This window comes from Hyperoodon ampullatus, assembly GCF_949752795.1.
Source record: "Hyperoodon ampullatus genome assembly, chromosome: 7".
In the NCBI taxonomy this organism is placed as follows: domain Eukaryota; kingdom Metazoa; phylum Chordata; class Mammalia; order Artiodactyla; family Ziphiidae; genus Hyperoodon; species Hyperoodon ampullatus.
In genome coordinates this window covers 11,282,279-11,426,457 of record NC_136920.1, presented here as the reverse complement: position 1 = coordinate 11,426,457, position 144,179 = coordinate 11,282,279, and the positions used below count along the sequence as shown (strand labels likewise).

The 144,179-nt window shown below is 44.7% G+C and overlaps 4 protein-coding genes across 9 annotated transcripts in view; 1 reads left to right on the top strand and 3 right to left on the bottom strand.

The window, feature by feature from the left end:
- PLAAT5 (phospholipase A and acyltransferase 5) overlaps positions 1-862 on the bottom strand; it is a gene marked incomplete at both ends in the record, with an annotated part of 8,721 nt that extends 7,859 nt beyond the window's left edge. The window contains 1 exon segment of the mRNA XM_079707734.1: positions 842-862. Coding sequence (XP_079563860.1) covers positions 842-862 — 21 coding nt within the window.
- A 15,618-nt stretch (positions 863-16,480) lies between these two features.
- LGALS12 (galectin 12) lies at positions 16,481-24,450 on the top strand (the record flags this gene model as incomplete). Of its 3 annotated transcripts, XM_079707319.1 has the most annotated exons (9): positions 16,481-16,549; positions 18,509-18,597; positions 18,692-18,905; positions 19,758-19,877; positions 20,440-20,478; positions 21,116-21,142; positions 21,766-21,854; positions 23,690-23,840; positions 24,304-24,450. In XM_079707319.1, the coding sequence occupies 9 exons, from the start codon at positions 16,481-16,483 to the stop codon at positions 24,448-24,450; spliced, it is 945 nt and encodes a 314-aa protein (XP_079563445.1). The 3 variants fall into 3 exon arrangements, with proteins under 3 accessions (XP_079563445.1, XP_079563447.1, XP_079563446.1); XM_079707321.1 differs by lacking the exon at positions 20,440-20,478; XM_079707320.1 differs by lacking the exon at positions 21,116-21,142.
- A 31,914-nt stretch (positions 24,451-56,364) lies between these two features.
- Positions 56,365-84,727, bottom strand: LOC307055265 (phospholipase A and acyltransferase 3). 4 transcript variants are annotated; one of them, XM_079707346.1, is made up of 5 exons: positions 84,637-84,727; positions 84,078-84,155; positions 67,739-67,841; positions 63,016-63,284; positions 56,365-56,590 (listed from the first exon to the last, which is right to left on the bottom strand). In XM_079707346.1, the coding sequence occupies exons 2-5, from the start codon at positions 84,090-84,092 to the stop codon at positions 56,489-56,491; spliced, it is 489 nt and encodes a 162-aa protein (XP_079563472.1). In that variant the 5' UTR covers positions 84,093-84,155; positions 84,637-84,727; the 3' UTR covers positions 56,365-56,488. The 4 variants fall into 4 exon arrangements, with proteins under 4 accessions (XP_079563472.1, XP_079563470.1, XP_079563471.1 ...); XM_079707344.1 differs by having other exon boundaries at positions 84,601-84,674; XM_079707345.1 differs by lacking the exon at positions 84,637-84,727 and adding an exon at positions 84,601-84,620 and having other exon boundaries at positions 84,078-84,232.
- An 8,392-nt stretch (positions 84,728-93,119) lies between these two features.
- ATL3 (atlastin GTPase 3) lies at positions 93,120-136,429 on the bottom strand (the record flags this gene model as incomplete). Its single annotated transcript, XM_079707304.1, has 13 exons — positions 93,120-93,350; positions 94,133-94,564; positions 94,956-95,027; positions 96,277-96,333; positions 96,947-97,074; positions 106,638-106,776; positions 107,804-107,896; positions 108,909-108,965; positions 119,296-119,346; positions 119,847-119,951; positions 123,484-123,627; positions 123,769-123,983; positions 136,384-136,429. 13 exons carry the CDS (start codon positions 136,427-136,429, stop codon positions 93,264-93,266), a joined length of 1,626 nt encoding a protein of 541 aa, XP_079563430.1. The 3' UTR covers positions 93,120-93,263.
- Positions 136,430-144,179: the final 7,750 nt, after the last annotated feature.

Below are 144,179 nucleotides of genomic sequence, written 5' to 3'. Positions count from 1 at the left end.
CAGCTACCAATTTTATTGTGGTTCCCTTGTACATGATGAGTCTTTTTTTCCTCTTGTTGCTTTCAAGATTTTCTCTTTGTGTTTGGCTCTCAGCTGTTTGGATTCTGATTCCCCCCCAGGGCTAGTGGTTGCTGTTGTTTGTTTGTTTGTTTGTTTAGAGGCTTGCCTGGATTGATTCTGTGATGTCTGTTTCCCTCAGAGCATGCAACCACTGGTGTATCTGCTTCAGTTTTGTTTGTTTGTTTGTTTGTTTGTTCTTGCTCTTATTTTTAAGCCTGGCATAAAAATAATGGTCAGCCAGTGACTGGTCAGAGATTAAGCCACATCTTGGGCCAATAAGGCATCACTCTTTGCCTACGGAGTTCGGTGTGGTTTGGAGAATTCATTCAGGTTCTAAAGTTTAAAAGTCTGTCCCAGCTGTTACTTTCCGCATTCACAAGGCCTCATGTTCCTCCAGGAGCTAGAGACTCACGCAGGCCCCTCTAGTCTCTCCCAAATGTGTGTGCAGCCTTGTGCACCCCTTAGAGAACAGCAGCTTTTCTAGACCCTCTTTAGCTGTCTCATTACCTGGGTTTCCGTATTAAAGTTCTGGCTGGTCTGTTAGTCCATCACTTGTCCCAACCAGTATTGCAGGCTCAGGCTATCTGCAATTTTGGCCTTCCATGATGTTTGTCACTGAGATAACTATTGTTTTCAACAACATCTCTGGGCATGGAATTTTCCACACTCTGCTCCAAATAAAGTTGCCCTCTGCTGCCACTGCCAGTCCTCCTGGCATGTCCCACCCACCCACCCAGGTACAACTTCCCCACCACAGAGCTGGGGGAGGTGGGGGACTTACTAAGACACTGCAGATCTCCATTGTTCTGAGAGTCCAAGATTCAGTAGGTTTTCTTGATTCAACACTTATCAATTTGTTGTATGCCTTTGGTCAAATTCCAGAGTCTTTAAATGGTTGTCTTTGATGGTTTTGTCCAGCTTTACTTTTGCTCTTTGGGGAGATTTTTCTGAGATGCTCAGTTAGCCACTCCAGAAGTCCTGCCCACTTGACGGAATGAATTTTTATGGGCAAAAAGCAGACCATCTACTCAGTGATATTACATGGAAGGAATTGAGGCCAAGAAAGATGAAGTGCTTCGTCCAAGGTCCTAGGCAAGTCAGTGGCAGAGCTAGGACCAGAACTGGGGTCCTGGACCAAACCAACTCCTTCTGCCTTAAAGAGAAAATATGGTGGTAACTGAGCTCCCACTAGAGGGCGCCCCAAACTAGCCTTCTCATCTGGAAAGCAGAATCACTATCCTTGCTGTTTTTTCCTCGAATTATCTGCCAGTAGGAAGACAGCACAATTCATTGTGATGCTATTCTAAGCCAAAAAAAATTCAAAAGAAATCCACGTGCTGCTCATCAAGGATGTTGAACAAGATTTGTGGTACAGGAAACAAAAAATTCTGGGGTTGAGGGGAGTGGATTTTAGAATTTTAAGTTTTCTTTTGTTCCTTAATACTCTCCACCTGCAATATTGCCACTGGATGGGGTAGTCAGGTGGAAACTTGAATGGGATTCACAACAGACTTAATAGTCACCTAGAGTTACCTGCTCCCTTGCTGAAGTTTCTCCCACTATAAATTGATGGTATTCAGCTTTGAGTCTCAACCTTGGCTGCACATGGAAATCACCTGCAGAGCTTTTAAAAATTAAGATTGATGTGGAGTATGGCCTGGGAACCAGAATTTTAAGAGCTCCCCAGGTGACTCTAATGGCAGCCAAGGTTGTAGCCACATTGGGAGCTTTTCCAAGGTCCCATCCTTCCTTTTTCCTTGACTTTACCCTGTCCCCAGCATTTCATGAACCTTAGGGAACCTGTCTATATCCTCCAGGGCAAACTCCACTCCCAGCTGATGCTCCAGTCTTCAAATCCAGATTAAGGTTTCCCTGCCCCTTCTTCTCTCTTTGGAATAAGATATGACTTTGAAATCCTCCATCCATCTGCTATTTATCTCCTTTGCACAAGCTGGCAGCCCAGTTCTGGCTCTTCTCCCAGAAATAGGCACCTGGTTGGAAAAACCAGTCTTTCATAAGGCCCCTGGATGATAACAGTTTCTGAAAGTCTTATAACTATTACAGGGATGATGCAGGGAAGTGGGTGGAGGGCTCGTTCCTGCCTGCACCGTGTGGCAGGGAGGCAGGAAAAAAACCACAAAGACAGAGCTTTATTTTGAACTCCTGGGAGTAAAAATGTAAAGTCCCTAGCTGTTTCTGAAACACACTGATTCTTGGGTCAGTCCCTGACCAGGCATTGGAGCAGATGTGGGAAGCTGGGAGCAGAAGAAAATCATCATGATACAGGTATTAGGAATTTCACTTTCAGCTCTGATCCTAACCCAGGTGATACCTCAGAAATAAAACCTGAAGCCTCAGACACTGACATGACACCAAGGAGAGAATTCGAGTTAGAATGGTAGGCAGAGAATAGCCAGCTCTACCATCCACCAGTCCCTCCCATCAGGAAACTTCCACAAGCCTCTTAGATAGCCTCATCCACCAGAGGGCAGACAGCAGAAGCAAGAAGAACTACAATCCTGCAGCCTATGGAACAAAAACCACATTCACAGAAAGATAGACAAGATGAAAAGACAGAGGGATATGAACCAGATGAAGGCACAAGATAAAACCCCAGAGAAACAACTAAATGAAATGGAGATAGGCAATCTTCCAGAAAAAGAATTCAGAATAATGATAGTGAAGATGATCCAGGACCTAGGAAAAAGAATGGAGGGAAAGATCGAGAAGATGAAAGAAATGTTTAACAAAGACCTAGAAGAATTAAAGAACAAACAAACAGAGATGAACAGTACAATAACTGAAACAAAAAATGCACTAGAAGGAATGAATAGCAGAATAACTGAGGCAGAACAATGGATAAGTGACCTGGAAGACAGAATGGTGGAATTCACTGCTGCGGAACAGAATAAAGAAAAAAGAATGAAAAGAAATGAAGACAGCCTAAGAGACCTCTGGGACAACATTAAATGCAACAACATTCGCATTATAGGGGTCCCAGAAGGAAAAGAGAGAGAGAAAGGACCCGAGAAAATATTTGAAGAGATTATAGTCAAAAACTTCCCTAACATGGGAAAGGAAATAGCCGTCCAAGTCCAGGAAGTGCAGAGAGTCCCATACAGGATAAACCCAAGGAGAAACACTCCGAGACACATAGGAATCAAATTGACAAAAATTAAAGACAAAGAAAAATTATTGAAAGCAGCGAGGGAAAAACGACAAATAACATACAAGGGAACTCCCATAAGGTTAACAGCTGATTTCTCAGCAGAAACTCTACAAGCCAGAAGGGAGTGGCATGATATACTTAAAGTGATGAAAGGGAAGAAACTACAACCAAGATTACTCTACCCAGCAAGGATCTCATTCAGATTCGATGGAGAAATCAAAAGCTTTACAGACAAGCAAAAGCTAAGAGAATTCAGCACCACCAAACCAGCTCTACAACAAATGCTAAAGGAACTTCTGTAAGTGGGAAACACAAGAGAAGAAAAGGACCTACAAAAACAAACAAAGATTGGTTTTGACATGTATACACTGATGTGTATTAAATGGATGACTAATAAGAAAATAAAGAACGAAAGAAAAAAAAGAAAAAAGATATAGGGAAGATAATCATAAAAGATTTGGAAAAATTGTAAATACTTAAAAGAGATCTGCACTCAGATTGCTTTACAAGCATCTTCAAGTTTATGTACCATCTAAAAGAAATGGAAAATAGAAATCATAGAAGATACTTTTTGCACTTAAGCAAGATTCATACTCAAAGAAAAAGTTTTACCCCAAGTCAACAGATTAGCATATATATAAATATAAATGTTCATTTGTAGGAGTTTTGTGTGTATGTATTTATTGAAATAAAATGTCCATATTTCTTAAAAAAAAAAAAAAAAGAATGGTAGGCAGCTACAAAGTAATAGAAAGAAGACAGGGTTTGTTGTTAGGAGACCTGGTTCAAATCCCAACTCTGCCACTTACTAGGTGTTTGACACATTCTCAGTAGAACTTCCGAGAGAGCAAAGATGTTGGTCTTTACAAAAGAACATTTTACAAATGTCAAAAGATTATTGTATGCCCCAATGGAGCATCTCACTCCTAATTACTTTGTTATGAATCTGCCATGGTGAACTTTTTTCTAATCCCTTGCAGTGAATATGATGGTTTTATTCCTCCCAGAAATTCTCCCTTTATGTATTCAATCAACAAATATTTATCAAGCACCTACTAGTTTAAGCACTGGGAATACAGCAGTGAATAAGGCTGATAAAAGCTCTGCCCTCTTTTGGAAGGAGCCAGACAGTCAATAAGCAAAATGACTATATAATGTGATACATGCTATTAAGGAAATAAATGGGGTGATATGATGGAATGCTAAGACTACTTTAGTACCATAAGTACTAAAGTGTAGCCATGGCAGATGGTTTGGATTCTTCTGATAGCAGCCCTCTCATTTCTCTTTGGGTAATTTCTCGCTTCCTCCCCATCCCTGTGATCCTAGTGGGGATGCCAATCATTGCACCCTTTCAACTCAGGCCAATCCGAGCCTTTCCCTTGGGATTTTTTAAAAAATTATTATTGAGGTATAATTGGCATGCAACATTATATTAGTTTCAGGTATCCAACATAGTAATTTGATATTTGTATATATTGCAGAACGGTCACCACCACAATAAGTCTAGTTAACACCCATCACCATACATAGTTACAGAATGTGTTTTTCCTTGTGAAGAGAACTGTTAAGATTTAGTCTCTTAGCAACTTTCAAATATGCAATACAGCATTATTAATTTTAGTCGCCATGCTGTACATCACAACCTGTTCGGTTTTATAACTGAACATTTGTACCACTTGACCCCCTTCACCCATTCTGCCCACCTGCCACCCCCTGCCTCTGGAGACCACCAATCTGTTCTCTGTATCTATGAGCTTGAGGGTCCTTTTGTTTGCTTGGTTGGTTGGTTGGGGGTTGTTTATTTGTCTGTTTTCAGGATTTTGTGTGTTTAAAGCAAGGGAAGAGATGCTGTCTGTTTCCTCTGGGGTTGCTAAGCAGGGCCTCCCTTCTGTAAACCACATGGAAGAAGCTGTTGATGTAGAGGAAAATTGAGGCCATCGATCTGAAAGAAACCAAGGGGAGATGTGGCCAGACAGACAGGATCCCCTGGCAGTGGCAGGGGCCCAGATCCTGGTTCCAGTCTCTAAAGAGCCCAGATCTGCCCAGGTTCCTACAGTGAGTCCTCCCTGACTCTAACTTACCCTAGTAACCTTCCAATTTAAAAATCTCTTCTTGGCTTCCCTGGTGGCACAGTGGTTGAGAGTCTGCCTGCTGATGCAGGGGACACGGGTTCGTGCCCCGGTCCGGGAAGATCCCACATGCCACGGAGTGGTTAGGCCCATGAGACATGGCCGCTGAGCCTGCGTGTCTGGAGCCTGTGCTCCGCAACGGGAGAGGCCACAACAGTGAGAGGCCCACATACCGCAAAAAAAAAAAAAAAAAAAAAAAAAAAACTCTTCTTGACGTATACTAGCTAAAGCTGGTTTTCTATAATCCAACTGAAAGGGGAGTGGTGTGGTAGAGGATGACTGTGGGTACACTCTGGGCCCCAAGGGCAAGAGAGACCTCTATGAAGAGGTAAGATTTAGGCTGAGAAAGTAAAGGCACGAGGAAGAAAATTATGTGACCATCTGGAGGGTCATTCCAGGCAGGGGCAGAACAAAGACTCTTGGGCAGGAGGGTTTAGTGTGGCTGAATATGAAGGGAGAGAAGGTCGGATGAGACTGTAGAAGAAGAAAAGGACCCCATCGTGGCGGAGGTGGAGGTCTTTCCGACACCAGTTATAGACAGGAGACCATGAGGGCAGACGAGTCCTTCAGGATACTGGTTGTGAAAGGGAGGAGGGGCACCAGGTGGGAAATGGACAGAAACAGGGGTCCAGGGAGCGCATTTTCAAGACAGGAAAGATGACAGCACATGTGAGTGCTGGCAGCACGGCTCCGGCGGGAGGGAGATGTTGAAGGTGGCAGAGAGAGAAGATTAATCAGCAGCAAAGGGTCCTGAAAAAGTGGGAGGGGCTGAGATCAAGAGCCCCCAAGGAGGAGCTGGCCTTCCCATAGAGAGGTCAGGGAGGGCCTTTCTGACCAGAAGACACGCACTGGTCTGCTTGGGCTGCCATAACAAAATACCACACACTGGGTGGCTTAAACAAGGGAAATTTATTTTCTCACAGTTTTGGAGGCTGCGGAGTCCAAAGACCAAGGTGCCAGCAAGGTAAGTTTCACTCTGAGGCCTCTTCTTTTGGCATGTAGGCAGCTGCCACCTCACTGCAAGCTCACATGACGACACATGGGAGATCTCAGTTCCCCAACCAGGGACTGAACCCTGGCCACAACAATGAAAGCTCCTAATCCTAACCACTAGACCACCAGGGAACTCCCAAGTGACTACTTCTTTGTGTGTGGAGAGAGAGAGCTAGCTCTCTGGTGTCCCTTCTTATAAGGGCACTAATCCTATCATGTTAGGGCCCCACCATTATGATACCATTTAACCTTAATTACTTCTTACTCCAAATAGAGTCATGCTGAAGATTAGGACTCCAACATACGAATGTGGTGGGGGGAGGGAGGGACCCACATACACTGAGTCCATAACAACATATGTGAGCTGGATTTGGAAAACCAGGAAAGAGCAGTCTTGGCAACCCAGTGAGTGCAAAGGCTCTGAGAAAGGGAGGACTTGGGTTCATGAAATGTACAGAAAAGAGGGGGGGATGGTTGGTACAGAGTGATCAGGGGGAGGAGAGAGATACAAGATGAATTTGGAGATGATATACAGATCCAGACAATAGAAAGCAAAAAGGAGAGAATGTGGGCAGGGTGGGGGTGGACATGTGTCCATGGTGAGCAATCTCTGAGGCATCATTTGAGTAAAAGAGCTGGCGCCCCTCATGTGCTAGGACCTCAAGATGCATTTATTTCATCTGTCCTATCTTGGCATTAATTCACCCCTGTTACACAAAGCAGTAAGTCGTTCCATGTATTTTAAAGGATATGTACACGTCTTGATGAAATCAGCAGAAATAGGAGTCAAATGATAGAAGGGATGTATCCAGAGCCTCAAAATGACATGAGGTTAGTGAAGGTGAAAAGTAAACATGTCCGTCAAAGACCTACGCATAGACCTCAATCAGGTTAAGATGAAAATATAACAGCTTGAAGTGATACATCCCAGCAGGTTTTTGTCCTGACTCTCTGAAACAGGGGCAAGTGAATGAAACCTTGTACTAATGTTACACAAAGTTTCATATGGGGAGCTGGTAATGATGTTGCTTGTCATATTATAAGATAAATTCCTCTCTTCCTTCTATTACCCAAATAGTCCAGGAGCACCTTGAGGCCAAGGACAAGACTATCCTCCCAGATCTCTGCTGAGTAAAAAACTGTAGAGAAGCAATGCTATACACTCCTTATGTCGCTATTATTAAGTAAAATCCTATTCATCTTGTATTACATTTTTGCCATTAACACTGAATTCTACAGACCTGCTTTTGCTTATAACGTTATCAAAAGAAACTCCAGAGTGCTCACTTCGGCAGCACATATACTAAAGAAACTCCAGAGCCTAACCTTAAAAAATGCAAGTCCTTCTAAATTTCCATTTAAAAGGAGTCTTCGCTTTGTGACCACCTAGAGGGGTGGAATAAGGAGGGTGGGAGGGAGACGCAAGAGGGAGGAGATATGAGGACATATGTATATGTATAGCTAATTCACTTTGTTATAAAGCAGGAACTAACACACCATTGTAAAGCAATTATACTCCAATAAAGATGTTAAAAATAAATAAATAAAATTAAGTGTTTAAAGTGATGGCCACCCTGCAGCTGCAGAGATAGCTGTATCTTTCCGAAGCATCAAGCTTGCTAAAGAACTTGACTTGATAAAGTATCAAATTGAAAACACAAGAGTATCAGGCTTGAGATACTGTGCAATATGGAGGCTTCCTGAATATTCATTAACTGTCACCAACTTGTTCTGTTCTCTGTTAATATAAATCAGTCCTTAGAATATCATCTGAACAAAGTGGTCTTGAGACATTCTAGAAATTGTTGTAGTTCAAGGAGGAACTGAAATTCCTATTGGTGGTTGGGCTTGATAACTCACCGGCCTGGCAATAATGTTGGAATCTTGACGCCTCTATATTCCTAAACCATAAAATTGAGACCAACTCAATTGGCACCTTCCTCTCCTATCATAGAATGAGAAATAAAAACCTTTGACTGTAAGGATTATTATTCTACTAAAGAGATTAAGAGTCTCACCACCATTTGAACAAGTACAATGTAGCGAGTCACAGTAAGCCCAACAGTAACTGTGATGGCCAAGCTCTCTAGCAGTCCCTGAGTACTTCAGATCACATGACACTATAATCACTGCTAGAAGACACCTTCAAAACTTCGGATCAATCTACTCATCTTTTCTTATAATTTAAATTCTTTTAGAAGATAACTGTATATATCCAAGAGAACTGAAATTGTGGACACAGGTCCACCCTTGTACATGAATGTTCATAGCAGCATTATTCCTAACAGCCAAAGGTGGACACAACCCAAATGTCCATCAACTGATGAATGGCTAAACAAAATGTACTGATAGTATATCCATACAATGGAACACTACTGGCCAATAAAAATGAATGAAATACTAACACGGGCTACAACATGGATGAACCGTATAAACATTATGCTAAGTGAAAGAAGCCAGATACAAGAGATCACAGATTGTATGATTCCATTCACATGAAACATCCAGAAGAGGCAAATACTTAGAGACAAAAATCAGGTTAGTGGTTTCCAGGGACTGGGGACAAGGGAAAATGAGGAGACTGCTAATGATGTGGAGTTTCTTTTTAGGGTGATGAAAACATTCTAAAATTAGACCATTATGATGGTTGCACAATTCTGTGAATATACTAAAAACCACCACATGGTACACTTTAAAAGGATAAATTTTAGGTATGTGAATTATATCTCAATAAAGTTGCCATTTTTTAAAAAGGTAACTGACAGCTTAAGCAAAAATACAATAACAACAATGTATGTTGGGATTTATAACATATGTAGAAGCAAAATGTATGTTAATAATGCAGTGAGGCCAGATATGGAGAAATGGAACCACTGTAAGCTTCTTATGCTATAAATAAAGTGGTATAGTATCACTCGAAGGTAGACCATAATAAGTTAAAAATGTAGAATACAAAAACTAAAACAAGAATTAAAATTATAAAACACAAGGAATTATAGTCAATAAACCACAAATGAAATAAAACTGAATCAGAAAAAACACTCAGTCATAAAGAAGTCAGAGGGCTTCCCTGGTGGTGCAGTGGTTGGGAGTCCACCTGCCGATGGACAGGACACGGGTTCGTGCCCAGGTCCAGGAAGATCCCACATGCCGCGGAGCGGCTGGGCCCATGAGCCATGGCCGCTGAGCCTGTGCGTCCGAAGCCTGTGCTCCGCAATGGGAGAGGCCACAACAGTGAGAGGCCCGCGTACCACACACACACACACAAAAGTGCCTGTTCGTGTCTTTTGCCCCTTTATCTTTGGAGTTGCTTTCTTACTGATTTGTAGGAGCTGTTTATATATCCTCGATACTCATCTTTAGTCGGTTGTATTTGTTTACACGTATTTTCTTCCAGTTCCTGGCTTGTCTCTTCACTCTCTTTATGAAGTCTTTCGATGAAGAGAAATTATGGACTTTAAAGAAGTAGAATTTACTAATTCTTTCTTTTGTGGTCAGCTCTCTGTGTCTTTTCATGAAGTTCTTCCTTGCCCTGCAGTCAGAAAAATATTCTCCTGTATTTTCTTGTAAAAGTTTTTAAATGTTGTCTTTTTCGTTTAATCAACCTGGAGTTGATTTTTGTGTATGTGTGAGGCAGAGATCCAATCTGATTTTTCCCTACATGAATAATCATATATCTCAGCATCACTTACTGAGAGTTTCTCCTTCCCCCACCCCGTGATGAGCAAGACCACCTCTGTCACATGTCAGGTTTTCATGGACGAGCAGAACGTTGCTGGCTCTATTCCACCCCACTGGCAAATGTGTCTGTCTTTGTGCTACTATCATATAATGTTTATTACTATACCTTTATGATAAATCTCAATATATGGATATCTTCAGATGCCCCCTCCTTATTCTTCCTCAGGAGTTTCTTGACTCTTCTTGAGCTTTTGCCCTTCCATAAATATTTCAGAATTAGCTTGTCAAGGTGCTCAAAATACTCTGTTGGCATCTTGATTGACATTACACTGAATCCACAAATCAGTTTGGCAATTTTGACATCTTTGCAAAATTGAGTCTTTGATCTATTACATATTATGTCTCTCTATTTGTTAGGACTTCTTTAATGTATTTCAATGGATTTTTATAATATTCTTCATACAGATCTGATCTTAGGTGTGTATTACATTTTTCTCTCTATTCATTTGGAAGTTTACACTCTATTCTTTTATTTATTGCCCTTGAAAATTTAACATTCATGCTCTAAAAGTAATATCCTAAACACCCCTCTGAAACAATGTGAGGACCTTGGAATGCTCTCACTCCAATCTGTGCCTTCCATGCTATTTTAGTTCTGCCCTTCTTTTAACCCCAAATTCACATTACTATTATTATTATTACCATTATTATATTATACAGACATTTGCTTAGATTTGCCCGGTGGGTCCCTCTGAGGTCATCTTTCTTCTTCCTAAAATATAGGCCTTTGCAGTTCCTGTAGTGAACGTCTGTGGGTGATTAACTCCTGGCTCTCATGAGGCTCCTGGCATCATGTGAAGGAGCTGAGGTGGAGGAGCGAGCGCCACAGGGCTGTTCAGGCAGCCAGGCTGGGCAGGAGGGCTGAGGTGGGGGGATGGCTCCTACTCCTGGAAGGGCCCAGAGGGAGCTCCGGGTACCTCTCTGAGGGGCTCCTCCATGGCAGAGAGTACTGGAACACTCTCTACTACTTGGTAGAAATAGTGCACACTATTTCTACCAAGGCTCCCACCCCTAAGACTAGAACTGCCCAGAGCTAGAGCGAGTCCATGACAGCCCCCATAGCTTGCCTGGCATCTGTCAACCTTGTTCCTCGCCCCTGCCCCCAACTGCAGTAGCTCGCACCACTCCTGCCATTCAGGGTACTGTAGTAGGATGGTGCCCACAGGAGCAGACTGTGCTCCCGCACTTCCAGGCCATTAAGCCATACATCTCTCCCCAGGTGAAAAGTAGAGGAGATCAAAAGCTGTGCACTGATTGAGTTGTGGTTTTGGATTTGGGGGTTTTTGTTCGGTTGATGTTGGTTTTGGTTTGGTTTGGGTTTTTTCACTTCTTATTACGAAAGTGTTCACACACAAATAAAAGTAGAGGAAACAGAATAATGGGTCCCCATTTACCTTTCACCCAACTTCTCCAGTCATCGGGACATGGCCAGTCTTGGTTCATCTATATCCCCCACCCACTTCCTCTATACCCAGATTATTTTGGAGCACATGGCAGATGCCTTATTCTTTCATCTGTAAATATTTCACTACATATTTCTAAAGGACAAGAAATAAAGATGAACACAATATCATTAGCACATTTTAAAATATTTTAGCAGTTCCATGTCCTCAAATAGGCAATCAATGTTCACATCTCCCTGACTGTTTGTATGTTGTTTAACTCTTTTTTGTTTGAACCAAAATCCAAATAAAACCATAAGTTAGAACTGGCTGATGTGCCTCATACTTTCTTTTAACTAAAGCAGGAGTCAGCAAGCTACCCATGAACTACCACCCACTGCCCGTTTTTGTGTGGCTTAAGTGCTAAGATTGGTTTTATACATTGTTAAATGGTTTCGAAAATAAAAGAATATTTGTGTCATGTGAAAATTATAAGAAATTCAACTTTCAGCATCCATAAAGTTTTATTTGAACATAGGCATGCCCATCGTTTACATATTGTCCATGCAAATTTCCCACTACAAGGTCAGGGACGCATAGTTGCTGTACCATCTGAAACTTCATGGCCTTCAAAGCCTAAACTATTTACTCTCTGGCCCTTTACAGAAAAAGTTTGCCAACCTCTGATCTTATGGGTTTCTCCTCCACCTTTTTTTTTCCCTTTTAAGTTTTTAATTGAAGAAACTGGGTCATTGGTCCTGTAAAGTCTCCCAGGGTCTGAATTTTGCTGCTATTGTTCAAGATGATCATTTGTGCCCTGTACTCCTGTAAGCTGGTGGTTAAGTCCGGAGGCTCAATCAAATTTAGATCAGATGGCTTTTTCTTCAAGAGGATTTCATTAGTAACAATGTGTTCTACCATCAGGAAGTAAATATGTCTGCTTCTCTTTCTTTGTGTGATGTCAACAACCATTGATGATCAGTGCTAAACAGGGTTGAGTTTCAGTAACCAAAAGTGATTGGAAAGTGATAGGAACTGCCTGGGATATTATGGGGTCTTCGACCCATCAGGGAAGAGAGAGTCAACATATATGGGCAAAAGCAGTGGTTGGAAGAAAATTAAGCTACTTCAGGTTTTGAGTTGAGATTCCGCAATAAACATATGATCCGCGGGGGAGGGAAGAAGTTCAGTAGGATACACAACAAAGTAACAAGAAGCGTCGTGTTAGCTTACTGAGGTTATGGGTGATGCTTGTTCTTTGCCCGATTTTATATTTCTAATCAAATGGTTCTATCTCTTTGGGGGGAAAAGATAAATAAAAAGAAGCTGGCTTTGTCCTATTGGTTCTCCCCTCCAAGTGTATGTCTTCTCTCTCCAATTACACTGGAAGCTCCCTGAGAGCAAGATTGATTGTTGATCCTTTTAACGGCCACAGCACCCAGTTATGAAAAATTGTTGCAGCCACTAAAACTCACTTACAGGGCAAAATAGCACCAAAAGAAATTGAAACTGTTTTCTCAAGAGTATATGAGCATGCTTTTAGGCAATAGCATCCATTCTTTCAAAAACACTGACTGGACATCCCTGGTGTCCGGGCTCCATCCAGACTGATTCCTATACACCCACCTCCTCCAAAATGGTCTTGGCTGAAATTAGCCAGCTTGCCACCCCCCCAGATTATACCTAGATCTTCCCTGTTTTTCCAGAATCTTCCCAATCATTTGATTCAAGATGTTGGAGCCACTTTTTGGGGCCCATTCTCCTTGTCTCCCTTATCCAGGCAGCTGTCGGGTTCTGTCAATTCTTCTTGCCTAGTATTCCTCCTAATTATCCTACCCTCTGTTCCAGGATGATGCAGAATTGGTCCCAAGAGAAAGAGGATCCATGAGAGTTTCCAGATAGAAGGAATCAGATAGAAGGAAGAGGTGGAGATGTAGACCAAAGTAGGTTAATCTATGCATTAGTCCCTCCCCAGGCCCAGAGAGTTATACCCATTCAGGAGCAGGGATTGTGAAAGAGGCTGCTGGATCATAGAAAGGGGGAGAGTGGGGCACCTTGAGATCCCTGACCATGAATTATGTTTCCCAGGCTATTAACTGGTAATTGACAGATATCAATAAAATTGCCTCAATTACAATCTGTGGCCAGCTAGAAGAGTATATGGACAATTTTGTGCTTGGGCCACAATTCCACACCTGCTGGGGGAGAGACAGAGAAGGAGGCAGAGAGAGGACAGGAGCCATAAACCATCACCTCTTACAGTCATTCAGTCTTTAAATAGATTTTGAGCACTTCCTCTGTATCAGGCATTCGCTTGGTACTGAGAATGTAAGAATAAATCTGCCCTCATGGAACTTATAGGTGGGGAGTAGGGGGAATGGGAGACAAACATTAAACAATTCTTTTTAAAAGTATTTATTTATTCATTTGGCTGCACCAGGTCTTCGTTGCAGCACGTGGGATGTTTTTTTTTTTTTTTTAGTTGCGGCATGTGGGATCTAGTTCCCTGACCAGGGATCGAACCCGGGCCCACTCCATTGGGAACACGGAGTCTTGACCACTGGGCCACCAGGGAAGTTCCAAACAATTCTTCAATATATAATGATAAGTTATGTTAAGTGCTCTGAGGAAACAGCACAGGGTGGAGGGAATTGGGAGGATGGGGTGGGAGGGTGCCAGTCTGGGGCAGGAGAAACCCACCTGCCAGTGTCAGGGTCACCATCAGCCCTGTCCTGGAGCTCTCCCACAAGTCCTTCCCTCGCTCTGGCTCAGGAGAGGAATTTACCCCCCTGTGCCCACCCCAAGACAGAACAACAGACACTAAGACCCTCTCTTATTCTGGAGCCTCTTAGATCAGATTCAACAAGTTCTGAACATGTGCTTTAAGCCAACCAGGTCCCTCCCAGTTGTCAAAAGCTGGGGTCACCTGAAAAGAGAAATGAAATGCACCATCCGCCTTCCTTCTGCTGCCTTCCCACTGCAGGCCCTCAGCATCCCCCTCTCCTGACTCCTGCAATACCTTGGAGTTTCAGAAAGAGAACAGTTATAACTACTCTTCTGTTATGGGCTGAACTGTGTTCCCCACCCCCAAGGCATACGTTGAGTCTTAACCCCCAGTACATAGGATGTGACTGTATCTGGAGATAAGGCCTTTAAAAAGATAATTAAGGTAAAATGAGGTCAAGTGGGTGAACCCTAATCCAATATGACCAGTCTCCCTACAAGAAGAGATTAGGACGCAAAATCAGCAAGCCAAGGAGAGAGGCCCCAGAAAAAACCAACCCTGCTGACCTCCTGATCTGGGCTTCTAGCCTCCAGAACTGTGAGAAAATAAACTCCTGTTGTCTCAGCCACCCAGTCCATGGTATTTCGTTATGGTGGCCCTGGTTCCTCAATTCACAGAAGAGGCGCTGAGGCTGGGATGGGAGTGGGGGAGGGGCACCATTTGGGGGATGCCAGGCTGGGACCAGGACCCAGATCTGACTCCCAGCGGCAAGGCCAACCTTGTCGCTGCCCAAACGGTTTCTCCACCTTTCATTTTTCCTCCTTCCTCAACGCACCTCTGATCACATTTCCCCCACGAAACACCTTCAGCCACGCAGCTCCACCTACCCAGCAGGATCTGAACAAACACCTTGGCTCTGTATCCCAAGCCCTGCCGGTTAGGACCCAAGTCAGTGCTTCTCAAACATTAACATGCATCAGAATCACCGGGAGAGTACGTTAAAATGCTGATTCCTGGGCTCTGCCCCCACCCCCAGTAGTTCTGGGGTGGGGCCCAAAAGTTTGCATTTCGAACAAGCTTCCAGGCAGCCCTCCAGCAGCACGGCTAACACACGTCTTTCCGCAGGACTGCCCAAGTACTCGCCCCACCATCAGAGCAGCTGCTTACTGTTCCCTCACCACCCCGTGCCCTTGAGCCTTTGCCCAGCCTGGTCCTGCCAGCAATTCCCTGCTGCCACGTCTGACGCTGTGGTCAGATCCTGGGGCCTCCCAACTCAGGATAAAGTTGAGAGGTTGTGCTGCTTTTTAAAGGGAAAGGCTTATTGGAATTTGAACCAGAACCGGAATGATTCCAGTCCAGAGGATCATAGGGGAGCTTGAAAAAAAAAAAAAAAAAATCTAGACCCACCCCCAGATACAGACCTCCCTTCGAGACAGGAGACACGCTACTGTGATCACCCTTTCTATACACAGATAATCAAAGGGAGCCCCAGAGAGGGTAAGTGACTTGTTCCAGGGCACACAGCACATTAGAGCAGAAGCTGAGCAAGAACCCAGGTCTCCTTCGGTGCAGCTGTGTGCTCCCCACTGCCCACCACTCCCTCTTCTGAGCCTAAGAGGGTCTTCTCTCTCCCTGCCTTTTCTCACCTCTCCCCATCCCACTTTCCTGTGACCCCAGCTGGGTCCTGGCATTTCCACCCAGTGCTGAAATGGAGCCCCAAAGGACTGTAAAATTTGCCAAAGGGAGAAGAGTGGGGAAAGGCGGGGGGAAATGAGGGAGAGAGATGGAAACCTTTGTGGGGAGGGGAGGGGAAGCCACTCATTTGGTGTCCAGGAAGCTGGGGGTGGGGCTTCTCCTGGGACCTGCCCCCGTGTACCATCCCCCCTGCCTCTGACCCCTGGAGGGCTCAGGCTGCAGCCCGGGAAATCACAAACCCTGCTGGCCCCAAGGGAGCCAACCTCTGGCTTCCCTCTGCAACGGGCTCTGTGCTTCAGACCCAAGGGTTAGTTAGTACAAGCTTCACGCCCTTCAACACGGATTTCTTCTGACGCCCAGTCCAGCCGGTGGGGCTGGAGCTGGGGTGGGGCGCTGGACAGCTGCCCTCCCAGACCTGCTCCAAGCACCATTATGAAGGACCCTGCCAGGTGCAGGTGAGACTGACAGCTGGGAGAGCTGCTCCAGGCATTTAGGATCTGGCTGGGAAAGGTGAGTCAGTCCAGTGGGGGCAGGGCTCCTGGAATCAGGATCTGCAGCCCAAGTTGGAGGCCCCCCCTCCACCATGTCACCTGGAGAAAAATTGGACCCGCTTCCTGACACTTTCATCCTGCAGCCGCCAGTCTTCCACCCGGTGAGCAGCCGCTCGGGTCCGGAACCCCCTGGGTCTCAGGGCTCCCCCTTCCAGCTGGGCCCAGTCTCCCAGGTTGGGGGCTGGAGAGGCCCTCAGTCATAGGTCCTGTCTTCCTGGCCCCCGCCCATGGGCTCTGGAAGGCCATCCTGAGCTTAGCAAAGTGGCTGACAGCTCATTCCCACTCGCGTGTCAATGACTGTTGTGTTCACAGGGTACTTGCGTTTCAAAACGAGTAGGGCCTTGGGCTTCCCTGGTGGCGCAAGTGGTTGAGAGTCTGCCTGCCGATGCAGGGGACACGGGTTCGTGCCCCGGTCCGGGAAGATCCCACATGCCGCGGAGCGGCTGGGCCCGTGAGCCACGGCCGCTGAGCCTGCGCGTCCGGAGCCTGTGTTCCACAACGGGAGAGGCCACAGCAGTGAGAGGCCCGCATACCGCAAAAAAAAAAAAAAAAAAAAAAAAAAATCTAGTAGGGCCTGGAGACAGAGTGGTGTCCCCTACTGTACGATGGGTGGCTAGGAGGGTCTGGGGAAGTGCGTAGTATCATTGGGGGACATTGATCCCTAGGAAGGGCAGGCTCTTCTCCAGCCTGGGAGTCAGGTCGGAACCTCCAAGTGAGAGATAGTGCTGGGGTTTCCTCGATTCCTCCTTCAGCCCAGTGTCCTGCAGATTTCCTGAAGCCTGACAGTGCTTCACAGAAGGCTGAACTCCCAGCAGACTCCACCCTCCCACTAATGAGCACTAATTATCACTTTCTCTTTACTTGGTCCTCACCTCCCAGGAGAACTGCTTTGGCTCAGTTAATTACAGGCCAGGCCCAGAGCCTGGGAAGCAGGAGGGACTGACAGGCTGAGCCTGGCTAAGCTGTGGGTGCTCGGAGAGCCCGGGGTCTCCCACACCTCCCCAGGTGCCTGAGTGATGGGATGAAGCAGCCGCCCAGGTTACAGTGGCTCCTTTGCTTTGCAAGCTGCGAAATCCCACCTGGAGGGCAACACTGTTGGATCTCAGCTCTTTCTGGGCAGTTCAGGCTTCTGAAGGCTGCTAGGAGTTGGAGAACACCGCATGAGGCCCAGTCTTGAGATACTGCCCAATGAGTACCTGCTGCATGTTCATATTTATTCTACACATACCTGCTCAGAGTCCACTCTGTGCCAGGCCAGGCACTGAGCCTGTAGAAGCGAAAGACAGGGCTTTGGCTCTGAAGCGCTTGTGCCTTCCAGCATGAACAGCCAGCCACACGGCTCCCTCTAAGCCAGATGGCCAAGGGCCAAACTAGCCATGCCAGTGGAGAGCACGGTGAGGGAAGGAATAATTCAGGCACCAAAATGGATGATGCTTGGAGAAGGTGTCAGAGCCTGGAAAGTCAAGTCAGATTTCACAGGGTAGAAGGAGAGCAGAGGAAACAGCCCCAGAAAGGGTCAGGAGTGGTAAAAGTGTACGCTGTGTTTTAGGAATGCCAGGGGAAAGGTGAGCTGGGAAGGTAGGCTGGGTCATTATCAGGTATCTCTCCAGGCGTCCATATCAGGGTCTGCGCTCAGATCCCATTTTGTCCACCCTTCTGCCTCCCACTTCCCAGGCTCTGGCCAGTAAACAGTCCCTGGGAAGCCTCGACACCAGGCTTCTAGAGGCCAGGGTGGCAGCCAGGGAACAGTAAGCCTCACTGGGGACACTACTGTGCCCTAGGAGCTGGGGTAAGGGGCTGGGCTGGCGCTCCAAGGGGGCAGTGGGGCTGAATCTGGTTTGCCCGTGCAGTGTGGCTTTGATGTGTGGTGGTCCAGGAAAGGGGAGTAGATGGAAGAGAACACTTCAGAGAAAACTAATTTTTCCCCATTAGGACATTTTCTGTTTGGGGTGGGAGAGCTGAGTCTTCTTGTTCCTCTTCCCTCCCCACCGCACCCCCGACCCAGGGGTCCCTAGGCCCTTTCTTCAACCCTGTATGGATGAGTTTCTCCCCTTGTTCAGGTGGTTCCTTATGTCACGACAATTTTTGGTGGCCTGCGAGCAGGCAAGATGGTCGTGCTCCAGGGAGCGGTCCCTCTAAATGCACGCAGGTAAGGGGAGTGCTCCACAGGGCTTCCTCTCTACCTTCAGGGTCTCCGGGAGTCTCTGACCAGAGGTGCCCTTTGGGGGCCACATCTCCCCTAGGTTCCAGGTGGACTTCCAGTGCGGCTGCAGCCTGCACCCCCAGCCAGATATCGCCATCCACTTCAACCCTCGCTTCCACACCACCAAGCCGCACGTCATCTGCAACACCCTGCACGGTGGGCGCTGGCAAGCCGAGGCCCGGTGGCCCCATCTGGCCCTGCAGAGAGGAGCGAGCTTCCTCATCCTCTTTCTCTTTGGAAATGAGGAGATGAAGGTGAATGGAAGGGGAAATCAGGGGGTCTAGAACTTGTGTCCTTCTGCTTCTCTTTCCTTCAGCCGAGTTCCCCATGTCATGGTGTTAAGGGGCAGTTGGGGGGATGGGGCACAGAGTCCAGTACCCAGAGGACCAAGGAGCTGCCAAGCCCGGTTCCAAGCTGCCCTGGGCCCACTTGGCCCGATACACATGGCAGCATTCAGCAGGCCCTATGGTGCCGGCCCTGCAGAGGGTGCCACTGCCACCATCACAGGGAGCGTCTAGAGAGCACCTGCAGTATGCCGGGCACTGTTCTCATCCCTTAAATATCAGCTCACTGCAGCCTCACAACAATGGGGCACTTTCCTTCTCCCCATCTCACGGAAGAGGGGGGAAGGGACAGGGAGAGTGAAGCCTCAAGGCTTCCACCGCTGATGTGAACTCCTGCCAGGAAGATCTTCAGACTTCTCCAGGGGAGAGGGAGCTGGTGGGAGCCAGCAGTGGAGGGGGGGACCTGTGGGACAGGGGTCACACAGCCTCCGGAGGCTCCTCACCTGTGGATGGTGGGGAGGGCTCGGGGGCTGCTGCTCCAGCTGCTGGTGGGTCAGCTGAGAGGCGAAATGGGGCCAGCATGGGGTGTCAGGGGCCAGGAGGGGCGTTGAAGTTGCCAGCTCCCCAAACTTGGGGAGGCTACTTAAGCTCCCCAAGCCTCGGGCACCTGGTCTGTAAAACATGCCTGCCTTGTAGAGTTGGTGTGAAGTTAAATGAGGAAAATTCCAGAAAGGATTTCTGAATTCATGTTGCCTGGCACGTTAGTATGAACTCAGGAACATCAGCTGCTGCTGAGCCAGCCTAGTCTGTCTGTCTCTCTAGGTGAGTGTAAATGGACAACACTTTCTCCATTACCGCTACCAACTCCCGCTGTCTCGTGTAGACACCTTGGGCATATATGGAGATATCTTGGTGACGGCCGTTGGATTCCTGAACGTCAGCGTAAGTTCCCTTGGGGCCAAGTCCTGGGTGGCGGCAGCCTCTGACTTACCCTGATGCCTAGACAGGCCCAGGATCCCCTCCCGCCCCAGACAAGCCATGTCACACCAATTATAGCCAAGGTGGAGGGCATCCATCCAGGTGTTGGACATGAGGAGGGGTGAGAGGACCACAGAAGTGGGTCCAAGAGCCTCGGGCAAAATCCTATCCTGGGCATGGCGTCTGGTCAATGAGGAGCAGTGGCCGGAAGGCAAATGACTTGGAGTCTTGAACCCGTGGGCTATCGTTCCCAGCTGAGGAGCTGATTAAAAATGCAGATTTCTGAGACCCGCCATCAGAGATTCTGATTCAGTAAGTCAGAGGTTTGGCCCAGGAATCGGCATGCTCAAAATGCCGGGTTTGAGAAGCCCTGACAAGGCCTCGGGGGAGAGGAGGAGCTATCAAGGCCAAAGCTGGCCTCTGCCTGCTCCCAGGCACTGGAGGGCAGGTGGGAGCCAAATCAATCAAGCTCTGGGGCTTGCAGTGGTCCCGAATCTGGCCTGTTGCTTTTTCTCTCTCCTAACAGCCATTTGTGGAGGGCGGTAGCGAGTATCCGGTCGGACACGTGAGTCTCCTGGGGGCAGGGTTGGCCCTCGCGGTCCCAGCCACGCCAGCTGAGCCGCTGGCTCTCCCTCCCCCCACAGCGGGACCTGCCCCTCTCTGGGCTGCTGCTCATTTTGCACAAGGCCCGGCTGCCCCCTCCTTCCCTGTGCGGTTGCCATGGAGACAGCTGGCCCCACCTCAGTCCCTGGGAGCCTGGATTTGCCTCTCCCAGCACCAGGGCCAGCTCAGGAGGATGGCTGGGGTAGGCTGGCTTCCCGGAACGGGCAGGGCCCCGGTCTTCCTATCAGAAGATCCGTCTCAGTTGGAGCTTTCAGTTCTTAGCATCCCTGTGAGGTAGCGGTTGGCCAGCAGGGCAGCAGGGGAGATGACGCCCAGGGACTTGCTCAGAGCCACAGAGTGAGTGAATGACAGGACCGCCCCCCCGCCTCACCCACCGTCCACTTCTTCTGCATTATTCCAGAGCTGGTGTCCATCTGAATTCAAGAGGGCCCCACTGGGGTTCCAGTCATCTTCCCGTATTATCTCTGAGAGGGGCAAACCCCAAATATCCCCATTTTTTTAAGAATAATATCAAGAGGCTCCCTTTCAATGAGCGAACACCGTGTGGCCTCCATGTCCCCTCTTTCTTTCCTTGACAGCCTTTCCTGCTGAAGAGCCCCAGCCTGGTGAGTGACCTCCTCCTCCTCGGCCTGGCAGAGGCACAGTCCCTCACCTGCTCCATCAGGAGTGGGAGGGCACCCCCGCCCACTCATATCCCGTATGCTGGTGCCATATGGCCTCAGCATCAGGGTCTCCCCTTCTTTATAGGAAACTGCAGGCTATGGGTGGGCCAGTCGACTTCAGGCTGAAGCTCCAGCTTCATTTTACCGTTTCTCCATCTATTCTGCACACAATTATCTGATACTCTCCCGTGCTAGGCCCAGAGCCAGGCTCTAGGATGGAGAGACGAATCAGTCCCAGCCCCCCCAGCTGCCCACAGGCTGGTAGGGGGGCAGACCAATGAATGAGCCATTACAGTTTGGAGCACAGCATTCGGGGCTCCCAGCACGGGGGCTGGGCGGGCGGCGGGGAGGCCAGAGAGAGCCGAGTACTGGAGACAGGCCTGAAGTAGGTGTTTAATAACTGAGCAGAGCTGTCTCCTCCTGGCTGCAGGCCTAGAGGCAGAGATTAACCAGCCCCGGGGCTCCCTGGCCCCTGAGGGCAGCCCATGAAGCAGCTCCTAGGGGCAGTATCCCTCCCCGAGCCCCTCTGGGAGTCCCCCTCTCAGTCATTTCCCGTGTTCCTTCAGGAGGTGCCCTGCTCGCGTGCCCTTCCCCAGGGTCTCTGGCCCGGACAGGTCATCATAGTGAGGGGGCTGGTCTTGCCAGAGCCAAAGGAGTAAGTATGCAGACGTCGGGGGAGCAGGGGCATCTCTGTGCCAGGCACAAGCTTGATAAACATCGCCGCTTTAAGCCCCAGCACCACTACTCAATCCCCATCTTCCAGATCAGGAAACAGAGGAGCAGAGAGCAGAAGTCAGTTGCCCAAGGTCGCAGAGCTTGTGAAAGTCTGATCTGGGATTGGGTCCGGGGCTCTGGCGCCTTCGTGGCACCAGCAGCTCCCACTCTGGGAGTATTGTCCCTGCCTGTGCATGTGGTCAGGCCAACCAGCCTCTCACCGCAGGTCCCAGCTGGAGCCTCAGGAAAGGCCCTTTAAAGGCACAGGCTGAGACCCAGAGAGAGGATGTGACCTCCCACAGTGCCCTGGTTTAGGAAACACAGCCAGGCGACCCCAGAGAAGAGGCCCAGTGCTGGGAGGTGGGGACTTGGAGGGACGCGGTAACCAAGTGGATGCTTCCTGACTTCTCCCATAGGGGGTGCTCATGCTCCATTTCCCAAACCTGCAGATTCCAAGCCAGTTAGACGTGTCTTTCTCGTTCCCTTTGTTTCTTTCCTTTTCCTTCTTTCCTTTCCTTCTTCCCCTCCATCCTTCCTTCCCTCCTCCCTTCCTTCCTCCTGGAATTGATTTGGATTTCATGACTTTTCTGGGCCAGATTTCCTGGGTTTGACTTCTGCTGAGGACACTTAAAACCTGTGCAACTTCACAGCAGTTACTTTCCTTTCTGTGCCTTAGTTTCCTTGTCTGTAAAAAGGGATAAAAATAGTGCCAGCTTCAGGGATGGTGTAAATACGGAGAATTGTGCCAGGCACATAGCAAGTGGTCCACAAATGTGGTGATATCAGAATGCTTTTGGCGGAGGGCCAGGGAAGTAAGGCTAGTGCCCTATGTTCTCCCTGCCCTACCCGCTTCTGTTTTGTTTTGTTTTGTTTGCGGTACGTGGGCCTCTCACTGTTGTGGCCTCTCCCATTGCGGAGCACAGGCTCTGGACACGCAGGCTCAGCGGCCATGGCTCACGGGCCCAGCCGCTCCGCGGCATGTGGGATCTTTTCGGACCGGGGCACGAACCCATGTCCCCTGCAACGGCAGGCAGACTCTCAACCACTGCGCCACCAGGGAAGCCCTGTTTTTGTTTTTGTTTTTGAAGTCACTGACCTCGTTAACCCTTGCCCTGCATGCTCTTGATCAGGCCTGTGAATTATGGGCAGGCGTGCAGCACAGCCCTGGGTAGCATGAGCCTCCAAAGCCGGGCATGACTGGATTGGATTAAAAACTGTGGTCTTGGGCAAGTCACTACACCTCTCTTAGCCTAGAGTGCTGAGTTCCCCCATCAGAAAAAAAGGAGAAAGATAATCCCAGGGAAAATGGGAAAATGAAAAAGTTCCCAGGGAAGGAAAGAACCCCCACTCCTCCCCAAGCTTGGAGACAGGAGACCAGGTGCTTATCTTAGCTCAATTCACATGGTTATTATTAATGACACAGTGAATGATTTTACTGCTCTCTCTCAAGGGCCATGAATTCACGTGTCCTCAGAGGCCAGGCAGGTCACATAAATAGTGAGGCACCAGGTTGGGAATGTGGTGAAGTGGAAAGAATATTTCTGTAGATCTTCTGATGCCAGATCTTCTAATTATTTAAAAGAGAAGCTGAAAGCTATCTTTTATATAAACTCTCTCAAGTTTTGAAAATGGTATTACTTTAAAGTTGAAGAATACCGTGGACCAGCCAGAACATTTCTACAGGTTAAGTCTGCCCTGGGCCACCGACATCAAGGCTTAGCACCGCACCTGGCACTTAGCAAGGCTTCAAGCCCCTTCTCCGGCCCCTTTCCGCAGTTTCACGCTCAGTTTGCTGGACGAGGCCGCCCACGTTCCTGTGACGCTCAGAGCTTCCTTCGCCGACAGAACTCTGGCCTGGGTTTCCCGCTGGGGCCGGAAGAAACTGATCTTGGCCCCCTTCCTCTTCTACCCGCAGCGATTCTTTGAGGTGGGTCGGAGCCAATATGCCTGGTCCCTCCGGGGTGGAGTGTAGAGCTGCATTCCCATCCGGGAGACTGGGGGTGTGTCGGGGGGGGGCAGGGAAGCCAGTGCCCGTTGGGGGAGAGGAGATCTGGGCTGGGGATCCCATGCCCAGAAAGCCCTCTTTAATTAATCAGGGGGGGCCTTGGCCTCAGCATTATCAAAAAGCCCCCCTAATGACTCCAGTGTGCAGCTGAGGTTGAGACCACTCGTCCAGGGAGAGCAACGACCCCTTTTACAGATGGTGAAACTGAGGGCAAGTCCTGGGCAGATCCTTGTGGAAGGGCTGATGATGAGCTGGGCCCCTAGTCCTGGTCTTTTCCACCACTGGGTGCCCCATGGGTCCAGTCTTTGTGTCCTTGCCAGGTGGGGCATCAGGCAGGCAAGGGACGGTCTGGAAGCCTGCAGAACCCCATGCCCTCCTTTCCCAGGTTCTGCTCCTATGCCAAGAGGGAGAGCTGAAGCTGGCGCTCAGTGGGCAGGGCGTGGGGGCCACCAGCCTGGGCCAGCAGGCCCTGGAGCGACTGCGGGAGCTGCGAATCAGTGGCAGCGTCCAGCTCTACTGCGTCCACTACTGAGGAGGGATCCAGAGGGCCCAGCCGGAGAAGAAGAGGGCCAGCCTATAGCCGGGGCCCCACCAGATGGCCCCACTCTCCTACCCTCATTAAAATCTCCACCTGTCAACACGGTGTCAGGCCTGGCTCACTTCTGGAACCAGGAGCCTGAGTCTGCAGGTGCTTTGGACCCCACAGCAGAAAGAGGGCACAAGAGTGTGAAGGCTCTGGAAACTCTGCAGTTCCCTCCACCAGGAGCCTGGGATTTGGCTCTGCCTTCCTTCAGGGCCTAGACAAGGAGGCAGGCTTTGTAGCCTAATGAAGGTACTCCAAAATACAGCGGCTTTAAACATTTAGATGTTTATTTCCTTCTCATCTAAACAGAAAAATCGTCCAGGTCAGTGACCTTCTGGGTCATCCTAGTCATCATCCCACCACCCCCAGGGCATCAGCATCACCTGCATGGCAGAAGCTCAGTAGCCACCATATCTAGGTTTCAACCACTGAGAAGGCAAATAGAGAATATGGACAAGGCCCATCTGATGTCATAAGCCCAGACCTGGGATTAGCACACGCTATTTACACTCACATCTCATTGGCAAGTACTCAGTCACGCAGCCACATTATCTGCAAGGGAGGCTGGAAGTGTCCTCCACGGGATGACCACGTGCCTGGCCATAGTTCTACTGCTGTGATTCCTGGAGTATTTGGTTTTATTTATATTATACCGTCTTATTTTGTGTTTTCTATTTACCGTTGCTATTTTTCGTCATATTTTCAGCTCTCTTACTTGCTATTGGATTGATAAAGTCTTCTTTAACACCCTCCCCCTTTTTTTTCTTATGCTGATTTGGAAGTTGTAAATTCCATTTTATACTTCTAGTGGTTATCCTTACTTTTTATTTTATTTTTTAGTTAACACAATAAAATTGACTTTTGGGGGTGGGTAAAATTCTGAGTTTTAACATATATGTAGATCTGTGTGGCCGCTACCACAATCAAGATATATAACAACTCCATCATTCCAAAAAATTCCCTGATGTTACTTCTGTGTAACTGCACCTCCTCCACCCCCTCCCTTAACCCCCAGTAACTCCCTGATCTGCTCTCCATTACTATATTTTGTGTTTTTGAGAATGTCATATAAATGGAATCAGGTAGGATGGGACCTTTTGAAACTGATTTCTTTCCATCAGCATTACGCTTTGGAAGTTAATCTAAGTTGCTGTATGTATCAGTGACTCATTCCTGTTTATTACTCAGTAGTATTCTGTTGTACCACAATTGACCCACTGAAGAACATCTGGGTGGTTTTCAGTTTTTGACAATTAATGAATAGAGCAGCAAAAATCATTTGTATACAAGTCTTTGTATGAATGTAACTTTTCATTTCTCTTGGGTTAATACCTACTAGTGAGATTGATGGATCATATGGTAAATGCATGTTTAACTTTATAAGAAACTGTCACAATTTTCCAGAGTTCTTTCAGAGTAGTTTTGGGAATTTTGCTTTCCCACCAGCAATCTATGAGATTTCCAGTTGTTGTGCATGCTCATCAATACTCATAATTGTCGGGGGTTTTTTCTTTGCGGTACACGGGCCTCTCACTGCTGTGGCCTCTCCCGTTGCGGAGCACAGGCTCCAGACGCGCAGGCCCAGCGGCCATGGCTCACGGGCCCAGCCGCTCCACGGCATGTGGGATCTTCCCGGACCGGGGCACGAACCCGTGTCCCCTGCATCGGCAGGCGGACTCCCAACCACTGCGCCACCAGGGAAGCCCTGTCGGTATTTTTTATGTTAGCCATCTTCATTGGTGTGTAGAGGTATCTCATTGTGGCTTTAATTTGTATTTGCCTAGTGGCTAAAGATATTGAGCATCTTTTTATGTGCTAATTTTCCATCTGTGTATTCTCTCTGGTGCAGTGCCTGTTCAGATTTTTTCTCCATTTTTAATTGAGTTGTTTGTTTTCTTATCATTGACTTTTAAGAGTTTCTTTATATAGGCTGGATAAATGTCCTTTGTCAAATATGTGATCTGTAAGTAATTTCTCCCAGTCTTAGCTTATCTTTTCATTCTCTAAACAGTTTCTTTCACAGAGCAAAAGTTTTTAATTTTGATAAAGTCCAATTCATCAATTTTTTCTTGAATTGTATTTTTGGTGTCATATCTAAGAAGTTTTTGCCTAATGAAGATTTTCTCCTTTGTTTTCTTCTAAAAGTATTATACTTCATAGTTCACATATAGATCTATGATCCCTTTTAAATTAATTGTTAATTATGTTGTGCAGTTTAGGTTGAAGTTTTATGAGGTTTCTTTTGGTTTGGTTTGATTTGGTTTTTGCATTTGGATGTCCAATTATTCCAGTAACATTTTTGAAAAGACTATCTATCCTCTGTTGAAGTGCTTTTGCCACTTTGTCAAAAATCAATTGGCCAGGTCTTCCCTGGTGGTGCAGTGGTAGAGAGTCCGCCTGCCGATGCAGGGGACATGGGTTCGTGCCCCAGTCCAGGAAGATCCCACATGCCGTGGAGCGGCTAGGCTCGTGAGCCATGGCCGCTGAGCCTGCGCATCCGGGAGCCTGTGCTCCGCAACGGGAGAGGCCACAACAGTGAGAGGCCCACGTACGGCAAAAAAAAAAAAAAATATATATATATATATATATATATATATATATATATATATATATATAGTTTATGCTGAATACCAAGTTTCCTTCTGGGAATCTAGAATTTTGGTACATGCTAGGCAGAGGGTGCCTATATTACTTACCCTTTATAAAAGCCTGAATTTCTAGACTCAAAAAACTTCCCTGGTAGACAACACTGCACATGGCACAACTCATCAATGGAAAAGAACACAATTCAGTGTGCACACATTCATGCTTCCAAGCTCAAGGGATGATATTTAGACAGAAAATCCTTCTCTGCTTGCGGGGGCCAGATGGATCACGTTCTCATCTCGTAGCCACTTTGAAAAATCTCAACCAGGTCTCCAGGTGTAGTGTTTGGCCTGCCTGCCCTAGAACAGCCAGATGTACATGAACGTGAGCCCCACCGCCCAGAGTGGCTTCTTTCGGGGAAAGGGGGGATGCTTCAGCTTCATCAACTGGTGGGAAACTCAGAAAGTGCAAGCAGTTGTCTCGGCTGGCACCCTCACCACCACCCCCACCCACTGAGACATGGGAAAGGAGGGAGGGTCCAGGGACTGTGCTGGCTGAGTACACGTTCATTCAGATGTGCCTTCACATGCCCAGGGCTGTGTGGATGTGTTTCTGCACATGTGTACTCATGACATGGTATGTACAGCATCTTTCCAACATGTCCAAGAGCCAGGCCCACCCAGGACAGCACTGAGCAGTCAGTCTTGAGTCCCTGCCCTTCTTGTACACTGACCTTCGAGCCCAGCACCCCCTGCGCGTGGTGTTCAGGGTCACATTAGGCCCCCCACTTAGATCCCCTCCTGGCCTCAGGATGCCCTTCCCTCAGAGCTGATGTCCTGAAGATGCAAGTTGAAGGATCTTAATGTGACCCAACAGGCAATTCGGCCAGGGACCAGGACCTTGTGGGATCACACAGCTGTCTGCAGTGGGGTGGACACCTGCCATGTGGCCCTCAAGGGCGGTGACTTGTTCAAGGTCACCTGTGTGAAGAGTTCGAGCTGGGTCTTTCCTCTGCCCACATCTCTCACTAGGCACCCCATGGTCCTGACTTTCTTCCCTTCCTCACCCCATTCCTCACAGTCCATGTTCCACCCCAGGGCACCCCAGCTGCAAGAACTAATACTTTTTCTATTCCCTCTACATTCCTGATCTGGGGAATGACATCCCCCCTTCCAACCCCTCCCCCAGGTTTCCCAGTCCCAAAAGAGGACCATCCCAAGTCTTCCATCTCCCTAGTGCATCCATTCCCTCTGCCCCTCCTTCACCCCAACTCCTGCCACCTGCATCCAATCACGAAGTCCGGTCAATGCCAACCCTGGAAGTTTCTCCTAAATTCACTGCCTCGTCCATCTCCCATCCACTGACTTGGTCCAGGGCAGCCCCGTCCCTGCCTCTGTGACCCCCTCGGCACCCTCACTGCCCACCCCCGCTCCCATCACTCCACATCCAGTCTCCCCAAGACCCTCTGTGACCTGCCTCCTAAGGGCACGTCTGCCCATGACCTTCCTCTGACCTCAGAGCACAGGGCAGGTCCTTTGGGCAGCTCACAGCCCTTCTTGACCTGCCCTCCTCACCTCTCCTCGCCCTCCCTGCTCCACCCAGGCTGACTGGATGACTTGCCCTTTCCCTGACCCACTGCTTGTCGTTGCCTCTGCTCCTGTGCACATCCAGTTCTCTCTGACCCCACACCCTGCCCCATACCCCCCTTCCTCTTCTCCCCCATCAGACCCCCCACATCTGAGAAGCTGCCCTGCAGGCCCCAGCCTGGTCAGCTGCCACCCTCTGGGTCCCCAGGCGCCCAGGACCTCCCCGTCTCCCCCATGGTTGTGTCGTGCTGTGATTCCCTGTTCCTGTCTCACCCCTCTGGACTTGGATCTCCATTCAGGCAGGATTCTGTGTGCTCGTCCCTCCCTCTCTGCATCTCCAGCATCCACTGAGGGGCTTGGCTTGGGACAGGAGCAAAGCAATTGTGCACGCAAGAGCTGGAGGCTCCGCGGGGCCAGGACTCCTGCTCAGCTCCTCTGCTGTCTCATCCCAAGGCACCTTGTCAGCCAGGGCAGGGCCAGAGATGGTCTCCATCTGGAGGACATGTAAGGACTATTCACTCTATCCCTAAATGTCCCCAGATGTCTAAGACCATGACCAGGGCACTGTCAATAGCAATGCTGAGCTGAAGTCTACCCTTGGCCCCCATCTGGATGAAGAAACAGGATGGTCACTAGGGGTGGGGAAGTTCCCTTCTGGAACTAGGCCAGACAACTGCCTTTTTTTAAGATGATGATACATGCCTTCCTGGAATTGTCCCGTTTCCTGGCATAAATGTACGAACGCAGCTTATCTTTTTCAGCTGCATACCACTGAGCTGAATCCAACCCCGCCTAGAACTTCAATCACACAGAAAATCAACGCTGCTGGATATTGCACAGCTTAAACTAGAATGGTCTTGAACTGTGAGGAAAAGACTGTGAAAGGAAAAGGGGGACAGAGGTGCTGTTTGGGGACTGAGAAGGGTCTAAACCCTCACCAGCAGCAGAGGGAGGAAAGACAGGGATTAGTTCACCTCCCAGAGACCCAAGGTTTCCCCCATAGACTCAGTATTGAGGCTCCTCTGTGAACTGGGCGTGAGCAAGCTGGACCCCAAGACCCAGACAGACACAGCTTCTAGAACAAGGACCAGATCCCCGCATGTATCACTCACAGTGCCTCCCCCTCCCCATGTGCCAGACATGTAGTCTGTGGTCACAGAAAGGAAATGCCCACTCTACAAAGACGTCATAGTCCCCCAGGGAAAAGAGGCTCTTATGTAATAACAGAATCCTTATACAAGTTTTCAAAATTGCAGCTGGTGCCCACTGTTCCCAAGCCCAGGAAAGGGAAGTGAGGGAGCCAATCCACTACGGATTTTCCCTCATCAATCAAGAGGACATAGCGTAGACATCATGGAGCCCAGGCTGAGTGTGCTCTCCTGCCCGGCCTTCTAGATGGACTGCAGCGCCTCACTCTTGGTTTCATCTGCACTGCTCAGTCTATGATTCACTGACCAAACTTTGATCAAAACTCCAAAGCCTGAGAAGGGGACCACAGTATGCAGTTGGCCCATCACACACGGAAGCAGGAAATTAAATTTATGTTCACATAAATACCTGGACACAATTGTTCATGGCAGCTTTATTTGTAATAGCCAAAAACTAAAAACAACCAAAATTATCTTACAACAAGTGAACTGTTAAACAAACAGTGATACATCCATATCAAGGAATATTACTCAGCAATAAAAAAGAAACAAACTGTTGATGCAGGCAACAACTTGGATGAATACGAGGGAAATATGTTGAGTGAAAAAAGCCAATCCCAAAACTTCACATGTGTGATTTTATTTATACAGCATTCTCAAGAAAGACAAAATTATAAAGGACAGATAAGCGTTTTCCAGGGGTTAGCAATGGTAGGAGGGAGAGGAAGAGCTGTGATTATAAAGAGGTAGCTTGAGGGAGAGCTTTGTCGTAACGGAACCGTCTGTCTCCTGGTGGTTATGGCGGTTACATGAATCTATACATGTGATAAAATGACATAAAACTGTACACACACTTGTACCGATGACAATTTCCTGGTTCTGATATTGTACTATAGTTTTGTTCGATGTAACTATTGGGGGAAACTGGCTGAAGATAACAGGACCTCTCTGTATTATCTTTGCAACTTCCTGTGAATCTCTGAACTATTTTCAAAAGGGTTTGTAGCCACTGGACAGCAACAAAGATCCTTGATAGAAGGGACGTGATGGAGGCAAGGCTCACATGCGCCCAGACTTATGCCTGAGGGTATTTCCCAAACCTTGGTGCAGGTAAACAGAGTCAGAGGTAGACTGACAGTCTCATTAAGTGCAGGAAGCAGATAAGAGTTCAGGGATTTTCTAAGACCACTGGGATTCAAGGAGCAGGGTACCAGAGAACACGGAGCTGCAGAGAAAGAGGCCCCCAAAACTACATAAAAATGTCCCTTGGAAGAGTGAATGTGAATGTAAACTATAGATTTCAGGTGATAATGATGTGTCAATGTGGGTTCATCAATTATAACGATAATATAATACCTAGAGCCACCACCAAAAAAATCTACAAAAACACTATAGATAATAGAATTCTAAAAATGTTCAGGTAAGACATACAAAGGCAAGAAAAGTGAAGCAGAAGGACAAAAAACAGAAGGAACAAAGAAAGTGTTCAAAACAGTGTTATGGCAGACCGATGCCCCTAACGTATCAACAATTACATAAAATACAAATGGTTTAATAAATCAATTAAAAGAGAGATCGAGGGCTTCCCTGGTGGCGCAGTGGTTGAGAGTGCGCCTGCCGATGCAGGGGACACGGGTTCGTGCCCCGGTCCGGGAAGATCCCACATGCCACGGAGCGGCTGGGCCCGTGAGCCATGGCCACTGAGCCTGCGCGACCGGAGCCTGTGCTCCGCAATGGGAGAGGCCACAGCTGTGAGAGGCCCGCGTACCGCAAAAAAAAAAAAAAGAGAGAGATCGATAGAATGGATTTTAAAAAAAGCATGTTGTCTACAAGAAACTCATTTCAAGTATTGATATAATGATATGTGCAGGTCAAAAGTAAACAGAAAGAAAAAATATACACACACAAACATTACTCAGAAGAGAGCAGGGAGACCATAATAATATCAGAAAAAGTAGGCTTCAGAGCAAAGAAAATGACCAGGGACAGAGAGGAACATTTTATAATAATACAGGGGTCAATCCACCAAGAATATTCAGCAATTGCAAATATGAATGTACCAAACAACAGAGCTTCAAATACATGAGGTGAAAACTGATTGAGGTGAAAGAGGAAATATATTTCTTATAGTGCAAGAGTGCTGGCAATGAATTCTCCTAAGTGTTATTTATCAGAATACATTTTTCTTTCACTTTTGCTCTTGAAAAATATTTTAGCTTAATTGTCTTCTGGCTTATTCTGTTTCTGGTGATAAACTGTTCTACTGTTTTTAATGTGTCTTTTTTCTCTAGCTGATTCTAAGACTTTTCTCTTTAACATTGCTTTTCAACAATTTGGTTATGCTGTGCCTTTGTGTGATTTTCTTCGTTTTTATCCTGCTTGGGATTTGTTGAACTTTGCAAACTTTGAATTTATATTTTTCCTCAGATTTGTAAAATGATTGGGTCCTTGGTGGCCTTGGTGAGCTGCTGAACTGAACCTGAGTCACCTGCCTCTGTCTTTTTGTTACGGAGACAGTGACTATCCAGGCTGTCAAAACCTCTTTTAGTTAAGTTCTGCTTCTTGCAGCCAAATGTGTCCTACAGGGGCAATGAACTCCTGGGATCCATGTGCTCCAAGGCACCCACCCCCTGAAGGCTTGCCCTGTGGAGCGCAGCACCCCATTTGGCCTCTCCCATGGCTTCTGACCTAATATTTCCTGGAGTTTTTATGATGGCCTAGGTAAGTGCACTCGGGGTTGGCACCTCTAAATGCCCCCCTTCCTGGAGTAGGAATAGTTGTCCAGGTTTTTGTTGAAAGACACCTTGGTTTTCTCAAGCAGGAGCAGATTATAAGGTCTCCCTCCTACTCTGACTGCTTTTAGGTGGCTTTAAAGCCTCGGTGATTCCATGTTTTGATGTAGGTAACTACTGACCTTTCCAATTAAAGCAAATCTTTAGTCTCCCTTAAAAAAAAAATGTTTAGTGTTTAAAGCTTTTCAACAGTGTCAGAAGGAAAGTGAAAGCAAAATTCTTAACTTTAGGGCTTCCCTGGTGGTGCAGTGGTTGAGAGTCCGCCTGCCGATGCAGGGGACACGGGTTCGTGCCCGGGTCCGGGAAGATCCCACATGCCACGGAGCGGCTGGGTCCGTGAGCCATGGCCGCTGAGCCTGCGCGTCCGGAGCCTGTGCTCCGCAACGGGAGAGGCCACAACAGTGAGAGGTCCGCGCACCGCAAAAAAATAAAAATAAAAAAATCTTAACTTTAACATAAAACTGGGTTCAGGAACAGCTGAACCCCAGACACAGCCCTGGCCTCCAGATGGCTTCGGTAAGTGCCCTGAAAGTTCCCATCACCGACTTTGTGGTGAGAGGACAGCTCCGCTCGTATTAAGGCCTCACTCAGTCTGGCTGCCAGAGCCTGTCTTGAGAAGGCTTTCATGCGAAAATATATTTGGTGTTTGAAAGTCCCTTTTCCTGTAGGACCGTGAGGTCTTTGGGCAGAGAGAGCCTCCTCTGCCTCCAGCGCAGTGAGGGGCAGGGACCTCCGCGGGGAGGAGCGGCGGGTGCTGTGGGCGACGTGGGGGAGAAGCTGGGGGGGGGGGTGTCGGGGGTGAGGGGGGACCCTGGGACTTGGGGAGTGAGCGCATCCCACCTATTCTGCCTCAGCCACTGACTGGAGTTTGGTGCCTCCTCCATCCCCCAAGGCATTTGTCCTGCCCTAGAAAGCGCATTTGCACTTCTGTATTCTGACTCTGAAATCTCCCCTCCCAAGTAGCCCAATGTTTCTGAATTAGGGAAGTTTCAGTGGGCGGCTGGCTCCTTTCCCGGTGTGCAGCTGGGAAGGAACAAGCCAGACTCCTCCCATTACTGAAAACCAACCAGGTCCGGGGAGAGGTGTCTCAGATTTCACAGGAAGGGGGAAGGGTGCAGCAGCTAGCCTTGCTCTGTGCTGCTCTGTGCTGCTCCGTGCCTACATCCTGCTCCATTTCCTTTCCAAGTAGAGACACAGCTGAAGTCTTGCCTTTCCACTGGCTGCTGTTGTCAGTGCCCTGGCCATGGTCTTAGACATCTGGGGACATCTAGGGATGGATTGAGTAGTCCTTACATGTTCTCCGATGAGGACCGTGTCTGGCCCGGCCCTGGCTAACGGGGCGCCTTGGGGTGAGAGAGCAGAGGAACTGGGCAGGAATCTTGGCCCCTTCAGCCTCCAGCCCTCCTGCCTGCACAACTGCTTTGCTCCTGTTCCAAGCCAGGCCCTTCACTGGATGCTGGAGATGCGGGAAGGGAGGGACGAGCACATAGGATCCTTCCTGAGATCTAGTCCTCACCCCTCTGGGACTACCAGATGGAATGACACTATCTTTCTATGCCCAAATTGCCCATGGCTTAGCTGCCCCTGGGTTGAATGCTGAAAATTAGCCACCTCAATTGTTAGGTCAGTGAAACTACTCTGTATGATACTATAATGGTAGATACATGTCATTATACGTGTCCAAATCCGTAGAACGTACAACACCAAGAGTGACCCGTAAGGTAAACTATGGACTCTGGGTGTTTATGATGTGTCTATGTAGATTCATCAGCTGTAACCAAATGTACCATTCTGGCCTGGCATGCTGATAACGGGGGAGGCTCTGCATGCTGTGGGCGTGGACAGGGGATGAACGGAAATCTCTGTACCTTCTTCTCAGGTTTGCTGTGAATCTAAACTGCTCTTACAAAATAAAGTTGTTTTGGGTTTTTTTTGTTTTCTTTAAATTAGCTGCCTCAGACTATTCCTCTGCTAATTCCCGGCATGTGCTGGGTGTGGTCTCAGAAGGGCCTGATCCCCATGTGCTCCTGCTTCCTCAGTGGCCTCTGCCACCAGGGACCCTCCTGAATGGCCACTCTATCTGGCCATCCTCCATGGTGTCACCACAGCCACTACCACTCTGGCTTGAGGATTAGGGACATCACGCTCCCCTGGGCTCTACCTTCCCAAGCCTGCAAGAGCTGGTGTGTCCCTTGATCCCCAAGTGCAGTGGAGACCAGGCTGGAACAATTCCCAAGACTCCTCTGGAAGCTCAGGGCTATAAGAAGTTTGAAGAACAAGGAGAGTCACTTACAATTGCTGCTTATCAAATGGGGTCCTGCTCAGATCCCCAGGCTGAAATGTCAGCCTCCATTTGGGGGTTCCAGAAAGGTCTGTGCCTACCTTGCTTCAGGGCTCCCTTTGGCTCAGTGGGCCCTGCTGCTCTATGCAGAGCCCAGGCCCAATAACCAGATGAAGGAGAGAGAGAGGAGGAGGCCTTCTCATTTCTTACACTCTAAGGCTCCCCTCCCCAGACCTTATTTCTGGTCCAGGATCTATGGTTCCAGAGTCATGGACAGTGTGTGCTTGGTCTGCACGACCAGGTCACATTCCCATTAAGAGTCTCAAGTGTCCATGTATTTGCCCTTCGTGGGGATTCTCACAGTTAACAATTGAACATTGATCCATGTGGTTATTTTACTAATATCCCACTCCCCGCTACAACTACAGGGGTCCCAAGAGCTGGGACTGTCTAAGCTTGTTACCCTCAGACCGCAGCATCAGTCACAATGTCTGGCCTACTATAGGTGCTCAATAAACAGTTGTTTCCTTTATTAATAAATTTACTAACCAATACCTTAAAAACACAACTATTCTCTGCAACTGTGAGAAAAATTTTGACATGAAAATTTTAAAAATTGAAGCCATCATTGTACAGGTTACCATCCACCAGATGTGTGTTGCTGTGAAGCTTAAAAATATGCTGGACTGGTTCCAGGGCCCTGCCCTCTGGACTGACTTCCATGACCTGGATTCCACTAAAATGTGAAAAGTATATATGTACATATAAGAAATAAAAAGCATGCTTTATTGTTTCATAATAAACTCATAAAATGGCTGAGCTATCTCTGGACAATCCTTGGTCTCAGCAAAACTTGTTTTTAGGACTATAACTTGCTTTCAAGAGCGTGCATATATTCCACAGCCTGATTTTTATGTCAAGAAAAGTTTAAGGACATGGTGATTGGTGCTGGAGAAATAGGAACCTTGGGGCCTGCATGGTATGACTAGGGTTGCCCTTCTGACGTCATTCTGTCACTTTTGTAAGACAGCATGTCTGTCCCCACTCTGGGGACTGTGGGACAGCTGGCAGGTCACAGGGAAGTCCTCGATGGTGCCCCTCCTGCCTCGTGGATGTCTGGGTGTTTCCCTCTGTGTGCATCCACCAGAATCACCAGAGTGTTCTTTTTTTTTTTTTTCCCCATGGAAAGGCATTTGATTTTAAATATAGCAGTGTGTACTTGTCAATCCCAAACTCCCACTCTATCCCTCCCCCCAACCCTTCCCCACAGGTAACCATAAATTTGTTCTCTAAGTCAGAGAATCACCAGAATATTCCGAAGGTTGCTGAGATCTGAGTCAACAGGGACATAGGAGGAGCATGGGAACTCTCAGGGCTGCCATCTGACTGGATGTACCACAGAGCCATCCTCCAGGGTGAGACCCTATGCTCCCTGAAGTTGCAGGACGGGTCCTTGGGGGAGTCACTTGCCAGGGTGACAGGAGTGCTGAGGCCATCTGGAGATCCATGGCAGTCTCGCCTGCTGCAGGGAAAGGACCATTGTCCTCACGGCCAGGTCACGTGGAGAGCTGCCAAGGTCATCATCAGACACAGCCATCAGTTTCCCTGCAGGTTTTGGGGGAAGGCCCCCAACCCTGGGGCCTGAATTTGCCATACTGAATTCAGTTTTCAGCATTTTGTCCCATTCGAGGTGCTGTCCCAAACAACATTTGCATTCAATCTCTTTTAAAGCATTTTAGTAAAAATTAGTCCTGCCATGGCTTTCAGCTCTCTGGGAGGGCATGGAAGAAATGGAGCTTGGGATGGGTAAGTCTTGGTGTGAGTGTGTTTGTGTGAGAGGGCATGTGCAGGTGGGACCCTGAGTTGTTGGCTGGTGTCGGGGGGTGGCCACGGTGGATGGGCTCTTTGGAATAAGTGGTCAGAGTGGGAATGGGGGAAGCAGTAGGAGGTCAGGAGAGGGATGCTGAAGTGGGACGTGGGGGACTTGCAAACGAAGGCCAAGAGGGTCAGCTTTCCTGGGCGCTTTGGGAAGGCATGGGAGGCAGAGGGCTCTGTGCCCAACCTCAGGGCAGATGTTGCCACCATCAGACTACTCTCTCCACACCCTTCCTCTTGGCTTTGCTCTCTGGGCAGCCCTAGCCAGCCTCTTTCTTTGAGATTTTCCAGGAAAGAGTCATGCTCGGTCCTATACACATTCTCCTGCTGCTTGAAAAACAAAAGGGACAGAAGCTAGGGTCTCCCAAGAATTCCCCAGGTTCTGCGAGCTCTCTAAGCAGGAAACCACACCCTGGGGCAGTAGGCTGGCACCATGTCTGAAAGAGGTGGCTGCTCTTACCCATCTTTAACTCTAATCAAGAGATGTTTTTCAAATTAGCAAACTGAATGCTGGAACTGGTTTTTCCTTGGAAAAATTAAGGACTTAATAATCAGGATAACAGGGGCTAGACAAGATCTCTCATTGGTGAAATAAGTGCCATTCAGGAGATGTACGCTGGCTAAAATATGTTAGAGCCACCCTCCACCCTGGCAGGTGCAGAGCGTGAGAGAGGAAACTATTTCTCTAGGGGTGGAGCTTGATCCCCAGTGTGCCTGTGCCGGGCTCTGGATTGGATTCTGGTTGCCTGATGCTATCTGGGCACCCGAATCCTGCTTTGAGTGAGCCTGTCATGCAACGTGTGGTCACAGCCCCTGAAAGAATGAGGGCCGTGTCTTCATTCTGCCTTCAGAACAGGCTGGACGGACGGCTCAGTGCTTCTTTGGTGAACACATGTTTAATAAATGCCTAGGTGTGTGACGGAATTTGGTCTGAGATTTGCTTTCATCATAACCTGAGGGGGAGGCTTGGGAGAGTAGCTAACATGAGCTCATGTGAACGTTCCAGTGGTTTCCGCTATTGACCAAACAGAAGCCCAAGAGCTGTGCCTAAGCTGAAAGCTCAGCTGGCTTTGCTCAGAGAACCGGTTCTGCACCCACAGTGGGTCCCTCACAGGTGCTGGAGCTCTTCCTCTTCACTCTGTGGGCCCTCAGCGCAGACAGGACATCTGGCCCGGTGAGGGTTGGAGGTGGAGGGGAAAGAGCCCTCTTCTCTCTCACTGCTCCTGATGGCTTCTAAAGAAACAGGCATTTGAGGGTTTCCCTGGTGGCGCAGTGGTTGAGAGTCCGCCTGCCGATGCAGGGGACACGGGTTCGTGCCCCCGTGCGGGAAGATCCCACATGCCGCGGAGCGGCTGGGCCCGTGAGCCATGGCCGCTGGGCCTGCGCGTCCGGAGCCTGTGCTCCGCAACAGGAGAGGCCACAACAGTGAGAGGCCTGCGTACCGCAAAAAAAAAAGAAAAAAAGAAACAGGCATTTGAGACATGAAAAAATAAATGAAAAGTTTGGATTTTGAAAAGATTTTATTTTCCAAATAGTAGTGGTAGACTGGAGAACCAGATCTTATGAGAGATGTGAGCTCCAGTCTCTAATACCAGTCAATGAATGTCCCCTGGGACAAGACCCAGGACCTCAGCAGCTTTCCAGGGGCCAAAGCTTGGTGCTGGCCCTGCCCCCTCCCCTGGGTGCCCTGAACCAATCATGCTTGTCTCACCCACAAACCCCTCCGAGTGAAACTGCCTCTCCTGTCAGGTTTGAACTATGTGACCACGCTGCCTCCCGCAGAGCTGAGTGGCCTAGTGGGATCACCTGACCCAAGGACAGCCAATAGGTAGGCGGAGCTAGGATGTGGCGAGCTGAACCAATCAGATTCTCTCTCGGGAACTTGCACTGGGAGCCGCAAGCAGCTTGAGAGATGGAAGTGAGTGGATGCAGGAAGAGTAGCCGCAAGAGGGCATGTGCAATCAGACCTTGTGGGAAGATGGCTAACCCAAGTGGTGAGGAAGCGGGAGCGGGGGCGTGAAAGTAACAGGGCACATGAAGGATGTGGAGAGCAGAGGGAGGTCATAACGCTAATGGCTCCTGGAATCCAGAGAAACAGGGAGTTACTGGAGGAACTGGGAGCCAGCAGTCACTGGTGGCTGAGTCACGTGCGTGGTTGAGAATCTTCAACACAATTCCAGCTGCTGAGGTCCCGGGCTCTGGCAGGCAGATGGTTCTGGTTCTTGTCCATCACAGGTGTGTCTCCCCTGCCCCTCCTGTACCCTCACACCATAAAAAGAACACAGCCCTCCAAGAGGAAACCTGAGAATAGCAGTGAACAGCCCAGACGCATCTCAGTGTAGCTGGGAAGGAGCCTGTATTAGTCAGCTCTGGTGCCATAACAACACACCACAGACTGGGTGGCTTAAACAACAGACATTTATTTCTCACAGTGCTGGAAGCTGGGAAGTTGAAGATCAAGGTGCTCCCAGATTCAGTTCCTGTGAAAACCCTCTTCCTGGCTAGCAGATGGCTACCTTTTCACTGTGTCCTCACAAGGAGGAGAGGGAAAGAGAGAGCTCTGGTCTCTCTTCTTCTTATAAGGGTACTAATCCCATCATGGGGGCGTCCAACCTCATGACTTCATCTAAATGTAATTACCCGCCAAAGCCCATTTCCAAATCCCATCACATTGGAGGCTGGAGCTTCAACATGTATTTTGGGGGGACACATTCAGTCCATAACAGGGCTGAACTGTGTCTTTAATAGAATTCACGCTAGTCTGCATTTCCCCAAAAAAACTCTTCCTGTGCTTTTATTTAGCTCCATTAAAATAAGCCTAAGGACTTCTCTGGTGGTCCAGGGGTTAAGACTTCGAGCTTCCACTGCATGGGGCACAGGTTCCATTCATGGTCGGGAAACTAAGATGCCAGATGCCTCAGGGTGCGGCCAAAAAAAAAAAATTTTTTTTTTAAAGCCTAAAGGATGATGAAATATTGAAATTAATAAAGCAAACTCCATGCCTGCTGGCTAAGTAAGATTCCTCTATACTAAATGTCTGCTGTCAGGACAATTCCTTGAACTTAACTGCTTTTCCTGCTTGCTTCTGGCTGGCAGGATCCCAATGAGCTGGCGGCCAGGCACCTACTTTCATGCCTACAGTCATGACCACATGAGTGACCTGCAGCCGAGGAGAAGGAGAGGTCACACTCACCCTCAGGAGTCCGACCACGGATATGTACGCCAAGAACCTTCAGCTCTGGAAAGACCCATCTGGCCCTTGTCCTCTTCAGAGCAACCACAGAGGAAACAAATATTGGCAGGGAAGGGAAACTCAATAGCCCTGTCTCCACCCCAGCCCAGGATGTCCAGCCACTGTCTGTTGAGGTTCCGGGGGCTCATTCTCTGTGTGGCCTCAAGCAAGTCCCTCCTCTTCTCACCTGCTTTTATCATGTATAAATTGAAGGGATTGGACCTGGTGTTGTCCACCTTCTCCCAGCTCTAAATTCTCTGCTTCGCCTCTAAAGGGGACCCCGGCCTCCTGCCTCATCCAGGCTTCCGGGAAGCTGGAACGAGAAGGCCAGGTGATGGCGCCTGGAACCCTCAGGGAGGGGCCGATGGACCTGCTGGAAGCAGCAGGGCTCACAGGAAGCCTGCGGTGTAACGCCAATCTCTGAAACAGCCGGTTCATCTAATGACCAGCTTCTAAATTCACTTGTGTGTGTGCGTTTAAACTTTAGTTCACCGGTTTGATTTTCTTTGCAAAAGGGCATTTTTAAAAGTCTCTGCCCCAGCTCACTCCAGCTATAGGAGCAGGGATGGGGGCAGAGAGACCCTCTTCTGAGTCAAAACCAGGAGGGGCAGTACCAAGCTTTGCCGGGGCTGCAGATCATAACGAGAAGGGGTGGGTGGAGGAAACAAGATCAACATAGGCATGAAAATATGTCGCCAAGAATGTACTGTTTTTCATGAGAAAAACACATTGTCTCCTCCATCTCCGCTCCCGGGGATCCCCCAACCCCGAGTCTCTCCTTCTGGGTTCATTTTCCCTTTTCTGCCCCTCAGCTCTGAGATGGGCTTCCTCCTTTCCCGGGTAGAGGGCAACCTCTCCTACATTGCTGTGAGGTACTTGGACAACAGCTGGGCAATTTCTTATGATAAACATTCACCTCCCATATGACCCCACAATTCTACTCTTAGGTGTTTACCCAAAAGAAATTAAACTCTATGTTCATGCATACAAAACAAACCTGTATGGGAACATCTATAGTGGCTGTAATCATTATTGTCAAAAGTCAAAAACCACGTAAAGGTCCTTCAGGTGGTGAATGAACAAAGGGTGGGATGTCCAACCAACGGGATACCACTCAGCCGTGAAAAGGAACAAAGCCCTGTCACTACTATATTTTGCTACAATATAAATGAACCTCAAACGCATTCTGCTAAGTTAAAGAAACCAGACACAAAAGGCAACCTTCTGTATGATTCTGTTCTGGAAAAGGCAAAACTATAGGGACAGAAAAAAGATCACAGGAGCTGGGGGTTAGGGGTTGGTTGACAACAAAGGGACGTGGGGGCACTTTAGGGGTGAGGGAACTCTCCTATATCTGTATTGTGGTGATGGTTACACGGCTATATGTGTTTGCCAAAAGTCAAAGAACTGTATACTAAAAAGGGTAAATTTTACTGTTTGTAAATTGTTCCTCAATAAGCCTAATTTTTAAAAATGGATTTGAAAATAAACCTACATATTTACACATATGCATACATGTGTATACACACCTGCTGAACAGCTGTTTTAATGGTCACATAACGTGCCATTAAATGCAGGTATCCAGCTCCCCGCTATTGAGTGGTTTCCCGGGTGGGGCATCTTCATTAATGCTGTGATGCCCCTGAAGGAAAGGGGGCTGGTCCAGCACCTGGCCCAGCACCTGGCCCAGCGCTGCACCAGTGCCTCCCCGGGCCCTCCTTCAATCCATCCTTCCACGGCCCCGGGAGGTAGGAATTCTTACCTGCTCTGCAGAGGGTGCAGCTGAACTAGCGAGGGGGAGTCACCTGTGCAAGTGGCACAGTCAGCGAGCAGAAGACCCAGGATTCCAAACTGGTTCTGTCTAGTTGGGAGGCCCACGCGCCTTCCCTTACGCGGTGCAGCCAGTTGTAAACTATTTGAAGGAAATAGCTGTTCCTCACTCTTGTTTGTCCCTCCAGAGCAGCTAATATGTAGGAGATTGGACCCATGAAGGGGTGCTTCCCAGGTACAGCGGGTTGCCTGGAACTGAACCCCACTCTCTGACGGAATGAAGGTCAACAGTCTCTCCACGAGCTCACTGCTAACGAAGACTAGCCGTTGGTACACCCTGCGGGGGAGAGCACGATGCATTCAGGAAATGGCGGTTGAGTGCCCGTTGTGCCAGGCACTGAAGTGAGAGCGCGCACACGATCGTACAGCTGTTCCCACTCTCCACCTCAACCCTGGTGCTTAAACCGAGCACCTGTCCTCACTTGGGGGAGCCAGACGGACCACACAGCCACATCCCAAAGAGAAGGCCCAGGGCTCACAACCAAAAGCAGAAATCTCCAACCGGTCTCCCAGTCTCAGTCTCAGCTTGGCCTGAGACAGGAAAACCAGAGACAGGCAGAGGTGAGCCCTCGCAGGGAACATTCTAGAACCTGACCCTCAAGGAGCCCCAGTCCAGCCTGCAGGCTTCCTGTGTTCATCACCTGTAGAAAACGGGGGGCAGGGAGCTCTCCTCGCACCGGGGAGAAACCCCTCTCTTTCCTGAGATGGCTGGGCTGGAAAGGAGCTCTTCAGAGGACAAAGAAGAGAAGGACGGGGGTCCAGGAGGCTGTGTGGGTGGGCGTGCAGCATGGGAGTGGGTCAGAGTGATGTACACAAGCTGGGTGTGAGTGCTTTGTATGCACAGAGCATGTGTGTGTCAGCGAGTGAACCTCTGACTCCCAGGAGGTCTAAAATGTCTCCTAAAGGGCCACCCACCTCGTCCCCAGGCCCGTGTGTCTCTCGTGAGGGATGGAGCTCCAAATTGCACAGCTCAGCGTGCCAGATGCAGTGCTCAACACTTGAGCCACTTTATCCATCACTCCTTGGAGTGAGAACTGTCACTGCCCCACTTGACAGATGAGGAGACTGAGTCCCAGGGAGGCAAGGTAACTTGCCAAAGATCCTTACCTAGTGAGTAGAAGAGTGAGACTGAAACCTAGGCCTGAACATCTCCAACATTATGCCCTTAACGATCCCAGAACATCCCAGGCAGTCCTGGGGCAGCTCAAGTCTGGGCTCCAGGCCAAGATCCGGGCTGGGGATCACAGTGCGGTTAGAGTTGGCAGTGAGGCAGTGCCCTTCTGGAGTTTACAAGAGCAGGAGGTAGGTGGCCCTGGTCACACTCAGAATGCGAGATACGCCCTTGACGCAGGAGACACTCTGAGGCCAGCCGGCACCCCACCTCCCCATGACTCAGCTGAGCCAGCTGCACCCAAGCAGGGGGCTGCGCTGCCGCGGGGGGGCAGAGAGGAGACATGGTTGAGAGCAAAGCCTTTGACTACAGAAGTCAAGACTCAACTTGGCCCAAGATGGGACAATTTGAACATCAAAAAGAATAACTACACATAGATGGAAAAAATCCAGTAATTGAAACCTGTGTGCTCATCATGATATTTTTTAAAAATCTGTCACCTTTGGAGGGTGCAAAAGACTCACCATGTCATTTGAAAATGTATTCACATATTTCTTGTGGAATCAAAGAAATTGATTGTTTTTAAGGTAGGGCTTTGGAGTCAGACTCCCCTAAGTTCAGATGCCCGCTCCGCCTCTTGGGGAAGTCCCTTTACTGGAGCATCAGTGCCCTCAGTGCACACTTGGGGGTAATTATTCCTGCTTCACAGGGTCGTTGCACAGATTCGAGAAGAGCCTTTCTCGTGCTGCAGGCTGCAGCGAGCACTCAGGAAGTGTGGCTAGTTTTGAGCCACAAGGAAGAAGGAGCATGTGGGTGGAAGGAGGATGAAGGGATGGAGGGAAAAGCAAAGGGCCGGCGATGTTTGGAGATGAGAGGCGGCCCCCACCAGGGCCCACCACTGTGAACCATTTCCCTGGTCGCACCAACAAGGACAGTGGGACGGAGGAGGTGGGCCTGGGCACTGGGCAGAGGCTGCCCTCCCGAGCCCACCACTCCTGCCCCCTCAGGACGGCCCAGAGGAGCACTCCTCACCCCAACCCCGCAGGCCTCAGCTTGTGCCCGTGCCCCTCTGTGCCAGAGCTGCAGACCAACAAGGAAACCCCCCAGAATCACCACCAACAGAGCTACTTTCAAATTAAAAGCTTATTGTAAGTTTGGGCTTCCCTGGTGGCGCAGTGGTTGAGAGTCCGTCTGCCGATGCAGGGGACACGGTTTCGTGCCCGGGTCCGGGAAGATCCCACATGCCGCGGAGCGCCTGGGCCTGTGAGCCATGGCCGCTGAGCCTGCGTGTCCGGAGCCTGCGTGTCCGGAGCCTGGGGGTCCGGAGCCTGTACTCCACAACGGGAGAGGCCACAACAGTGAGAGGCCCATGTACCGCAAAAAAAATAATAAATAAATAATATAAAAAATAAAAGCTTATTGTAAGTTTGGACTGACAGAGGCCATCCTTCTGTCAAGATGGTGTCTGTGTGTTGCTGCCTGGATGTCCAGCCTTTATCGCTGTAAGAGTTTGGTTTTCCCTCTCATGCTGCCCAGGCATACAAATATTTAGAAACATGAATCAAAGTTCACGTGAAAACTGCTCTGTCTTGAAGCAGGGCAGGGTACAGGCCGGGTCGACAAGCAGGCCTGGAAGAAGACCCATCGGAGTTTAGGAGGTAGTTTCAGAAGGAGCTGGTGGTGGCTGAGGTCAGGGTCACGGTCAACACTCACCAAGTCTCAGGGCAGAGTGGCGGGGAGGAGGGCAAAAAAGGAGCCAAGCCTGGTGGGGCGGGGCCAGGCAGGGCGGAGTGGGAGAGCCCAAGTGGAGGAGTTTCACCAAGGAGGAGGAGCCCCAAGGAGACCCGAAAACTGGGACTGCTCTCCACCAGCCTCAAAGCCGATGGAACAAGACAAAGCAAGTCATCAGAGGCACCCTGCCCCGCCACACATGGACAGAGAATGAGCCGCACAGCCACAAGTATGGCAGGGGATCACTCCCCCTTCCCTGTGGCTCACAGTTCAGATACCTATTCTAGACCAAAGGGGAACCCCAAATCCACAACAGCCTGGGGATGGAGGGCCTGCCCTTTTAGGCACCAGAACGCTATCCTACCCAAAGCCTCCAATAAGTATCTCTCATACGACATGCACCTATGGGCTGTTACATCCTGGGCAAACTGGGCAGGGGTGGGTGGGAGCGGGGGCCCTTAGCATCCTCACTGTGGGGCACGTGGTGGGGAAGCAATGTGGGGGGGAAGCAAGGACCAGTAACCTACATCCTTCAGGCTTTCAGCGAAAAGGGGGCCTTTACCGTCAGGATACAGGTGGACTGGAACTGAGACTGGACGACGACTGACGATCGCCCCTCTCTGCAGACCATCTGCTCTCACAGCCCACGTGGTCGTGTTCCCGAGGAGAGGCAGCCCCTCTCAGTATCTCCACTCCATTCTCCTCTGGTTTCAGGGGACAATCTTGGAAGTATCTCTCATCCTCCATTCTGGAAGGAGATAGCGGGGTTGGCTTAGTTAATTACCTCCTGGACCGTTGGCCAGAGCCCTTTGGGCCAGCCCCGACTTGAGGACGCTGGACACCTTTTGAGTGGCCAGCCTGGAGTCATGTGATCTTGCTTCAGCCATTCAGTGCCATCCCCTTGCCACGACATCACAACCCTGTTTCCCTGAGCAGGAGGACTCGCTGTGCCCTGTCAGCTTAAGAAACTTCAGATGGGGCCAGCATAGTGAGTAATCCAGTCGTGCATGGTGGCAACAACAGGAAGAAACCTCACTGTCCCCATGCTGCGGCTTGTGGCTTTTCACCTAATCCAGTCTGTTCAGGGTGTCAGAAAATCAGTCCCAAGTACCACAGGACAGTCAAAGCCAGGGCTGGTGGGCTGGGGATTCTGCTTGTCCCTGTACTGTCCATGAAGCTGCTGGGCAAAAAGAGGCCAAAGTGCCCCCCAACTGTACAGAGAGTGGGGCAGGGGCAGGCCACACACCAGCCTGCTGGCAAACAGGACCACAGCCTGGAAGACATACATTTTTGGTCTTAACTGTGTTTGTGTTTATGTATATGTAATTTTTTAAATTTATAAAAGGATATAAAATGAAAGATAAGCCTCTATACTCCCCACCCCCATCCCCTAGCCACCCAGGTCCCCCATCTAGAGGAAACCTTATCAATTTCTTTCTTTTTTTAAATAAATTTATTTATTTTATTTATTTATATTTGGCTGCGTTGGGTCTTCATTGCTGCACACGGGCTTTCTCTAGTTGCGGCGAGTGGGGCTACTCTTCACTGCGGTGCACGGGCTTCTCATTGCAGTGGCTTCTCTTGTTGTGGAGCACGGGTTCTAGGCATGCAGGCTTCAGTAGTTGTGGCACACAGGCTTAATTGCTCCACGGCATGTGGGATCTTCCCGGACCAGGGCTCAAACCCGTGTCCCCTGCATTGGCAGGCGGATTCTTAACCACTGCGCTACCAGGGAAGCCCAATCTTATCAATTTCTGATATCCTTCCTGGAACATCTTAGACTACATATACTTTTTAATGAGTTTTCTTAAATCTTATATCGATATAAAAGAACAGTCATAAGTGTAAGACATAAGAAATAACAATAAAATACCCATGCACCAACACCCAGTTGAAGAAATAGAAAATCACCAATATCTTAAATAAGCCCCATGACACACAAAAAAGTCTGTACACAAATGTTCACAGCAGCATTATTCATAATTGCCAAAAGGTGGATGCATACTGATGAATGGATAAAAAAACATGGGTAGGGACTTCCCTGGTGGTCCAGTGGTTAAGACTCCGTGCTCCCAATGCAGGGGGCCCAGGTTCGATCCCTGGTCAGGGAACTAGATCCTGCATGCCACAATTAAGAGCCCGCAGGCTGCAACTAAAAAGGTCTCTCACGCGGCAACGGAGATCCCACATGCCGCAACTAAGACCCAGTGCAGCCAAATAAATAAATAAATATTTTTTAAAAATGGGTATATCCATACAATGGAATATTACTTGGCCATAAAGAAAAAGGAAGTAATAATTCATGCTACAACAGGGAGGAAACTTAAAAGCATGCTGGTGAAAGAAACCGGTCACAAATGCTACCTATTTTAAGATTCTATTTATATATAATGCCCAGAATGGACAAATATATAGAGACAAAAAGTAGATTTATGATTGTTTAAGACTAGAGGCACAGGCAGTGCTTGGAGGTGATAGCTAAAGGGTATGGAGCTTCTTTTTGAAGTGGTGAAAGTGTTCTAAAATTGATTGTGGTGATTGTTTCACAGCTCTGTGAATAAACCAAAACCCACCGAATTATAGACTTTAAATGGGTGAAGTGGATGGTATGTGAATTCTATTTTAATAAAGCTGTTATAAAAAAATTAACCCAATTTCTCTCCCTCCTAGTACTGTCGTAGCCACTCTCCTGAATTTTGTGCCTATTAATGTCTTGCTTTCTTAAAGTTTTTACAAATAAAAAGGTATCCCTTAACAATATTTTTTTAATTTGGTAAAAACAGAATCAAACATCATACATTCTACAATTTGATTATTTTTGCTCACAATTAGGTTCCATGCTGACGGATTGTAGTCATTGTTCATTCATGTTCACAGGATTCCCTTTGTAGAATGTAACACAGCTAATCATCCTGTCTCGGGTCAATGGACATTGGGGGTGTTCACTGCTGCTGATAAAACTTCCACAAGCGTCCTCATGCAAGCCTCCTGGAGCACCGGGCCGCTCTTCTCTAAGCAGAGGCTTTCAGATCTTTTTGACCAAGACTCACGGTGAGAAATACACTTTACAATGCATCAGGATATTGATGTATACAAGTAAAAGTCTTACCAAAAAATTTACCAAAAACCAAGATGAAATTCACTCTGACAAATCCTATTCTCTATCATTGTGTTTCACTGAATGATTTTTAAAATATTGACTGTGACCCACTAAATAGAAGTTATCACTTACTAAAGGAGCACAGACCAGAGTTACTGGGTTGTAGGGTATGACCTTCAGCTTTATTAGAAAAAGAATGGAAAATTAAGCTTCTTACCAGCAGAATACCAGAGATATAACTGCTCAATATTTAAATATTTGTCAACATGGTAGCTGTAGATTAGGATCTTTTAATTCACATTTCTATAATTACTTATGAAGTGCCCCATTTTGTCATGTGTTTATTGGACATTTGTATTCTCTCCTCTGTGGAAAGCCTGTTAATATATTTGTCCACCTTTCTGTTGGGTTGTCTTTTCCTTATTTATTTATTTTTTAAATAGATTTATTTATTTATTTTTGGCTGCGTTTTGTTGCTGCCCACGGGCTTTCTCTAGTTGCAGCGAGCAGGGGCTGCTCTTCATTGCGGTGCATGGGCTTATATTTCAGTGTCCTCTCTTGTTGCAGAGCATGGGCTCTAGGCACGTGGGCTTCAGTAGTTATGGCACACAAGCTCAGTAGCTGTGGCTCGTGGGCTCTAGGGAGCAGGCTCAGTAGTTGTGGTGCATGGGCTTCGTTGCTCCACGGCATGTGGGATCTTCCCGGACCAGGGCCCGAACCCGTAAACCCTGCATTGGCAGGCGGATTCTTAACCACTGTGCCACCAGGGAAGCCCTCTTTTCCTTATTGATTTGTATGAGTTCTTTATATATACTGAATACTAATCCTTTGTCAGTTTTTGTGTTACAAGTATCTTCTCCCAAGTGTTGCCTGTCTTTTCATTTACTCTATTATTCTTATTTGATGGAATCAAATTTACCTTTGGTGTTTTACTTTTTTTTCTGTATTATTTTGTGCATATGAACTACAGAACGGTCATAAAAGTGTTCTCCTATATTTCCTTCTAAAAATTTTGTACTTTTGCCTGTGATGGTGAATTTTGAGTCAACTTGACTGGGCCAAGGTATGCTCAGATAGCTGATAAATCATTATTTCTGGGTGTGTCTGTAAGGGTGAGTCCAGACAAGATTAAGCATTTGAATTAGTAGACTGAGTAAAGATCAGCTCTCACCAATGTGGGTGGTGCGAAATGTGAAATAAAATGGGGTCATTTAGGGCTTCCCTGGTGGTGCAGTGGTTGGGAGTCCGCCTGCCAATGCAGGGGATGTGGGTTCGTGCCCCGGTCCGGGAAGATCCCACATGCCGTGGAGCGGCTGGGCCCGTGAGCCATGGCCGCTGAGCCTGTGCGTCCGGAGCCTGTGCTCCACAACGGGAGAGGCCACGGAGGTGAGAGGCCAGTATACCACAAAAAAAAAAAAAACAAAACATGGGGTCATTTATGTCAAGGGGTTTTTTAATGGAACCAGGAGTCATTTAAGGAGGTGGACTTTACCCACATCCTCCCTGAGCAGAACCTGAACTTTTTTTTTTCTTTTTTTTTGCGGTACGTGGGCCTCTCACTGCCGTGGCCTCTCCCGTTGCGGAGCACAGGCTCCGGACGCGCAGGCTCAGCGGCCATGGCTCACGGGCCCAGCCGCTCCGCGGCATGTGGGATCCTCCCGGACCGGGGTACGAACCCGCGTCCCCTGCATCGGCAGGCGGACTCTCAACCACTGCGCCACCAGGGAAGCCCAAGAACCTGAACTTTTGAACTGGGTGAAACCACAAATATTCCAAGGACTCTGCAAAAACACTTGCAACTTGTCATAGCAACGGGTTGTTACCTCGCTCTAGTGATAGCCTCAGCAATCCTGTTCAGCCAAGACTAGCTTCTGCCTCCAGCTCCAATTAAAATTCTTTGCAATGCAAACCTTCCTTCTTTGCCTTTAAAAACCCATGACTTTAACTCCCTGGTAGGACACTGTTTAGGTTGCTATCCAAACCTGTGTGCCCTGCATTGCAGTTCTTTGATCCCAAATAACTGCTTTCTGCCTGAACATGGCCTCCTAGTTTATTTAGGTTGACAGTGAGCATCATCCCATCCGCTGAAGGACTGAATAGAGCGAAGAAGGTGGAGGAAGGACAATCTCTCTCCTCGAGCTGAGAGGTCCATCGTTGCCTGCTCTCAGATATCAGAGTTCCTGGTTCTCTGACCTTTAGACTCCAGGACTTAAACCAGCGCCCTACCCTCCATGTGGTCAGGCCTTCACTGGGACTCAGACCATCGGCTCCCTTGGTTCTCCAGCCTTCGGACTTGGACTGAATTACATCACGAGCTTTCTGTTCTGTGTTTGCAGATAGCAGAGGGTGGGATTTCTCAGCCTCCATAACCATGTGTACCATTTCCTATAATAAATCTCCTCTTGCATCTATCTATCTATCTATCTATCTATCTATATCCTATTCATTCTGTTTGTCTGGAGAGCTGCAACTTATATATTGCCTTTCACATTTAAGTCTGAAATCCTCCCCAAACTGACTTTTTCTGTACAGCACAAAGTCCATATGATTATGCAGTTTTTTGAGTACCGTTTATTGGTTGAGGATCAGCAAACTATGGCCCACAGGTCAGATCCGGCCCTTTCCCTGTTTTCATACAGCCCAGTAGCTAAGACTGGGTTTTGCATTTTTAGATGGTTGAAAAAAATCAGAAGTTACTATTTCATGACCCATGAAAAGTACATGAAATTTAAATCTCAGTGTACATAGATAAAGTTTTGTTTTTATTCTTTTACAAATACAGTTTTATTAGATACACACCCATGTATTACAGTACATAGACGTGAATTGACTATGGCAGCTTTCCTGCTGCAACAGCAGAGTTGAGTAGTTGCATCGCTTTGAGGCCTACCAATATTTACTCCCTGGCCCTTCACAAAAACTGTTTGCCAACCCTGAATAGTTCATCCTTCCCCACTGATCTGCAGTGTCACCTTTGTTGTAAATTAAGGTTTCATATATTTGTGGGGTCTGTTTTAGAGGTTCTACTCCATTCCATTAGTCAGCCTAACTATCCCTGCACCAAAAATGCACTATTTTGATCACAATAATAATTTATAATAAATCGATATTTGATAGTGCAAGTCTCCCTGCCTGGTGTTTCTTCTTGGTAATGAAAAAGCTAACCTTGCCTCTTTACTTTTTCCAGGTCCATTTTAGAATCTGGTTGCAAATTTCAGGAAAGACCCTGTTGGAATTTGGTTCGGAATTGCACTGAATCTAGAGATGAATTTGGAAAGAAACTGACATATTTATGATATTCAGCTTTCCTAGCCATGCAAATTCCTTTGATATTTTCTCCAGAGAGATCTCATTCATGTATTGCTTGAATATTTGGGAAAACTCCTCTGTAAAGCCATCCAGGAATGCCATTTCTTTGTGGGACAAATTTGAAATACTGATTTAATTCCTTTAATGGTAATAGGACTACTTAGATTTTTTTACTTATTCTTGGTTCAATTTTGATAACATGTTTTCCTTAGAATGTATTAATTCCATCCAAATTTTCCAATTTATTGTCATGAAGTTATTTATTGATTTCTTATTTTTTGATCTCCTTCGTATCTGTAGTTATATCCCCGTTTTTATTCCTACAACATTAACTTGTGTACTCTCTTTTATATGCTTATTTTGATTCATTTCTTTTGGTTCATATCTTTTTACTTTCTTCCTATTTTTTTTTCTTTTGTCTCTTTCTCTCTCTTTTTTTTTTTTTTGGTATAATTGACATACAACATTATCTTAGTTTCAGAAGCACAACATAATGATTTGATATTTGCATATGTTGCAAAATGATCACCACAACAAGTCTAGTTAACATCTGTCATCATACATAGTTACAAAACAATTTTTTCTTGTGATAAGCACTTTTAAGATCTATTCTCCTAGAAACTTTCAAATATGCAATACAGTATTATTAACTATAGTCACCATGTGGTACATTACATCCCCATGACTTATTTATCTTATAACTGAAAGCTTGTACTTTTTGACCCCCTTCACCCATTTCACCCACCCCCAACCCCCAGCTCTGGCAACCACCAATCTGTTCTCCGTATCTATGAGCATGAGTTTTGTTTTGAAAGATTCCATATATAAGTAAGATCATACAGTATTTGTATTTCTCTGTCTGACTTATTTCGCTTAGCCCTAATGCTTTTAAGGTGCATTCGTGTTGTCGCAAATGGCAAGATTTCATTCTTTCTTATGACTGAATAATATTCCGTTCTATATGTATACCACAATTTCCTTATCCATTTATCCATTGATTGACACTTGGCTTGTTTCCATATCTTGGCTGTTGTAAATAATGCTGTGACAAACATGGGGGTGCACATATCTTTTCATGTTATGTTTTCCTTTTCTTTGGATAAATATCCAGAAGGGGGATTGCTGGATTGTATGGTAATTCTATTTTTAATTTTTTCAGGAAACTTCATGCTGTTTTCCATAGTGGCTGCACCACTTTATATTCCCAGCAACTGTGGACAGGGCTTGTCTTTTCTCCACACCCTCACCAACACTGGTCATTTTTTGTCTTTTTGATAATAGCCATGAGGCGATGTCTCATTGTAGGTTTGATTTGCATTTCTCTGATGATTATTCCTGTTGAGCATCTTTTCATGTCCCTATTGGCCATCTGTATGACTTCTATCTATCTTCTTCAATTAGATGATTAGCTCATTAATTTGTACCTTTTTCTTTCTTAATGCAAGAATTCATGCTACACATTTCTTTCTAGGTATCCCTTGACCGGAATGACCCAAGTACTGATCTCTAGTATTTTTGTTATCATCCAGTTCTAAATATTTTCTAGTTTACATCATGTTTTCTTCTTTGACTCATAATTGATCTAACAATGTGTTCTAAAATTTCTAAAAGGATAGAGTTTTTCTAGCTATCACTTTCTTATTGATTTCTAACTTAATTTCATTATGGTTAGAAAAGATGATCTCTATGTTACCAGCCTTGAAATTTGTTGCGACTTGCTTCAAGGCCAAGGATGTGGTCAGTTTTCATGAGCATTCCTTTGTGTGTGGTCAAAAAGAACCTATATTCGACAATTGTACTATATGTGTTCATTAAATCAGCTCGTTGGTTTTTCAAAATTGCTGTATCTTTTGTGTCTCCTCGATTTATCAGTTCCAGAGAGAGGTGTATTTAGATCTCCCACTATCATGGGGAATTTGTCATTTTCTCCTTGCAATAGGCCAAAATGTTCAGTATCTATTTTAGGACTTTTATTAGGTGCAAACAATTTTAGAAGTATTATACCTTCCTAGTGAGTTGAAACTTTTTTCAGAAACTTTTTTGGAGCCTTTTTCAACACTAGCAACTAATTCTCTGATTTCCCAGATACCAACTGGGTGTTCAACAATTCAGTTCAGTTTTGACACTAACCTCTGGGAGCTGGCACAGGCATCAGAGCTCAAGTGCTCAGTCGCCTAAGACTGCCCTCCTTCACCTTTAGACACCTTTCACCATTCGCAAGACCCAGGCCACCTGTACTTCTGTCAATGGGCTAAAAATCAGGGGTTCCCACAACCCTTCCTAAGGTTCAATAATTTGCTGGAACAGCTCACAGAACTCAGGAAGAGGCACTTTAATTACGTTTACCAGTTTATTATAATGTACAGAACTCAGGAACAACCAAATGGAAGAGATGCATAGGGCAAGGACTTTCCATGCCCTCTTCAGGCAGCCACTCTTCTGATACCTTGATATGTTCACCAGCAGGAAGCTCATCAAGTCTCCTTGATCAAGAGTTTTTATAGAGCTTAATCTTCAGCTTGCCCACCCCTCACCTCCCCTTCTTAGACATCAGTAGCCTGAAAGTTCCAACCCTCTAATCACTTGGTCTTTCTGATGACCAGCCCCATCTTAAGGCTATCTTAGTGTCCCCACCCTAAGTCACCTCATTAGGACAAACTCAGGTTGATCAAAAGGGGCTCCTTAGGAACAGGAAAAGACATGCCTATCACTCAGGAACTTCCAAGGGTTTTAGGAGCTCTGACCAGAAACCAAGGATAAAGACCAAATGTATTTCTTATTATGCCACACCTTTTATCTTTTTTCTGTCCAGTAATCATTTTTGGTTTAAAGCCTATATTGTCTGATATCAATATAGATATATAGATATACCAGCTTTTACTTAATTAGTATTAACCAGTTTTTAGTTAGTATTTGCCTGGCATATCTTCTTTTAATTAAAAAAAAATTATTATATAATTTATTGAAATAATTTCAAAAGTTTCATTTTATTTAAATTGTCAAGTTCAAATTTCAGATACTTTTCAGATGCTTACTAGGTAAAAATTTTAATATACAAAAAGTACTAGAAACACTAGTGGTTACCCATATACACAATACATAGATTAAAAACTTATTGTCATATTTGCTGTATCTGCATCTATTTTTTAATAAGGTCATGTGTTTTACATAAATCTCATACCGTTTTCACACTTAATAAAATTCATAATTTCTTAATATTCTTAAATACCCAGTCCATATTCAAATTTTCCCTATTATCCTGAATTGCTTTTATAGTTGTTTTTCACACTTAGTTGTCTCCAACATGTCTTTCAGTCTAGGACAGTTTATACACACTGCCAATTTTTTTCCTTGATAACATTAATTTCTTTTTTTTGTTTTTTTTTTTTGCGGTACGCGGGCCTCTCACTGTTGTGGCCTCTCCCATTGCTGAGCACAGGCTCCGGACGTGCAGGCTCAGTGGCCATGGCTCACGGGCCTAGCCACTCCGCGGCATGTGGGATCCTCCCAGACCGGGGCGCGAACCCGTGTCCCCTGCATCGGCAGGCGGACTCTCAACCACTGCGCCACCAGGGAAGCCCAACATTAATGTTTTAAAGACATCAGATGAGTTATCATCACAATGTCCATCTTTTTAACTTCAGTCTTTGTGTCCTTATATTTCAGTGGGATCTGCGTAGACAGTATTCCCTGGATTCGTTGTCTAGTCCAGCATAATGCTTATCTTATACTTGGCAAATTTAGTCCATATATACTTATGGTCATTACCAATATATTTGGAATTAGTTCTTCCGTCTTCTCTGGTCATTTCTACACACCCCACTTCCTGTACGTAATGTTTATTTTTTAATTGAACTGGGTGTTTTAGTTTTGCTTTCTTGTGTTTATTCTACTTCATTCCTTTTTACTCGATAATTAGTTTGGAGGTTTATGCTCCATGCCTCTGCATCACCTTATGCCATGTGACAGAGGGGGCTTCAAGAAACCCACCCTTTAATTTGGGCCTGTGTCCCTTGGGTTTGGGGAGCTTGAGAACTGGCATGACATGTGACATCAATAGAACTGAAACAAAAAGAAAGAAAACTACACTGGGAGACACTACTCTTACGTCAACGCTGGGACATGAATGGGCACAAGGTTATCCTGGACCAGATGTGGGCCAAGCGGGAGGGAGCTGGCCAGGAGCCATTTGTAAGTCCTGTCCAGGATTCCAAAAGACTGATGGTCCCCAGACAACCAGGCTGATGAAGGAAACATTCGCAAGCAGACAGAGGAGAAGACTTGCCCTGTGGAGGGAAGGACAATCGGCCCCAGCAGGGTACTTCTGAGGAACCAACAAAAGCCCCTTTCAGGAAAATGGTCACTTTGAACACCTGCCAAGCCCAGCGAGCAACAGCAGGAGACCTCAAGGGACCAACCATGAAGGGTCGTGCCTTCTCCCCCAGACCCTCCCGCGAGGGTTCAGCAGCACCTACATCAGGCACGGGACCAGCCACACCCCCACCCCGAAAGCCCTGAGGCAACCTTGTACCACGTGACCTGGCCCCATTGGGCAGAGCTGACTGGCCTAGTGGGGCCACCTGACCCAATGGCAGCCAATCAATCGGTAGGCTAAGTGTGGTGAGCTGAGCCAATCAGATTCTCTCTCAGGAGCTTGCGCTGGGAGCGCCTCGCAGGCCACAGGGAGGGATGAAACTGAACAGATGTGGGGAGAGAAGCTGCAGGAGCGGGTACGGGATCAGAGACTTGGCAGTGGGCGGGGAGGGGTGTCGTGACAGCCCAAGTGGAGAGGACGCAGGAGTGCTGCGGGGTGGAAGTGATAAGGCTGAGAAAAGCTGTGGAGATCAGAGGGAGAGAAAGGAGGTTTTAACAAGATTGGCAAGAGCATATAGTCCTTCCTTATGGCTGAGGTTTGAACCCCACAGACATAGACTCCAGCTACTAAGTCCTGGAAGCCAGCCTGGGTCTAGCTCCAGGCCAAAGGTCCTGGGTGTGCAGTGGTTCCTATTCTTGCATATCAATCAGGTTTGTCTGTCTCCCTTGCTGCCCACCTGTATCCTCACCACTAGAAACCCCCATTACTTGAGATAACCGGAGTTGGACTTTGTTTCCTGCATGTAAAGAATGCAGCCCACACATAGAAAGTGAGAGAAAATCACCAAAGAGGCAGAGAACAACATGGCATCATCAGGAACAGAGTGTAGCTGCACCCTCAACAGACTTCACGCCAGGCAGTTCTTGCTGCATTTCCCCCAATAAAATCCTCCTTCATTGGGCTTTATTTTATTCTGTGAAAATAAGCCTTATTGTAAAACAGAATAAATCCACAAACCAAAGCTCAAACCCTCTAGCAAAGAAGGCCCCCTTAATGTATAAATTCACTGCTGACAAGAGGGTCCCTTCAAGTCATTGCTTTTGTTTCTTGTTTCTTGAGAACATGATTCCAATGAGGCCCATGGCTGCCAGGCCCACTCCTGCGATGCCAGCTGCCATGACGGTATCTCTGACCTGGAAGAGAGAGGACGGTGGATCAGATTCTGTCAGGAATCTGAGTACACGCTGTACATTCAACAAGAACATCCAGCTCAGGGGGCCTCCCATGTCCCTTGGCCTCCTTGACAAACTCAGGAGTCAACTAATATTGACAGGGAAATGGGGAGAAGAGGGCAGGATGGGGAAGGAGTGGTGGATGGGGCCAGCTGGCCAATGACATACACAGGTCTGAAGAGGGAAACTCACTTCACCCTGTGAGTACTTAAAACACACATCCCCAGAGGGTGCCTGTGAAAAGGACAGGGAGATGAAGCCAGATGGTTGAACGCCTGGCTGGCCAACAGGGAGCTCTCGAAGTAAGTGTGAAGTTGAAGAGGCACTGCTATTGAACCCTCAACAAACTGTGACCTCCGTCAGAGCAAAACCCTCACTTGCCTTCATCTTCGTTGTATCCCCAGCACCCGGTCCTGCCAGGCGCAGAGGTGCTCTTTGCATGTTCTTAAGTGACTCAACTATGAAGAGTAGTAATGTTATACTTTAAATTATTAAGATATCTGACTTGTATTGTTTGTACTAGGAAAAAAAACTGTTGCAAAAGTAAGAGTAAGTTTCAGGGTAAAAACTGAACATGTATCAAATTTCACTCTTTCCTAAATCCAACTAAAAGTAAAATAAGGCATTTGTTTTAGGCATAATTCCACTAGGACCCAGAGAACACTAAATGCAGTGAAGGCACAATGCCCGAAATCATGAAAACTGTACTTTTTCCCACTAACGGTATCATGAACATGGATCAAGAAATCTCACCCTAAAACCAAGCCAAGCATTTAAGCAGAACCAAGAACTGCAAAGGAAAAGATTCTTTTTTTTTTTTTTTTTTTTTTGCAGTACGCGGGCCTCTCACTGTTGTGGCCTCTCCCGTTGCGGAGCACAGGCTCCGGACGCGCAGGCCCAGCGGCCATGGCTCACGGGCCCAGCCGCTCCGCGGCATGTGGGATCTTCCCGGACCGGGACACGAACCCGTGTCCCCTGCATCGGCAGGCGGACTCTTAACCACTGTGCCACCAGGGAAGCCCGGAAAAGATTCTTAATGATTTTACGCCAAGAAGTCCAATGAGACAGTGTACTAAAAATCCCAGTAATAAAAAGGATGAAAATGTGGACTTGGTACCCCAAACCCACATCCTTACATGACACCGCCAACTCTGCCCTTGGTACCCTAAGCACAGAGCTTGCCTAGGTTGTGTAAGTTGTGGCCAAAAAATTCCCACATGCCCACCATAGAGAAGACTTTGAAAAACTTCAATGGTTAAAATGAATATATGTTGGCACTGCCCAGGCTTATCTGAGCCATAAACGTGTCCAGCATAGCTGTGTGAAATGCCAGGAAATACACCAGTGTAACTAACATCACAAGGTATCCAGAACACATGTCAGCAAAAGCTTGAATGAAGCTACTGACCTAAGGTTTGACTGCCGGTCAGTCTTTAGACCTTCCTGTTAAATTAAAGGTAATTAGGCTTGGCTTTGTGGCAACCATGGTCCTGTTCGGTTCTTGCTAGGGAGCCTGCATAAAACCACTTATATCCAGTGTTTTCCTTGCTAAGCTATGTGTCAAGGTGGGAGAAATGGTTTGCAGATAATGGAGTAGGAACAATAAGCCCCCAATTCTTTACAGAACCTCACAGTGTGAGGAGAAATGCTGATGGAGCCGGGTCATACAAAAGGTACTTTGTCAAGGAAAACAACAATAGCTTCATTGTGTGTGCTCATGCTTTGTACAGAGTCAGAGTGTGTAATTAAATACAAGAAAGTAGTATTTAGCTAGCCCTGAGAGTGCAGATTTTACAGAAAGAATGATCTTCCCAGGAGAGACAGAGCTACCTGCAGATGCCATTGATGATTTTCTTGTTGTAAGGCTGCTGGGTCCAGCCCAGCCACTGTGCTGAAATTACAACAGTTCTGATCATGAAAATGGGCTACACGGTGTGCACCAGAGGTCTTCAATCAGAATATTATGAAAGAGAAAAGTTGTTCCTCATTATCTTTTCTTGAAAGTGGGCAAACAGTAATCCTATCAGACTGCAGACAATTAGCTGCTTATGCTAAGTTTACTATGAGTTAAGCCCTGGAATTGTTTAGGAGAAAGACAATTCTAATGTGCTTTCTTCACTTTCAGCAATGTTCTAAGTGGATATAAGAAGAGTAATATTATTCAGAAAGCAATTGAATTCAGACTATGAGAGGTTATAAAATAACAATGGTTATAAAATATGTGTACAGAAAGTTGGCTTTAATATTTACAGTAGTTTTTAAATAATACCCTGTAATTTATCCAGGTTTATGTAATTACACAATACCATTGGCCACATCTTCAATTTCTATTTATCTTAAAATTTTATCTGACACAGAGTAGACTTCAGCATGAGTGTAGCTCCTAGTTGCTTTTTGCTAGAGTACTATTCAGTACAAAAGCTTACTAAGTATACATTTTTTGAAGCCTGAGTATTTTTAAGTAGGTAGGTGGAAAATAGGACCATCTTGATTAGAATACTCTGAGGCATGAAAAGCACAAACAACATTTTAGTTTAAATCCGTTGTTTCCCTTTCTAAATGGAAACTTAGATGAGTCACATACAGTCCATTGAAGGAGAATCTAGTCTGCTTCAAAGAGCTTAACACAAATAAACATAATGACTAATAAGATCCTTTTCATACAGAAAAATATCCTCATGAGTTAAGTGAAAAAGAGAGCTGCTGCTTTGATGGCTCTTACAAAAAACAGTACTGCTGGACATTGTCCAGAACCCACTAAATCCACCCTCTCTAGTGAGATGGGAGAAGTGCAGAAGCTACATTTTAATTGGGCCACACCGTGTATTATGATCATTACTCACCTCGGCCAGTACTTCCCAAGGGGGTACAGGCTTGCCCTCTGGGGGAAATTTGGCAATATCTACAGACATTTTGGTTCTTACACCTGGGGGTGGAGGGTGCTACTGGCATCTAGTTGGTAGAGGCCATGGATGCTACTAAACATCCTGCAATACACAGGGCAAGTCATAACAACAAAGACTTATCTTCATTGTTAATGACCCAAAATGTCAACAGTGCTGAGGCTGAGAAACCCTCACCTAGGCCAAGAAATGAAAGAGGAAATCTTTGGAAACAGTATAAATGGCACCTCTTTTTGTTCTGTAGTATGTTCTGGTTTCACGTTCTGTGAGGGGGTCCAGTAGAATTGTTGATGCTGTTTTATCATTGTTGTGTTGTCACGGTTTTGCCTCTTTCAGGTGGCTGGCTAGGGCACTGGGCTAAAGCCTCAGGAAGGGAATGGGAGGTATCCAATTTGTATTGTTTCATTTTTCAAGAAGGTGCTTGTAGAAAGAGGAAATGATAAAAAATATTTCTTGGTTCTTTCAGTATCTCAAGATTTGGAATTGTATTTAAATGCTCTAAATATTATTTGTGCATACTGACATAAGTATTTTACTAAATTATGTAACAATTTTGTGAAGAAATGTTCTACTTATATTAACTTGTGACTCTCTTCTTTAGTCTAATAATAATCACTAAAGGATAACTAAAAATGAGATGATTTGGAGATATTTTATAAATCTACCAAATCTTCTTAAAATAGCACCCTGAATTTGGTATCTTATACTTCCCAAATTTGTACAGTAATCTCTATTTGGAGTTTATTGCTGCATAGAAGGGTGGACATTTACCTGAAGTAGAAGCCAGGTATAATCAAAACCTCAATTGTTATGCAGGATCACCCATGAAATCAGATTTGTTTAGCATATGTTTCTTTTTTTATGCTGATATCATCACTGCTACTTCTTTAAAAACTTCTACTGTACCCAGATCTACCAATAAGTGTTAGTTTTCTCATTGAAAAAGATAAATAATTGGAACAGGGGAGAGAAGAAAAGAAAATCAGAGGAGCAGTCTAGGGGTACAACCTCCGAATAATCAGTGTTCCTGAATGAGAGAAGAGAAAATGGAAAATTTCCCAGAATTGAAGGAATAGGGTTTGCACATTGAAAAGTGTCATCAAGTGCCCAGCACAATTCATGAAAACAGATCCACACAAGGTTTATCATAGTGAAATCTCAGAACACTGAAGATAAAGAGAAGATTCTATAAGCTTCCAGAAAGATAAAATTGGTCACGTACAAAGGATCGAAAATCAGAACCAATTCAGACTTCCCGTAAACAATAGCATAAACTAGACGACAATGGAGCAATACCTTCACATTTTTAAAAAAATTCTTTTCAGCCTAGAATTCCATACCCAGCCAAACTATCAATCAAATATGAGGATAAAATGAAGACGTTTTCAGGTATAAACAGTCTTTTTAAAATGTATCCTTTCTCAGAATCTATTAGAGGTGGTATTCCACCAAAACAAGAGAGTAATCCAAGAAAGAGAAAGATGTGAGTTGCAGAGGATAAAAGCATTAATACAGGAGAGAACTGAAGGGCATCTCTAAAGGATGCTAGTAAAGAGAGATACCAGGATGACAGTATGCATCAAATGTGACTCAAAACAGGCTTCCCTGGTGGCGCAGTGGTTGAAAGTCCACCTGCCGATGCAGGGGACGCGGGTTCGTGCCCCGGGCCGGGAAGATCCCACATGCCGCAGAGCGGCTGGGCCCGTGAGCCATGGCCGCTGAGCCTGCGCGTCCGGAGCCTGTGCTCCGCAACGGGAGAGGCCACAATAGTGAGAGGCCCGCATACCGCAAAAAAAAAAAAAAAAAAAAATGTGACTGAAAACAAATGTTTTGAAGGCCATTATCCCCCCTAGATAGGTATGCTGAGTGCCATCATCCCCCAGATTCCTTCTGGTTGCCTCACATTTGTAATCTGAGTCATGAGGTTCCTCTCATGGACCCACCCACTGACTTTCCCAGAAGGAGGGAAATTGAAACAAACATTGGCAGTATTGCCCTATCCTTCCCTAGCTAGGTGTGTACTTGCTACTAGTCAATTTTTGTATTAATCATCTTTCACATTCATATATATATACATACACACACACTTATATTTATTGTACGTATGTACATATATGTATATGTAAATATAGGTATCATATATACATGTACTTATATACATTTTTATATATTTATATATTTATATATTTATTGAATAATAATAACATGAGTGATTGAAGAAAAAAATAAGAGAATACCCATTGGAAGATATCTACTGTATCATCACAGAGCATAGGATGAACTAACCAGCATGCAGGTCAGTGTAGTAAACACAGCTGATGATCAGTAGTATGAGGAAGGCTGAGCATGATCCCTGTAGGGGGTGTTGGTGGATGCCTCCCCAGCAAGTCACTGTGGCCCAGACAGGCCAGTGGACAAGACAGTGGGTGAACCAAGAAAAAGAATGAAGATGAGGACCATTATGACTACTTCAACTATTACAATTTATTAAGTGTATTTTCTGAGTTGCCACTCTGCTAGCATAAGGATGTTCTTATTTAATTCACACAGTAACTCTCCTAGATAAGTATTATCACTTGTACTTTACCAGGGTTTGGAGAACATGAATCAATCTGTCTGCCAGGCCATGCCCTTGACCATCACAATGACCAAGGAAGAAGAGACCAGATCTCAAAAAATTAAAAAGTACTGAAAATCAACAACCTGATGGATCTTAAACTCATCCTTTACTGAAAGAAAAAAAAATCATACTCCTTTGCATCAACAGGCATCCAAGAACTTTTCCAAACAATGTTCTCACACACACACACACAAATGAGGGGGCTGCAGGGAAGGGCCAGAAAAGGAGAGGAGAAAGTGAGAGAAAATGGGAAGGAAGTTAGTTACCCAGGTGAAAAAGCAATTCAAAGAAGAGAGTGGCCATGGCCAAAATCAACTAAGTAAATCAACACACCTGCATCCCCTGGGGCCTCCTGGACTGCCCCTTGGCTTAAGGCAGGGCTAAGCACAGGGCTTTTTATAAGTCCCGGCAGACCTGGGCTTCAGACCCCACCTCTGCTACTTATCAGCAAAGTTGGAGACAACTCTCAGGAAAAGAGACAACACAGATTTGTTTGATGAAATGAATGGCCATCAACAAGTGCTGTGAGCCTCAGTTTCCACATCTGTAAAGCCGGATAGTAAAACCTGCCTCTGCGGTTGTGGGAAGGGTCCATCTCAGGGCCAGGCAGCCAGGGAGGGCTGGGCACCGGGCGGACAGTGATGGCTGTGCTCACACCCTCGGCCATCGTCCCGCACCCACACTGGCCCATCTCCCCACCCTCCTCCCCACCCCGATTGTGACATCCTTGAGGGCAGGCTTCTGCCTCTGCTATTCTGTCTTATTTGTGCCCTTGTCTCCAGCCCAGCCCAGCCCACATGGATGCCCAGGTCAGCTGAGGAAATGGTCTGGTTCCCAGGGATGGGGACACACTGAGGACGCACCTGGTCACTGCGGGGGACCCTGTAGCGCAGCTCGTTGACAAAGTGCTCGCAGTTCTCGCTGGTCAGCTTGTAGAGAACTTCCTGGCCCACCAGCTCCTCCGCCTGCTGGACAATTTTGTTGGGAGGCAACGGCGAGTACTTGTCATCGTGCTTATTGTTGACCCGGTACTGGTCTCTCCCAGCCACGTCGCACAGCCGATCCTTCTTCACTATTGCCTTGTCGGTCAATGCAGACATGACACTGGCCATGCCAGCTCCCGCGATTTCACCTATGGATTCAGGATGAGAAACAGCAGGATCGGTCCTGAGCCGGCCCACAGGGGCTCAGAGCAGCCCCAAGCCTGGCATCCACCACATCCACAAGGGGATGAGCAGATGTGAAAGGGCCACAGCTGTGTGGCTATGAATAAGGCGCTTATGGTCTCTAGGCCTTGGTTTCCTTATCTGAAATGAGAAGGAGTAAAGTTCCATGATTTGTTGTGATTATTTTTAACCTAGAGAAGCTGGCCTTGTATACCCTCTTGATTGTGCAAATATGGGCCCTGAGCACACCCACCTCCTTGGAGGAATAGAGTGTGAACTTTTTGTGATCCTAAAAATGCTACACTTCCTTGACACGTACAAAGCTGATCACTGCAGAAGAGGTAGATGGATTTGCAGAAGTGGATCCTATCCTTCTTGGAGCAAAGGGACCAAAACCCCACAGCTGCTCCCAGAGGTGTGACACCAGGGAGGTCCACGGGGAGGGGCTGGAAGAGGCAACAAATTTCCAGAAATGAAACTGCCTTGAAGCAAGGGATTTTGGCTCAGTAGAAGGACCAGGATAGTTGGGAGGGAAAGCTGATGCCAGCACAGAGATTGGGCATACCTCCTGAGGCAGCCAGCCTACACCGTGTGGTGAGGGGCAAGCTTTTGGTATGATGGCTGAAGAGGTGGGCTTGTACGACAGAGGCGGACCCCAGGGAACATCACAGAGGAGGCTCACTGTCCCTCAAAGAGTCTCTGTGGCCCTGCCGCGATTGGGAACCCCCAGGGCTCTTCTCAGCAGGGGAAGCATCCTATTACACTGGGCAGGACCCATCTTCCACTGTAACACCATGTGACAGCAACAAGCAAAGGCAAGAGGGTCTGATCAGAGTCCAGGTCCTGTTCTGCTAGGCTTTCCAAAGAGGACTAAACCCCTCTGCCCTGAGTATAATCCTGAGATTTTAGAAAATCAGAAGAATTCAGACTTGCTACTAATAGGGCACAAGGTGCTTGAGGATTCAGTGAAGTAAATAAAAGATAGTGCTGTGTTTGAGCCCCAAATTTGTGGAAAGGCTCAGTGTGGTGATTGGATCAGGGGAGCTCCTGAGACCCGTCCACCTTCAGCCCCTAGGCGCGTGGGTGGCAGGGCTGGGACTGGGGCGAGGCAAGCAAGGTGCCTGGAGAACAGAATTTCAGGAGGCACCAACTCTCAGGGATGCAAGTTCAGAGTCAACACCTAAGAGTGAGGGCTTCCTTACACTTCACACCCTGGGTGCCACCCTCGTGAGTGAGTGCACAGGCTGACAGTCGGAAGCTCTGGGATCTGATTCTGGCTCCATCACTGAATGGTCTTGACATGTCACTTAACTTTGCTGAGCCAACACTGGGAATCCACAAATACCAGCTAAGATGGATTCACAAACACACATCAGTATAGAAATTTAAAGTTTCTTTTAAAAGAATTATTTTACTTTTTAAAGTTAGTCTATTAAAGAAAATACCAATTAAATAATTGGAGAGAGGGCACAAGGATATGGCAAGCAATCAGTGACTAAATTTGGGGAAACCTCACACTTGAGAGTATAGCAGCATGTGTAAGGGCAGGGAATAGAGAGTCAGACAGCCAGGGTTTGAGTCCCACCTCCACGACTTTCCTGCTATGTGACCTTGGACAAGTGGCTTAATTTCTCTGAGTCTCCAATTCCTTGTAGAATAGGGTCAGTAAGTTCTACCTGTGCCTATGGTACTGGACGGGGAGCTGCAAGGATTAAAGAAACTGACTAGGCAAGGTGCCTCCACCAGTGCCTGGCACAGGGTGAGTGCCCAGCAAGTGTCCGCTCTCATTAGTATTGGGTTGTTCTCTAAGCTTCCTTCCAACTCTAATTTCCACCGTTTTCTCAGTAGCAGGAGGTCAGTCCTCCTTGCCTCACCTATTCCACGGGGCTCCTGTGAAGCTCGAGTGAGAAGATGCAGATAGAAGCATATTTCCCTTTAAGGAGCATCACTCACCCAATGAAGGGTGTCACACCTATCCACCCAGATCCCCTATCATGCCGTTCCCTGCTTCCTGTCCAGCAGTTACACCCACTCAGTGCAGTCAAGCAATACTGAGGCCCTACTACGTGCCGGGCCTTGTCCAAGGTGCTGAACACAGATATGAACTAGACAGCACACCTGCCCTCAACTAGTTTACACTCTAGTGAAAGGACACTGACAAGGAACAAATAGACAAAAATAACACGCTTTCAGGTACTGAAAATGCTATGGAGAAGATTAAGTGAAGTCACATGGGAGAGGATGACCAGGGGAGAGAAGAAGAAGCTTCAAGAAGGTCAGAGAGGCAGGCAGAGGCCAGACCACGCCAGGCTCACAAGCCACAGCACAGATCTCAAACTTATTCTACGTGTGATGGAAAAGCCAGTCGAAATAAAAAGAAGGCGAGTGACATAATCAGATTTACACTTTGGAATGATCACACTGGCTGCCCAGTGAAGGAAGGACTGACCGTAAGTGGACAAGAGGCAGAGAGACCAACCAGAAGCTGCAGGAGCATCAGGTGAGAGAGGATGGTAGCTTACCCCAGGGCACAGCAGTGGACATGCTGAGAAGTGATCAGATTGGGGTTCTGTTTTGGAGATAAAGCCAATAGGATTTCCTGATGGATTAGACGTGGGGTGAAAAGGATCAAGGATGATGCCTAGACTTTTGGTCTAAGCAACTGGATGGTATTGTCCACTGGAGCCCTCCATTCGGGGTGTGTCAAGTTCAACATGCCAGTTAGATACCCAAGTGAAGATGCCAAGTCGTCAAGAGGTTACACACATCTGAAGCTGGGCAGGGTTAAAATCAAGTTAAGGTAATGGTCTAAGGGAGACATCGACAAATAGAAGGTGTTAGAAGCCAGGGGACCGGATGAGGGAGGAGTAAGGATTAGGGGTATGGGAGAGGAGGAGCCCAGCCCCCTAGACACAGGAGGCCAAGAAGGAAGGGCCCAGTGGGAAAGGAAGAAAGGCAGCGCCAGGGGAAGAGCAGGGAGAGGCCACTCGTGTTAAATGCTGCAGAGAAGCCAAGTAAGCCGTGACCAGGATATTGATTGTATTGATGTAGCCTTGATAAGAGCTGCTCCAGGAGGGGAGTAAATACTCCCTGGTGGAGGGAACAGAAGAGAGGATGGGAAGTGAGGAACCAGCAGGGACCATGGCAGACAAGAGAGCTGCTCCATGGGAAGCTAGCTAGAGAGGATGTGAGGTTGAAGGGGTGTTTGTTTGTTTTATCAGTGGGAGATATTCCAGTGGTTTCTAGGCCCATAGGAATAATACAGAATTATTATTAATTTGAGGGCACAGTGCTTGTGAAAGTAAGAGAAGGGGGTCCAGGGCCCACACCTAAAGGCTGGCTTTTAAAATAAGGGCAGGGGCACATTTGCACTGTAACAGAAGAAAAGGCAGATTATGTGGTTCTAGATGTTGGTGGTTTGGTTGATCAGGGGTGGGGATGGTGACATCTACCCTGGTTACTTCTAGATTTCTCTATAAATACAGGGTGAGGTCATTCATTTTGCTACCATTCTTGGTCAGCAAAAGACACATCCAAGAATGTCCACAGCAGCTGCACACAGTGCAGCCCACTAATGGAAGCATCCGATGCCCATCAGCAGAAGAAGAGATAACAAACTGGGCGATGTCCATATAACCGAGGACACGCAGCAATGGAAAAGTAAGAACAACACAGATGACCTCACAGGCCCAGGGAAAGAGCCAGACACAAAAGAGCACAGGCTGTGTGATTCCTCTGCTCTGAAGTTCTGCAACAAGCACAGCTAACCTACAGCAGGAGAACCTAGAAGAGTGGTTGCCTCTAGGGAGGGAGGGAGCATATTGAAGAGGCACGAGGGGGTCTTTTCGGGGAGTGGAAATGTTCTAGATCTTGATCCGGTCATTGTCACATGGATGGATACATTTTTTTAATTCACTGACTATACACTTGACAATATTGTGCTCTTTACTGTATTTCGGTTATACCTCAGTTTAAGTAAAAAGTTTGAGAAAACAGGTGGGGAATTCTCCCAATAATCCTGCACATTAAAGATTCTTAACGTCAGTTTACAAATGAGGAAACCAAGGCCGGAGAGTGAAAATGGATTCACAGCCAAGTCTGCTGCCCAAACACCTGTGCTCTTCCCAGGAGATTTGCACTTCAGGATCGAATGTGTTTTATACGAAGTCATAATACATAAAATACATGAAAAGCAGAACTGCCCCCGTGGAAGCCCACCTCAGTCTCTCTGCATGGCCCTGGTGTTCCAAGGTGCAGAGTCTGAAAACCACCGCTCCACACCGAGCTGTCTTCTTGTAGCACCCAGGAACCAACCGCCAGTTGGGGGTGAAAGAAGAATGTTGGGGTCCCCTGTGAACCACAGCTCCCCCATCTCCCTCTGCTCCCAGCCCCAGCACAATGGAGCCCTGGGCACCCTTACTTGGGGGGGCCAGGTGGATCACATATCCATCGCCAACGTAGATGGCCCAGTGACTGTAGAAAGGGCGGAAAATCTCGATCAGGTCTCCAGGCTGGGGCTCTGGCTGCAAAACCAAGAAGAGGGCTGTTTCAGGTGATACGAGCGCTTGGAACCAGGGGCAGGGCTCAGCTAGGCGGGTGCAGCTCCACGGCCTCCAGCTAACAGCTCTCCAGGGTGTCCTCCTGAGCCCTGCCCGGCCAGTCCAATGCCAGTCCGACTTCACAAGCCTGTGTCCCAGACCTGCAGGGACTACGGGCCTGCCCACCTGTCATTACAACCTGCAAAGTGCACGCCTAAAGGGTTTCTTCATTAGCTGAGGTCTCTGCCTTATTGTTCCTCTTTCTAGGAGTATTATTTATTGAACTCTTACTCAGAGCCAAGCAGTCTGCTAAGTGTTTTACAGGCGTAGCTCAATAAATCCACACAACCCTCCTATGAGGTGGGCACTGCTGTGAACCCCATGTTATGAATGAGGAAATGAAGGCTCAGAGATGCAAAGGAATGTTCTCAAAGCCACACAGCCCCTGAGTGACGTGGCCAGGACTCAACACTAGGCTGCCTGATTCCCAGGCCCAGTGTCTTGACCACCACACTGACCGTCAGGCAACACCACAGTTTATTTGATTAGAGCTGTGCATCTGGAGACTCTTCCAGGGGGGTCAAATTGGGGGGTGTCACACAGACACTCCGCAACCTGGCCCAGGGCCTGGCAGAGAACTGGTGTCAACCTCTGGCAGTAATGTCCCCATGGCTGCTCATCCCAAGGATAAGAGGGTGTATGTGTGTGTGTCAGTGTGTGTGCGTGTTGGGGTGTGTGTGTGTGTATGACAAGCAAAGGAAAACTCTCCTCTGCACTGTGCTCACACCAGTACTTCTGACACTGGATGTGTGGGTTTTCCACACTAAGTGATTCACTCCTTGGTGCACACTGACTGGGCACCCACAGTTTACCTCAGTTCTGACACTAACGGCCTGGAGTTAGCACAGACCCACAGGCTTAGTCCCAGAAGACTGAGGCCCCCCACACAATTTAGACGACAACTGCAAGTTGCAGGTTGTTAGCTGTGCTCTGAACAACCGGCTGTAAATTGGGGGTTCCCACAGCCCCATCCTTGGGTTCAGTACTTTGCTGGAACAGCTCATAGAACTCAGGAAAACAGTTTACTTGCTAGATTACCAGTTACTAGAAAATACACAACACAGGAATAGCCAGAAATGCAGAGGGCAAGCTGTGGTGGGAGGGGCACAGAGCTTCCATTACCCGTCTGGGGACCAGCACTCTCCAGCATCCCCGTGCTTTCACCAACAGCCTACGTTAGGGGTTTTATGGAGGCTTCATTATGTAGGCACAATTGATTAAATCATTGGCCATTGGTGATTAATGCAACCTCCAGCCCTCTGATCACCTGGTCGGTTGAAAGGGGCTTATTATGAATGACAAAAGACATTCCTCTCACCTCTGCTGCTCAGGAAATTACTCGGGTTTTAGGAGCTCTGTGGCAGGAACCCGGGGCCAAGACTAAATATCCATTTCTCATTATATCACAGTGAGAGTGCGAGGGAGTGAGGGTGTGTGCATGTGTGCAGGGGAAGGTGGGAAGGAGGCTGAAATGTTCCTCAGAGCCCTGCCCTGTTAGGGGAGCACAGCAGCCCAGAGCCTGAGAAAACCTGGGGAGGTTCAAGAACACTTTCATTCAACCTACTGAGGTCCCAATGCCAGACACTGGGCTAAGGTACTACGGGTGGGGACACTCCGACCTGGACCAGGATCAGGGCTGATGAGCTTCTGTGGTCCAAACCAACCTTAAATCTCTTTAGAACACCTGGAGACAGAGCCCATCGGTGGTCGTTCCAGCCCTCTGTCTTTTCCCGCTCACCTGCTTGCTCTTAGGGGACAGACCCATAGGGGTTTGCCCACATCCCACCGCCAAACTCTATGGGCCTGACTGAGAGATTCCATCAAAGATGAGGGGGGGAGCATGGACTCCCCCTTGTATGGCCTCCCCTGGGATAAAAATGATGGGCAATGGAAGAGCCAGTCACAACTCTATAATGGCTAGGAAGCAGGGTCAATGACAGTTCACTTCTACTTATAGAAACAATAAAACTGCAAACAAACATCCCACGTGGTAGGAAAAAAATCTTTTCACAGGAATTTTACAGATAAATCATATTGTCTTACGGCAGTGATTATAATTTATCTTCCCAGAAGAAGGCGCCCAGACCTTACTGGGAAGCTTTCAGAACACTGGACAATGGTCACAATTGATGAATCCCATTTGTTTTCCAGAATAAAAGAAAAAGTATATATTAATTGTTTGGTGAGAGTTATGGGGTCTTCAAGGATCCCCAAAGGGCAATTTAACTGGACATTTCCATGAATAAGCCAGGACATAAAAGCAAGGCAGAGACCCAGCCCTCAGGGAGGCTACTGATTAGAAAAGGAGACAGTTGGGACATCAGTAATATGACGTCAAGTAATAAGCATCCAGTAGGTACACAGACCCAAGGAGCTCAGGGGCTCAATGTGTTCCAGACAGATATCAATGAAAGATATTGATATACAGAGAAACATGCTTGCAAAAATAAATAAATACACACACACAGAGAGAGACAAAAATATCTACAAAGAAACTCAGACTTTATAACACTAAATACTGATGCTAAGTGAAAGAAGCCATACCAATAATCTACATACTGTGTGATTCCATTACACGTCATTCCAGAATAGGCATCACCATAGGACAGAAAAGTAATCAGTGATTGTCAGGGGCTAGGAGTCAGGAGAGGGGTTGACAAGAAAGGGGAATGAGGAAATTTCAGAGCAATTAAACTTTCTGTACTGTTCTCTATTTGATGGTGGTGAATGGTTACTCAGTTGTCCATGTTTATCAGAACTCATCAAACTGAACACTAAAAGGGTAAATTAGACCGTAACTTTTTCAAACACTAATTTTTTAATAAATAAAAAATTTTAACTTTAAAAAAATGGATATCCACAATTTGAAAGCAAAAAAGCTGTGATTTTTTTTTTAATACTCAGTCATATTGCCTGTCCCTTGTAAGGGCAAAAGGCACATATTCCAAATATGCACTAGCTTAAAACATGACACCACTCAAGGAAACTTCTTTTTAAAAATGAAGTGAAAGGTGTTGGACTCGCCCACAGAGCCCTGTGCATTAGTTAGAAGCAAGGACTCGATGTTCACATGACCATGTGGATAATCTTTTAGATACGGTGCTGAGTGAAAAAATGAGATTGAGCTCCGCAAAATACCACTAATACATATTAAAGATACCCACACACAAACCAATAATACATGTCTTACCAGAACGATATCCAAAAAAACAATTTTTAAAAATAACAACAAAAGAATCTAAAGAATACATATTAAATATATTAGGATGCTACCTAGCCATTGGGAAGACGGAGAGGGAGAGGAATGATGATAAAAGGGAACTTAAAAAAAAAAAAAAAACAGAAGACAAGGGGTCTTTCAGGGACCAGTGAGGACAGGGTGCCATGAACAGGGATATAAATAATTCACACCCTTTCACTAAACTCTAACTGGAGAAACAACTGCTTAATGATACACACAGCCAACTGAGCTGAATCAAAATTAAGAACTCAAGAAAGCATGTTATAAAATTAGAAATATGAGAGCAAAAGTCCTTGGGCCAAATTTGTGCCTCTGCTTATTTTTGTATGCAGGCAAAGAATGATCTTTACATTTTTCGGTGGTTGGGGGAAAAGTCAAAAGAAGAAGAATATTTTGTGTCACATGAAATTATATGAAATTCAAACTTCAGTATCTATAAAGTTTTATTGGCACAAAGCCACCGCCATCATTTACCTTGCGGCCAAGGCTGCTTTCTCTCTACAGCAGTAGAGTAGTTGCAACAGAGACCAGAGATTGTAAAATATTCACTCTCTGGCCCTTCAGTTTGGATCAACAGTGATCCCTCTCTCACTCAGCTTGATCCCCAGTCCCAGAACCTAGCTGTACCCTGTTGTCAGGTGGTTCTTCCCCCAGGTACAAGGTGAGCCAGCAGGAAGCCAGAAACTCTCCAGAGCACAGTAACCAGGGCTCTCCCACACAACACAGCCAATGACAGTGGCAAAGCTGAGACTCTGCACCCACAGGATTTCAGAACAAAAAGTCTTTATTCTCTCCACAAAAGCACAGTTTACAAAGAGCTGTGTAACAGCCATTTTCCTTAGCAAGCAAATGGAGAACAATATCTGGCCTCTGCAATTCACACTGGAAAAACCACCTAAACAACCATTAATAAGGACCAACTAAATTAATTATGTTATATTTATATGTACAAACAGCCAATAGAGAGAACAAGTTGGATTTACGCAAGCAGACATAGAAGTAATCAAAACAAGTAAGTTGGAAAACATTATCCCATTTTTGTTTAAAAAACATTGTTATACATTCACATGCAAAATGTATTATACACTATGTAGGAGCTGAGGAAAATACACCAAACTGTTGTGTATTATATACAGTGGGGGTTGGGATTCAGAGACTTTTATATTTTGCTGTATTATTTTATTATTTTCTTACCAATGTGAATTATTTTTATAATAAAAACTTTTAATAAAAGAGTTTTAGATGGGAAAACATCCTTCATATTGATGAACTTGCAGTTTTTTAATTGAAAAAGGTGGATGTTATCAGCAAAACCTCTTGAAACCATCTCCCACCTGGAGCCTGTAAATATTACCATGTTAATGATACTTAAAAATCATTAACACGTAAATGTAACAGATAATGGGCTTCCCTGGTGGCGCAGTGGTTGGGAGTCCGCCTGCCGATGCAGGGGACACGGGTTCGTGCCCCGGTCCGAGAGGATCCCACATGACGCGGAGCGGCTGGGTCCGTGAGCCATGGCCGCTGAGCCTGCGCGTCCGGAGCCTGTGCTCCGCAACGGGAGAGGCCACAACAGTGGGAGGCCCGCGTACCGCAAAAAAAAAAAAAAAAAAAAGTAACACGTAAAAGCATAAAATAAAATTTAAAATAATATAGGTGGATATGTTTCAGATCTTAGAATAGAGGAAGAAATTCTAAAGATAAAGTCCAAAGAACAAGGCATAAAGTAAAAGACTGTGAGTTTTTACAATTGAAAAACGTTACAGTTCTTATTAAAAGTTTCTATCATTGCCTGTTACGTTCATACTCCCTTTTAAGAGAAAATGACCACCCACAATCCCGACTGCCCAGGCAGCCATATTTTATACCATGTGACCACTTCATCCTAGCCTCCATCAGCTGGACTAGAAAAAGGCACGGTTCCCAAGCAGGTCACCATCCTATGATCCTCCATAAGTGGACCTGGGCCAACCAAATTTTCTCTCTCTCTCTCTCTCAAAAAGCTGAACCAAGTAATGAAAAAGAAAATAGCTTTTGGCAGAGGGGCTAAAATTGAAAAGTCATGACAAAGAGGAGGCAAGGGAGACCCCAATGAACCACAAGCCAAACCAAGGGTTGGAGTTCTCACACCCACTCTGACCAAGTAGAAGACCCCTGTTGACAGTGGGAGAGAAGGAAGCAGGCATATCAAGAACAGCTAGCTGAGTCACACCAGTGGTGGAGCACTAGAGGAGAGATGCACAAACTCCAGCTGCTGGGTACATGGAATCACCGTGATCCTGAACTGCCTCCCAGCCCCTGGGATGCCCAGCCTTAATACAGCTCCTATACTTAGATTTTCAAGAGAATCCCCTTACCGCTCCACACGTGTCCTTAGAATAAACTTTTTTCACTTGAGCTAGCTTAAATGGGCTGCTGGTTACTTATAACCAAAAGAGACAGACCAGAACGTTCTGTGCATTGAAAACACACCACAGACAAACTACCATGAACAACTGGAAGAAAATGACAGCTTTAATACATAAAGAGTTTTTATGAATCAATAAAAAATGTAAACACCGGGCTTCCCTGGTGGCTCAGTGGTTGAGAGTCCGCCTGACGATGCAGGGGACGTGGGTTCGTGCCCCGGTCGGGGAGGATCCCACATGCCGCGGAGCGGCTGGGCCTGTGAGCTATGGCCGCTGAGCCTGCGCGTCCGGTGCCTGTGCTCCGCAACGGGAGAGGTCACAGCAGTGAGAGGCCCGCGTACCGCAAAAAAAAAAAAAAAAAAAAAAAAAAGTAAACACCAAAATAGAAAAAAGTGGAGAAAGGGTATAATAAATAATTTTAAAAGGAGAAATACATATTACCACTAATACAAGAAAACACATTCTATCTCACTAGTAATCAAATTAAATTAAAAACTGGTTTGGGGGAAGATTAAAATACTAATACTAAATATAGGAAAAGATGCAGGTAAACAGGCACCCTCAGTCACAGTTTTTAGGAGTATAAATAAATACAACTTTTCTGAAGGTCAATTTGGCAATCTGTATCACTAACCTTAAAAATATTCATATCCTTTGACCCAATTTCTATTTATAGACCAGATCTTAAGGAAATAATCTGAAATGCCTATAAAAGATGTCACAAAGTCACATCTAATGGCAAAAAATTAGATACCTAAATATCCTACATAAAGAGATTAGTTAAATATTGCCATAATTATATACTAATGTACAGTTATGTTTTAAAAGTCATATTTTAGGGCTTCCCTGGTGGTGCAGTGGTTGAGAGTCCGCCTGCCCATGCAGGGGACACGGGTTCGTGCCCCGGTCTGGGAAGATCCCACATGCTGCGGAGCGGTTAGGCCCGTGAGCCATGGCCGCTGAGCCTGCGCGTCGGGAGCCTGTGCTCCGCAGCGGGAGAGGCCACGGCAGTGAGAGGCCCGCGTATAGCAAAAAAAAAATAATAATAAATAAATAAATAAATAAAAGTCATATTTTAAAAGAATACTTAAGGACAAGAAATGTCCATAATATAATGGTAAGTAAAAAAGCTTTACAATCAATGCTAACTCAATTTTTTTTAAGTAAAAATAAAAAAAGCTTTACACAAAACGGTATTTTTTTTAAACTTTGTTCAAAAAAGATAACCAACACATTTTTTTTGAAAACTGTGGAAATACACCAAAACGTAAACAGTGTTTATTACTAGGTGGTGAAACTTGGGGTATTAATTTTCTTTTTAATTCTGTTCTAGTTTTCCAAATGTGTAAATACATATATATTTGTTTTAGAATCAGAAAACAACATAAGGCTTAACAAACATCAGTGTGTTCAATCTGGGGTAATCCGTACAATTACTATTATGTAACAAAATAAATACACACAACAAAAAGCTAGAAAGATGCATACCAACATCCTAACAGAGATTCCCACCAGGGGCTGGGGCTAAGTGTGGTTATTGTGATTATTTTGCTTCCTTCTATTTTTCTGCATTTTCCAGCTTTTCTGCAACGAGCAGAAAAGTTTATAACATGCTTTGCAACACTGTTATGAAAATTTTTCAAACACTAGTTTGAATTTCCAAATGTTCAAAATTGAAAGCATTTTTCAGTAAACATCTGTATACCCCACCACCTACATCTACTGTTATGCTACTGAATTTGCTGTATCACAAATATGTCCACCTACTCCGCACAAAGTACAGGAGGGGAGGTTGCTGGCATGCATGCAGAATCACCCTGCCCTTAACAAACGCCCTCCCCCACCCCAGGGAAACGGTGTAACTGGTCAAGGACACTCCTTGAGGATCCCTTCACATTGGGGATACCCACCTCTGCCTGAGAGGGTCAAGGAACTCTTTCATTTGCTCATTCATTCTACAGATGTTCACAGAGCGGGGCACCTGGGCCATGCCTGTGAACAAAAGCCGAGATACCTGACTTCACGGAGTCAGGTATCAGGTGTTTTGTTCAGCATCAAGGAGACAGAAATTTTTTTAAATTTCTTTAAAGCCTTAGTAAATGAGTAAATCATCCAGAATAGTAGAAGAGATACCAAATAAAAACAAAAAGAAAGAAAGAAAAGGTAGGGCAGGGTTAAGGGGCTGGAGTGGGATGGGAAAGGGGAGGGGATTGCAATAGTAAAAGGGGGTCAGGGAAGGCGGAGAGTGGGCCCTGCAGATGTTGAGAAGACCCAGGCCGAGGAGACAGCCTGAGCAAAGGCCCCAGGTAGGAGTCTGTTAGAGGAACAGCCCGGAGGCCAGCGTGGCTGTAGTGGGGTGGGGAGGGGAGGAGGGGAGGGCGGAGGATGGAGAGAGAAGTTGATGGCTCAGGGGATGAGAAGGAACGCGTTCTGGTTTTCTTTGAAGGCAGAGCCAACAGGATTTGCTGTTGCAGTGAGGTAAGGTATGAAGGAAAGAGGAGTGAAACGTGACTTCAAGGCTTCAGGGAGGCTGAACAGGCAGGCTGCAGACACAGAGGGCACGCTGGGTTGAAATAGCCACCAGGTAGCCACCTGGAGAGGCAGGGAGGCAGCTGTGTGCATGAGTCTGGAGGTCAGAAGAGGGGTCTGGGGTGAGGGTCAGTGTCGATCTTTAGGAGAACAGCCCCTATTGGGAGCTGGAGGCAAAAGCCGGCTGAAATGGGTATAAGAGAGACTAGGAGAGGACCTCCTCCTAGAAAAGGGAGCAGTTGTGATTTCGCTGAAGTCTTGAAAGATGACAGGGAGCATGTACATGGGAGACACAGAATTCAAACCCAAATCCTGCACTTTTGTTTTGTTTTGCTTTGTTTGGCCACACCTCGAGGCATGTGGGATGTAAGTTCCCCCACCTGGGATCCAACCCGTGCCCCCTGCAGTGGAAGCGCGGAGTCTTAACTACTGGACCACCAGGGAATTCCCCCAAATCCTTCACTGTTTTTTTTTCTCCATATATATGGAATCTAAAAACAAAACAAAACAAAACAAAAACTGTTTCTGAAGAACCTAAGGGCAGGACAGGAATAAAGACCCAGACGTAGAGAATGGACTTTAGGACACGGGGAGGGGGAAGGGTAAGCTGGGACGAAGTGAGAGAGGCATGGACATATATACACTACCAAACGTAAAATAGATAGCTAGTGGGAAACAGCCACATAGCACAGGGAGATCAGCTCGGTGCTTTGAAATCCTTCACTCTTTTTTTTTTTTTTTTTTATGTTGGGGGTAGGAGTTTATTAATTAATTTATTTATTTTTGCTGTGTTGGGTCTTCGTTTCTGTGCGAGGGCTTTCTCTAGCTGTGGCAAGCGGGGGCCACTCTTCATCGCGGTGCGCGGGCCTCTCACTATCGTGGCCTCTCTTGTTATGGAGCACAGGCTCCGGACGCGCAGGCTCAGTAGTTGTGGCGCGCAGGCTCAGTAGTTGTGGCTCACAGGCCTAGTTGCTCTGTGGCATGTGGGATCCTCCCAGACCAGGGCTCGAACCCGTGTCCCCTGCATTAGCAGGCAGATTCTCAACCACTGCACCACCAGGGAAGCCCCTGAAATCCTTCACTCTTAACCGTCACAATCTCCTGCAATCAGAGGAGGCAGTGGGGAGGAAGCGGCCAGAAAGGGGAAATATGGAGACGGGGCAGACAGGAGCAAAACACAGCGGTTCAGGCGCCTCAGGGTGATCTTGCAGTTGGGTCAGAAGCAGGATCCCTGGGGTGGAACCCAGGCCTGGCAGTTTTGTAAGCTTCCAGGTGATTCTATTGTGCAGCCCAGAGAACCACAGGAGAGACAGGTTAGGCAGAGAGGGGCAGTCATACCTCACTTTGCAGGTGGGGAAACTGACACTAAGGGAATGAGGTCACTTATCCAGGGTCAGCCCGAAAGTAGCAAAGCAGGAACTTGAACCACAGCCTGGTCCCTACCACAAGGAGAATCTGCCAGCCTTCTGGCAGATTTCACCATCTGCCCCTGCATGTGAATCCACATTCACTCCTGCAACTCTGATCCAGTGTGAGACCCTCAGCTGTGGGCACTGGACAGGACCAGATAGAAAAGTAAGGGCACTTCCAGAAGAATTTTCAACCCAAGGGTTGAAACAAAACAAAAAGAATGCTTTTCTTTATTTTTTTTTAATTTTACTTTGAATGGGGTACCTATATTTTTAGTTAATGTTACTTATTTATTTTTAAAAATATTTATTTATGTATTTATTTTGGCTGCGCCGGGACTTAGTTGCGGCACATGGGATCTTCGTGTGGCAATGCAGACTCTTTAGTTTCAGCATGTGGACTCTTAGTTGTGGCATGCATGTGGGATCTAGTTCCCTGACCAGGGATCAAACCCCAGCCCCTGCACTGGGAGCGTGGAGTCCTACCCACTGGACCACAAGGGAAGTCCCTAGAATGTTTTTCTTTCATTCAAGGCCCCTAAGAAAGCATTCCAATCCGCCTACACTCAGCTCCATTTAGCCTCCTCATCAGAAGTTTGCAATTTTTTTATTTTAATGAAATATTTCAGGCATACAAAAAATACAGAAAGTAGGCTAATGAGCATTACTGCTCTGCATTTAAATTAGGATGCATTTGGTTTTCAGAAACTGCATACTGATTACAGCCGTGGGGCTCTGAAGCCAGACAGCCTGGGTTCAAATTCTGGCTCTGCTACTTACTAGCTGGATAGCCTTGGGCACGTTACCCAACTTCTCCCAGCCTCAGTTTCCTCAGCTCTAAAATAATTACAGCACCTGAGGATAATTGCAGCACCTGATTCATGAGGTTGTCCTGAGGATCAAATAAATTAGTACCTATAAAACACTCAGCAAATATTACCTGGCACACAGGTAAACGGCAGCTTTTGCTGCCACTGTTCTTGGGGGTGCTTTTATTATTTTGGATTTGGGAAGGTCAGAGGCAGCTCCAGGAGTAGCTGGAGACACTACGGAGGTTGTGAAACCCAGCCTGAGAGCAAGTTCTCCTTGTTCCCAAATCACATGCTCTGGTGAATGCGGAAATCCCTCACCTCACCCACTTCATTTCTGATACTCTGGGGAAAACATCTACAAGCACGTAATTCAAAAACCTGAAGTCCAGGGAGGGTGCTGAAAAGGGACTTTTCCAGCAGAGAGTTGGGAGTTTTGATGCCAAGGTTTTAAGAAGAAAAGAAACCCCCGAGGAGCCCACCATCAATCCTGTCTATCTGAGGCTGCGTTGTCAGAAGGAGGGCCCAGGCCACCTGCAAGTGAGGCCCCTCTGCTCTATTGCTGTGTGACCTTCAAGAATCATTTAACCTCTCTGAGCTTCTCTGGTTAAACAGCGCCATTAAGAACCATCCAGCAGTTTGTGTGAGGAATAAGTGAGATAATGGGGGTGAAAAGCTGTAAAACCCCTTAACGCTTATTAGAGGGTTGAGACCCTGTGCCCCAGGCTGGGTGGGTCCGGGGAACTCGAGGTGGGGGGCAGACTCCCCAGCCTCGGGCCCAGTGAGAAGGTAGAGGAGGGGTTGGGCTGACACATCACCTCCTCCCTTGCCAGCCTCAGGGAGAGGGACAGTGGCAGTTCCAGTGGGTACCAGGTCCAGCCACAGCAACCCAAAGGTCATGTGTATCCTGGAAAAAGGAGGCAAAACTCATTCGCCCTCCCAGGCTCTTGACCTCCAAGCCTCAGACCTGTTCTACATGTTGAACCTCACCCCACGGGAACCAGGACTCCCCCTGAACTCATGTGGGAACCACCACCGCTGTCACTATGCACTCCCTGGGGTTTTCACAAGTTACCTGGAATCCTTACAGCAGCCCATTTTACTGACCAGAAAACAGCTCAGATATAGGAAGTAACTGGCCCAAGAGAACTCCCTGAGAAGCAATGCCAGGATTACACTGCAGGTCTTCCTGAATCCAAAGGCCAAGTTCTTTTCACCGCACCCAGTAATTCACAGGAAGCTACTGACATCTGATCAGCATCCCCATGGTGAGCTTTGCCTCCACATCACTGTGCTCTAGTCCTGAAATGCCCCTGACTGCTCACTGGCAAATTCCTACTCATCCCTCACCTCTCCACCTCCTCAGTGCCTCCCCCAGACTCCAGGGCAGAGAGTGTTTATCAGCCGCAGCCCCGTTTATCCGATGACTATAATTGTTGGGCTGAGTCCCTGGGAAGGAATGATCAGTTTCCCTGCCCACCTCTCCAGCTGGACTGAGCAACCAGCCAGGCGCATACAACATTCTCAGCAGGGGTTTGTGGGCAAGAGGGACACCCTGCTTTCTCCTCAAGCCCCTCCCAGCCTCTGGCCCCGCCCCCTCCCTTTTGCACCTTAACTAGCCCCACAGAGATCTGTCAGATCATCAGGCAAACCTGGAGGGTCATAAAGAAGTCAATAGCGAGTCTAGAGCCAGAGACCAGAGCAGGCCCGTCGATTTCTGCATATCTGGAGGCTCAGATGCCCTTTGGAGCTTCACGTCCCCAGCAGCCGCTGCTCAACAAGCCACAGGTTTAAGGGCAGGGTGGGTGGAGAAGGGAAGGCAAAGCTCGTGGCCCACAAATTCTAAGTAAATTTAGAACACAGAGGGGAGGGAAATGGTCAGCACTGGCCCTGACCAGGAGGACTCAGGGCTGGACTAAAGGGCTCGGAGAAACGTGGGCCCATATGGTAGACACACAGCCTCTCCGTCCCAGGGAGGTCCAGGCAGCTGCTTTAACAACAACTAACATTTGTCAAGCCCTAAGAGCGAGGCAGTGGCACACCCAGAGTGGGAAAGTGAGAGCCGAATCCTCTGGGTGCAGACAAATAGGGGAGAGTTGTCCATAGAGAATTTTAAAACCATGATAAGACACACCAAAAATCAGTCTGCTGTTTATTATCACCATGTGCCAACACTTTCAAACAATATCAATGATATTGGTCTAAGTTCTAACTCATGCAATTCCTGTTGAGAGTTAATAATATAGGGACTTCCCTGGTGGCACGGTGGTTAAGAATCTGCTTGCCGATGCAGGGGACACGGGTTCGAGCCCTGGTCCAGGAAGATCCCACATACCGCGGAGCAACTAAGCCCGTGCGCCACAACTACTGAGACTGTGCTCTAGAGCCTCCGAGCCACAACTACTGAAGTCCACATGCCACAACTACTGAGCCCATGTGCCACAACTACTGGAGCCCGCACGTCTAGAGCCCGTGCTCTGCAACAAGAGAAGCCACCGCAATGAGAAGCCCACGCTCCGCAGCGAAGAGTAGCCCCCACTCAACGCAATTAGAGAAAGCCACGCACAGCAACAAAGACCCAACGCAGCCATAAATAAATAAGTAAATAAATTTATTTAAAATATATATATATGTGAGCTTTAATTAGCACACTTTCATTTCTTATTCTTTCAGTCTTCTATGTGGAAGTTTAATCAGAGAACACACAGCTATACAGTCAACCCCCAACATACACAGACTCAGCTACATGTGTCTGTTCCAACAGTAAGTTCTGAATGGCTCAGAATGGTTCAAGTTCACTTTCAGCACAGTTTGGGCCACCAATCCCTGTGGTCCTACATTTTCCTGTGTTTAAATAGAAGAGAAGAGTCTGCTCTCCCAGCGCCAGAAAAGTGTTTGAAAGTCTGGATCAACTTCACCAAGAACTAGACTCTCATTCTAAAACAATGGATTAAAGAAATGTCAAAGTTCACCATCATTCAGCCATTTTCTCTGATTTTTGCCAAGGAAGAAAAACTGGGGAGAATTTTGCCAAATAAGATAAAAACTTACAATGAATTTTCTGGTGAATATGTTTCAGTGAAAATGTTTTAAATGTGGATATATTTAAAAGCCACTAGAGTGAGGACTTCCCTGCTGGTCCACGGTTAAGACTCCACGCTCCGAATGCAGGGGGCCTGGGTTAGACCCCTGGTCAGGGAACTAGACCCCGCATGCCGCAACCAAGAGCCCACATGTGGCAACTAAGACCCGGCATAGCCAAATAAATAAATAAATGTTTAAAAAAATAATAATAGGGCTTCCCTGGTGGCGCAGTGGTTGAGAGTCCGCCTGCCAATGCAGGGGACGAGGGTTCGTGCCCCGGTCCGGGAGGATCCCACATGTCGCGGAGCAGCTGGGTCCGTGAGCCATGGCCGCTGGGCCTGCGCATCCGGAGCCTGTGCTCCGCAGCGGGAGAGGCCACAGCAGTGAGAGGCCCGCGTACCGCAAAAAATAAATAAATAAATAAATAAATAAATAAATAATAATAATAAATCAAAATAAAAATAATTAAAGCCACTAGACTAGATAAACAACAAATGTCCTACTGTATAGCACAGGGAACTATATTCAATATCCTGTGATCAACTATAATGGAAAAGAATATGAAAAAGAATGTATATATGTGTATAACTGAATCACTGTGCTGTACAGCAGAAATTGTAGTCAACTATACTCCAATAAAATAAATTTTAAAAATAAAAATAAAAAATCGGGAATCCCTGGTGGTCCAGGGATTGGGACTCCACACTCACACTGCCGAGGACCCAGTTCAATCCCTGGTCTGGGAACTAAGATCCCATAAGCCATGTGGTGCGGCCAAAAAAAAAAAAAAAGAGAGCGATATCTAGAGATCAGCAAAAATAAATAAAAATAAAACATAGAAGCCACTAGAATTAATTTTTTAAGACATAGGCAGCGTTGCAATTTCTCCAATTTATTATGAAATGGGATTTTTATGAATTTCTGACAAACTTATCCTAATGTTTAAGGTTTTTCCAATTTGTATATCTGTTGTTTCATATGAGAGAAGCTTTTGAAATTAAAATTAATAAAAAGTGTCTTCTCTACATATACACACTACTATATATAAAATAGATAACTAATAAGGACCTACTGTATAGCACAGGGAACTCTACTCAATACTCTGTAATGACCTATATAGGAAAAGAATCTAAACAGTGGATATATGTATATGTATAATTGATTCACTTTGCTGTACAGCAGAAAGTAACACAACATTGTGAATCAACTATACTTCAATTAAAAAAATTAATAAATTTAAAAAGTGTTCTTCAACTGTGAATAAAGAGAAATGGACAAATCTAGCTCTACTGAGTGTTGAACATGAATATGCAAAGAAGATCAATTTTGTCAAAGTCAAGGACAACTTTTCAGAAATTAAAGTTCCAAAACAGAAACTGTAATGGCATTATTATTCACTACTGTGACCAACCTATATGTAAGAATACGTTTTCTTCAAAAATACACTAATGCAATTAAAAGCTATTAACCCATTACTTCTATTTTTCTCTGTAACACCTACTTTATTTTCCAGTTTTTATATTTTCACTGGCATGATTTCATATACAAAGCTCAACAGAAGGAACTTGACTGTTTCTTTTCTGGCCATTACTACTATTCGTTTCATGATTATTACTGAAAATAATGTTGCTAGATAAAGGAGAGGATGTTTTCAAATGACCACTCCAGACATCAAATATTCCAGGTACACCCTAATACCAGGCACTGTGCTAAGCCCTTTACATGGATTAAATCATAATCATAATAACAATAATGAATTACAGTTGAGCACATAATATGTGTGTGAAGCACTGTTCTGAGCACTTCATAAGTATTAAGTCATATAATCCTCACTCTGGGGAACAGAGTTGATTTGAAACTTGGTCAAAGTGCCACAGCTAGGGGCTTCCCTGGTGGCGCAGTGGTTGGAAGTCCCCCTGCCGTTGCAGGGGACGCGGGTTCGTGACCCGCGGTCCGGGAGGATCCCACATGCCGCGGAGTGGCTGGGTCCGTGAGCCATGGCCGCTGAGCCTGCGCGTACGGAGCCTGTGCTCCGCAACGGGAGACGCCACAACAGTGAGAGGCCCGCGTACCGGGGGGAAAAAAAAAAAAAAGTGCCACAGCTAGGTGCTCAGCAGAAACACAATCCCGGGGGAGTCGACCTCAAAAGCCGGGCTCAGAACCTCTCTGGAGCAGGTCCAGCTAGGCTGAAAGGAAGCATTTGCTAAGCACCTTTATGATTCCTGAACCATAGGAAAAGTGAGAGTTGGGAACTTGCTGGCAGGGCTGGTCATGAGGTGCATCAGCTGAGGCCAGAAGAAGCACCTGTTGTCAGACCCAGGCTCGTGGGCAGCAGGTGCAGCCCCAGACACTCAGCCCCAGGAGCCCATCCAGGTGTTCTGGTCTGACTCGGGAAGGCAGCACAGGACCTTGGTGGGGCAAATCTCTCCTTGCTGCCTCCCCGCTCCTGGGGCCCTGTTTCAGGCAGGGCGGCCTCCCAACCCGCCCACGCAGGTACTCACACTGAGACAACTCCAACGGATACCCGCCGACGCGCATCTCACACCTGATGCCCACCGGCCAGTGGGGCATCCACATCTGGAGGCCACATCCTCAAGGACCCTCTCTCTGAAGTGATGACTCAGACCCACCGAAACACGGCCCCCACTCCCAGCCCACTCGCCCCCGCCCCCGCAACTTACCATGGGCGCGCCCATCTTCTTCGGTAAAGGAGGCCCTCAATTTCAAGCTGGAGTTGGCTTTATCAGCTGAGTAAACGCCTGAGGCAGCGGGGGAGCAGGGATTCATTGTCAGTAGCAGGAAACAGAGTCCCCAAGACCCCAGGGGACTGTGGCTTCTGGCGGGGGAGACAGTGCCCAGTTGGTCTCTAACCCCTCCGAGAACAACGGGCTCACTCCCTGCGAATTCCTCGCCGCCCCCTCCCTGCCCCTGAACTTGGCCGTGAACGGATGAATCCCTTGCAGGGGCCAGGGAGGTACACCTGATACTGGAGAGCCGGGCGGCGCAGCGTGGGGGAGCGCGAGCCGTGTCACCTACCAGGGCGCGCTGCGCCCCCAGAGAGTCAGCGGGGCCGCCCTCGCGCCCGGCCCTCCGTCCCCGGCCGCTGCCCTCAGCGGCTCCCTAACTTGTTTACTCCCGCGTCACCCAAGCTCTCCATCCCCCACACAGCCTGTTAACACCTGAGAGCCCACCCAAGCGTCTCACCCTTCCTCAAGTTCTGGGAAGTACCGCTCCACCCACCGCGAGGACTTGGAATGCAGCGCGGCCTCCACTGCAAAGGGAACCGGCTAAATGGCCGCAGAGTCCAGGCCGGCGTGAGGTCAACTGGCCCCTCCCCGTGAGACTGACAGAGCCTCGCAGAGCTCCCTGCCCGGCGACAGTGAGAGCCTGCTCCCGCCTCTGGGGCAGACAGACCAGGACGCTCCCCGCTCACCCCGAAGCCTCTCAGCACACCCTCCCCTGCGCGGAGGCGCCTCCAGAACCCAGCGCAGGGCCACCGCCTCCTCACCTCAGCTACGCACGCGCCGCGGCCCGCTCAACTTAAGATCTTGTATACACATCACACTGGAGTGTCATCAATCTGCTTATTTCCTCCACTCCAGTGGGCTTATACTGTAGTTTAAAACTACAATAGGCCCCCGTTATCCGCGGTTTCTTTTTCTGCAGTTCGCTGGGTAACAGGGAGACAACACCGTGGATAAGCGGGGACTATCTTAACAGTTGCGTACTTCCTGCGGTTTCAGGCATCTGCTGGGGGCCTTGGAACGTATCCCCCTAGGATATTAAGCTTTAAAGCCATTTAAAGGCAAGGGCATACCAGAGAGAAAGTACTTTTTTTTTTGCTGTTGTGGCCTCTCCCGCTGCGGAGCACAGGCTTCGGACGCGCAGGCTCAGCGGCCATGGCTCACGGACCCAGCTGCTCCGCGGCATGTGGGATCTTCGCGGACCGGGGCACGAACCCGTGTCCCCTGCATCGGCAGGCGAACTCTCAACCACTGCGCCACCAGGGAAGCCCCGAGAAAGTACTTTTAACTATTGGGTCTTAAGCCATTAGATATCCCCCAAACCTGGCACCCACCTGGTACACAGTAGGTATTTCATGAATGAATGAATGGATCAATGAATCAATGAGTGAACGAGTGACCAAAGACAGGCCCTTCCTGTGCACTGGTCTGTGACTCCTCAAGGGTAGAAGTAGCTCCTGTTCATCTCTATTTTCCTGCCCCCTCCCACCAGCACTGAGCTTGGAATCAGGACGCGTGGGCCAAATCCTGTCCCTGGCTACCTACAGGGTCCAGGGCACCCTTCCCTCTCTCAGCCTGTTTGTTCATCTGCCAGTGGAGTGGTGATGATATTGTACAATATATAAGATAATATAAAAAAAATACATTCCCCAAAGGGAAAGCAACAGATGAAATGAGGCTTATAAAGTGGGAGCCCGATGTCTGGCACGGGGCAAGTTCTCACTCGGGACCCGTTGGCTGTTGTTAACAGGAAGAAGGAACATGCTCATCAACATCACCAGCTTCCCAGCCAAGGAGAGTCAGAGGCGCTGTAAATAAACACCAGAGCTTTATGTGCATTACTACTCACTCAACACATTGTTACATGTATTGAGCAAGAGACTACCTGTAAGGCAGTCAAACCCAGCGTGGAAAGGTTCGGTTTTGAGGAAACCACACTGATTCTGCCTCTTCTTACTCTCTGCTTTCAGTATTGCCCAGATGTCACTTCCTTTACTTTCTTATTCTTCCTTCCTTCCTTCCTTCCTTCCTCCCTCCCTCCCTTCTTTTTTTTCCTGTTGCTCTGCCAGGAAAAACAAAATAAAAAGAACACTGAGGGGCGGGGGTGTCAAGGAAGTGCTTTTGACCTTTCACACAGCTCTCAAAAGTGGAGCTCTGTAAGAAAAGCCCCAGGAGAAGATACCATGTGATGCCACCACCATCCCCAGCAAGACAGTCTGCCCTTAAGCCCCATTCGAAGCCCAAAACAACGATTTGGGTGGAGAGCCAAGATCAAAACAGCCAGGATCAAACTGCTATCTGTCTACGAAGCCTTCAGTCTTTTCTGCAACCAGCTGTGGAGCCCCGTTACTCTTCTTGTGACAGGTGGAAAATACTAATTTTTAATTATTTGCAATCTCTCCATTCTCTGCCTTCTGATGGTTCTCCTCCAGGAGATCCATTGTCGTGCTGCCTCTGAGGAAGAAGTAACTGAGAAAGTGGGAGGAAATGGCACAAGGCTAAATGCCGAGCAGGCCTAAGAGACCCTGTGGGGATTCTGAGCAGGTGGGGGGCGGGTACAAGAAGCAAGGCCAGGCCAAGAGGAAAGCGGGGGAGGAAGAGTGGGCAGCAAACCGCATCTAAGGGAGCAGAATCCATAGCAGGAGCATTTCATGATAACATGAGGGCTCTGACGCTTAACAGCAACTCAAACCTGGAGCACCCCTCAGGGGAAAGGTGCTCCATCAGCCAAGTGAATGCAGGCTTTTTACGTGTATCCAGGCCACTCTGGGCAGGCTTTGTGAATATACCAATTTTGACAGTTTGTCCTGGCTGGAAAAATCAGGCTTTTATGAAAGGAAGGTGAAGTATAACTTCCTTGTGAATTGCCTATCTCTGCAACCCCTCAAACCCTACCTAAGAGGTGAGAATAAACCCCTCTTGAGAGGCCCTGAAGAGCTTCCACTGCATAAATGCGCATCACCACGTCTATTTCCCCTTAAAAGCACATTCCCGAGATGTTGCAGGCTCTCATTCCACTACGCTTGTTAAATGGCCACTCTGGGGAACTGAAAACTGCAGTGGACATTCATTTTTTTTTTTTTTTTTTTTTTGTGGTACGCGGGCCTCTCACTGTTGTGGCCTCTCCCGTTGCGGAGCACAGGCTCCGGATGCGCAGGCTCAGCAGCCATGGCTCACGGGCCCAGCCGCTCCGCGGCATATGGGATCCTCCCAGACCGGGGCACGAACCCGTATCCCCTGCATCGGCAGGCGGACTCTCAACCACTGCGCCACCAGGGAGGCCCTGGACATTCATTTTTGTCCAGCAGTCTCTCATCTGGTGGCTCCATGTGGTTCTGGTGGAGCCACCAATCACAATACCCCCATCACCCTGAGTAGGGACACATGTGACCTACATATGGCTGGTTATCATGCCCCAGCCCTCAGGTTAGGCAGTGGCCCTGGAAGAAGCATATGACCCAAGCCAAGAAGGAGTGTGAGTGTGTGTGTGTGTGTGTGTGTGTGTGTGTGTGTCAAATACACATTTTTGAATAGGCAGTGGGTCAAAAAGCCTCTTTTCTCTGGGGACTTAAAAGAGATGATGTAAGCCTGGAGCCATGTGTTCCTGCCCTCCCGGCAGCATGGAGATCTATCTGCAAGAGCAAATAATGCAGCCACTGCATACAGGAGATAATAGTCCTGTTGACATTTGAGTTCTTCCAGGGCCTCATGCTGGCTTAACTTCTAGACAGCCAATTATAAGAAACTTTCTCCTAGTTACAATTCTATTTTTTTAGTTAAGCTACTTAGGGTTGGACTTACCTTTGGCAAACTGTTTATGGTCATCAAAGGCAACAATGCCAATGCACCAAAGACGAGCCACAGTTTGCTTGACGTCCCCCCCGCCCCCCCTCCACACACACGACCACTTTCCCCACCCTGGTCCTTCCTTCCGCCCAGCCTACGCCGAGGGAGGCATCATCACTCCCCGTATTCTTCGTGTCACATCGACTTGTGACTTTGCCCCTTCCCTACTAAACTGCGGTGAACTCAGTGCAACACCCAGCCTGGTACGATCAGGGATGGATGGCTGGCTGGCTGGCTGGCTGGCTGGCTGGAGGCTACTGACCCCACCCAGTGTATGTTTCAAACTAGGAAATAAATCTTTTTATTGTAGGGCTAAATTGGGTATGTAAAGTGATTAGTCAATATGTGAGAAGTTCAAACCAACTTCCCCACTGCCTCCAAGGTCGTCAGTGAAAGGGAAAGCTTTCGGTAGAGCTTTCTTTACCTCACCCCACTCCCAACAAGGAACCGTTAACCAGTTAGCTCCATTTTACCCAATACCTCCAACAGCACGGCTTGCTCCAGCATTATGCTAGTAACATACTAGTTCAGTATTGTTTTGCAGGACAGAGAAAGCTGACTCACTCAAACCACATGACCACTGCCGCCTTTGACCCAAGTTTTCATCCCCTTAGAGATCCTATTTGCTTTGCCAAGCCCAAACGTACTTCACAGATCCTCCCATGTTAAAGAACAAAGAAAGAAGAAACACAAGTAACATGGTGCTGTGATCTTTATTCCATTAAGTGACCTTAAAACTAAGAAACAGAAACAAGCTTTTAATATACTAATAGCATAATCTAATCCATTGCACTTTTTAAAAAGTATATTAAATTTTAAAGCCATTCAAAAAGGGTCTAGGAGAAAGAAAGTGCTTTGAACAAATCATTTTTTTTTAAAAGAAATCAGAGAGGAAATTCTATATATGCTCAAAATTAATATTAACTCCTTTAAGGCTTAAGTCCATGATAGCATTTATTCATCTAAATTGGAAACTTTGGGAATCAAATGCAACCTTCTCTTGGTCATAAAACACTACATTTAAATTTTAGTTCTGGCAACTGAAATTCCTTTCCCAGGAAGAAAAATTTCTTCTAAAATCTTTCTGCCCTTAGATCTATCTTGAAAGTCCCTGGTAAGGGCTATTTTGTGGCTAATTTTCACAGTTATGATCTTCTCCTTCCTTTTTGTTCATTTTTATTTAGGCTTAAGGTTTTCTGTGCATAAAAGATTTAGAGGTTGAAGTCACAGTGCTGAATTTTGCTTTTTAATAAAAGAAAAACAACTTTCAAAATAGTTTTTTTTTTAATCCTAATTACACCCGTTAGTAAATAGGATACTTGTACATTCATCTCTCAGAGAAGGCACTAGGGCTTCCTAATTTAGAAAACATTTTCACAGAGCTTAGATAATCCTCTAGACTAAAGGCATCCTTTTTACTCTGAACACTGTAAACTCTCAGTGATTGTATCTGGCAGTAGACCACCTACTCTGAACCTCAGGCAAAAGCCATCCACATGCCTCCAGACAATATACTGAATTGCACTCTCCCATCCCTCCGAGCAGTCTCTCTCGCTGTGGCCTCTGAACCACCTGTGATGCTGTTTTTAAAAGTGGTGATTCCAGGGCCACAACCCAGACCCAGACCCACTGAGGCAATCCCTGGGTATAAAGCTGGGAATTTGAATTTCTTTAAATATGCCTCCCAGAGGTAAGTTTTATGCACTTCAAGACAGACGAGAACCACTATCCAAAACATAGCTACAACAGGACTTAACAGAAGGAAAACGATTCAAATGCAAAATGGTCTCTTACAAATGGGCTTTTGAGTGTCATTTTAAAACACCACCTACACAAACAGTTTGTGTTTTAGTAACTGAAGCTTGTCTTCATCGTGCCCTTATTCTTGACTAAAATTTTTTGGATCTAAAGGTAAGCCAGAATGATGCAGCCCATGTTGGCTACCTTAGATGGCTGCCATCCTAAATAATCCTAAATTACATTTCAATAGTTCTATGCAGATGTCCATATAAGTTACATTATTTTAAAAAAAATACTCTAGGGAAAAATGAAACTTTTTAAATCGCTTTTGCCTGGACTTAAATCAACTACTTAATTTCTCTGTAACTCATACATACATACATACTCATCCAAACTCACCCCATCCAAGACACCATTTTCATAAGCCAGGTGGAACGCTGGGTATGACCTGTTAAAGATACGCACTGCCAGTACAAGGCAGTTTGTTTGTTTGTTCGCATAAGCATTTTACTTCATGAAACAGAAAAAAAAAGAAAAACCAGGTAAAACAAAAACAATACTCACAGGCAACTCTACCAAGTATGAAGTAGCTGTTACTATATAAACCTCTGTGGGACTAACATCTCTTGGTATACTGCTAAAATAAGGTTATGACTCTAAGGATGTTTTATCACCATACATGATAGTTTTCCCTCATTTTGTCTACACACCTCAGTAAAACAATCGAAATTTTGATTCTATTATTTTTACTTAGAAGCTAACTGGAAGCATTAAGAAAACAAAAAACTTAACAATATTTAACCTCTCCTAAAATGAAGTATTTTCATAGAAAATTCTGAAAACCTTTTATATGTTAATAGGAACGTGCCCCATATACTGTTAGGAATGTGCAAATTAAAAATGCTTGCATGGGGCTTCCCTGGTGGCACAGTGGTTGAGAGTCCGCCTTCTGATGCAGGGGACACGGGTTCGTGCCCCGGTCCGGGAGGATCCCACATGCCGCGGAGCGGCTGGGCCCGTGAGCCATGGCCGCTGAGCCTGCGCGTCCGGAGCCTGTGCTCCGCAACGGGAGAGGCCACAACAGTGAGAGGCCCGCGTAATGCAAAAAAAAAAAAAAGCTTGCATGGAAAGGCAGGAGTGGCAGAGCAACAAACACCAAGCAAAAACTTAGTCCTAAGTAATGTCCCTGACCCACAAACTAACGGCTGAGGGAAGGTAAGGGGTAAAAGGCATTCTTTTCAACCTGGTTATAAACCTCCCCAAGACTATTTATAGCCAGCAATGAGAATGTACCTTTTATTGGGAAAGCTGACATAAAATCATCAATTTTCTGTTTAAAAAAAAAAGAGGCCAAAGGAAACTCATAAAAATCCTCACTGAGAAAACTTTATAAACAATTTCCAGAGGCAGAATAAGTTAACTGATAAAGACAAAAAAATAAGGGTTCCTCAGGGTAATTAAACAAAGTTATTCCTTTAAGATCAAAACAGAAATGGTGAATTTAAACAGTAACTAAATTCTAAGATTTCATTAAATCATACATTATCATGTATTTTTTTATTTTAAAAAATCTAATATTTTAGTATTAAAATAAAATTTAAACACAGCATCCTTTCTCACCATTAAAAGTAGGATAATTCTAGACTATTTTTCTGAAATCTATAAATGTGTTTATACAAATGCATTAAAAGCTAAGTATTTCAACATCTGTAAGGCCTTTAGCAAATAAGTATCAACCTTCAGGAAGATGAGAGGCCACCTGAAAATGCACCAAAATTTCAAAACTAAGCTTTTAATTTATTGATAATAAAGCTAAGTATCACTGATATGCAAGTAAACGGTTTTTAGGACAAGCTGGAATTTTTCTAGAATTTAACCACAGCTGAATAAAATAGCAAGAACTTCAGGGCAAGATGGTATGTAAATATGAAAAAATACATAAAACACTTGGAATTAATTCAGATCTTGTAAAAATACTTGAGTGGTAAAGTGTTAAAACAGTCAAGAGAAATATTCTTTGACAAAGAGATTACATGCTAGAAGAGACTTTTTCTACCTTCCATTCATACTTCACGTATAAAGAATTTACACTCAGAATTTGCCTAAACCTCCCTACCTCCCTCCCTCCCACAGCAAAAGTTAAATTATCTTAAGAATTAAGGCTCACATACCTGAATGTTTATATAAATACCTGCAGGCAAGTTTTATGAAGTTTTAAAATCCACAACAATTCACCATTATAAAACCAAAGGAAAAGGCAACTGATAAAGTTTTTTATCACATGATCAAGGTAAATGAAGAAGAATTCTTAGATACTTCTAGATATTATATGTCCATATTTGGGTGGGACTTTGGTCCTTAATAAGCCAAAGCTATTTTAAAGCTACCAGACTAGTCATGTATAAAGTTAAATAAAGGATGATTCAATAAAACTGACAGTTTTAGCTCCATTATTAAAAATATTAGACAGTGAATAGGAGAATACAAATAAACATTGTGGATAAAGACCTGATTTACTGCTAAACCACATGAAATAGGATGCCAGTTAAAGGCAGTTATGTTTGGTAAATGTCTTTCCTCTAATCCTTGATAAAGTTCTGTTCTCATACAGAACTCTAAAAAACAAAAACTCTCAAATGACAATTGTGTGTGTTATGTATAATACATATATGTATATAAACCTACAATCAGTGAATCTGACCAAGGCACAAGTTCAAATGAGTTATCAGAGGTTACATGGTTCATTTCACTTTTTTCTTAAAGTATGAAAGCTCATTCCTTTTATTACAAGCTACTCTGGTTTCTCAAGCCACGTTTGTCTCTTTTCTAGAAAGAAGCTATAGGAATGAATGAAGGCAAAAAAAAAAAAACAAAACAGCGTATGTTCTAACAAAACTGCCAGCCTGTCAGGAAACAGACCTTAAATTTCAGTGTACGGCAGAGTTAAATACGATATAATTTTTCCATACTATGTGGCAAAAACAATTCTCTAATATTATAAGACTTTAAAAGTGTTATGGCATCATTTTTAGTCAGTCTTTAGTTCTGAAGCTTTTGCAAGTTTTGTAAACTTTAAAAAAAAAAATCCTTTTCAAAAGAGTAAGGTTCAAAAAAGAACTGATAATTCACCAAAACAGCATCTTTCATGTGGTTATCCTCAATCCCCTCCCTATTACGTCCTCAAAAGCATGGATTCAACCTTAAAAGGCACTAAATGGCACATAAAGGACAAAACCGCATTTCCATTTTTTCTTTTAGCTTTTTCCCCATAAAGTGCACAAAGCAGAGAGTAATAAGAAGACAGACATAGGCTTGGATCTATACCAGCAAGGAAAAGAAATGCTTCCAAGAGAAATGGAAGTGTGTTTAAGAATTTGAAACCACAGGAAAGGTCTGTTCATTTATTAGTGCCGTGTTTCAGCTCTTCCCAGATGGTCCCAGGTCTGCGTTCCTCGGGACCTGGACCTGTGGCCGGGGCAGAAGCCCAGAAATCAGAAGGGGCTGGCCGGGGTCTTGTAGGATCCTCTTGTTAAGATGCTATTGAGCTTTTTTATCCGAGGATGGTCTCCCAACAACTGCATCCCTCACAGCAGCCTGAGTGGAATTACCAATGTGAGAAGTGGCCTGCAAAAGTCCATTTATTCAACATGTCAGTTAATAAAATACAGCACAGCATCAAAAGAGTAAGCCATTGGAGACAAACTTTCGAAAATCTCCGTCTACATTGTTAGTATGTTATAGAAAATAAGGGAATGAAAATGCAGGGGTCGGGGAGCCTGTGGCAGCTGCTAACTCCCCAGAGAGTCCATCAGCTGAGCCGTTGCTACCTTACTGGAATGGGGTGGGCAGCTCTCCTGGCTTTACCACAAGCTTCTAACTTAACTGATATGTTCCTGCTACTCAGAAAGAGAAAGCTGAGTCTCAAGGATCTATAAACCTAGAGATCATGTCAATGTCAAAAGCCACTGGCTTACTGAATGATTTAAGTGAAAGACACACCATCCATTAGTAGGTCTCAAAATAGAACAGTTTGTTAAGTTCATATTTTTCAAAGCTTGTGACTTTCAGTGAAGCAAACTAACCTTGGATGGGGGAGAGACTCACACAGGAATTATGTCTGATGAACATGCAGTTAAAAGATTCCCATGAAGAAAACATATGTAAGTTGGAAATTTTTTTGCATTAAAGACCACTTTTTAAGCATGGAAACAAAATATTACAAATAAACATTAATATCCTAAAGAAGGATAATAAAACGTAAGGCCTATTAGAAAAAAAAAATGGCCAGGGGAAGTTTCTCATGCCTTCTTTCACTACTGAACTCTTCCAAACGGAGATATTTTACAATAAAAGCACAAATATCTGTCCATTATCAACCGTCAGCCTGCTCAGCTGGCACCACTTACCTGCTCTAATACATATGCTGCACCAGAATCGATAGCACCGCCCAGCTCACGATACTGACCAGAGTACCTGATGTACCCCCAGGTGAGAAGCGCTATTAACAGCAGGCCAACCATACAGTTGAACAACTGGGCCACCACCTCAAGACCAATAAAGCCAGTGAGGCCTGAGGCTATGTACAAAGCCACAATCCCTGTGAAGAGCACTGCAGGGGTTCGGAAGGTGCTGAAGACATTCTTGCTACCATTGTGCTTGCAGAAGTTCTCATAGAGTTCCTTGATCTCCTCCTCCAGCTCCTGCTGGTAACGAAGGCTAAAATCCTTCCCACCCATCTTTTTTGTCTTCTTAAAATGGTCCAGAGCAAGTTCTTTGAATTCACAGTGCTTCTCCTGTAGAATGTCTGGAGACAAATAAGGTTTGTCTCCCCCACAAACCTAAAAAGAATAAAGACACAATGTGAAGGGTGAAGAACCCTTCAAAAACAAATGCCAAATAAAACAAGTGAAAACACTGAAAAGCTCAGAATATTTTAAGATATTAGAAATTAACTTTAAAATGATGACCAAGACCAATAGAGGTCTGGCTTCAATTCCTCAGAAAAGCACACTTATTAACCAGGGTGATATTGATTAGTGACAGCAGTGACACTGTAAGAAAGTCTTGCTTAGAAAGGGCCATAATTAAAAGGCCCCAATAAGCAGGAAGACCTGAATGTTGCCTCATCATCGTAAGATACACTAAACGGGATCAAGTTTGGACTTCTGAAGTCAGCAACATGCCCAGTTATAGATATTTCAGAATAAGACAACTGCCCAGCACACCTACCTCTTCCATGTTTTTATAGTAAATGTCCTTGGCAGAGGCTGCAGCTGCTAAATTGTTGGCTTCAGCAGTGGCCTTTTAAGAAATGAAAGCATAAAACATAAATCCTTTCTCTTTTAATATTCTTCCACAAATAACCAAGTAAATATTTTCTCACCCTATTCCCCATCCCCCCTTCATTATTCTTCTGTTTTTCAGCTTTCCATATAGCCCAATTTATGAATTAAAATACACCTTTTCTGCCAAATTTTCTGCCAAAAAATGTTCTCATACATAAGAATCTTTATCATAAAATTAAACCTCTGAAAGTATTTCCTTTGCTTCAATTTTATGTGTTAAAAAATAGATGTAACTCAGAAAAGAAGAGGAAAATTTTATCTTTACAACATGAATCCCAATCTCTAGCTCCCTTTGTGAAAATGTTATCCTACTAAAGAAATAAACATTTGGGGCTTCCCTGGTGGCGTAGTGGTTAAGAATCCACCTGCCAATGCAGGGGACATGGGTTTGATCCCTGCTGCGGGAAGATCCCACATGCCACAGAGCAACTAAGCCCATGCGCCACAACTACTGAGCCTGCGCTCTAGAGCCCATGAGCCACAACTACTGAGCCCATGCACCACAACTACTGAAGCCGATGTGCCTAGAGCCTGTGCTGCACAAGAGAAGCCACTGCAATGAGGAGCCCGTGCACCGCAACAAAGAGTGGCCCCCACTTGTAACAACTAGAGAAAGCCCGCACACAGCAATGAAGACCCAATGCAGCCAAAAGTAAATAAATAAATAAATTAATTAATTAATAATAAATAAATAAATAAAAAGAAATAAAGATTTGGCAATAAATGGCCTTATCTTCAGCACATGAAAGTCAGAAATTATATGTTTTAACAAAATGACACCTTGGAAACATCAAAATGTTGGAAATAAAACTATTTGCAAATTAAAAACCTGATCAGTAAACAGGAAATAGATACATCGGACATGTTCTATGAAAAGAGACAACAGGTAACAGGAAAATGATTTGTCTAACAGAACTGGGTATGTTTAACCTGGGAATAATAAAACACTGTTTTCCACAGTATATTTTGAGGGAAGACCAGGCCCAGCAAGAAGCCATTCTGTTCTAACTTCACCAGCATGAATACAGACAAGAAAACCGGAAGGGAGTCACACTGCTGGAAACTGTGCTAAACATGAATGGACCTCAGCATAATGAAAAGAGGGGGGACCAACAGCACTCTCTTCTTAAAGGACTCTGCTTACTGTATACGGGTCAACTCAAGTAATCAAAGGATACCATTTCGGGTGCCAAAGAACTGCTTACCTGAAGCATGGATTTGGGGTGAGGCAGATCTTCTCCTTGGTAAATTTTAATATATGCCTTAGAATATAAACATAAAAACAACTATGAAAAATGCCATTCTGTCACGTTTAACTGGACTTTAATTTTTAGAAACAGTGACCATACGATTGCATTTTCCTAAAGACCTAGATCAACACCCAGGAATTAGCAAAAACACAGCACACCTCTGAGTGCATGTTAGCATTTTTTAGTTAACTGAAAATATTCTCAAAGCAGCACAAGTCTAGGACTCCCACCAGGCTCCCCATGCACACTGGCCTCACCACTACCTGTGGGCAGAGTGACCATCCGCCTTGAGGTAGTCGTGTCACATCTAGGTGCCGTCTCCTCCTACTCACAGCAACTTCCTAACCACCTCCTGTCCACACCATCTTCCTTGAGGAACAATCTTCCTTTAGCCACAGTAATTACTCCTCTAAGAGAGTGCAAACAACATCCATTTGGTTCTTAGACCGATACTGCCACCCAGTGGCCCACTCCTGGGAGGACACTGGAGTCTCTCAAAACGCCTCTCACCATCTCCCCCTTGAAACTTTCCCCCAGGCTTTAAAATATTGAAACCAAGTTAGTTTATAACCTAGATCAGTTTAACCAAAAGTCAAACATTTTAATAATTAAAACCCACATTTACCTTAAAATATTCCAATAGCCCCCGACAGGTGACTTTCGAGCCATTGATCTCCTTTTCCATTAAGTTAGCTGGGTTTAACACATATGGTATCAGTGTCTGTAACTGCTCTTTGAATTCACTGGCAATATCTGTTCACAGGACAAAGAAAAAGGAAACAATAAGCCCAACAGATTTATCCAACCAAGGGGAGCATAACACACAATCTTCACACTCTATCTAGTTGTTCTAACGTTTGCTAGCTGAAAGACAAGGGCGGGGGTCCCAGACTGTGAGTCTGACAATGACCAGACTGCTTACGGGTTTCTGTTCTCATGTACCTGTATTGTCTCCTTCCCTTCTGCAGTATTAAGTCCCCTCCAGTCCAGAATAGAATATGCAGAACATCCCTACCCTGCTTTCCATTCTGGGAGATTCAGTCTACTCCCTAGACTTACAAGAAATTTCACTTTTTAAAGAATTTCATTAACAGGTCTTCAAGAAAATCAAGTATCAACCCCTCAGGTTCTCCCAAGCCAGGCCTTTGCTGTACCCTCTCTCTCCCCCTTAAACCCATTAGATTTCACTATTCATCCACATGCTTTATTTTTGTTCATTTTCTAATGTTAAAGGAAGTAAAAGCACCTGGACCCCATGATATTTATTTTCTATTATCTCCTCAGAGAGGCCCTCTGGGCCACCCCAAAGGGAAAAGGCTACTATCTCAGAAAAGGTGATAGCTTCTTTTCAGCTTCTACAAAGTTCTCACAGAGGGTTCAGGAGAGCCATTAAATAGAGCTCTTTCCTCAAAGTGAGAACTCGCTGGCCCAACTATGAAAATGCAAGGAATCTGATTTATATGATCTAACTTCTTCCTAGGTTCCCAACTAATTCAGACTATCAACTGAAAAGAAAGTAGATGGGAACCCACATCAAGATAGGAACTCTTTCAACAGTCCATAACCCAAATTTACAAAACTGAGACATTCTTATTTATTCATTCAACACTTTGGGGGCACTCTTTTGTGGCAGGCATTGCGGTAAGAGTTGGGGATAGCATAGTGAATAAAACAAAAGTGGTTTATAAATTTTTCCAACTACAAATATCACCATAAAAATCTCCATAGAAAAAACTTCAGGTTACTTTTACCTCCTTAGACTATAGGGTCAACTAAGAGAAGTTACTAGGTATGTGACAACAATGTAGACTCCTGGAAAAAATTCAAAACTGTTTTTAAAAAAACAACCATACATAAAGCCCACCATCAGACAATCACAATTAACATTTAAAATATCCTCCTTCCTTTTTAAGGCTCTTATATATTGCTAAACTGCTTCTATAGAAGATTGTACCCATTTATACCCCTATCACCAATGTAGGAGAAGACTTACTACTCTGAACACACCAAGATTTTCATTGTTTTTAAAACTTTTACTGACTTGATTGGTGAAAAATAGTATCTTGCAGTTTTGTTTTGTTTTGTATTTAATTTATTTATGTTTTGGCTGCATTGGGTCTTCATTGCTGCCTGGGCTTTCTCTAGTTGAGGCAAGCAGGAGCTGCTCTTCATTGTGGTACGCAGGGGTGGCTTCTCTTGTTGTGGAGCACGGGCTCTAGGCACATGGGCTTCAGTAGTTGTGGCATGCGGGCTCAGTAGTTGTGGCGCACAGGCTTAGTTGCTCTGCGGCATGTGGGATCTTCCCTGACCAGGGCTCGAACCCATGTCCCCTGCACTGGCAGGTGGATTCTTAACCACTGTGCCACCAGGGAAGCCCAAGGCTCATATCTTAAAGTAGACATACAGGATCTTTATAATGTGGAGAAAGACAACCCAATTAAAACTGGACAACAGGAATTTCAAAGGAAAGGAAACATGAATGTAAATAAATACATGAAAAGATATTCAATCCCATTAGTAATCAGGGAAATGCAATTTAAGATCACAATGAGATATTTTATATCACTAACTTAGCAAAACTAAGATGCCTGATAATACCAAGTGTTGCCAAGGATATGGATCAATGGGAATTTTTATAAACACCGATGAAGGGACTATAAACTGGAACAAGAATTTTGGAAAACAGTTTGGCATTATCTAGTAAAGGCGAAGCTGTATTACATATTCCAATATCCATCAATCCCGCTTTTAAGCACATACCCTTGGGAAATTCCCATATATCCACACATACAAGAATGTTCATAGCAGCATTGTTCATAATAGCAGAAAACTGGAGAAAACCATTGAGAATAAACTGTTATATTCACAGAAGGCACTATTATACTACAATGAAACCGAATGAATTACAACTACATGCAATAATACAGATAACCTTAAAAATAAAATGCTCAGTAAAAATTCAGGTTGGCCACATATTATATTTTTATAAAGTTCAAAATTAAAGAAACTTAGCAATAGACTGTTACATGAACCAAACACAAGTAATTACATTTTTTTAATTCAAGGACAGAAAAAGCAAATTTTACAATAGTGGTTATTTCTGTGGAGAGGCAGGGAGATGGGAAGAAGCATATAGGTATAGAAAATAGTACTTGTAATGTTCTGTAGTTCTGAAAAGCTACAGCCCTTGGGCCAAATACGACCTGCGAACTATATTTGTAAAGAAAGTTTTATTGGAATACAACCATGTACATTCATTAATACAATTGTCTATGGCTGCTTTCTTGCTACAACAGCAGAGCTGAGAAGTTGTAAGGCCCACAAAGTCTAAAATATTTACTATTTAGTCAGAACTTTTTACAGAAAAAGTTTGCCAATTGTAGTTCTAGATAGTTAAGTTGGGTAGTGGGTTGATGATGTTCATTAAATTATGTTTCATACCTTACATATATACATTACGTGTATCCTTTCTTACATGTAATACTTATGCTTTCCTTTGGATATCTAATAGCATATTTAAAAATTTAATGGTAGGTCATTATTTTAATTTGCTTTTATTTCTTTTATTACTAGTTAGGCCAAACTTTCTCCCATATTTGTTCATCAGCTGATTTCCTTTTCAGTGAACTATTTATTAGGGCCTTTATCTTAGAATACAGTCACTCTTCAGCAAGTAAATAAATATGTTATCCTTATGTGTACCATGATAACTAAAATATTTTCTCCAGTTTGTTTGCCTTTTTGTAAATATGCATAAGATTATTATGTATTCAAAACTACAGCACTTTTCCTAGATAATTTCTTTTATTCTTTCTAATTTTAAAGGGTCCTTCCCCAATTCCAGAAGTCTAATAAAATTTACTTTTCCCCCATGCTTTAAATTTTGTAATTAGAATTTATTTATGGCTCCTAAATTGAAATCTACACGAGATTTTTCTCTAAATAATAACATATACTTCTAATCACTGATTTCTACCCCATCTTAAATAACTAATCAATCATAAGGTCTCTTGACATCAAAAATTTTTTTAAGTTTTTCAATGTCCTACCTAAGTAAATGGGTACCAATCTCCATCTAAATACTCTTAATTCTATAGTCTTTTCAAGATGGCGCCAAAATATGACCTATATCAACTTTAAAAAGGGATTGATCCGGGCTTCCCTGGTGGCGCAGTGGTTGAGAGTCCGCCTGCCGATGCAGGGGATATGGGTTCGTGCCCCGGTCTGGGAGGATCCCACTTGCCGCGGAGCGGCTGGGCCCGTGAACCATGGCCACTGGGCCTGCACATCCGGAGCCTGTGCTCCACAACGGGAGAGGCCACAACAGTGACAGGCCTGCGTACCGCAAAAAAAAAAAAAAAAAAAAAGGATTGATCCCTATATTACACATTGATTAGTGGCTTAACATTTGATAAAGGTGACATTTCAACCAGTGGGGGAAAGTTGGACTCTCCAACAAATAGTGTTGAGACAAATAGGTGCCCATTCAGAAAATAAGCTGGATCCAAACTGGATCATAAATTATAATGTGAAAAATGGAACCACAAAATTTCAAGAAAAAAAAGTGGGACAAATTCTTCATAACCTTGGAGTGAAAAACACATAGGGTACATAAAATGCTATCCCATGTATATTTATATTTGCTTTGCATATACTAAAAGAAACTCTGGAAGCCTACAAAAATAGAAGAGAGACTTTTCACTAAATACTTCTTAATCTTTTCTGGGATTTTAAACATGTGAGTGCATTACCTATTCAGAAAAAAAAAATTTTTTATGGTTTCAACATTCATCACACTGAAAGAATGAGAGCTTCAGCAATTATTTCACAAAAGACGCAGCAGGATCTAGACACCACAGACTGTATTATCCATGTTTTTACACAGATTTCATAGACTCTCAGCTATTAATGTTTCTATGAAGGCTGTACCAAAATATGAGTTTTAGACTCAGAACAGACAAGAACTGTCTCACGACTGAGACAATCTCAGAATCTCATGGCATCCAAGAAGACTGCTCTTTACAATCTCTTCTGTTTAATTTCTGAACAATTCAGTAGTTACTGTATTAGGTCTCTCTGCCCTAGTGAAAAGGAAGACAGATTTCTTTATGGTGAAGACAGTCGTCCTGTGTCGGTTGAAAAGGAGTCTCAAAAATGAGCTCATCTCCTAGCTAACTATTGTAGGAACAGCAGCTCAGCACTGATTATACCAAAACTAAGACTGTCTGGCAGGTGTTCACCTCTGAATAAATGGTTATTCTTTTTTTTTAAAAATAAAATAAAACCACTAAAACAATCCCTAAAGTACTTAGGGGAACATTTGCAGAAAATAGCTTCAGAATGTAGTTTTTGTGTGTGTGTGTGGTACACGGGCCTCTCACTGTTGTGGCCTCTCCCGTTGCGGAGCACAGGCTCCGGACGCGCAGGCTCAGCGGCCATGGCTCACGGACCCAGCTGCTCCGCAGCATGTGGGATCTTCCCGGACCGGGGCACGAACCCATATCCCCTGCATCGGCAAGCGGACTCTCAACCACTGCGCCACCAGGGAAGCCACAGAATGTAGTTCTTAATCAATTTAAATGTCCTACAGAAACTACATAAAGATCCTTTTCTGGATTAAACATAACATTCTCAGGGTAATGGTGTCTTGCCCAGGTTATATGGGGCAGGGCTACAGAACCTCAACCAAGTCACTGTACAAGAATATACATGAGAAAATATATTGAAATGTCTAGGTATTTTTCTAACTCTGAGAAATGTATCAGCTCTACTTAAAGATCCCCCCCACAATGAAGTTTATGAGGTTCTCAATCAAGCACTTGCCAAATATTCACAAGTCACCTACTATTTGCAATGTAGCATCCTAAATTTACTCTTCACTCAAAACCCTTCAATATCTTGTTTAAAAGGTTCCCTAAAATTACAAACTACCCAACTCCAAAGCTAAAAAGTACATACATCTTTGCAGAGCTAACAAGAATTCTTCACGAACAATCCTAATGACTATAGTTCCCTAAATAGACACACAAGGGCAAACTAATATATTTTTTTCTAAGGTTTTTTTAAAAATTTATTTACTATTTATTTGTTTATTTGGCTGCTCGGGTATTAGTTGCAGCACACAGGATCTTTGTTGCAGCACACGGGATCTTTCACTGCAGCGCATGGGCTCCCTAGTTGTGGTGCGCAGGCTCAGTAGCTGGGGTACAGGGGCTTAGTTGCCCCGCAGCATGTGGGATCTTAGTTCCCCGACCAGGGATCGAACCCGCATCCCCTGCATTGGAAAGCAGATTCTCAACCACTGTACCGCCAAGGAAGTCCCAGGGCAAACTAGTATTAACATATTTTTAAAGTGAAATAAAAAAGGAAATTTTTATTTTTCAAATCTTTCCTTTTAAAAACATCCTTATATGTACATATTTTTCAATAATTAGGATCCTTACAATATATGCTACTCTGCAATCTTTTTACATTTAATAACGTATCATGAATATCTTTCTATGTAAATACAGATAGATCCATTTATCTATCTTATCCTTTTAAATGACTTCTTTTCATTCCTTTGTGTGATGTACCATAATTTAACCAATTCCTCAAAAATACATATTTGGGTTGTTTCCAATTATTCACTATTATAATAATAATGCCACAGTAGTATTATTCTTGTCCACATATTTTTATCTACTTACATATGGATAGTCCCTTAGGGTAATTTCCTAAAAGTGAAACAGTGGATGAAAAGACGTGAACATTTAAAATGTTGATACTGTCACATAAAGACTGTGTACCAACACATTTGTACTTTATTGATTACTGTTATGCAACACATATTTTCATGAATATGTCTTAGCCATTTGTATTTCTTCCTTTGGGACTTGCGTTTTCATGTAGCAAAGGGAAATTTTTAACCCTATAAATGTGTTTTATAGTTCAATCATGCATGAGGGAAGCAAATAGTACATAATTATGAGACTAAAGTTTGCTTATATAGAATTTATTCCCTATTTTATAAATATAATATGAAACTTACCACACTTAATATTTAGTAATAAACCCTTCATATCTGTAAATATGTGTATGGGGTTGAGCAGTGTCCCCCCTCCTAAAATGCATGTCCACTGGAATCTCAGAATGGGACCTTATTTAAAAATAGAGTCTTTACAGATGTAATTAGTTAAGTTGAGATCATACTGGATATGGGTGGGACCTAAATTCAAAGAGCAGTGTCCTTGTAAGAAGAGAGAACACAGAGAGAAGGTGGCCATGTGACCACAGAGACAGAAATCAGAATGCTGAAACTAAAAGCCAAGGAATGCCAAGGATTGCCAGCAACCACCAAGAGAAACACAGGACAGATTCCCCCTCAGAGCCTCCAGAAGGAATCTACCCTGCCAACACCTTATTTTCGGAATTCTGGTCTCCTGAGCTGTTAGGGAATGAATTTCTTTTCTTAAGCCACCCCGTTTGTGGCACTTTGTTACAGCAGTCCTAAGAAACTAATACAATATGCATATTGTATTACAATATGCATTATATATTGTATTGCAATACAAAATTTCAAAAGTCAGGGTTACAGAACTTTAAAAAGCTCTTCCTATTTCCTGGAATACCATGATAAAAATGAATTTTAAAACAGAATGTTCTGGGCTTCCCTGGTGGCGCAGTGGTTGAGAGTCCGCCTGCCGATGCAGGGGACACGGGTTCATGCCCCGGTCTGGGAAGATCCCACATGCCGCGGAGCGGCTGGGCCGGTGAGCCATGGCCGCTGAGCCTGCGCGTCCGGAGCCTGTGCTCCGCAACGGGAGAGGCCGCAACAGTGAGAGGCCCGCGTACCGCAAAAAAACCAAACAAACAAACAAACAAAACAGAATGTTCTGGGGGCTTCCCTGGTGGCTCAGTGGTTGAGAATCCGCATGCCAACGCAGGGGACACGAGTTAGATCCCTGGTCCAGGAAGATCCCACATGCCGTGGAGCAACCAAGCCCATGCGCCACAACTACTGAGCCTGCACTCCAGAGCCTGTGAGCCACAACTACTGAGCCTGCGTGCCGCAACTACTGAAGCCTGTGCGCTGCAACTACTGAAGACTGCGCGCCGCAACTACTGAAGCTTGCGCGCCTAGAGCCCATGCTCTGCAACAAGAGAAGCCACCGCAATGAGAAGCCCGTGCACTGCAACAAAAAGTAGCCCATGCTCCCTGCAACTAGAGAAAGCCCACGCACAGCAACGAAGACCCAACACAACCAAAAATAAATAAGTAAAATAAATAAATTTAAAAAAAAGAATGTTCTGAAATATTTAAATGTTTAATAATACAGAGGAATGTCATTCTGCATGTTTATGCCCGATAACCTGAGACCACCCTAAGACAAGAGGAAAGGCATGAAGAGTCATTCTAACCGACCCTCTCCTAAACATCCTCAGTTGAGAATTCCACTGGGGGCCTTCCCTGGTGGCCCAATGGGTAAGACTCTGCACTCCCAATGCAGGGGACCCAGGTTCGATCCCTGGTTGGGGAACTAGATCCCGCATGCATGCCACAACTAGAGTTCGCATGCTGCAACTAAGACCTGGTGCAGCATGAATGAATGAATGAATAATTTTTTTAATTCAAATGAAAATCAAGTACTTAAAAAAAAAAAAGAATTCCACTGGACACCTTCCCTACCAGTGATGAACAAACCAGAGCTTAGGTTTGGTAAAAGTATGTCTAATAATGGAACGTTATAACCCTAAAAGAACACATCACTTACACACTCAACTTTCTCTCCTACCTAACTCACAAAGTGTTGCCTAAGCAGATTTCTCTCCAAAGCCAGGCCCCAACCTTGGATTTCTGAATTGCCAACTAATAAGCTGTGGAAGTTTCCTGCTCAGGAAAGCTGCCAACCACATAAAAATATCACACAGGTAACAAATAGAAGGTAAAGGTAGGTCTCTCAAACTCGGTTTCTTTTGCAATATTAAGACCAGCTGGAATGTAAATCTTAGGTTGAACAAGCATATTAACTTTCTTGAATCAACTGAGCCAAATAAACTGAAAAAGATGCATTTTACGTTTAATATGAGGCTATGAAAAATTCCCACTTCAAAAGGCAAGTTCTCCTACTAACTAAACAGTATATATCCTCTAAATGACTTCCCCAATATAACAGAACTTCTAGGTTAGCACAGTAAGGCTTTGAGGCAAGAAGGCCGGGGACGTGAATCTCTGCCCCACTACTTACTAGCTAAGTACTTTGAGCAAGTTACTTAACTTTCCTAAGCCAGCTTCTTCATTTTTAAGATAAAGGAAATACCAACTCCATGGAATTACTGGGAACATAAAGTATAAAAGTAATGAGCACAGTGCTGGTGCTATTGTCTGAATGTCTGTGTGCCCCTAAAACTCATATGGTTGAAATCCTAACCCCTAAAGGTGATGGTATTAGTAGGTGGGGCCTTTGGGAGGTGATTAGGTCATGAAGGTGAAGCCCTCAAGAATGGGATTAGTGCTCCTATGAAAGAGATCCTACAATCAGAACTCTTGAGACCAGAAAGAGAACCCTCACCCAACCATGCTAGCACTCGGATCTTGGATTTCCAGCCTCCAGAACTGTGAGAAATGAATTTCTGTTGCTTATAAACCACCCAGTCAATGGTATTTTGTCATAGCAGCCTGGAGAGACTGACAGTTGGGAACACAGCTGGCCTCTAAAAACGGCAGCTATTATTATTTCTACTTTACTCGGAACCTAAGAAGTTCAGATAAGTTTATAAACAAAAGCACTTAGGTTAACACATGTGTAAACTGAGGACTAGCCATTAAATGACTCAAGGTCTCAGTGAAAAAGGAACAAAAATAAGATAATGGAACCCAAGTGTCCCACCTCTGATTTCTCTAAGTTACCGTCTAGTCAGCACTTCCTGATATTAACTCATGACCCAGCATCAAGTTTTGCTATAATCACAAATAAGATGAAAACAATAGCCATGCCATGCATCATGCTACTTTGTTTGGGAATTTAATTTCACATCATAAAAATGAGCTAATGATAAGTTTTCCCTTTTTTAGCACTTTTATCTCTTGTAAACCAGTAAACATAACATCTCTCTTAGAAAGATCATTAATGGGTATTACCACAACCATTTCAGATGGAGAAACTATGGTCACAGTAAGGCAGGAGCAAAAACTGAACTAGATTCTAAATACTATTCTTTCTAAGAGAACATACTATTTCTCTTTAGCATTTACTATTCACAATTGATATTTTCTGGTCACTATTTAATTCCAAACATAAAATCACATGTATAAAATAACATCATTTGAAACACACCTTTCAATTTGCCATCAAAGTCAGGGCTTGTGGCGACCTGGAGCCCTGGATGTGGTAGCAGAAAACAGGTGACACTGGAGAAACATGAGTGAATGTGATTTCGGACATTCTGAATTTCTTCATGTTGATGTTCCTTCACCTGCCGATAAAGGCCGACAATTTACAAAAGACCATTTCATTTTCCTCACCAGCAACCACTAGTATATGACAAAGGAAAGACTTCCCAATTCTAATGGATCGTAGTGGCCTAGGTGTTTTCCAATGAGAAAACTCAGAACCCTAAGAAGCAATAAATGCATAAAATCGATTAACCATGGCTTGGCTCCTAGAGCTATCAAAGAACAGCAACTAAAGAGTTTCTTAAATAGGAATATTGCACAAGACTGAGGAAGAATAAGGGAAGGTTTGTGGGCATGAAGCAGGGTCTAACCAATTAGCAGTGATTGACAGAGGCCTCCTGTGGTTTTTTTTGTTTTTGCTTTTTTAATAAATTTATTTTATTATTTTTATTTTATTTATTTATTGTTTCTGGCTGCGTTGGGTCTTCATTGCTGAGCGCAGGCTTTTTCTCTGGTTGCGGCGAGTGGGGGTTACTCTTCGTTGCGGTTCCCGGGCTTCTCATTGAGGTGGCTTCTCTTGTTGCAGAGCATGGGCTCTAGGCACGCGGGCTTCAGTAGTTGTGGCACGTGGGCTCACTAGTTGTGGCTTGTAGGCTCTAAGCGCAGGCTCAGTACTTGTGGTGCATGGGCTTAGCTGCTCCACGGCATGCAGGCTCTTCCCGGACCAGGGATCGAACCCGTGTCCCCTGTACTGGCAGGCGGATTCTCAACCACTGCGTCACCAGGGAATCCTGACTTCTGTGTTTTGAAGCCTGTTTGTATCCACACCAGAAACAAAAGGCACATATGGACCCACGTGTAAAATGTGCAACGGAAATTGCAATCAAAGCTTGGGCTTTTGCACGGGGTTCTGCTCTCCAATCCCTGTGAGTTATATATATGGGTTCTCTAATCTTACCATAAATAATATTATTGTGTGCTAATATTCCGGAATGTTCAACACACAAGGTAATTTTCCATGATGTCCTTTAAATACAATAGCTAAAGGCAAATGAGAAAGTTATCACTAGTTCAGGTAATTCCTCAGAAGATTATATTTCTACTTACCTGTAGACGCTTTTCCAAAAACGACATTCCTCCCTGTAGTCCATAGTTGTATTCATAAGGGAAACTCCAGTCTCGAACCAGAAACATCAGTGTCTGTTTAGAAAGAGAGCAGAATGTATTATAATACTGCATAAATGTATTTGCAAAATAACCATTCAAATACTTCTTTGCATAATGCCAGCTTCTTCAAAGGGGGCAAGAAAATGTGCTAAAGGATTTATCTGCTCTGTAATGTCTTAGAAACCTTATAAACACTAGCAGAACATGTATAAACCATATGTGAGGTCAATATCCCATCTGATATTTTTGTTCTCATGGGTTAATAGGAAGAGACTGATGAGAAAATGTTAAATTCAGGGCTCTGCTCGAAATGCAAGTATGAGGAATATGGTGGAGAACAAGAAAAACATATGGCACTAGCTACTCATAAAATGAGATCTACTTTTTTTTTTTTTTTTTGCGGTACGCGGGCCTCTCACTGTTGTGGCCTCTCCCGTTGCGGAGCACAGGCTCCGGATGCGCAGGCTCAGCGGCCATGGCTCACGGGCCTAGCCACTCCGTGGCATGTGGGATCTTCCCGGACCGGGACACAAACCCGTGTCCCCTGCATCGGCAGGCGGACTCTCAACCACTGCACCACCAGGGAAGCCCTGAGATCTACTTTTAACGTCAGAAAGGAAAAGAAAACTAAAACAATAATACTTAGAGATCCTCTAATCTTACCGAGGCTACTATGCATTCTTACCCTCATAAAACAATTAGCTAAAGCAAGGGTCAGCAAACTTTCTGTAAAGGGCCACAGAGTAAATATTTCAGGCTGCTGTAGCAAGAAGCAGCCACGGACAATACAAATGAGTGTAGCTGTGTTCCAATAAAACTTTCACTGTGGACACTGACATTTAAATTTCAAATAACTTACATATGTCATGAAATATTATTCCTCTTTTGATTTTTTTCAGCCATTTAAAAATGTAAAAAAAAACATTCCTAACTCACAGGTCATATGAAAGCAGGCAGCTGGCCAGATCTGGCCTGTGGATTGTAGTTTGCTCATCTCTGAACTAAAACAAAGATATGACTTAAATATTTATAGTTAATATTCTACCTGGAAGGGTTTTTGGAAAATTTCATCCATCGCCAGACGACCATATTCTGTGAAGAGCTTTAAAAAAGAAGAGTTATGGTTTGTAAGGCAATATTACATAAAGTATTTCTATGGCTATTCTATAGCAAATAATTCATCTAACAGACTGAATAATACTTATCTGAGACCAAAATTCTACAGTTTCAAAAGCCCACAGGAGTCATGAACCTTAAAATAATCTTGACTATTCCCTCTCTCTCACACCCCTCATTCCAATTCATTAGCAAACCCAAAATCCAACCACTCACAACTTCCACGTGGCTGCAATAGCTTCTCCCGCGTCAGCCCTTGCCCCGCCCCAGACTCTTCTCACTACAGCGGCCACGGTGGCTCTGTCATACACAAGGTTAGTCAGACCACGTCATACCTCTGCTCAAAACCCTCCAACCTCGTTCAGGATAAAAGGCAGTCCCTACAGTGTGATCCAGTCACATTGGCCCTCCGTGATGCTCCTCAAGCCTGCGGGCGCACTGCTGCCTCAGGGCCTTTGTTTTCACTCCTCCTTCTGCCTGCCGTGTTCTTCCCCCAAACATCTGCCCAATCAGCTCCCTCACTTCTTCAGGTCTTTACTCCAATGACTCCTTCTCAATGAAGCCTCCCATGGCCATCTACCTAAAAAGATTACAGTTTTCCACATAATATTTCCTACCCCATGTCCTTGTGAAATTTTTCTCCTTCACCTGTCTCACTACCTAACGTAATATACCTTTATTTATCGTGATTAGTGTCTGTCTTCACTACTAGCATTTAAACTTCGTGAGGGCAAGGACGTTTGTCTGTTCTGTGCACTACGGGACCTCCAGCAGCAAAGGTAGCATGTACTGGGCCTGTAGGATGCATGCCATTCAAATGACCCAATGAACGAATTCTTTAAAGTCAGGGTTTACACATACATTTACCTCTATTTCTTCATGAAGCCTCACTAAAAAGTAAAGCAAAACGAAGTTTAAAAATTGTAAACTCACAGGACAGAGAGGATCAGAAATGATATGAAAAAGAGGAGTTGTCACAAACACTCTGGAAGGAAAACAAATGAGAACTGTCTCGGGTTTTGGCTTTCTCCGCCCTGCTAAGAAATCTGTGAGGCAGGGGCCAGAAAGAAACAAGCAGAGTCTTTCAGCAGAATCCCTGAAAGGCTCAGAAATTAGAAGCACCGGTCACCCTGAAGGAGGGTGTGAGGGAGCTGGGAAATGGCTGGAAGCCTTCTGAGGGATCGCCGACACTCCCAGGTCCTGCCCCCTCCCCCAGCTCCAATCCCCTTCCTGCCCCCACAGAAGATGGGAAGTGAACCAAAAAGAATTTAGACTTTGAAACCAAACTCAGCTGAAGATGGGAGTAAGTCCCCTACCTTACTGGAAACAGGTACTTAAGTCAGGTCTACATGTGCCACAGTGAGACTCCTTGGGCCTCTCACCCTGCTGGAGCCACAGCAAGCTTTACCTACCCAGGCAGGAGTTTAAAGATGTCTCTGGAGAAACTGACAACCCAAGAATAATAGTCTGCAAATACTGACATTTAGGGGCTGCAACAAAATAACTAAATAATCTTGCCCAATGATCTCACTGGTGATCCAAACCAGTACAAGAGGTCCACTCTCTTACCAAAAGCTACCAGTTGGTATTTTAGTGGCTCACTCTTAAATACAGATGACCAGGGACCACCACACCTTTAAGAAAAGCTTCTAGTAGGGAAGACAAAAACTCATGTCTTTCAATTCTAGAACATCATTTAATCCTTTTATAATTTCTTTCCCTCCATTTTCTGCGTTCTGTTTTACTAATATCGATTACCAACATGTTAAACCTCTCCTGAATTGATCCTCAAATTTTCCTATTTTTCGGTGCCCTCCTCTTCCCCTCCCCCCCACCTCTCCCTCTCCTCTCTTCCTCCCCTTTCCCTTCTCTCTCCTCCCCCCTCTGTCTCTCTCCTCTCCTCTTCTCTTCTCTCGATGCTCCACTACCTCCCCTGCTACTGATTTCTACTCTCTGTCTTTTTAGTCAACCTGTTAGGAGAATTTTCTCCAATTTACCTTCTAACTCCTCCTGTACGGAATTTTCCATTTTTGCTGTCATAGTTGTAATTTCCAGGAGCTCTTTCTGGTTTTCTGAAGGTTGCTTTATACCAGCATCCTGTTATTTCTTGGTTGCAACAGTTGCAATGTCTTATCTTTCTGAGGATATGAGTGTACCAAGAATGAAGAAAAAGCCCACACTAAGGTATATAACCATGAAAATTCATGCCAAGAATCAGAAGATCTTAAAAGCGTCAGAGAGAAACAAAAAGGTCACATACAAAGGAATCAGATGATGTGGGACTTCAGCAGAGACACTGGAAGCTGGAAAGTAATGAAACGATGCCTTCAATTCTAAAACAAAATTATTTCCTGTAATTCTAGGATAAAATTAACACTGCTCAGATTTATTAGACCTCAAAAATGTTATCTCCTATGCAGCCTTTCTCAGGAAGCTACTGGAGAATGCATACAATGATGGACAGAATAAACAAAAGATTAAATGGGATCCAACTGAGAAAGGAATCGAAAAGAAATTGCCCGGCCCTGGTTTCAAACTATATTACAAAACTATAGTAATCAAAACAGTACAGTACTGATATAAAAACAGACACACAGATCAATGGAACAGAATAGAGAGCCCGGAAATAAACCCTCATATACATGGTCAATTAATTTTGGAAAAGGGGGACAAGAATACACAATGGGGAAAGGAGAGTCTCTTCAATAAATGGTGTTGAGAAAACTGGACAGCTACATGCAAAAGAATGTAACTAGACTACTATATTACACCATACACAAAAATTCACTCAAAATGGATCAAAGACTTGAATGTAAAACCTGAGACCATAAAAATCCTAGAAGAAAACATAGGTGGTAAGTTCCTTGACATAGGTATTGGCAATCTTTGGATTTGACACCAAAAGCAAAGGCAACAAAAGCAAAAATAAACAAGTGAACTACATCAAACTAAATAGCTTCTGCACAGCAAAAGAAACCATCAACAAAATGAAAAGGCAATGTACCAAATGGGAGAAAATATTTCCAAATCATATGTCAGATAAGAGGTTAATATCCAAAATATATGAAGAACTTATGCAACACAACAGCTACTGAGAACTACCATATGATCCAGCAATCCAACTTCTTGGTATATATCCAAAGGAAGCAAAACCAGTATTTCAAATAGATATCAGCACTCCCATGTTCATAGCAGCATTATTCACAATAGCTAAAATACAGAAACAATCTAACAATCTAAGTGTCTGTCAATGGAAGAACAGATAAGAAAAATGTTATATATATTATACATATATACATAATGGATTATATATACCACGGGGGAATTTTTTTCAGTCTTTAAAAAGAAGGAAACCTTGTCATCTGTGGCAACATGGATGAAACTTAAGGGTAATATGCCAAGTTATATGCAGATTAACCCTCCATGTTGTTCAAGGGTCAACTGTAGTTAATAATACTGTACTGTATACTTGAAAGTTGCTAAGAGTTTTAAAAGTTTTTATCACACACACACAAAAATAATAAAAATAATTTTTTATTAAAAGAAAGAAAATAGGGACTTCACTGGTGGTCCAGTGGGTAAGACTCCATGCTCCCAATGCAGGGGACCCATGTTCAATCCGTGGTTGGGGAACTAGATCCCACATGAGTGCCACAACTAAGAGTTCACATTACACAACTAAGAAGTCCACAAGCTGCAACTAAGATTCTGCATGCCGCAACTAAGAAGTCCACATGCCGCGACAAAGATCCCGCGTGCCACAACTAAGACCTGGCGCAGCCAAAATAAATAAATAAACAAATAATTGTAATAAATAAATAAATTACTAGGATGATGGCTATGCCCCAGGTCTACAAGAAGCACTCCAGACTAAAGGAACAAAACACAGGCCAAGAAGTCATGCCTCCCCAAGGAAAAATAAAACAGAACCTAAAGTATTAAGATCAGACTGAGATATTTTTTGAGTTTCTCCTTTGCAGACGCATTACTGATAAGCACAGAACACTAAACTAATGAAAAGAGTGATATAAGACACCTCAGTTATGAAGAACATATACATATATCCATATAATAAGGCAAATACAAATACTTTTTTAACCAAAAATTGCAATGTTAACTACTGGGAAGATGAGAGGAAGGAAACTGAGTGAGGGGTAGGAGAGTTGTAAAGAGGGAGAGAAATCCTAATTTTATATAAGACATAACACTTAAGTCTTTTAAATCCAGAAGGAACAATATAAGCACGTTCTTTAAAACTGTAGACACAAATAGCAGAAGACACAGCCAAAAGGAGTACAAGTGGCTGCCTCTGGAGAAAGGGAATGGGACGTAGAAGGGATGCTCATTATGAACGCTGCAAGACTACTGACTTTTAAACTATGAATACAGATCACCATATTAAAATTAAATAAAATGTTTTTTTAAAAAAAGTACAGCTTTCCCTGGTGGCGCAGTAGTTAAGAATCCGCCTGCCAATGCAGGGGACACGGGTTCGGGCCCTGGTCCAGGAAGATCCCACATGCCGCGGAGCAACTAAGCCCATACGCCACAACTACTGAACCTGAACTCTAGAGCCCATGGGCCCGCACACCACAACTACTGAAGCCTGTGCACCTAGATCCCGTGCTCTGCAACAAGAGAAGCCACTGCAATGAGAAGCCCGCGCACCACAATGAAGAGTAACCCCCACTCGCCACACCTAGAGAAAGCCCACACACAGTGACGAAGACCCAATGCAGCCATAAATAAATAAATAAATAAATAAATAAAATTTATTAGGGAAAAAAAAACTACCTGGTAAATTAAAATACTATATATATAAAAAAGACAAACACACACTATAAAACTATATACAACCATGATTTCCTAGCTGTAATTCTGAAATCCAAACAGCTCTAAAACCCCAAGTTAAGCAGCAAACTCATTTGGAGGAAAGTCTGCCTTAAACTGATGTAAGGCTTTAAATAGGTTTTATTTATCCTATTTCATATAATTGGTCACACATTTCACTGCAGAAATATTAATGTGTTTAATTAGAAGGTATTAACCAAGTGCCCATTCCTATCCCAGACATCATGCTATAATATATGCACCGTATTATCTATCTAAAATCCAAAAACGGGACTCCCCTGGTGGCCCTGCGGTTAAGACTCCATGCCCCCAGTGCAGGGGGGCTGGATTCGATCCCTGGTCAGGGAACCAGATCCTGCATGCCGCAACTAACAGCCAACATGCCACAACTAAAAGATCTCACATGCTGCAACTAAAGATCACGCATGCTGCAACTAAAGATACCGCATGCCACAACCAAGATCCCAAGTGCCACAACGAAGACCCAGTGCAGCAAAATAAGTAAATTAAAAAAAATTTTTTTAATTTTAAATCCAAAAAAATTTGAACTCCAAAACACATGTAGCCTCAAAGCGTTTGGATAAGGGCTTGTTGTCACATGTCATATATTTCCTATAGAGATACATACCTGTTTACAGAACGCAGGGAAAGAATAGAAAGGATATATTCAAAACTGATAGGCATAGTGGTTACCTCTGGGGAGGGGGAGAGGGGGACTTCAGCCTTATCCAAAGTGCCCAATTTTTTGAAAGGATAATATTTCTGATTTCATCAGTAATATTATACATTATTAACTTTTAAAAGGAGAAAAAGTATTACAATGATAGATACCATCTTACCCATTTAGAGAGCTTAATTCTAGGCTCTATGAAGAAGGCACAGAGTGAAGGGAGTATCTCCACCAGGAAACCTTTCCCAATCCCCGAGGCTGGGACCTCAGATACCTGGGCATCTCTCTCCCTCAGCATTTAATAGATAATGAACTCCTGTTCAGAACCCTGATTTGTAATTTACATGGAATCAAATCTAGCCACTTTTTTTCTTTTGTCTTCTACCTTTGACATCTTGGTTAAAAAATTCTCCCTCGGGACTTCCCTGGTGTTCTAGTGGTTAAGAATCTGCCTTCCACTGCAGGGAATGTGAGTTCAATCCCTGGTCAGGGAACTAAGATCCCACATGCCTAAACTAGAGACCCCACATGCCACAAACCACAGAGCCCACGCGCCCTGGAGCCCTCGCACCACAACTAGAGGGCCCGTGAGCCACAACAAAAGATCCCACGTGCCACAATTAAGACCTGATGCAGCCAAATAAATAAGCAAATAAATATATATTTTTTAAAATTTCTCCCTCGGGGCTTCCCTGGTGGTGCAGTGGTTAAGAATCTGCCTGCCAATGCAGGAGACACAGGTTCGTGCCCTGGTCCAGGAAGATCCCACATGCCACAGAGCAACTAAGCCCATGCGCCACAATTACTGAGCCTGCGCTCTAGAGCCCGCGAGTCACAACTACTGAAGCTCGTGTGCCTAGAGCCCGTGCTCCGCAGCAAGAGAAGCCACAGCAACGAGAAGCCCACGCACCACATAGAATAGCCCCTGCTCGCCACAACTAGAGAAAGCCCGCATGCAGCAATGAAGACCCAATGCAGCAAAAAATAAATAAATAAATTTATTTTTTTTTTAAATTTCTCCCTCAATATTGTATATTGGCCTATTTTTTCCAGTTATTTATGTTCTTTTTTTACATCAAAATATTTAATCATCTGGAATTTATTTTCGTATATAGCACAAGGTAGGCATCTAATTTCTTTGTATCTAAATACATACGCAACTATCCTAACATCATTTATTGACTGATCCATCCTTTATGTATTATATATTCTTAAGTAGAATGAAATATATGAAAATGTACTATATCATAAGTAATATCACATTAATCTATTTTTCCCTGAACCAGTGCCCTGTTGCAGTAATTATAGCCTTATAAGATGTACTAAGTCAGTTTTCTCTTATTTCCCCCACCCCTTGTAATATTCTTGGAGGTTTTACAATTTAACTTTCCAAATGAATCTCAGAACAATCCTGTCAAGTTCCCAAAAGAATACCTTTATGATTCTGTTTAATGGGAAAGAAGTAACAACTTTATAATACTCAGTCTCATATGAGGTAACATTTATATAATACACAGCAGTGTCTGGTACAGAGTAAGCAATAAACATGTGTTAGCTCCACATATAGAAGATACATATGAAATATAGATATTTACAGAAGAAACAAGGTGTATTCCTGCATGTGGTTAAATCTTTTATATGCCTCATACAACACTGAAGTGCTTCCTTAAATTTATTCCAAGTTGTTAATATTTTGCTACAGCAAATGTTTTCCATTACATTTTTAAACTGGTTAATGTTGGTAGACAGGAAAGCCTACAGATTTTTGTATTTGTACTTTGTGATTGGTACCGAATTTTTTTTTTTTTAGTTCTAAATAGTTCCCCAGTTGATTCTTGTGAATTTCCAGGTACACAAGAAAATTATTGCCTCCTTCATAAAATTTATATTTATTCAATTTCTAGATCTACCATCAATCAACCTTGTCCAAGGAGACAAGGCCTCTGGCCATTAGGCCCAGTGGTCACCCTCCATAAGCGTAAAATCCATCCGACCTACCATCCCTGTTCTCACTGACCAGTGCCCTAACCCTAGTCACAACCCCCCTCCAGCTTCACAGTTGAGGGCACTGGCACTATCAGCCACTAAATTCTCTGGTCCTCCCTCCCCCACCCTCAGACACTTCCACTGTTTCTCCTGCAACTTCAGAGCCACAATGAACACTCTCCTAAATTTCCAGCTCCTTCTCTGAGAATTTCTTCTACCTCCCTGCTTTAACAAAACTTGAGGGCACAATTTTCCCCATAAATATCTGAAGTAGCAGCTGTTATTCTCTCACATCCCATGTGTCTCCAGATCAAAAGGTGGGGTTGGTGACTTCCCTGCTTCCCTTTATCACTTCTCAACCATCATCCTCCATCTTCTGGTAAAAAGCCCTACTCCTTTAGGATTTGCGCCATTCTGTAGAATAATCTCCTTCCCCATTCTTTATTGCCATCCATCTGCAAACCATGTGGTCATTCCCTATCACTCATCAAGCACTGACACGTGTCCCAGTCCTCTTCATCAAAGCAGGCACTTCCATTCAATCCCTGCTTCAGCCAAGAACCTAAGATGAGTAAAGATTTTTTCCTCCCCTACAGCAGGGCGTAATTAACAGAATCAGGAACGTTTAGTTTTGAAATGATTACGGGAAAGACATGTTTAAACACATCTAGGGTTTGAGGAACCAGAGGATGGTGGAGCTCTTGAGAATAGTATCAAAGGAGAATTATGTAACTGCATCATAATCCTTATCACCTGTTATGGAGTTGTGCCCACCCCCCCAAAAAACAGGCTGAAGTCCTAATCCCTGGTACCTGTGAAATGTGACCTTATTGGATGTAGGGTCTTCTCAGATTATTCAAGTTAAGATAAAGTCACTAGGGTAAGACTTAATCCAATATGACTAGTGTCCTTATAAGAAGACATAACAGAAACACAGGGAACAGAATGCAACGGGAAGACAAAGACACACAGACACAGGGGGAAGACAGCCACATGAAGACAGAGGTAGAGACTGAAGTGTTACAGCTGCAAGCCAAGGAATGCCAAAGATTGCCAACAAACCACTAGAAGCCAGGAAGAGGCAAGAAAGGATTCTCCCCACAGGCTCGGAGAGACTGTGGCCCCGTCAACCCCTTGATTTCCGACTTCTAGCTTCCACAACTGTGAGATGATACATTTCTACTGTTTTAAGCCACCCAGGTCGTGGTACTCTGTGACAGTAGTCCTAATACATCACCCATGCCTAGGCATTTAGGTACCCTCTCACTGACTGGACTACAAAATCCATAAAGAATCATGTCTACCTCACATACTATGGTATCTACAGCACTTGGTCCACTGCCTCACACAAATTAGGCACTCCAAAAAAAGGAGCTTAGAAAGGAATAAGTTTCAGGTGAAAAGGTGTCAAATTCAAGTTTTGATGGATATGTATTATGGAGCAACAGCTCTCAACTACTGAACAATGGCACTGGTGTAGAACCACCAATTATGAAGTACAGCTAACTACTAATAATAACATTAAGAACCAAAATTTAGGAATTATTTCCTTTTTTTTTTTTTTGCAGTACGCGGGCCTCCATTTTTTTTTTTAAGAAATAGAAATTAGAACTAATTCAAGGTAATTTCTATAATAAAAGACACCCCCACTCTGGTATTGATATGTTTCTTGAATGTCAGTGGGAGGAGTAGAATTAGAGAAGCATGCCAAATTGCATCCAACTCTGGAATACTCAATGAAGAGGATTTTACAGGAAAAGTGTATAAGAACTGCTACTGTTGGGACTTCCCTGGTGGCAGAGTGGTTAAGAATCTGCCTGCCAACGCAGGGAACACGTGTTCAATCCCTGGTCTGGGAAGATCCCACATGCCGTGGAGCAACTAAGCCCGTGCGCCACAACTGCAGAGCCCGTGTGCCACAACTACTGAAGCCCGCGCACCTAGAGCCCGTGCTCTGCAACAAGAGAAGCCACCGCAATGAGAAGCCCGTACACTGCAACGAAGAGTAGCCCCCACTCGCCGCAACTAGAGAAAGCCCGCACACAGCAACGAAGACCCAACGCAGCCCGAAAAAAAAAAGAACTGCTACTATGGAGAAGAGGAGACAATGACTAATAACAGTAGCAGTGATAGGTATAATAAGTAACGGCTAGCAGTTACTAAGCACATACTGTTTTCCAGGCACATGATCCTATGCATTTTATAAATATGAATTTATTTAACCTCGCCTGAATTATTGCAATAGCTCCATAACCAGTCTCACTGAATGCACACTTGTGCCTCTAAAAATCTATTCTAAACACAACAGCCAGGGTGATCCTTTCATAATATGTCAAATAATATCACTCCTCTGATCAAAACATGGCTCTCATCTCACCCAGAGGAAAAGCCCAAGTCCTACAAAGGCAGGGCATCACTGGAAGCTGAATGCCTCTCTGACTTCATCACTTGGCCTTCTCCCGTCTCACCCTCCAACCCCACCCACTGGCCTCCTTGCTGTTCCTGGATCCCACCAAGCACACTCCACCTCAGGGTCTTTCTTCCTGCTGTCCCCTCCCCTGCACCATTCCCCACACCCCTCCCCCCAATATATCTGCAGGACTGACCCACCCACTTTCTTCCAGTTCCCAGCTCAACTCACTAAGGCCTTCCCTGACCACTCCAGCCACAGACACAGAATGCAGGATTACCATGAACCCCAAGCCTTCCTCCATGTTTCAATCTTTGGCTGAAACTACTCAGTTGTAAAACTTATCTTAGTCTTAAAACTTTTAAATGATATATTAACATTTTTATGAGAAATATATACCTGTAGCTGTTGAAGATCATCTTCCTGAATGTTCTGGGACAAATTATAAATCTAGAAAACAAAAGTCCAGATTTATTCTAGTCTAGCTTACTTCAAATGAATCCCAAATAAGGCTAAAGGACTGAACAGAAGCTTTGTACAATTAAAGGTCTGCATATAAGAATATGAGGTCTGTTTAAACAGTAATAACAGCTGTCTTTTCGAAAACTATGCATATAATGTTGAAATCACATAATCTTTCCTTTATACTTTAAAATATAGTTTTCTTCAATTTTTACCAAATCTATATTTCCTGTATGATGTAAATGATATAATTTCGATTTTCACTTTTCAGACTTTTCTTGGAATATACTACATATATTTATGACCAAAATGGAAAAATAGTTTAGGCTCCTTCTTAAGCTTGTAAGAGCTTAACTTATATCTGTAGTCTAAAAAGAACATTTACATATCACCATAGGAATGCTGATAACAGAACAATAACTGAAACTAGATGTATTCGCTTCATCTTATTTCTTCTACAAACTTTTTTCCTAGTCAAATGGTCTTACCTGAACAGAACTAGTCATGGTACTTAGAGCAAAGATGGTAGCACAATCTTTCACAGTGGACTGGCTGTCAAATGCCCCCTGGGTATCCATCAGAACAACTGCAACCTATGAAAAAAAGGAAACACAAACAAAATATGTAAAAGTGAGAAGGGAAGATATGCAAGGAGAAATTGAAAAGTACAGATAATATTTAAATGAGGCTCAAGCACCTGCTCGTAGGTTCTATCAGAAAAGTACAATTACAGTTGACCCTTGAACAAAAGGGGTTTGAACTGCGCAGGTCCACTTAATACGTGATTTTTTTTCAATAATAAAGTATTCAGCTGCCTTGTATTTTTGAACAGAGAACTTTTCTGGAGAAGATTATCTGCTCTCACCTGGTGATATGATACAAAATAGAGGTATACAAAGCAATAAGGTATGAAAAGAGGGGAAAATCACCCTAACAATCAAAACAGCCAAATGTTGAAGTCAATTAGCTCACTTTCAAAGCCAGTCATTTGGATTGGCTAAGTCAATTAACTAATTGACTTAGTTTAAACTTAGGCATAATCAAAAAATAAATAAAACATATGGCGTGGGATATTTTTGGCATTTACCTGCAAGCCTGCATTCTTCTCTCAAATTTCTAGAGTTTTCTCGTTGTATGATAAAATAAAATGAACATTTATTTCAATCTTTATGAAACAGAGACCACACCACAGATGCCAAATGAAAGCACGAGAAACTAGGCTATCATTCACTCTACGTAATTAGTTTCATGAAGCCTTAATGAACGTTCCCACCTTAAAAGTTAGATGTATGCAAAATGTTAAATAAGATATAGTACCTTATAATCCTTATACAACTTGCTATAATTTTCAGTCATATAATTTAAGAATAAAACTTTTCAAACTCGTGCATAACTAGTTCCAAAAGAAGACAGGGTTTAATATGTTCAGAAAAATAAGTAAATTCATCAGCAAGTGCCTAGTTCTTTACCAATACCAAAGTTATTGCAAAGGCCAGAAGGGAAGCTTTCTATGAAGCTCTATTGAATACAAGAAGAGAAATGCCATAGTCAAAAACATTTTTAAGTAAGATTTATGATAACAAATACAAATCAAAATTTTTATTCTTAGAAATATTTTTATTACTTAGAAAAGTATTTTTATTCTTAGAAATGATAATAAATCATTTTATATAGTTTATATATCAGGACCCATTAATAACATTATATATTTATGGATTTTCATATACCCAATGCACTACTGTGATTGAATACATATGATATAAATTCAACCAAAAGAAAGCACTATTCAGAAAAAAGATCAATTCAAATGAAATGAAGTTTCTAGCATGAATACACTGAAACCTAATGATAAAAGACTTCATCTACCCATACCTTAGCTGTTTTGTGAAGAGGATACTGTCAAACTAAACGACCAATCAAGACTAATCATGGGGACTTCCCTGGTGGCACAGTGGTTAAGAATCCACCTGCCAATGCAGGGGCCACAGGTTCGATCCCTGGTGCGGGAAGATCCCACATGCTGCAGAGCAACTAAGCTAGCGAGCCACAACTACTGAGCCCATGTGCCACAACTACTGAAGCCTGCACGCCTAGAGCCTGTGCTCTGCAACGAGAAGCCACTGTAATGAGAAACCCACGCACCGCAACGAAGAGTAGCCCCCGCTCGCCGCAACTAGAGAAAACCCGCACGCAGCAACGAAGACCCAACGCAGCCAAAACAATAAATAAAATTAAATCTTTTTTTTTTGGCTGCGTTGGGTCTTCGTTGCTGTGTGTGGGCTTTCTCTTGTTGCGGAGCACAGGCTCTAGGCGCACAGGCTTCAGTAGTTGTGGCACACGGGCTCAGTAGTTGTGGCTCGCTGACTCTAGAGCACAGGCTCAATAGTTGTGGTGCACAGGCTTCATTGCTCCACGGCACGTGGGATCTTCCTGGACCAGGGCTTGAACCCATGTCCCCTGCATTGGCAGGTGGATTCTTAACCACTGTGCCACCAGGGAAGCCCGAAATTAAATCTTTAAAAAAAAAAAAAAAAAAAAGGCAGGGGAGTGACATCTTTGAGGCACTGAAAGACAAAACTGCCAGCCTAGAATTCTATATCCAGCATAAATATTTTCAAAACAAAGGCAAAATACTTTTCAAACATAGAAAGAAAGCTAATTCTGCACCAAAAGAGCAGCACTACAAGAAATATTAAAGAAGTCCTTCAGGTTGAAGGAAAAATGAATACAAAAAATAGATAAAAATCTGGACACAAAAAGTGAAGAGCAGTTAATGGTAACTGCATGGGTAAATATATGGCTTTTTTCTTATTATTTAAATATCTTTAAAAGATAACTGACCATTTAAACAAAAATAAAAACAATGTTATTAAAGTAAAATAGTGACAAAAGCTGGGAGGGGAGAAATGGAACATCAATTAAATTTCAGTAAAGCTGTTGGAAAATTAAAGGCTGGATAAAAATAACATCTGAAGATCCTTCCATGCAAAAGTTTCTAATGTTATATTCCAAAAACTCCTTATTCTCCTACATTCTCTACCCTTAAAAAAAATGTGTGATAATCTCCCCATTTTGCTACGCATTTCTGTATGTGTATCTATGCTAAAAAAAAAAAAAGGGTTTTCCAATATACCTTTCTCCTGAAACTTCACTAAAAAAAAAAAAAAGAGAGAGAAAGAAACAAAACATTAAAAGAATAAGGAAATTTATAAGGGAAAAAATAGAAGCTGTGGAAACAGTGATCAAGAGTTCATGCATCAGGGACTTCCCTGGTGGTCCAGTGGTTAGGACTCCTGGCTCCCAACGCAGGGGGCCCAGGTTCAATCCCTGGTCAGGTAACTAGATCCCGCATGCTGCAACTAAAGATCCCGCATGCAGCAACGAAGATCCTGCATGCCGCAACTAAGACCCAGCACAGCCAAATAAATAAGTAAGTAAGTAAGTAAGTAAGTAAGTAAGTAAACATTAAAAAAAAAAAGTCATGCATCAACTGTCCAGCTCTCAAAATATTTAATTACTTAACATCAAGGAAACGGCTGAAGCTGAACAACCTGAAGGGGTTATGAAACCTGAAGCCCTGGAAAGACTCAAAAATGAGAGGCACAAACAGCTGTGAAGGTATGCTTTAGGGTGAGGCTAAAAACAGAAGGAATGGGTTAAAGTCTGTTAAAGAAACAGTCATAACCCCAAATCCCCTCTTCCACTTTAGGAGACACATGACTTGCCCCTGCTGACCCTTACAAAGAAACCTGCGGAGAAGCTCTACAACTGAAGCTTACTAGGCTCGATGAAGTGGGTAAGATGCCCTGCTGACAGCTGGAGGGGTGGGGGGAGTGAATGCTTACAGGAGTAAGAGTGTAAAGAACAGAAGTAACATCTGAACAGCTGTGAGCATTAGCCTCTGGAAAGTGAAAATGAGTAGACGGAGGACTAGGGCACCTGATGGCTATTTTTCGTTAGAAGCTTTATGTTACTCTTTGACCTTCTAAATTATATTCATGAATTAGTTTTAAACATGCATTTATATCATTATGATAAAAATCATTTTTAATTGGATTATCAGGCTACACATTAAAGTTCTCATTTTCTTGTGTTTGTTAGTTTATAAGTCTTTTTCTTCCTTACCTTCTTCCCATCTGGCTTCTCCACAGTGAAAACCTCACTCCAGATCTGGATCCCAGTGGTTTCTGGGTCAGAGCCCCCTCTCCACGAAAAACCTGATAACGGTTCTTCTCGGTCACCCAACCAATTTGAACGGCCACCTTCCTTCTATAGGAGAAATAAGAAATTTCCATTAAGTCTAAAATTTCGAGTAACTTTAAACATCAAGGATAATTCATGAGCTTAGTTTTGCTCTTTTGGACATAACAGTCTCACTTTCTAATTTGAAATGAAATAATTCTACTTTACCTGGAAATATAAGTATCGTAGCATGAAGTCCAGAAAGAAGGACTTGCCCTTTCGGAAGGCACCAGCCACTGACACCACCACCACGTCAAGGTCTCGGATGTGTTCCTGTAAGAGGATGCTGGCCAAGGCTTTCTCTTCTAGCTCAAAGGCATGTTGGTCTTTCTGAACCAAAACAACCTGCACTGGACAAGGCTTTCCACTCTCCATAGCATCAGCTATGTTGTTGTAGAGAAAAAAAATTAGTTTCAAATATTTTTTAAATATGTATTTTTTAACATGGGAAGAGTAAAAACTTCTTAAACACGGCACAAAGCACCAACCATAAAAGAAAAAAATGACAAATTAGACTTCATTAAAATTAAGAATTTTTGTTCATTAAAAGACATCCTTAAGGGAGTAAAAATGCAAGTCACAGGCTAGGAGGAAATATTCCTAACACCTAAATCCAAAGGACTCATATCCAGAATCATTATAGAAAAACAAAAGAAAAAGACAACCATTCCACCTTTAAAAATAGCAATGGGTAAAAGATTATGAACGAGCATTTCATTAAAAAAGGATATCCAGGACTTCCCTGGTGGCACAGTGGTTAAGAATCCGCCTGCCAATGCAGGGGACACGGATTCAATCCCTGGTCCGGGAAGATCCCACATGCCGTGGAGCAACTAAGCCCGTGTGCCACAACGACTGAGACTGCGCTCTAGGGCCCACGAGCCACAACTACTGAGCCCACGTGCCACAACTACTGAAGCCCGTGCGCCTAGAGCCCGCGACAAGAGAAGCCACCGCAATGAGAAGCCCGCACACAGCAACAAAGAGTAGCCCCTACTCGCCACAACTAGAGAAAGCCCACGCGCAGCAACGAAGACCCAATGCAGCCAAAAATAAATAAATAAATTACTTTAAAAATAAAACTATAATGAGATACCACTGCCCACCCATCAGAGTGGCTAAAATTTCAAAGACTGACAATATCAACTGTGGGAGACACTGTGGTACAACTGTAATTCTCATACATTCTGACAGGAATAGAAAAAACCGTTAGGTAGTATCCACTAAAACTAAACATAACTATGATAAAGCAATTCCACTCCTAGGTATACACCTAAGAGAAATGTATGTGTATATCCACCAAAAGACATATATACAAGAATGTTCACATCAGCTTTACTCAAAATGGTCCAAAATTAGAAATAACCCAAACGTCCACCAATAGTAGAAAGGGTGACTGCCACCGCTAAGTCATATTTTTTTTTTTTGGCCGTAACACGTGGCTAGTGGGATCTCAGCTCCCTGACCAGGGAAACCCTAACCCTAACCCGTGGCCCCTGCAGGGGAAGTGCAGTCTTAACCACTGGACCACCGGGGAAGACCCTAAGCCTTTTAAATACATCATTTTACTTAATCCTCAGAACAACCCTACAAGGTAAATAATACTGCTCCATTTTAAAAATAAAGAAACTAAGGCTTACAAAAGTTAAGCATCTTCCCCAACAGGTTCTGGAGAAAAGCTTGAAAAGATTTTTAGGTGGCTATGTTTTGCAGATCACTCTTAATAACCTAGTCAAGGCTTTAGAGACAATTAATTCTTTAGTTCAAAATTAAGCACTAACCAGTAGTTTCTCTTCTAAAGTTGAAAGCACAAAGATATTAATTCTTTGAAATTCAGAGCCACTTAGCTATGTGGATTTATGGAAGGTTTACAAAAAAACAGCAGTGGAGGGCTTCCCTGGTGGTGCAGTGGTTGAGAGTCCGCCTACCGATGCAGGGGACATGGGTTCGTGCCCCGGTCCGGGAAAATCCCACATGCCACAGAGCGGCTGGGCCCGTGAGCCATGGCCGCTGAGCCTGCGCGTTCGGAGCCTGTGCTCCGCAACGGGAGAGGCCACGACAGTGAGAGGCCCGCGTACCGCAACAAAAAAAAAACAGCAGTGGGGCCTATGAAATGAGGCAAAGCACTATTTCCCTTCCCTAAGTGTATGTACTAAAGGAGATGTTTTTAGGTAGTTAAAAGGACACTTGTTTTATTTTAATAATTATGTATTTTAATGACTATTAAACATTAGGAAACAAAACCATGTTTTAATGGATTATTGCTTAGAAGGAGGCTAAGTTTTAAAAACTAATCAATATAAAGTAAATTGAAGGACAAATATTAAGTTGAGCATAGAACAGGTAGGCAGATTTGGCCAAAATCATACACGTGGTCCCAGAAACACTTTCATCTGGGAAGCACTGAAGGCTGAATGATCACAGCAGGCAAAGTCGACAAAACAGCTTGACTGCCAGACTCTAATCTTTAAGTATGGGAATTGCTGCCCACTTTTTAGTTTTTTTATTTTTTGGCTGCATTGGGTCTTCGTTGCTGACCATAGGCTTTCTCCAGTTGTGCCGAGCAGGGGTTACTCTTCATTGCACTGCGCAGGCTTCTCATTGCGGTGGCTTCTCTTGTTGCAGAGCACAGGCTCTAGGCAAGCGGGCTTCAGTAGTTGCAGCACACAGCCTCAGTAGTTGCGGCATGCAGGCCCTACAGTGTGTGGGCTTCAGTAGTTATGGCACGTGGGCTCAGTAGTTGTGGCGCATGGGCTTAGTTGCTCCACGGTATGTGGCAGCTCTCTGGACCAGGGATCGAACCTGTGTCCCCTGCATTGGCAGGCGGATTCTTAACCACTGCGCCACCAAGGGAGTCCTGCTGCTCGCTTTTTATACTTACTGTATCAGACAGCAACAAAAGGGTTCTTGTCACTTTTTAATTTTTTGCAAACTGTTGGAAAACAATTTATAAACATTGATTCAATGTCATTCTAGCATTATAATACATATATACTAGTACTTTTCTTTCCCATTATTTCCTATTATAAAAAGGAAACATTTCTGTAAATAATCTCTTAGAGTTCTTATTGCCATAACAGCAGGTGAATCCAGGACCTGAAGACCTTCAGACTTTTATATAAAAGAAGAAATGAGAACAATTTATTGACACCTTATGGATAAGCCACAAGGTTAAGTACTGTGCAGTACTCAAAGCAATACCAAAGTCCCTGAGATGGCTGGTTGCTCCCCCAATATTCATTTTCTCCTCCTGCTATGGCAATAGATTTTTAGCTGGTTATATAAATGCTCAGAAGAAACACATTTCCAACCCAACCTTGTATGCAGGGTATCACTGTGTGACTAAGTTCTGACTGGAAATGATATAGCAACTTCCATATCATGTATCTTCCCCCTTCCTGCTGGCTATATGTGAAAGTGGGAGCGAGTCACCCTGGACCAGGCATGTGAGGGCAACACCCTAGGAATATTGGAGCAACAAGAGAGGTAGGGCTGAGGACTTGGTGTAGCAGAACTGCCATGCTGGCTCACTTTCATATGAAAGAAAAATGTCTACCCCGTTTAAATCACTTATTTGGAGGCTCTATGAGATACAATCAAACCTAGTAACCAATACAATAGTCCCCCAGGACTTCACAATTAAGTTCATGGTACTGGCTCTTTCAATTTTATCTATTTCACTATTAAAGTTTACTGAGCAGTGTGAATGAACTGACACAAAGCAGGCACACAATACACAACTGTAAAAAGGATGGATGATATGTACTGTAATATACTTGAAAGCTACCACCCTAAGGATGCAGGTGATATTGTCAGGGCAACAGGTATGGAAGATAAAGTTACCTGGGCTACAAACAAGATAGAATAATCACATGACAAAAATGTATGCAGCTGTAGACAACGAATTGCACTTCAAGAGAAGATGAAGACCACTAAGGACAGTTTAAAAAAAAAGTGATAAAGCCTTCCCTCATCTCTTCCTCTTTCTGCCTATAGCAAAGTGAAAAAGAAGAGAACCAGGCTATATTTAGTTGAGGGAGCTGGGGTGATCCTGCATTTCTCTCCGACAGTATACTGGGCACACCAGATTTTAAAAGATCTTGTTCCTTTGGTTTGGATCCACTTAAGGGAAAAATCATTTTAAACTGTACACATCACTAATAATTTAATTTAAACAAATAGAGCTGCTCACTTTTCACCACACTATCTTTATCTCTCACTTCCTAAGACAAGAGAACTATATTATTGATCGTCCAAGTAAAAATCTTATTTCCACTCACTCTTTTCTAGATATCATGTAAATTTCCTTTGCTGATTTATCCTCGCATCTCAGACAACCTGCCTCCCAATCTCATAGATCCCTTAATCAAAACCTCAGGGCCCTCTCCTTTAGCCATGCCACCTTCCAACCTTTCCTGCCTGTTAGGTTGATCATGCAAGTTAACATCCCCAAGTGTTGCTTTAAGGATGTTACCTCATCCTTCAGGGATGAATGCCTTCATTACAGTACATAAACATATCATGACAGCAACTACATAAAAAAAAAACTATCAAGGACTTCCCTGGTGGCACAGTGGTTAAGAATCTGCCTGCCAATGCAGGGGACACGGGTTCAAGCCCTGGTCCAGGAAGATCCCACATGCCACGGAGCAACTAAGTCCGTGTGCCACAACTACTGAGCCCATGCTCTAGAGCCTGCAAGCCACAACTATTGAGCCCGCGTGCCGCAACTACTGAAGCCCGCACGCCTAGAGCCCATGCTCTGCAACGAGAAGCCAACACAATGAGAAGCACGCGCACCGCAACCAAGAGTAGCCCCCGCTCGCAGGAACTAGAGAAAGCCCGCGTGCGGCAACAAAGACCCAACGCGGCCAAAAATAAATAAATAAAATAAAATAAATAAAACAAATTTATTTTAAAAACTACAAAAACATTTTATGGGGGCTTCCCTGGTGGCGCAGTGGTTGAGAATCCGCCTGCCAATGCAGGGGACATGGGTTCGTGCCCCGGTCTGGGAAGATCCCACATGCCGCAGAGCGGCTAGGCCCGTGAGCCATGGCCGCTGAGCCTGTGCGTCCAGAGCCTGTGCTCCGCAACGGGAGAGGCCACAACAGAGAGAGGCCCGCGTACCGCAAAAAAAAAAAAAAAAAAAAAAATTTATGGATTGATGGCTTAAAGCTAAAAAGTGTCCATCCTGGGGCTTCCCTGGTGACGCAGTGGTTGAGAGTCCGCCTGCCGATGCAGGGGACAGGGGTTCGTGCCCCGGTCCGGGAAGATCCCACATGCCGCGGAGCAGCTGGGCCCGTGAGCCATGGCCGCTGAGCCTGCGCGTCCGGAGCCTGTGCTCCGCAACGGGAGAGGCCACAACAGTGAGAGACCCGCGTACTGCAAAATAAATAAATTAATTAATTTTTTTAAAAAAGTGTCCATCCTGTAAGTCAAAGCCTTTCACCATTCGCCCTACTGCCTTCGTTCCTCTAATTCTTTATTCTCCTCATCCTCCCAGGTAAATTTATACTCATTGGTCTTCCCCCTAGGAGAAAGTTAGGATTCACGTCCTGTCCTGTCTTGATTCCAAATTTTCAAATATACAGCCTATTCAACCATTTGTTCTCATGGCCTGAAATGTTTCTTCCACTTGACTCCAGCAAACACTTGCTCATCCTTCAACAATCACCTTCACCCTCCCTCTGTCCTGATCGCCCACCCCATCCTCTCAGAGTCCATCACTTTGCACAGTACACTAAAAGCAATCAAGAGAGACGGCAGGGCTTAAATCCTTACTTTCTCACCTCTAGAATGTAAGCTCCATGAGGGCAGAAATTTTTGTCTTTTTGTTCAATGCTATATCCCCCAAGAACCAGAACAGTGCCCACAGAGAGCAGACATCCAATAAACAGTTGGGGAATAAATGAAAAACTCCACCATTTAGTCACAATGTGACTGTGGATAAATTTCTAACCATTTGTAGCTCCATTTATTTATAAATCTAATACCCATCTCAAAGCACAGTATCTGACACATATTAGGGACTCCATAAAAAGAACCCACTTTCCTATTTCCACTAAAACCTTTACTATTATTCCACTCACTACAACATAATAATATTGTAATGAGCTCCTGGGAACCCCTGGGGAGTAGGGAAACTACCACATTCAGCCCCAGGATCTACCATAGAATAATAGCTTCCTAGTATTGTAAACACTAAACCCTATAGTACATGTAAAGAACCTCAATAAAAGTCAGTTTCTTCCCTTCCTCCTCCCAGTCTCCTTTCTTTGTCAGCCTCCCTCAAAGTGTGTCTTCAACCACTTATCTACTCATTCCCTTCTTATCACCTTGCAATCTGACTTTCCTCTCAGTCTCTCTGTTGAAACCATTCTCTAGTTCATCAATGACCTCTCCTGCCAAATCCAATAGGCATTTCTTGATTCTCATTCAACTCTACACCTGTGATATAACACACTGGCCAACCACTTCTAAAACTTCTTAAAACCTTTGGACTCCACAACAGTGCCCACTCCTAGTTCTCTTCCAGCCTCTTTATCATCCCCGTTCACCAGTTCTCCTTTTCAGCCTCCTGTGATACCCACCAATGCCCTGCTTTAGCCTTCTGCAGTTCTCAACCTCTCCCTGAATAAGCTCTTTATTCTTATAATTTCACTACACCCTCTATTTTGGTGATGCAACTTCATTAATTTCTAACCTGCGCTTAGGTCCAAATGTGCAACTGCTTAAGGGACAGATTCACCTGGATATTCCACCATCAGCTCACTCTCGGAGGAGTATTATGTAGAAATATATGGGTACAAGAGTCAGGAGACAAGTTCCTGTTCCAGTTCCACCACTAACAACCTGTGTGATTCTGGGCATGTCTAGTCTTCAGTCTCAACAGTAAAATGAGTCAAGATTTAACCTCTAGCAACCCTTTCAGTTCTAACATTTTATAAGTCTACATTTAGTATCATCAAAATGAATCCTCTCTCGGGCTTCCCTGGCGGCGCAGTGGTTGAGAGTCCGCCTGCCGATGCAGGGGACATGGGTTCGTGTCCGGGTCCGGAAAGATCCCACATGCCGCAGAGCGGCTGGGCCTGTGAGCTATGGCCACTGAGCCTGCGCGTCCAGAGCCTGTGCTCCGCAACAGGAGAGGCCACAACAGTGAGAGGCCCACATACCGCAAAAAAAAAAAAAAGAAAAAAGAGGATAAAATGAATCCTCTCAGCTGCTCCACTTCTCTCAAATCTCCACCTTTCAGTCTTCACATCTTCCCTGACTCCACCTTCCTATATGAAACATACCACCAGACCCTATCATTTCTTCCTTCTATGACTTAAGCTCCTGGTTTGGCAAAGACTGTTGTGACAGTGAAGGAGTATCTACAGGAGAAAGGCCTTCCCTAACAATCAGGAAAGACCAGATTTCTGGGCCCAGTTTCGTACTAACCGTAACAGCATGAGTAAATCACTTTACTTCTCTGTGTCTCGGTTTCGTCTACAAAATCAGGCAGTTACGTAAAGCCATTCTATAGCTCTAAAATTCAATCTCTCTTGAACAACTGAAAATTTCCTGAATATCTAAATTGGCCAAACTTGCTGGGTAACGTATTCATGCCTTGGCTTAATTTAAAATTGTATAGTCCTGGCTAAAGAACAGATCAAAATTTACGATGATAAAAACATTAAAGCAACTTGCTCAGCAAGGGCCCCACCAAAGACTTGGGGGTTTGTTTTAGGAGTTTTTTAAGGGGGAGAGATACTCCATTTGCAGTGAAATTACTCCCACTTCTCAGTAATCTTATACTCTGGAGATCTAACCTCCAGGGATAGTACTAGAAAAACCTTTAAGTGGCAACCTTATATGCCTCCTCCCTTTAGCAAAGCAATCATTTCCCAAGGTCTAGATATGCATTCTGAGATGATAACAACAGTAATGCTCACTTACATGAACAGTTAATGTTCGATATGAAGAGCTAATGCTCTATTATGTTCATTTATATGAGTAACAGATGTGACATTTTATACACATACAAAGATATGGCCTGACCACAGTCACATCTATCATCTCTATTTTTTTTTTTTTTTTTTGGCCACACCACGCAGTTTGTGGGATCCTAGTTCCCCGACCACCTGTATACATTTAAGTGGACTTAAAACCTAAGTTTAGGGAAAACCTAAGTTTAGTGAACTTAAAACCTAAGTTAAAAAAAAAAAAAAAGTGGGCTTCCCTGGTGGCGCAGTGGTTGAGAGTCCACCTGCCGATGCAGGGGACATGGGTTCGTGCCCCGGCCCGGGAAGATCCCGCATGCCGTGGAGCGGCTGGGCCCGTGAGCCATGGCCGCTGAGCCTGTACGTCCGGAGCCTGTGCTCCGCAACGGGAGAGGCCACAACAGTGAGAGGCCCGTGTACCACAAAAAAAAAAAAAAAAAAAAAAAAAAAAAGTGAGTGGTAGAACTATATCACACTGCCAATTCTGATTAGTGCTGTAAATAGCTCATAGTAATACCGCATCAGCCGTCATTTCAAAGTATGTAGAAATGTTGAAAATATTTGGATAATTAAAAAGGACTCCAATAGTTGATGTGGAAGCTATAACATTTTTTCTAATTACTTTTAAAGTACTGAGGTATCCTTTACTTTGGACACAACACACCTTAATCCAGACTAACCAATAGGTTTAAGTATGCCTATTCAAACAATCGCTGTATGATTGGATTCAATGGAGAAGCTATGCACTAAAACAAAAACAGACAACCCAAATAGAATGGCTGAAAGACTAACAAGTGAAATTAATTATTATAGGGACAAATTTGTAGAGATCTGAGCAAATTACAGCGCTGATTCTTCCTAGAATTATTTCTGAATTTTCAAAGGACTGAAGGAAAAAAAAAAAAGTAGCTGCACAGGCTAAATAAAAGTAGATGAGACTACTGAATTATAATTGGCCTTTCTGCTCCTATGGAAAACGTAAATTTTAAGAAATAAGTTCTATCAGAAAAAGCATTATGGGGAAAAAAGTTTAAATGTCCCTCAAATACTTGAGAAGACCATCGGAACAGTGATAAATTCAATGAAACTAGTTATTTGGAAGCAATTACAATTGCTATTTCAGATAATTCAGACAGAATTTAGTAGATCAAGGCAACAGTTTAGACCAGGGTGTCTCAACCTCAGCACCACTGGTATTTTGGGCTGGATAACTCTTTCTTGTGGGGAGTCACCCCATTCACTGCAAGATATTTAGCAGCATCTCTGGCCTCTACCCACTGGATACCAGTAGTGCTTCCTCCTGATTGTGAGACCCAGCAATGTCTCCAGACATTGCTAAGTGTCCCAACCAGGCAAAATCGCCCTGGGTTAAGAACCACTGGGGTAGAGCCAGCCTCAGTACTCATCCTTACTGTCCAGAGAGTTTTGAAAAGCAAATCTTAACTACAGTTATAGAAACATTTCACTGAGTAGTGTGCATGACTCAGGGTAAAGTTATGACCTGAGTTTTCCACTCTCCTTTTGAAATACCACATTTTCTAAAGGGCAAAAGCAACACACCCAAAAACAGAAGCATACCATTTTCATGCCTTGTTCTTACTGGCAGTCTTTCAAGTTCCTAAATCACAGAAAAGGCCAAAGAAAACACATCATCATATGTAAGGCTAAGTACACTAAAGCCCTCAGCCAACTCTACAACTGCTGGGTGTGGCTCTTTTTTGGTGATGGTGAGGGAGTGCTTTTATACACTGTTAGGTCTCAAGGCAGTAAGCATGCCGGTAGATACACGTATGTTGTTTCAGTGAAAATTCTATTTAAATGCAACTTAACGGAATAGGGGAAATTTGTACCTTAGCACAGAATGCTGAACAAAACCACATTTTCTTTGTCAATTAAGAATTCTGTAGTGCTTAATGGATTTATGAAGATCAACTATGACTAAACAGTATTAAAGATTCAGAAATGCAGAGACTGGGCTGAATCTAAAAATGATGCCAGGCTATACTACAGGCATCTAATTTAATACAGGCATTTAATAGAATAGATGCCAGGCTATTCTATTAAAAAGATAAATATCTTTTTAATAGAATGAATTCAATATTCATCTTATTTGACTTTACCCTAAAAATAAGACCACCACCAAAATCAATCTGGTTACCTGAAGGTTTTAATTACCTGTATTCCAGTTGAATAAGACTTTAACTGGCAATATTTGATGTGGAGTCCTTATCATTTCAAGACAAAAAGAGTTAATCTACTTCTTTGCTTATTCACCTACTATACCACTAAAACCTATTTTCTGATTTGTAATATATTGATACTTTATCTGTGAAATATATGTAACACATTCTAACAATCAAAACATATTCTAACAATCAAAACACATACCAATAAAAGGCATTCTTTAGATATGTGCATGGAAGAGTATCAACTCAATACAAAAATACCGATATTACAAATTATACTTCCTATAAAGTAATAAATCAATTCAAATTAATCAACCACCTACAGAGAAATTTGTATATATTAGTACAGAAATTAAATTACTTGGGTTTGGGGGTTGTTTTTTTTTTAAACTGTTGCCTAGCCCCTCAATATATTAAATCAGAATCTGTGAGTGGGCCCCAAGCATTGGCAGGTTTTTAAAACCCCAAGTTATTCTAATGCGCAGCAGCAGGGCTGAAAACCACAGCTCTACAGCAATTAAAAGACTTTTTTCGTTTAACTAAAAGCTTTCTATTCACTTTTCCCCCCTTGATATTTTTTAGAGAATATGCTCCTAGAATCTCAAAGATAAGTCAGGAAAATGTTTTAAAATTCGTACTAACTTTAAACTGTAGTTGTGTTAAACAATTTCTCAGTATAAGACACAAAGCCGGGCTTCCCTGGTGGCGCAGTGGTTGAGAGTCCACCTGCCGATGCAGGGGACGCGGGTTCGTGCCCCGGTCTGGGAAGATCCCACATGCCGCGGAGCAGCTGGGTCCGTGCACCATGGCCGCTGAGCCTGTGTGTCAGGAGCCTGTGCTCCGCAACGGGAGAGGCCACAACAGTGAGAAGCCCGTGTAACGCAAAAAAAAAAAAAAAAAAAAAAAAAAGACACAAAGCCATAGAAAGTTTAACAGGCATGCCGAGTCACTGCAGGTAAATTTTAAACCTCAAACAAGTTCACACAACCTAGGATTCCCTAAGGTACTTGAAAGAAATCTTAGAATACGTGACCAAACTGTGAGTAATGACTACCACTGGGGAATTGGGAAAGTAGAGATGACTTTATATTTCTTGCTTCTTACAATTCTCTATTATTTCATTTTAAATAATTAGTGTGTGAGTATACCTTTTATTTTATGACTTAGGAATCATAAAAATGAAAAATGCATGTGCTATGCCATAGAAAGCCAATTATAAAAAACCTAATCTAAACAAGTCCTATTTAGTGAAAACTAAGACAATTATGCTAGCACACATCATCACATTTATCCTTACTTTTTACTACTTTTCTTAATTTTATGATTACTCCAATAAGACAGTTAACAACACCTAATAAAACAACCTGCTCTACTAATGTAATGCTTCATTAGGTAGAGGTCTTTTTCAATCAAGCGTTTTCTTTACAGGTGCTAAAGCAGCAACAGAGATTTCTATACTATGAGCTGGTTTCTGTGGGGATTGAAAAAACACAGTAATTTGAAATTCAGTACACTGCAATGCTGAAAACTTGTCGCGGTTTAAAACTACGTAGGTTTTGCTTCTCCAAAAGCCAGCCAAAATGTGAAACCACGTTTTTGGTCCGTTAGTTCTTTTCTCTCCTTCCCAAAACATTCCATCCAACTTCGTATTCAAATCTGAGGACTAGGATTTATTAAAAGAGTCTTCAAACAATGTTCTTTTCTTCTTTTTTTTTTTGCCTTTAGATTTCGCAAGTGAAAACTTCTGGCCATTTCAACAGCACACACAGCAAACAAGAATAAAGCCAGGTAGAATGACAGATGAAATTAAAATCCATGAATTTATGGTGACTATTTGTTTTTTCTTTAATACTTTCCCTATGCTTTGTGTATTCAAGAAAGCAAAAGAACAATGTACTGTACCAAACGTACTAAAAGAACTTCCTAAAAATCAATTTAGGCCACATTCTTTTATCTTTAGGCCACATTCTTTTATCTCCTTTAGGGAGATAAGTGCGGGTTGAAAATCGACTTCCCTAATACCTCCTGTAACTCAAGGTCTTTAGGATAAAAATAAAGCTTCCAACTCAAAGACGCTTCGCAGCCCTCCAGAGCTTTTTAAAAGGCTGAAAAATAAAGCATCTACCTTCCCCAGTCCCTGGGCCCGTTAATACGGCCAGAGCCACTCGGCCCGAGGTTTCCCGGCCCGCGAGCGAGCGAAGCGCCTAGGCAGGGAGAGGGCAGCAGCCCGGAGCGCCCAGCTCAGCCTCTAAACGCCGCCCCAGGACCACCGACCCTCGGGGGCCGCTCCAGGTGGGGAGGGAAAGGGCCAGATGGGCGGCGGCAGCCCCGAGGGGCACTAACGGCCTCCTCCGGGCCCACGGCCCGACCCCCGAAGTCGGCCGCTCCCAGCCGGTAGCGGAGGAAGGCGCCGCCCGCGTCCGACTGGCCCGGCCCCGCGAGCAGCCCCCGGACCCGAATTCGTCGGCCAAGGGACCCCAGCGAGAGGCGCGCGGTCCCAACCCCGGGACGAGGAAGGGCGGCGGCGCGGGCGTCCGGTCTCCTCGAAACTATAGCAGGGAGGGCGGCGGGGTTGGCCACGGAGCGGGCTCGGGGGAAATAGCGCGCCTCACCTGCTCCTCCCGATGCAGCCGCTACCACTCGCTGAGGGGACAACATGGAGCCTCCGCCTCCAGCAAAAGGAGCAGGAGCTCAGAGAGGGGCGGGCTGGGGCGGGAACGAACCAGGCCCTGGCGGCGGGAAACGGGCGTGGCCTGGGCTCTACAAAAAACTAGGGAGAAGGAGAGGCGCGCGAAACCACGAGACGGCGCGTAGACAGCGGGCTGGCGAGGATCAACCGACAGCCCGAGGTGCAGCGAGCGCCAAGCCGCCTGGAGCGGGAAAGCGCACGCGGCCGAATTCTGCCACCGCCCGAGGCGTGTGCGCGTGCGCCGGAGTCCGACACCCGCAGCCGACTACCTGGGGCTGCGCCCTGGGGGCAACCGTCCGTTGGGAATTGTAGTCCCACGCTCTCTGGGTACCCTCCAACGGTTCCCATTCTGCGCATTCATCCGGGCGGGGAGGAAGCGGAAGAGAGGGATGTGAATTGCCGCGGCTCTTCGACGACTGAACTACAACTCCCAGCAGGCTGTGCAGGGAGCGGTGGGCCGATCAGTCATCCCCGCCCTGCCCTCACTTAACCTTGAGGCCAGGCCCCCAGCGGAGGCGTTGGTGGAACTGGACTCTCAGATCCTTACCGGCGGTGTTTGAGACGGTTTTGGTGTTTAACGCTGGCCGGGGCCATAGGTCGACGGCACTCTGCCCTAAGGACCGAAGGGAGGCCTCAACCCTGGGTGACGTGAGCATCGCTGTTTTTTTAAATGATTTTGACTTCACAGGGAGAGGAGGTCGTGACTTCATTATCACCATCAGCAACTTCGCCCCATATTCCCGTCCCTGTCCAAGCCTGATGGCGCACCATAGCCACTCTAATAGCTAACGTAAGAACTTCTAGGCAAAGTCCTTCCACTGGCTTTGTCCAGTCTAAGCCATGGCCATATTTTGTAAATCAACGGCTTAGAGAAGCTTGTTTTGGAGCTGCTTTGGCAATCACACTCTTACTTAAACTGTATGGTAGATCAATACAAAACAGGGTTCTCCAAAAATGCTTTTATTCACGCTTCACGTGTGATTGAGAAAATGTCAGTTGTCACAGTTGAAGGATATTGTTATTTTGGATTCGTTGGGGTAGGGGCAGTTGTCCTGGGGCTAAATAGCTAGTGGAGCTTATGAGAGGCTAAAGCCTCTATCTCCCTCCCCACGACTGCTACCACCTCTTGGCATCACCATTGCCTCATTCACTCGACAAATTATTCCACTTGCTTTCTTCTGCCTCTACATTAACTATTATAACCTACCCAGAACCTCCTTCCAGCTATATCTCTAGACCCTGCCACGCCCTTCAGCTGTTTTTCACTCCCCAAGTGATTAGGCCGGAAGTGAAAAGGTAAAGATAATTCTACCTAATCTTACCTGAAGAGGTCCTGTTTTGATTTCTTTTCCCCTGCACCTTCTGATTCTCTGCAAACTCTCAAGATTATCTGAATACCCTCGTCCAGACTTTATATTTGAGTCTAGGTTAGATCTAAATTAACTCTGGCCAGCAAGAAACTAGATGAGAACCTCAAGACAAGTGGTTCCTGGGGTTTCTCATTGGGTGTGCAGAAAGCAGGACCTACAGGATGTGACACAAATCCAGGGCATTATGAGACATGCTCAGAAGAGAAAGGAGCCAGAGGCTAATGACTTGTCACAGTTGCAACATGCGGTGTAAGAATTTAAAATTGAGGGCCATCATCAAAAAATCTAGAAACAATAAATGCTGGAGAGGGTGTGGAGAAAAGGGAACACTCTTGCACTGCTGGTGGGAATGTGAATTGGTACAGCCACTATGGAGAACAGTATGGAGGTTCCTTAAAAAACTACAAATAGAACTACCATATGACCCAGCAATCGCACTACTGGGCATATACCCTGAGAAAAACATAATTCAAAAAGAGTCATGTACCAAAATGTTCATTGCAGCTCTATTTACAATAGGCAGGACATGGAAACAACGTAAGTGTCCGTCATCGGATGAATGGATAAAGAAGATGTGGCACATATATACAATGGAATATTACTCAGCCATAAAAAGAAATGAAATTGAGCTATTTGTAATGAGGTGGATGGACCTAGAGTCTGTCATACAGAGTGAAGTAAGTCAGAAAGAGAAAGACAAATACCATATGCTAACACATATATATGGAATTTAAGAAAAAAAAATGTCATGAAGAACCTAGGGGTAAGACAGGAATAAAGACACAAACCTACTAGAGAATGGACTTGATGATATGGGGAGGGGGATGGGTAAGCTGTGACAAAGCGAGAGAGAGGCATGGACATATATACACTACCAAACGTAAAATAGATAGCTAGTGGGAAGCAGCCGCATAGTACAGGGAGATCAGCTCCGTGCTTTGTAACCACCTAGAGGGGTGGGATAGGGAGGGTGGGAGGGAGGGAGACACAAGAGGGAAGAGATATGGGAACATGTATATGTATAACTGATTCACTTTGTTATAAAGCAGAAACTAACACACCATTGTAAAGCAATTATACTCCAATAAAGATGTAAAAAAAAAAAAAAAGAATTTAAAGTTGAGCATACCTCCCAGCATTCTATATTCCCCTTCCCCATCCTTCTCCATAAGGCTTCTCACCATCTAACTTTGTTTTGTTTTGCGGTACGCGGGCCTCTCACTGTTGTGGCGGCACAGCCTCCAGATGCGCAGGCTCAGCGGCCATGGCTCACGGGCCCAGCCGCTCCGCGGCATGCGGGATCTTCCCGGACCGGGGCACGAACCCATGTCCCCTGCATCGGCAGGCGGACTCTCAACCACTGCGCCACCAGGGAAGCCCTGACTTTAAGTTTTACTTTTATTTTTGTTTGTCTCTTCCCACGAGAATATAAGTTCCAAATGGACAGGAATTTTTGTTTTGGTTCACTGCTATATCTCTAGTGCCCCCAAACAGTGCCAGGCAGATGGTAGAAACTCAAATATTTATTGAATGGAAGAATAAAGAAGGTATACGTTAGGGACTTCCCTGGTGACGCAGTGGTTAAGAATCCACCTGCCAGTGCAGGGGACACGGGTTCAATCCCTGGTCTGGGAAGATCCCACATGCCACAGAGCAATTAAACCCAGGCGTCACAACTATTGAAGCCCGCGCACCTAGAGCCCGTGCTCCGCAACAAGAGAAGCAACCACAATGAGAAGTCTGTGCACCGCAACGAAAAGCAGCCCCTGCTCGCCGCGACTAGAGAAAGCCCGCGCACAGCAACGAAGACCCAATGCAGCCAAAAATAAATAAATAAAATAAATGTTTTTAAAAATACATTACATCTTTCTCAATATAACATCAAGGTCAGTGTCAGCACATCAGCTTCCCCATACACTGTAGAAGTTTTGGGCACTTAGAACAACACTACAAATTATAGGTACACTTCAGGATTAGTCACTGCTTACAAAACAACCCCTGTAAACAAGAAAACTGTTTTGTTATTGTTGTTTCCTTCTCAAGTATCCAGGGTCATCAAAACAGTGGAGGTTCAAAATGCTAAAAATTGATGAGACTGATTTGAGCCTGCCTTCAACCATCTCACTCTGAATTGAGTCAGGTATGACCAGAGGCTGAGCTTTCCTTGTGGTTTTCCAGAGTAGGTGACATGTAGACATGTTTGAATGGTCAAGGCCACTGGCTTTGTGGTCAGACTGAGCTGGCTCTGAATTCTAGCTCTGATGCCCACTAGCTGGGCAAACTTGGGTGAGTTAGTTAACCTCTTTGAACTCATTTTATCATCATCTGCCAAATGATTTGAATACTCAAGTCACAGAGTTGTAGGTTAAATGAGATGTAAGTGTTTGGCAATTATGAATGATGCATAATTAGTGCTAAAAAATTGGTAATCATTATATTCATTCTGGAAAAGCAAAACAATGTCATAAATATTCGAGATGCTAAATTATGTTACAAAGCACAAAAATAGAAAAATTGTTTTCTGCAATAACATCCACTGTGACTCAGGATCCACAGTTTTCCAAAAATAGGGTGTTTATTGCGTGCCAGGCACAGTTCTAGGTAGTAATGCTGCAACAATGCATAAGACACATTCTTGTCCTCCAGAGACTCACAGCCTCCTGGGGTAAACAGCCAAGTAAGTAATTATCACTCACTGACTGTGCTGACAGCTCAGCCTCCTCTCCTACCACCTACTCGCAGGATCCACATTTAAGCAACAGTCTGGGCACTCAGAAAAGACAGACTGGACTACTGGCGTCCCTAGGTGTCATTTAAATACCTTACTTTGCTCGCCTATAAAATGGTGTATAGGACTTCCCTGGTGGCACAGTGGTTAAGAATCCGCCTGCCAATGCAGGGGACACAGGTTCGAGCCCTGGTCTGGGAAGATCCCACATGCCGCGGAGCAACTAAGCCCGTGCACCACAACTACTGAGCCTGCACTCTAGAGCCCATGAGCCACAACTACTGAACCCACGCGCCTAGAGCCTGTGCTCTGCAACAAGAGAAGCCACCGCGGTGAGAAGCCTGCGCACCGCAACCAAGAGTAGCCCCCGCTCTCCACAACTAGAGAAAGCCCGCGCGCAGCAACAAAGACCCAACGCAGCCAAAAATAAAAATTAAAAAAAAAAATAACAAAGAAGAATATAGATTTGCTATATTCACCTGTGCACTTGTCACAAAAAGCTCCTAACAGTAATTACCTATGTGAGTGTAGAGGGGGAGACCAGTGGGTGGAGAGGGGTTGGTGATAGAATAAAACTTTATAGTATATATACTTTTGAATATAAACACATATATGGCATGTGACTATATTAAATTTTTTAATTAAATAATTTTTTTTCTAAAAGTCGAGAAAAAAAATAAACTAGGTAATAAGATGGCCTAGAAAATGATGTGGGAAATTAGCTTTGTAAATACCTGTCCCATAAGGATAGGACCAAGAAGGAAGATTTCCCAGCTCAGTTCCTCAGCAGTAAAAATTGCTCAGAACTCCTGAGAAATGGCTGTACTCCAGTGAGCACTTTAACAATCCCACCTGAGCCCTTCCCTGCCTGAAAACTTATGCTGAATCCCCATTAAGATGAAGCCTCAATTCTTTAAGGCTCTGTTACTGCTTCTCCACACTCTGGCCCCAACCCATCTTCCCCATTTTATCTCCCTCTTGTCCTAATTCAAGCCCTTGGCTCTAGCCAACCTGGGCTAACCGTACCCAAAACATCTCACACTTCTAGGCCTCCAGCCACCACAGAAGGCTGTGTTGTGTTATGTTGCACTAATGCAGCCTGTGGAGGGGAGGGGCAAGATGGGATCAAATCTAAGCCAAGTTCTGCTAGTCAAGCCAGCATTGACATGCATCATGGGCTGGGCTGGGAGGAAGGGGTGCTTCTGTGTGATTGGTCTGCCCAGAAGGAAGTGTTATTGTATACTTGCACAAAAACAGCCCATGCCTTTGCTTCACACCATTCTCCCTTGCCTTTAATGACCTCCTTACCACTCCAAACTCCTGAGTTAGCTTCTTCATAAAACCTCCCCAAGTCACTATAACTCCATAGTGATTCCCTATACTCTCAAATTCATACAATTCACTTGTCATCTAATCATAGCATTATAATTTTTTTTTTTTTTTTTTTTTTTTTTATTTTTTTATTTTTTTTATTTTTATTTTTTGCTTTATCACAAATTTAATCAGTTATATGTATACATATGTTCCCATATCCCCTCCCTTTTGCGTCTCCCTCCCACCCTCCCTATCCCACCCCTCCAGGCGGTCACAAAGCACCGAGCTGATCTCCCTGTGCTATGCGGCTGCTTCCCACTAGCTATCTACCTTACGTTTGGTAGTGTATATATGTCCATGCCGCTCTTTCACTTTGTCACAGCTTACCCTTCCCCCTCCCCATATCCTCAAGTCCATTCTCTAGTAGGTCTGTGTCTTTATTCCTGTCTTACCCCTATGTTCTTCATGACCTTTTTTTTTCTTAAATTCCATATATATGTGTCATAGCATTATAATTTTGTGTTGTTTGGGGGTTGTTTTTGGTTGCTATTTAATTTGTATTTTTTTAACTTTATGTATGTTCTAAGCCCCAACTAGCTTGTAAGCTCAGGACAAACATATTTTTTGGATCCTTCCAAAGTTCCCAGGATACCGTCATACACACAGCAAGTGACCAGTAAACATCTGTGGAACAAACCATGTATACAAATAACAGCCCAAGCAAGAGTCAGTCTCAGGGAAATTTACTGGTACAGCAAATGAGAGCAGGAAGGAAAGGCAGCTTCAAGAATTGGATCTAGCACAAAGGCGTCTTATGTAAAAAATCTGAAGGGTTTGAAGAGACCACCAAGACCACATCAATGTCTTGATTTTTATCTTCTTTTCTCTCTTTCTAGATATGGAAACAGGATTCCTTTCCAGCCAGGGTCTGCAGATCCTAGCAATTGCTGTCAGAGTTAGGGACCAGCCTCATTCATTTCCTTATCCAGCACCTAATAATGTAAATTTTTAAAATTTATGCATTTATCAGAATGGGTAGATAACTGGCTTGGTTATCAGATTGGATTGCATTTCTCTTTGTCATCTAAGGGACAGGTTGCTGCAGTGTCATCTGATGCTGTTAAGTGCCAGAGTTAGATATTTGCCACAAAGTTATTCTGGGAAATATTCTCTGTGCCTTTTTTCAGAGTGTTTCAATGGCCAGGAGTTTTTTTCCTGTCTGGGCTTTACCTGACCTTAAAAACTGTCAAGGACAGATGTAGTCCACTGACTGTTCTAGAAGATTTCCTCTGGTCAGATCACTTTTCCTCTCTGTGGCTGCTTGGCTGGCTACCTCTCCCCTCATGAGGTTGCATCTTTACAGGATCTGCTGATCCTGCAATTGCCCTTCTGGTCATCAATTGCTGCTTTAGCAATAGCAAAGCCTACAGTCTTCATCTTTATTACTTCCAGTCTACATTTCTGTTTTTAAAAGAATCAGGCACGTTTCAAATCACTTGACCAGACGTAGGGAGAAGGCTTTGAATTTCGCAAGCCGACCAAAGAGAAGCCAAAAATTGAACAAAATCCAGTATAAGCTAGATATCTGGTTTCAAATACAGTTTTCACTAAGGACGTCTTTTAGTCTACGAATAAAATTCAATTATGTGTCTTTCTCAATTTTTAGTACCTCATTTTACCATCCCCCATAACCACAGCCAGGATGTTATCTCCTGGCTCTTTCTTTTTCATTAGCTCAGCTTTTTTTTCATTCAGAATGTGTCTTCTCTATCTGTTAGTCTATTTAGAGGAAAGGACAACCTTGAGACCCAAGGTGGATACCTCTTTCGGAACAGTAACGAGATAAGAACATGAAGCAGGTTCTGCGGCTGCATTGCAATGTGATTGGAATAAGTAATCGTTTTTCACTCTGTACAGCATCTTTCTCCACCTACCAAATGGGAGATCGTGCCATCTCTGCCTCATGGTGATGAGATGTTACAACACATCCAGAAAAATTCATAAAGCACCTTGCAGAGTGGGCCTACACTGTGTTTTTCACCATTGGAGTTAAGAGCGGGAACGCATCAGACAAAAGACATCGGCTCTGGAATCTGTGGGAAAGATATGCTTCACTAATGGAAGCAAAAAGAAACTTCTATCGTTAAAACACATAATCAGCCTACGCTAAAACATTCACAAAAAGAGCCATGAAGCAACGCTAAGCCGCAGGCCCCCCTCCCACGTCGGCCGCAGTGGTGGGCGGGGCTTGATGCTTGGTCACGCCCCTTGCGCCTAGTCCCCGAGGGGCACGGCCCACCCCAGCCA

What these genes read in the sequence shown, in the direction of transcription:
- LOC307055265 (XM_079707346.1), bottom strand. An exon ending in GATCCACCTGGCCCCCCCAA is followed by an intron (nt 63,285 to 67,738) that starts GTAAGGGTGCCC and finishes CTGAATCCATAG; the next exon opens with GTGAAATCGCGGGAGCTGGC. An exon ending in GGGTCCCCCGCAGTGACCAG is followed by an intron (nt 56,591 to 63,015) that starts GTGCGTCCTCAG and finishes TCTCTCTTCCAG; the next exon opens with GTCAGAGATACCGTCATGGC.